General features: G+C 33.8%; 18 protein-coding genes and 2 long non-coding RNA genes across 29 annotated transcripts; 9 read left to right on the forward strand and 11 right to left on the reverse strand.

Annotated features, from left to right (window-relative positions):
* Positions 1-486: 486 nt before the first annotated feature.
* On the reverse strand, positions 487-1207 carry LOC109017960 (non-specific lipid-transfer protein 1-like). The gene is made up of 2 exons (XM_035688368.1): positions 815-1207; positions 487-571 (listed from the first exon to the last, which is right to left on the reverse strand). The coding sequence occupies exons 1-2, from the start codon at positions 1162-1164 to the stop codon at positions 565-567; spliced, it is 357 nt and encodes a 118-aa protein (XP_035544261.1). The 5' UTR covers positions 1165-1207; the 3' UTR covers positions 487-564.
* Positions 1208-6890: 5683 nt separating this feature from the next.
* Positions 6891-7383, reverse strand: LOC118347972 (non-specific lipid-transfer protein 2-like). The gene is made up of 2 exons (XM_035688674.1): positions 7035-7383; positions 6891-6925 (listed from the first exon to the last, which is right to left on the reverse strand). The coding sequence occupies exons 1-2, from the start codon at positions 7381-7383 to the stop codon at positions 6891-6893; spliced, it is 384 nt and encodes a 127-aa protein (XP_035544567.1).
* Positions 7384-8650: 1267 nt separating this feature from the next.
* On the reverse strand, positions 8651-9460 carry LOC108981912 (non-specific lipid-transfer protein A-like). The gene is made up of 2 exons (XM_018953163.2): positions 9082-9460; positions 8651-8842 (listed from the first exon to the last, which is right to left on the reverse strand). The coding sequence occupies exons 1-2, from the start codon at positions 9426-9428 to the stop codon at positions 8836-8838; spliced, it is 354 nt and encodes a 117-aa protein (XP_018808708.1). The 5' UTR covers positions 9429-9460; the 3' UTR covers positions 8651-8835.
* A 7839-nt stretch (positions 9461-17299) lies between these two features.
* On the reverse strand, positions 17300-18129 carry LOC109005297 (non-specific lipid-transfer protein A-like). The gene is made up of 2 exons (XM_035688369.1): positions 17745-18129; positions 17300-17497 (listed from the first exon to the last, which is right to left on the reverse strand). Exons 1-2 carry the CDS (start codon positions 18089-18091, stop codon positions 17491-17493), a joined length of 354 nt encoding a protein of 117 aa, XP_035544262.1. The 5' UTR covers positions 18092-18129; the 3' UTR covers positions 17300-17490.
* Positions 18130-22294: 4165 nt separating this feature from the next.
* LOC109005299 (serine/threonine/tyrosine-protein kinase HT1-like) lies at positions 22295-26603 on the reverse strand. 3 transcript variants are annotated; one of them, XM_035688371.1, is made up of 4 exons: positions 25466-26603; positions 24122-24577; positions 23028-23291; positions 22295-22439 (listed from the first exon to the last, which is right to left on the reverse strand). In XM_035688371.1, the coding sequence occupies exons 1-3, from the start codon at positions 25880-25882 to the stop codon at positions 23040-23042; spliced, it is 1125 nt and encodes a 374-aa protein (XP_035544264.1). In that variant the 5' UTR covers positions 25883-26603; the 3' UTR covers positions 22295-22439; positions 23028-23039. The 3 variants fall into 3 exon arrangements, with proteins under 3 accessions (XP_035544264.1, XP_035544263.1, XP_018839700.2); XM_035688370.1 differs by lacking the exon at positions 22295-22439 and adding an exon at positions 22536-22903; XM_018984155.2 differs by lacking the exon at positions 22295-22439 and having other exon boundaries at positions 22536-23291.
* Positions 26604-28468: 1865 nt separating this feature from the next.
* LOC109005296 lies at positions 28469-29533 on the forward strand. Its single transcript, XM_018984150.2, has 2 exons — positions 28469-29407; positions 29525-29533. The coding sequence occupies exons 1-2, from the start codon at positions 28469-28471 to the stop codon at positions 29531-29533; spliced, it is 948 nt and encodes a 315-aa protein (XP_018839695.2).
* Positions 29534-38779: 9246 nt separating this feature from the next.
* On the forward strand, positions 38780-43086 carry LOC108980988 (uncharacterized membrane protein At1g16860-like). The gene is made up of 4 exons (XM_018952057.2): positions 38780-39643; positions 41763-41918; positions 42014-42225; positions 42381-43086. Exons 1-4 carry the CDS (start codon positions 38888-38890, stop codon positions 42571-42573), a joined length of 1317 nt encoding a protein of 438 aa, XP_018807602.1. The 5' UTR covers positions 38780-38887; the 3' UTR covers positions 42574-43086.
* A 1341-nt stretch (positions 43087-44427) lies between these two features.
* LOC108980984 (EH domain-containing protein 1-like) lies at positions 44428-50908 on the reverse strand. The gene is made up of 16 exons (XM_018952054.2): positions 50670-50908; positions 50504-50583; positions 49824-49892; positions 49695-49752; positions 48998-49053; positions 48870-48912; positions 48724-48785; positions 47991-48104; positions 47693-47795; positions 47539-47588; positions 46717-46845; positions 46339-46590; positions 46142-46221; positions 45238-45364; positions 44883-45026; positions 44428-44811 (listed from the first exon to the last, which is right to left on the reverse strand). Exons 1-16 carry the CDS (start codon positions 50752-50754, stop codon positions 44626-44628), a joined length of 1638 nt encoding a protein of 545 aa, XP_018807599.2. The 5' UTR covers positions 50755-50908; the 3' UTR covers positions 44428-44625.
* A 1585-nt stretch (positions 50909-52493) lies between these two features.
* Positions 52494-55084, reverse strand: LOC108980986 (RPM1-interacting protein 4-like). 2 transcript variants are annotated; one of them, XR_001994485.2, is made up of 5 exons: positions 54909-55084; positions 54145-54576; positions 53822-54022; positions 53644-53730; positions 52494-52540 (listed from the first exon to the last, which is right to left on the reverse strand). XR_001994485.2 is itself a non-coding variant. In XM_018952055.1 (4 exons), exons 1-4 carry the CDS (start codon positions 54912-54914, stop codon positions 53695-53697), a joined length of 675 nt encoding a protein of 224 aa, XP_018807600.1. In that variant the 5' UTR covers positions 54915-55084; the 3' UTR covers positions 53486-53694. The 2 variants fall into 2 exon arrangements, 1 of the variants encoding a protein (XP_018807600.1); XM_018952055.1 differs by lacking the exon at positions 52494-52540 and having other exon boundaries at positions 53486-53730.
* A 2308-nt stretch (positions 55085-57392) lies between these two features.
* On the forward strand, positions 57393-58181 carry LOC108980987 (non-specific lipid-transfer protein 1-like). The gene is made up of 2 exons (XM_018952056.2): positions 57393-57784; positions 58024-58181. The coding sequence occupies exons 1-2, from the start codon at positions 57438-57440 to the stop codon at positions 58028-58030; spliced, it is 354 nt and encodes a 117-aa protein (XP_018807601.2). The 5' UTR covers positions 57393-57437; the 3' UTR covers positions 58031-58181.
* A 4920-nt stretch (positions 58182-63101) lies between these two features.
* LOC108984676 (non-specific lipid-transfer protein 1-like) lies at positions 63102-63739 on the forward strand. The gene is made up of 2 exons (XM_018956712.2): positions 63102-63519; positions 63621-63739. The coding sequence occupies exons 1-2, from the start codon at positions 63167-63169 to the stop codon at positions 63628-63630; spliced, it is 363 nt and encodes a 120-aa protein (XP_018812257.1). The 5' UTR covers positions 63102-63166; the 3' UTR covers positions 63631-63739.
* A 4771-nt stretch (positions 63740-68510) lies between these two features.
* Positions 68511-73601, forward strand: LOC108984679. Its single transcript, XR_004801128.1, has 4 exons — positions 68511-68639; positions 69218-69316; positions 72918-72991; positions 73289-73601. It is a non-coding gene; the product is annotated as an uncharacterized LOC108984679 (long non-coding RNA).
* A 2581-nt stretch (positions 73602-76182) lies between these two features.
* On the forward strand, positions 76183-79157 carry LOC108984678 (mitochondrial pyruvate carrier 4-like). Its single transcript, XM_018956715.2, has 5 exons — positions 76183-76318; positions 77317-77415; positions 77628-77680; positions 78499-78572; positions 78845-79157. The coding sequence occupies exons 1-5, from the start codon at positions 76264-76266 to the stop codon at positions 78888-78890; spliced, it is 327 nt and encodes a 108-aa protein (XP_018812260.1). The 5' UTR covers positions 76183-76263; the 3' UTR covers positions 78891-79157.
* Positions 79158-79575: 418 nt separating this feature from the next.
* On the reverse strand, positions 79576-83739 carry LOC108984677 (uncharacterized protein DDB_G0285917-like). The gene is made up of 3 exons (XM_018956713.2): positions 83183-83739; positions 80594-80749; positions 79576-80058 (listed from the first exon to the last, which is right to left on the reverse strand). Exons 1-3 carry the CDS (start codon positions 83537-83539, stop codon positions 79948-79950), a joined length of 624 nt encoding a protein of 207 aa, XP_018812258.2. The 5' UTR covers positions 83540-83739; the 3' UTR covers positions 79576-79947.
* A 14361-nt stretch (positions 83740-98100) lies between these two features.
* On the forward strand, positions 98101-99194 carry LOC108984675. The gene is made up of 2 exons (XR_001995059.2): positions 98101-98627; positions 98726-99194. It is a non-coding gene; the product is annotated as an uncharacterized LOC108984675 (long non-coding RNA).
* A 3548-nt stretch (positions 99195-102742) lies between these two features.
* LOC109021278 (phosphoribosylglycinamide formyltransferase, chloroplastic) lies at positions 102743-109334 on the forward strand. 4 transcript variants are annotated; one of them, XM_035688376.1, is made up of 6 exons: positions 102743-103063; positions 105615-106096; positions 106817-106928; positions 107925-108101; positions 108258-108384; positions 108852-109334. In XM_035688376.1, exons 2-6 carry the CDS (start codon positions 105718-105720, stop codon positions 108963-108965), a joined length of 909 nt encoding a protein of 302 aa, XP_035544269.1. In that variant the 5' UTR covers positions 102743-103063; positions 105615-105717; the 3' UTR covers positions 108966-109334. The 4 variants fall into 4 exon arrangements, with proteins under 4 accessions (XP_035544269.1, XP_035544266.1, XP_035544265.1 ...); XM_035688373.1 differs by having other exon boundaries at positions 102968-103063; positions 105615-106114; XM_035688372.1 differs by lacking the exon at positions 102743-103063 and adding an exon at positions 103864-104477 and having other exon boundaries at positions 105615-106114.
* A 312-nt stretch (positions 109335-109646) lies between these two features.
* LOC109021277 lies at positions 109647-111184 on the reverse strand. The gene is made up of 2 exons (XM_019003879.2): positions 110662-111184; positions 109647-110383 (listed from the first exon to the last, which is right to left on the reverse strand). The coding sequence occupies exons 1-2, from the start codon at positions 111089-111091 to the stop codon at positions 109857-109859; spliced, it is 957 nt and encodes a 318-aa protein (XP_018859424.2). The 5' UTR covers positions 111092-111184; the 3' UTR covers positions 109647-109856.
* An 8218-nt stretch (positions 111185-119402) lies between these two features.
* Positions 119403-123174, forward strand: LOC108979487 (alkaline ceramidase). Of its 3 annotated transcripts, none has more exons than XM_018950170.2 (4): positions 119403-119589; positions 119940-119998; positions 120754-121093; positions 122354-123174. In XM_018950170.2, the coding sequence occupies exons 3-4, from the start codon at positions 120840-120842 to the stop codon at positions 122865-122867; spliced, it is 768 nt and encodes a 255-aa protein (XP_018805715.1). In that variant the 5' UTR covers positions 119403-119589; positions 119940-119998; positions 120754-120839; the 3' UTR covers positions 122868-123174. The 3 variants fall into 3 exon arrangements, with proteins under 3 accessions (XP_018805715.1, XP_018805714.1, XP_035544270.1); XM_035688377.1 differs by having other exon boundaries at positions 119414-119589; positions 119940-120002; XM_018950169.2 differs by lacking the exon at positions 119940-119998.
* Positions 123175-124921: 1747 nt separating this feature from the next.
* On the reverse strand, positions 124922-135340 carry LOC108979486 (phosphatidate cytidylyltransferase 1-like). 2 transcript variants are annotated; one of them, XM_018950167.2, is made up of 12 exons: positions 135099-135340; positions 132667-132804; positions 131767-132020; positions 131481-131632; positions 131127-131268; positions 129762-129918; positions 128371-128418; positions 128189-128275; positions 126854-126982; positions 126703-126759; positions 125341-125424; positions 124922-125249 (listed from the first exon to the last, which is right to left on the reverse strand). In XM_018950167.2, the coding sequence occupies exons 2-12, from the start codon at positions 132733-132735 to the stop codon at positions 125160-125162; spliced, it is 1269 nt and encodes a 422-aa protein (XP_018805712.1). In that variant the 5' UTR covers positions 132736-132804; positions 135099-135340; the 3' UTR covers positions 124922-125159. The 2 variants fall into 2 exon arrangements, with proteins under 2 accessions (XP_018805712.1, XP_018805713.1); XM_018950168.2 differs by lacking the exon at positions 135099-135340 and adding an exon at positions 135001-135096.
* Positions 135341-138288: 2948 nt separating this feature from the next.
* On the reverse strand, positions 138289-139208 carry LOC118347973. Its single transcript, XM_035688675.1, has 3 exons — positions 138980-139208; positions 138851-138891; positions 138289-138768 (listed from the first exon to the last, which is right to left on the reverse strand). The coding sequence occupies exons 1-3, from the start codon at positions 139206-139208 to the stop codon at positions 138289-138291; spliced, it is 750 nt and encodes a 249-aa protein (XP_035544568.1).
* Positions 139209-142648: the final 3440 nt, after the last annotated feature.

Consider the following 142648-nt stretch of genomic DNA (forward strand, 5'->3'; position numbering starts at 1 on the left):
TTTTTTGATTGAACAAGTTATATATTAAACCCATAATTGGCTCTAATACACCACAATTAAGTATTTTGGCCTTGAACATTGAGCACACGATATTAACCTAACGAAAATCCATGAACAGTAAAAGTAAACATGATTTTAAGAAGCTAATTAATTAAAGGTACTATCCTTTTTGCCCCCATGCATTTAATTAAACAAAAATGGTTCTTATCAACATGAATGGTAAAAGCTTGTTTAGATTTGTACGACATCTCCAAGAGCATTAGTACTGCACGAGTCTGCAGATATGGAGGTTAACCTCTAAAGTTGAGTAATTAATTGGGCCAGATCAGAGCGTTCATGTAAAGAAACTAGGAATCGTTATATAATTCGTTTAATTAATCTTTTCATGCATATTTATAATACAAGATCATAGCCAAAAAGAGTCGACGTCCTTCGATATATATTAATGTTTACAACCCAATATTTGGCTATATATATATATATATATATATATATATATTGCTCTATCTATGCATGTTCCCCAATCTTTATTTCATGTTATCTGATCCGCTCCTTATGGAATCATCATAATCTGCAAATTCAAAAAAAAAAAAAAAAGATATTAGTTGATCAGAAGATTCATCAAGCAAAAAAAGATAGTTTCACATGCAGCAAACATACCCAATATTAATTTATATGTAGTAGCTAGCTCATGATGAATCACTAATATTTTTTGGTCAAACCGTAAGCATGAAACAAGTAGCTAGAAATGCACATGCGTGCTCAAACACAGACCACATGCATGCAGTCAGAGATAGGGAGAGAAAGAAATTACTTGTTGCAATCCACATCGGATCTAATCGGAACCGGAGTTTTGACGTTGCAGAGTTCGGGAAGTTGTTCAGCCCTATCAGGCAAAATACCACCCTGGCCTATAACATTTTTGAAACAGACACACAGAGCCTTGCGATCTGCGGAGGTCGTAGCCTTATTTAGCACATCTTGTGCGCCTTGGCAGCAGCCAGCGTTGGGTGGCGGTGGGCTAAAACCCGTCAAGAACGCAAAGCAAGGCATCAAAGCTTTCAGTGCATCCTGGCATAGATCGGCTCTTGCAGTAGTACTTGCGCTTAGGATCAACAGCATCATCATCAACCCAAAGGCCATTAGATTTGTCTTCTTCTCCATTAATCTCTTTTGGATTAAAGACTAATGCTTAGCTACAGATATGAATTTGTTTTGATGCATTGTATAGGTGCAAGCTTACTGCTCTATTTATAGAGGAGTTGTAATGTGCTATTACTAACCTTAGTTGATGACTTTCATTAAAGTAGTGGGCCTTGATTTTCATAAATACGTCCTGAAAGAGAAAGAAGAAAGCTAATTAATTATATATGTTATTCAATAATTAAGAACAAAGCTACAAAATAAGTAATTTCTAATACCTTCCATATTTAAATATATAACGTCCATCTTGAACCATGAGCAAGTAAAAGTTCAATACCAAAGTTGCTCTTCAGCCTTTTCGGATTTTTTTATTTTTTTTATTTTTTATGATTTTTGAATTTTGTTGGTTCTATATTTTAAATTTATCAGTTTAGTTTGATTCAGTTCGGTTCTTTTCTTTTTCGAAAAAGAAAAAATATATGGAGTACCCACACTTAAGAAAAAAAAAAACAAGTGTGCATCTTATTGTTATAATAAGTGTCGGCCAAGATACTGTGAATCTAAGCCAAAAACACAAGGGTGCTTTTGGAAATTTATGCAGAATAATGATGTTGTATTTGCTAATTTTATTCTTTTTCGAATGTCATTAATTAATCTTAAGAACTCTATTAGTTGAATCATAAATGTATCTCACTAATTAACTTACATTAGGAATGCCAAATTGAAATAAATGCATGCACCTCAATTACTTGAAGGCAACGTTCTCTAGAATCTGTCATATGTTTTTTTTTTCTTTTTACATCTACTTACACTTTTACTTATAATTTTATTTATAAGATTCATTCTGTTAATTTCCTTTTAAAACCAGATTTTGAATTTTAAATTTCATGATTTTAAACATATTAATAACTGACATATAAATAAATAAGTTTTTTTTTTAATTTTTCTTAAGTACCTATAGCATTTTCTATTTTAAGAATGAGATATACCTAGTTTAAGAGAATAAAGTGAAATAAAGATATAGCCTTAATAATTATTATAAAATTATTCATACAAGAAATGCATGGTTTTCCCTTGACTATAATGGAATTGGTAATAACCATTTTGATTTATTTTTTTTTTGTATGTTAGAGATAATACCAAATCAAAAATTTAAATTAATTATTTTCCAGACTTGATTTTTATAATTATAAAATCAAGAGATTTGGTTTCCATAATTATAAAATCAAGAGATTTGGTTTCCGTAATAATCAAATCAAGAGATTTTATTTTCATATTGATTAAGATAATTTACTCGATCTCATCTCCATTTAATTTTTCTATAAATAGAGACTGATACTTTGTATTCAATCATAATAGAAAATATAGTAATGATGTCGCATTCAAGGTCTTCTCTCATTCTCCTCATCCTCTTTTTTCAATCTCAATTTCTGCTATATAATTTTTTTTTTTTCAATCATGGTATCATAGATCTCAGCTGACGTCATGCTCCATTCTGTAAACTATTTCTTTTAAAAATCTTTCACTAGATTTGCGTCTCACAAAATCTTCATACCCCTGGCCTTCAACCACATGTCTTGTCTCAAATTCATGTCATCCAAAAATCTTTGTTAGTTGTAAAGCTTTTTTATTAGGTTCTTTGTTAACCCAACTATTCTTTTTGGTCTTTTCCAAGCATTGTTTGAAACTCAAACCCATTTTTAAACTTTTATTTTTGGGCTTATAGTTGACCAAGCTGGTTATATTTAGCAAATTGTTGGCTTAATATTTTGGCCTTTTGGTAGCCCTATATTGGCCTTGGCCCATTGTCGGTCATAGTTTCAGATCTGATGTTTGATTGCCAGTCACTTTTGTCACTTCATCACTGTTACTTTTATCATCTCATAGGCAATCAATCAATATATAAACACTACAATTAAATCTCTAAACTCAAAATTTTAAAATTATCCATCTTGAGTTTAGGAGATATTAGAGATAATATTAAATCAAATAAAAAATTTGATTTGATTATTATCCTGATTTTATTTTCATAATTACGAAATTAAGTGATTTGATTTTTATAATAATCAAAATATTTACTTTATCTCATCTTCATGTAATATATTTATAAATAGTGATCGATGTAACCCTCAAAGTATATTTCCCTATTTATATTTCCTCGTCTCAATTTTTACTATATATTTTACATTTTCTATCGGCATAAAAAACTAAAAAGTGGAATTTATTTATATTTGGCTATTGAACATTAGGATGTGCCGTGTGCGGGATATCGAGCGAAGAGACACCCCCCAGAATCCCATTAGGCGAGGTTATATACGTATTATTTGAATTTGTTGATCCATGCATGTGCGCAAATTTTGTTTTCATCCAAAATTTGAAGCGCTTATATATAGAAAATGATTTTTCTGACAATGGTCGAGCCATCCAAACTGCACTTGCATACTTGCATGTAGGGGTGATAATCGGGCAGTCCGGACCGGGAAAACCGACCGGACCGGCCAATTCGGTCCGGACCGGCCAATTCGGTCCGGACCGAGAGTTGTTCCGGTCCGGTCCGGTCCAAAAATAAGAGGACCGAATTAATTCGGTCCGGTCCGGTCCACGGTCCGGCTGGTTTTCGGACCGGACCGGACCGAATTAAATATATATATATAATTTAATAATTTATATATATTAAGTATATAATTTTCATTTGACTAATTAACCTAATCCTATCACTAATTCATCATTAAATAATTATTAACTAATACACATTTATAAGTTTATACTAATAGTAATATTTATAATTTTATAGTAATACTAAATTATTAATATTTATACTAATACAAGTATTATATTAATAGTCTAGAGTCTACTTCTAGACTCTAAAGTCTAATATGGTATTAATAAAAATATATACTAATAGTATATTAGTAAATTAGTAATAGTCTAACATAGAGTAAGAGTCTAAGACAATAGTTAATAGTTATAGACTTATAGACTTATAGTTATAGTAATATAGTTATAACTTATACTAAATCACTATAACTAATATTAGTATATTACTAACATATAGCTATAGCCTATACTATATTACTAATAGTCCAATACTAATACTATTAATCTATTATATAGTTATAAGTTATAACTTATATTGATCATGATTGATAATAACTAATCACTATAAGTTTATAGTATTAATGTATTATTATATAATATATAGTATTAGTATAGTAATAGACTCTAATATGGTATTAGAAAAAAATATACTAATAGTCTAGTACTAAATTACTAATGTATTATTATATAATATATAGTATAATAGTATTAGTATAGTAATAGACTCTAATATGGTATTAGAAAAAAATATACTAATAGTCTACTTCTAGTACTAAATTACTAATGTATTATTATATAATATATACTATTAGTATAGTAATAGACTCTAATATGGTATTAGAAAAAAATATACTAATAGTCTAGTACTAAATTACTAATGTATTATTATATAATATATAGTATTAGTATAGTAATAGACTCTAATATGGTATTAGAAAAAAATATACTAATAGTCTACTTCTAGTACTAAATTACTAATGTATTATTATATAATATATACTATTAGTATAGTAATAGACTCTAATATGGTATTAGAAAAAAATATACTAATAGTCTAGTACTAAATTACTAATGTATTATTATATAATATATAGTATTAGTATAGTAATCCTTGGCAAAATCTGTATTATTATTATTTTTTGTTGATACTCCATATATATTAACATACAAAATCAGTGGGTAGCAATCCTTGGCAAAATCTGTATTATTATTTTTTTTTTTTTGGGTTTTTTTTATTTTATATAGATTAGTTTTAACTTTTAACTTTTTTTTTATCATTGTATTTTTCAAAATCAAGTTTTTTAAATAGTTTTAGTTAAAAAAATATACCAAATTTGAAATGGGCCGAAAATAATTGAAATTGGAAAAAAAAAATCACATTTAGATGGGCTGAATGGCCCATTTTAGACATGTCCAGACCGACTGGACCGACCCTGGACCGGACCGGACCGAAATGGACCGGACCGGACCGGACCTATATGTGAGTCGGTCCGGTCCAGGGTGGAGAAAATGTAGACCGAATAGGTCCGGTCCGGTCCACATTATGGCCCAAGACCGGACCGGACCGGACCGATATCAGCCCTACTTGCATGAATGCAAGTCCAGCTGTACTTTCTGAAATTTATCAACTGCTTAGAGCTTTTTAGCTATATGAAATCAAATCTGATACGAAGGGAGGCGAATGTATTTTCTCAATATTGTAGGGGAATTAAAGAGATATATGTGTTAAAATATAATATAAATATTAAAATCATAAAAACTTATATTGCAATCATGGAGTGCACAAGTACTTCACAATTTCTTTGAAAAAATTGAGTAAGTACAAGACCCACATGATGAACAAAAATTAATTTTTAATAGTAGACACGACTCTTTTTTAAAATGATTACTCAGCGCAACTTGTGCAATATACGACTATATGTAGCATTACTACTCTAAAATCAAACCCTTAATTTCTATCAACTTAACTTTTTGGGATAAAGTGGTGATCTCTGATCATGGTATCAATGTAGAAGTTCTGAGTTTGGATCTTGACTTTACACTTTATCTATTTAATTAAATATTTCGTGTGTTAGACACAACTTAAAATTTTGAAACAAGTAGTGATTTCACAATATATTAGCATGGTGGTACTCTCAATGTATTAATAATATATTGCTTCCTTACTTATAGTAAGAGTTTAGTGAAAGTTATATATTATTAGAAAATAAAAAGTTTATGCGCTAATTGTACACAGGTCATAGTAGCCTAGCTATTACTTGGAATATACGTATTAAATTCACATGATCATAGTGATACATAAAATACAATTTGTAATGATCGTGAAGGCCAATTACAAATAATTTTGTTTAGTGGGAATACAGACAAGAAAGAGAATGTTTCATATCAGAGGACGACAAGAATAGCCGAGTCCATCTAGTCAAGGGAGAAATTGCATATGTGAATTTTAGAACTAAAAAACAATATAATAGTATAGTGATGGGTTTGAGATGGTTTTTATATTTTGCTATGGAACATTATAATAGTATAGTGATGTGTCAACGTACAAGTGATCTTAATGGTCTCAAGAGAACTGTACGTAATCCTCGTTCTTCTTCATGCTCGTCAAAGTTTTTGTCCCAAAAGTCAGAAATTGCAAGATTAACCCACCACATTGTTAATGGCAGTGAGTCATGTACTTCTTTGTATCCATCGATATTGGTCTTACATGTGCATGTTAATCTTCTCATCATTAGCCATTGATATCTAGAGATCTAACTTCTTAAATTTGATTTAATTTCTATTGACGTTTAGAGTTTTTTTTTTCTTTCTTTCTTTTGCTCTATTCATAATTTTCCCTATTTTGAATTTTTCTTGTGGAAATAATTATTATATTAAGTACAAGTTAATTTGATCTCCCAAACTATTTGGTGCAAATATGGGGTCCTAATACTTCGATTCACGCATACATATTCATAATTTATATATGTTACTTTAATTTATGTATTTTCCATGATTCACGCATACAAGTTACTTTGAAAAGTATATATACTTGATAAGTGAATGCAAGGAAACTGGAAAAACTTTTGATTCATATTCATAATTTAATTCACGCATACATAAAATGGCCGAAAACAAGATTTGCTACATATTTCTTAATTTATTAGCATCTAAAACCTCCTGTAGGAATTAGGATCATGGAAGTCTGCACAATACCAAGAAAAACAAAACACGATAGTTCAAGGAATACACAAAGATCTACGTTCTTTCACTAAAAAGAGAGAATCAAAGAGAGATTAATTAATACGTATTGCAGTCCACGTTGGGGTCAATTGGTATAGGGTCATTGATATGGCAAAGTTGGGGAATCTGTTTATCTCTATCAAGAGTAGTAGTACGATCAAGTCCTGAAGCAGCATTCTTCAAACATTGATAAAGAGCCCTGCGTGTTTTGGTGGTGGAAGCCTCATGGATAAGTTTTTGAATACCTAGACAACAGGGAAGGCCTGGTGAGTCAGGGCCAGCACCCACCAAGAATGGTTGGCATGGCAGCAAAATCATTTGGGCCTCGGGGCGTCTCATGGCCTCTGAGTGCCATGCACTCGACATCAAAATCACCAGGCCAAAAGCCAATGCATACAAAGCCCTCATTTTCTTCTCCATTATCTTGCCATTATATATGGACTTTCTTCCCGATCTGCTACAAAAATGAATGATTTTGCTTGTAGAAGCAACCTCGATTTATAATAAGGGTGTGCCACGAGTGTGCTTATGGCAACCATTGAACCAAGTTAAAACACTTCCTTTTTAGGAGAAAGAGTTGTAATTGAAACCCTCCATTTTTTAGATTTTCAATTATGAAAGTATGTGTGGATTAATTAATTAAACATTAATATCCTATTAATTGTTCCCTAATACTACATAAAGCATCAAGTTAATTAATACATTATCTTTTATGCATTATTAAGTTATATACATGTGTAGATGTGGTAGTTTTAGTCTCCATTTTGGGATTTGTATAACCCCCAAACTTTCTTTTGTACATGGTACTCTACGAGAAAGTGAGTGCAATTAATAAAATTTACGGGTACTGTCATTCTTCCTAAACAAATAAATAAGTCTATTGGACAAGATGTTCAAGATCGCTCAAACAAAATCAAGTTCAATTCAATTTGTTTATTAAATGAACTGCTCGTGAACATAAAATTATGATCCATTATTAAATGACACAATTCATCCAAAGTTTAGCACAGCTCGCATAAATTTGAATAACTTCATATTTATTATGTTTTATTGCATAATAAACTTCTAAGTTTTAAGAAGCTAATTAAAGGTATCCTTTTTGCCCATTTACTCATATTGCATATATGAGATGGCGAAAAGCAAGATCTGTTATTAATATTTTGGCATCATAAAATGTATCAATTTGTTTATCATGAACTAATGCCAACTATACTGCCTCATTTACTTTGCATAGAGACGTTATCGGGATCAAATTACGATAGTATTTGTCAATTCCACTTCAAATTAATTGGTGTAAAAAATATAGACTTGATATTGCATTAGACCTCGCATGACTCAGCAAAAATCGGTAATAAAGAGTGATATTGCGATACTATTAGCACTCATGCTAATTGTCGGAATGCGACTTAAGCTATGAGCCAATTGGCAATTGCTTCTTTTTTAGTTTAGAAAGGGTTAATTTTGCAAAGATATCTCACAAAAAAATCACTTAGCTTAATTGTCGTCGTTCATCAGAAACAAAAATGATTTTGATCAGTAATGATAATGATAAAAGCATCTTTAGATTTACCGCATCTCCAATCATTAGTAGTGTTCCATGGGATATGGAGAACCCCTAAAGTTGAATAATTAATCGGGCTAATTAAAGAGCGTTGCAAAGAAACTAGGAATAATTTTATTCATTTAATTGATATTTTCATGCATATATATAATATAAGATAGCCAAAAAGAGTCGATCTTCGATATATTAATGTTTACAGCTGAATATTAATATATCTAAGATGGCCATATATGTTGCTCTATCTATCAATGTTCCCCATATTTATTTGTTATCTCCACTCGATCCTCCACTCGATCCTTACCACAGAATCATCATAATCTGCAAATCATAAAAAAAAAAAAAAAAACGTATAATTAATCAATATGACTCATCAAGAAAATAGATATTTCACATACAAACAGACCCAGTATTAAACTTATATGTAGTAGCTAGTAGCTCATGATGAATCACTGTTTTTTGGTCAAACTGCTCGCATGAACCAAGTAGAAATGCATACGCCTACTCAAACAAAGCCAGATGCATGCATGTAGTCAGAGATTGAGAGAGAAATAAATTACTTGTTGCAGTCCACACCGGGTTTGATCGGAACCGGAACTTTGATCTTGCAGAGGTCGGGAAGCTGTTCAGCCCTATCAGACTTAACACCATCCTGGGCTGCAGCATTTTTGAAACAGACACACAGAGCCTTGCGATCTTCGGAGGTCGTAGCTTTATTCAGCACTTCGTTTGCACCTAGGCAGCAGTTAGCACTGGGTGTTGGGGGGTCAGAACCCGTCAAGAACGGCATGCAAGGCAACAAAGCTTTCAATGCATCCTGGCATAGATCGGCTCTTGCAGTAGTTGCGCTTAGGATCAACATCATCATCATCAACCCAAAGGTCGTTAGAATTGTTTTCTTCTCCATTAATCTCTTTTGGATTAAAGACTAATGCTTAGCTACAGATATGAGCTGTTTTGATGTATTGTATAGGTGCAAGCTGCTTGCTGCTCTATATATAGAGGCGTTGTAATGTGCTATGACTACCCTTAATTAATGACTTTCATTAAAGTAGTAGCCTGGGTTCATAAATACGTCCCAAGGAAAAAAGAAGAAAACTAATAATTTATGTTACTCAATAACTAATTGGAACAAAACTACAAAATAAGTTTCTACCTTCCATATATAAAATATATAACGTCCATCTTCAAAAATAGTACTACATGTACCTATAGTTTTACTTATACTTTTTAACTTATAAGACTCATTTTGTTAGTTATGTTTTGAAATTCAAGTTTTGAATTTTGAATTTCATGATTTCAATATATCAATAATTGATACGTGGATATGTCAGGTTTTTGTAAGTTTTTCACAATTAAGTACATTTAACATTTTCTTAACATCAAATCAAAAACTTCATTTAATTATTTTCACTTGAGTTTCATAATTATCAAATCTAAGTGATTTGATTTTCATAGTTATCAAGTCAAGAGATTTCATTTTCATAATTATCAAATCAAGATATTTAATTCTCATGATTATCAAATCAAGAGATTTAATTAATTTCATAATGATCAAGATATTTATTTTATCTAATCATCTCAATGTAATTTCTCTTTAAATATGGACCAATATTTTATATTCAATTACAATGAAGAAATAGTAAGGATGTAGCTTTGCGTCACAAGTAGAAACAACCTAAATTTATAAGGGTGTGCCACGAGTGCGCTTATGACAACCATTGAACTGAGTTAAAACACCTTCTTCTTCTTTTTGGAGAAAAGGGTGTAATTGTAACCCTTCATTTTTCAGATTTTCAATTATGAAAGTGTGTGTGTACTTTCCAATTCGGATTCATGAGGTTAATTAAACAGTATCCTATTAATTGTTCCCTAATTAATACTACATCAAGCATTAAGTTAAATACACTATCAAGTTATATACTTGTATAAATTAGGGGTGAAAACCGAAGGTTCGGTTTTGGTTTCAGTTTTGGACTGAAACCGCACCAATATCTTGAAATGGTGTGAATCTCGATCGAAACCGGCCCGTGAAGGGGGAGAAAACCGTCTACTTCGGTCCCGACATAACGACGGTCGGTTTGTTGGCGTCTTCGGTGGCGACAGAGGTGGCTGCAATTTGAGAGAGAGAGAGAGAGAGAGAGAGATGGCGACAAAGGTGGCTGCGACTAGGTGCGCTGTTAGACACTGAGAGAGAGACGGCTATGTGCGCCTCGCGCCATGAGAGAGAGAGAGAGAGAGAGAGAGAGAGAGAGAGAGAGAGAGAGAGAGAGAGAGAGATTGAGAGAAAGGCGGGGGCGGTGCTGTGAAAAATCAAGAAGAAGGAGAAGAAACGAGGAAGAAGAAGGGTGAGTGCTGTGTTTAAAACCTAGAGTAAAATAGCGCCGTTTGGTTTAAGTCAAACAGTGCCGTTTCCTTTATATTTTTTTCAAACACTAAGTCCCAAAACGACACCGTTTCACTCACTTAAGTGAAACGGTGTCGTTTCATATATGTATAATTAAAAAAAAACATTTGAAGTATCAGTCGGTTCAGCGGTCCAGTCCAGGATCAAACCGGGACCGAACCGCTGGACATCAGTTTTGGCCAAATCTAACCGCCGGCCAACCGATTCTATGCCAGTTTTGGCCAATTCCGAGCTCTAGCGGCCGGTTTGAGTCTGTCCCGATCTGTTTTATGGTTTCTTGTACAGCCCTAGTATAAATTGTAGTTAGTTTCCATTTTTTCATCAAAAGTCTGGTTTTGGATTTTCATAACCCCAAGCTTTTATTTGTACATGGTATTCTGTAACAGCCTATCCCTTTTTCTCTTGATTGGTTACGAGTCTTGTCTATGTGTTTTAAATATTGAATGTGTATTTTTAAATATAGCAAGTGATTTTAATGAAGCCCAGTGTTTTAAAGCCCTTGAAATATTTTAAATGTCCGAGAAATATTTTAAATGTGGTATTTTCAGTATTATTGAACCAAAGCCTGATTTTAAAATAAGCCCCTTTATATTTTTGGAAGCCCCAAAAATAATGTAGTTGTAGGAAATCATTTTATTGAAATGGTTTTATTTATTTAAGAATATTATGAGATTTAAGTTATGTTAAAAACTCTAATTATTTAGATGGTTTTATTCTCTTAAAAATATTTAGCAAACTTCATCATTTTAATTAATGATGAAGAATAGTATTTTTATAATATAAAGTTGATTTTAATTTATGATATTGTATTTATATTTTATCTAGATATTTTAGTTAGTTTAAATCAGTGTTTAAATCTCCACCGTTGGATCAGATTTAGGACCTCTAGATGAATAACCTAGATTGAAACCCTAGCTCCGTCCCTTTTTCTATTTGCTTTCCTCTTCTCCCTCTCTCTCTTCTCTCCCAGGCCGACAACCTCTCCCCTTCCCTCCCAATATGTTCTCCTAGGCTCCTCCTCGTCGTGGACCACCGTTGCTCCACCCCCAGTCCCCGAAGCCTTGGATCTCTATCTCCTTATTTTCTCAATTGTGGCCTCTTATTCTCCCAGCGCCGCCGTGCTCCTTCCAAGCCACCACGAGCCACCATGCCCCACTGTAGGCCACCTCTTCTCCCTAGATCCATCGTCATGCACCATAGTTGCACATCTCCCTCTCCCCCTCGCGGGTTGCACCCGATCCGGTGCCTCGCCGCCATGCACAACCTCCAACCACGGCTATCGCCACTCATGGCCACCCGGGGTCAGTCCCATGACCCAGCCTCCACACCGCCATACCCTTGCCAGCCAAGGCCTTGCCTCCCTCTCCTCTTTCAACTGGCCTCCAACAGACACACATCACTCACCATCGTACATGGCCAAGCCAGCCCCCCAACCACCACTGTGAGACCAAAGTCCACCTCCTGCCACCACCACAAAACCCTCCAAACCCTAGATCTGGTTCTCCGAGATAATCCTGTTGTAAGGTCACAACCGTGACCACTAAGGAATGGCCATCGCCCAAGCTAGTGGCTTCCAACGCCACAGGACCTTGCCAGACAACGAGCAACACAACGAGTCATCCCAACCCATGGTATAAACCCTCTTCCTTTTCCTCATTAGTTTTATTGTGAAGTTGGTTGTGGAATGTGTTGTGGTATTTGTGGAGTTCGCTGTGTAGTGAATTGATGGGCGTAGTTGTGAAGTGTGTTGTGTCGTATTATCGATTGTGTTGTGCAAAGTGTAGTGTGAAGTGAAGGGAGTACACATGAAGTGTATTCCATGTGGTGAAGTTGTGATGCGCCCTATGGCATGTCATGAAGTGTTGGATGGTTGCATAGTTGAGAAATGTGAACCGTGATGTGAAGTGACGGGAACTGTAAACATTGTCCCGAAGTGGTTGTGATGTGACCATGTGGTCGAAGTGACGAGTGTTATTGTGTAGTAGTGTCGTGGTTAAGAGTATGTGTGAAGTGATGGAGTGGTGTAATGGTGATGTAGAGGAAGAATGATGAGATGTCATGAAGTGACGGGGAATGCATATGGAGTTGTGGCATGTGATGAGTGAGAAGATGGTGCAGAAGTGAAGTGGCGGGATGCCAGGTGAAGTAATGGATAATGGTGTAGCTTGGGAATAGTTTCAAGTTACATGATGTGATAGGAGGTGTAGTTGTGAATGTGATTATGTCGTGTTAAGTGATAGGATGAACTAGGTAGTTGGACTGGTAGCATGAAGAGTCATGCTAGTCGAGCTTAAGAAAATGTTGGTATCGGAGTATGGATCTTGTTTACACAAGCAGGCGTTCAATGGATTATATGTTGGTCTTAGGTGATAAAAGGGAGTAGAGTACATGTGTGATCTGGTTAGACACATGTGCCAAACAAGTTTACCATATGTAATGGATAATCTGTCTTAAGCTTAGGTACACGATGTTTAAGCTTCAGAGTTGGCTTAAAGGTTTGTGGTATGCATAGATGGGAATGAGGATGAAATGTTGGTTAGGATACATGAAGGATGGGACGTGTGTATTGACTAGGACTAGGATGCATGACTTGGTTATTTCAAGTTATGCATCAGAATGAGGTTGATAGGAAGGATAAGATGAATGTGTTAATGTGTCTTAACTTTAAAGTGAGTCATGGAGGTTCACTTTAAAGGATAAGCACTCAAAGTAGTTTGAAAAATGTGACCTCAAAAGGGTCTCTGAAAGAGGAAACGTGATAAAAGAAAACATAAAAGATAGGGATAGAAGGAAGAGTGTGTCTAAGTGAGGAAAGTCCAAGTGAAGTGTAGTCTATGTTTTCTAGTTTAGTTGCTTATGCACTAGATAGAGAATGACGTCAAGGTTATATGTGTGCATATAGGTTGCCATCTAACACGCATATGAATGAACTGTATGAAATGAGTATGGCATAGAGTCCAGGTAAGTATTATGTTCATACTATTATAGAGTTTTCTAATCATATGAAAATGAAAAAGAAATGTTTCTATTTATGATACTCATGAAATGAAGTGAAATGATATTTTTTGAAAGTATGTTAAGTATAAGTGTTTAAAGGTATATATATATGTATGACCTTCCTTGGTAACCCCTATTTGTGCACCCAAAGTAATAATTGTATGCATGTGAATGGATGTTATACGTAGTATATATTGTATGTATTTTCCATGAAACAAAATGTTGAGGTTTATGCCTTATGCTTTTAAATGATGCGATGAACTGAGGTTTTGAAAGGATGCCATGAACTAAGTTTTGAATTATGCATTGAAAGATGATGTTTAAGTTTATGCTTTTAAACGATGTTTATGAATGAATGGATTGTTGACTGAAAGAATGAAAAAGAAAAGACTTAAAGGAATGAATGAAATAAAGAACTGAATGAAATAATGTTTTAATGTATAAAAATACGTAACGGCCATTACTGAATGAATGGGTACCAAAGGACTGGACAAATTACAATGTCGGGTAAGTAGTACTCACCCAATGCTACCCCTGACTAAAACGGATTCCCAACCTGTGGCCATAAGCAGAATCCAAGTCTAAAGGAAGACCACTAACCCTAACACTTGGAGCATAACAGTATGTATCGGCCAAATGAAAGTGAAAAGAATGAATGCATATATGCTTTAGTTTCTTCATGAATAAAAGTACAAGGTATGAGAAACTTTTTAAGAAATGAAAATCATTTTTAAAGAAAAATCTCACATTGTAATATTTTAAATGAAATGTATGCTTACGTAAAATATGTATGATGAATGCATGAATACATGAATGAAAACCTATGTTAGTATATTTTGACTGTATGAAGTAATGCTTACTGAGTGTTCGACTCATTTTTATTTTTTTGTATGTACCTCCCCCTCTCAGGGATAACATGAGGACGAAGCGTCAGAACAAACATAGCCCAAGAGAAGAGTGACTGAAGTCTAGGCAAGCTTTATGTAACATATGAAAGAGTATTTTGTAAATTGACTTTTTTTATTTAAACTTAATGATTTCCACTGCAAAACCCTCTCTTATATTTATAGAGTAGGTTTTAGTTTTAAACTTAGAATCTTTTATATACTAGGAAGAAAAAAGAAAAAGTTTTAAAAGGATTAGTAATTTCCGTCTCATTTTTTTAAAAAAACTATTTTCTAAAAGTCTCACCACGAGGACGGGCATTACATATTCTTCCGCTGAAAGTGTGGGGTGCAATTAATATAGCTTAGAAGTATTTTCATTCTTCCTAAACAAATGAATAAGTCTACTGGACAAGTTTCAAGAAAAAAAAAATCTACCGGACAAGTTGCTTGAGATCTCTAACAAACTCGAAACTCAACTCAATTTGTTATTAAACTAGGAAGGAAAGATAAAAAGTTTTAAAAGGATTAGTAATGTCCTCATTTTCTTAAAAAAACTATTTTCTAAAAGTATCACCACAAAGACGAGCGTTACATATTCTTCCGCTGAAAGTGTGGGGCGCAATTAATATAGATTATAAGTATTTTCATTCTTCTTAAACAAATGAATAAGTCTACTAGACAAGTTTCAAGAAAAAACAAATCTACCAGACAAGTTGCTCGAGATCTCTAAAAACTCGAAACTCAATTCAATTTGTTGTTAAATGAACTGTAAATAAATACAAATTATGATTGATTGTTAGATGATACAATTCGTAAAAAGTTCAACTCAACTCGCATAAGTTTGAATAACTTCATATTTATTATATTTTATTGTAAAACTTTATCTCTAGCAGGAGGAAGCATTTAAAAAATAAGAAAAAATATTCTTAATATTATGTATATATATTGCATAAATCCTTGTGTGTTTGTGTGTAACAATTTACAAAATTTTACAAAAGTTTAAAGTTTTTTCTTAAATTTGTAGATGAAATGATAAGATGTAATATATATAATTGATTAATCTATTCAAAATTAAGTAGCTCGTAAACAAACTCGGAATGACTCCAATAATAAATTAATAAGCTAGTTATTTCTGAACATAATATGTAACTTGATGATAAATTTGAACTCGATTTGTGTTGAAATTTTAGTTTAGGTACTGAGAATACCTCAAGTATTCTCAAAATATCTCACTATTATTTATTATTTTATTATTACCTTTTATCTACTTTTCACAACTATGCATTACGATTCTATATTCAATTATTACTTTTTTATTACTATTCACAGAATACTTGAAAATACCTCACTACCCACTACTCAATCAAACTCAATTCCTTTACACTCCTAATCACAATTGAGGTGTCACACAAATTCCCCTTGGCAGTTGGCACGTATCGAACTTGAGTTAAGAGTGCATGCTTCCTGTTTAGGAGAAAAATCTAGTTGTTACCAACCATTTTTAAGGTTATAATTACCAAAATAAGTGCTAATGTTTTGATTGAACAATCATGTCTTGCTAAAAACATGTGCTTTACCACTGCTTCAAAACAAGTTAAACCCATTGGCTCTAATATACATACCATATAAGTATTTTGGCCTTGAACATTGAGTACACGGGGAACATAGTACTGTTTTGGACAGTCATGATGTCCTCCTAATAATACAATATTGACCTAGCGAAAATTCACAAACTAAAAAGAAAATATACTTTTAAGAAGCTAATTAAAGGTACGTACTATCCTTTTTGCCTATTTACTCATGCATACATGAGAATTTAGATGGGCAAAATCAAGATCTGTTATTCATATTTTGGCATCATAAAAGGTATTAATTTAATTTATTGAGTACACATACTCATTCATACACGTGTTTTAGCATGTTGCCATCTATAGTAGTACGGCCCGTATATCCCTTGCATAGAGTTCTCGGGATCAAATCGTGATGATATTTGTTAGACCATGAGATATATGTCAACTCCGCTTCAAATTAATTGGTGTTAAAAAGATCATACACTACTTGAGTCCTTTATTACATTAGACATATCACACACTACAAAACGCGGGCATAAGAAATGATATTGTGAGTCCAATGACTAATTCATGAAGTGCCAGCTTGCTGTCTTGATTTTGTGATACTCGCATTCATGCTAATTAATAGTCGTTGAATTCATATGGTATGCGACTTAAGCTATGAGCTCATGATTCCTTCTCTCTTTAGTTTCGAAAGTATATCTCACAAAAAAAAAAAAAAAAAATGGCTTAGCTTAATTGTCGTCGTTCATCCAAAACAAAAATAGTTCTGATCAACAATGGTAAAAGCTTGTTTAGATTTTTACGGCATCTCTTTGCATTAATACTGCAGCGTGCAGATATGGACGTTAACCCCTAAAGTCAAGTAATTAATTAATTGGACCAAAGAGCGTTGCAAAGAAACTAGGAATTATTTTATTCGTTTAATTTATCTTTTCATGCATATATATAATATAAGATAACCAAAAAGAGTCGAGCTCCGATATAAGAGTCGAGCTCCAATATATTAATGTTTACAACCCAATATTTGGCCATATATATATGTTGCTCTATCGATGCCTGTTCCCCATCTTTATTTGTTATCTCCACTCGATCCTTAAATAATCATCATAATCTGTCACAGAAAAAAAAAAAAAAAAAAAACACATATAATTAGTCGAGAGGGCTCAACAAGAAAATAGATATTTTCACATGCAAACAAACCCAGTATTAAAATTATATGCAGTAGCTAGCTAGCTCACGATGAATCACTGTTTTTTGGTCAAACTGTTCGCATGAACCAAGTAGATCAAATGCATACGCCTGCTCAAACAAAGCCAGATACATGCATGCAGTCAGAGACTGAAAGAGAAATAAATTACTTGTTGCAGTCCACACCGGGTTTGATCGGAACCGGAACATTGATCTTGCAGAGGTCGGGAAGCTGTTCGGCCCTATCAGACTTAACACCATCCTGCGCAGCAGCATTTTTGAAACAGACACACAGAGCCTTGCGATCTTCGGAGGTCGTAGCTTTATTCGCCACTTCGCTTGCGCCTAGGCAGCAGTTAGCACTGGGAGTTGGTGGGTCGGAACCCGTCAAGAACGGCATGCAAGGCAACAAAGCTTTCAATGCATCCTGGCACAGATCGGCTCTTGCAGTAGTTGCGCTTAGGATCAACATCATCATCATCAACCCACAGGCCGTTAGAATTGTTTTCTTCTCCATTAATTAATCTCTTTTGGATTAAAGACAAATGCTTAGCTACAGATATGAGCTGTTTTGATGTATTGTATAGTTGCAAGCTGCTTGCTGCTCTATATATAGAGGCGTTCTAATGTGTTATGACTACCCTTAATTAATGATGAGTTTCATTAAAGTAGTAGTGGGCCTGGGTTCATAAATATGTCCCAAGGGAAAAAGAAGAAAGCTAATTTATGTTACTCAATAACTAATTAGAACAAAACTACAAATTAAAATAAGTTTCTACCTTCCATATATAAATTATATATAACGAAGCATGAGCAATAAAAGTTCAATACCAAAGTTGTTGGCCTTCATCCTTTTCGAAATTTTTAAGTATTTGTTTTTTATAAATTTTTTAATTTTTTAGTTTCTCTCATTTTTTAAGTTGATCGGTTAATTAGTTCAATTGGGTTCGGTTCGGAGTCTAATACAAGTGTCTAATATATTGTGATTCTTATTGCTAAGCCAGCAAACACGGAAAGAAAAGGAAATGTCAGGAATGAACACAAGGGTGCTTTTAGAAATTTATGCGAAATAATGACGTTCTATTTGCTAATTATTTTCTTTTTCAAATTTCATTAATTCTTAAGAACTCTATTTATTAAATCATAAATGTATCTCATTAATTAATTAACTTACATTAGGGATGCCAAGTTGAAATAAATGCATGCACTTCAACTACTTAAAGGCAACGTTATCTGGAATCTCTAATAATATCAAAAACTTGATTTAGTTATTTCCATTTGAATTTCATAATTTTCAAATCAAGAGATTTTATTTTCATAATTATCAAATCAAGAGATTTTATTTCCGTAATTATCAAATCAAGAGATTTAACATTCATAATTATCAAATCAAGAGAATTAATTCTCATAATGATCAAAATATTTATCTTAACTTTCAAAGTCTCTCATTCTTTTCTTTCTTTTCATCTGATCAATTTCTATTATATTTTCTATTTTTTATCATGGTATGCAATGTTCGATTCTACTATTTCTTCTTAATACTTTTTCACTAGCTTTGCATCCTACAAAATCGTTGAGTTCAGGGGGTGTTAAAGATAAGGGAGACGTTTGCAATGGGTCGGGTGTCATACTTAGTTTTACACCCGCGAATGAGGAGCTGCCACGTATGGGTTTCAGCAAAGCAGAGAATAAACCAGCATGCAGCTGATCACGTTTTTTTATATTCTCATCTCTCTGTGCCCGAGTCTCTCTTTCTCTCTCTCTCTCTCCTCCTCCTCCCCCCCATCTCTCCTCTCTCTCTCAGGCCTCCTCCCCCATCTCTCTCTCTCTCTCTCTCTCTCTCTCGCTCTGCGTAAAATAAAAAGTCCCTTCGAAACACTGTCTTCTCCTTCCCCCAACCCCGTCGGCCTGCTCTCCCCAGTGAAAATGGCAATGAAACTCCTACAAGAGAAATATTTTAAACTAATCGTAATAAAGAAAAAGTAACAATCAAATACATGAAAAACTGACTTCCTTCTTACTTGATGGTGTTGATTTCTAATTTTCAGGGGATCCGGCTTCATGATTTATAGGACCAACTGGAACAAAGATTTGTGCACTAAGAACCAAAATCCATGGCCGATGGATGCAGGCCCCTTAGATTTTCTATGAAGTTTCGAAAGATCTACGGAAAGCCCAAAATCAGGAAATTAAATTCGAGAGTGATTGGAAGACACTAGAGTAATCTCACATGCCCCACTTTTTCAGCTCTATTTAGTTTTGAAAATGGAGATGTATACCCACCATCATCCATTCGTGAAGAATCAGAATCTCGTTTTGGTGAACATTTCATTCATTAAACATAGGACAATGCTACTTGCCCCGCTGGGGACTCCCGCTGGGAGCTCCCGCTGAGCCTGTAGCATTTTTTTATTGGGCTGTGCTGCGCATCAGCCGGAAGCCGCAGCACACCGCCCAAATTTTTTTTTTTTTCACTCAATGCACTAGGTGTGCGCCGGCTTCCATAAACAGTAGGCTTACGTTTATATTTTCTCTTTTTTATTTAGTTTATTTAATTTTTTTTATATAGATATTTTTAATAATTTAAAATATTTTAAAAAATAAAATAAAATTCTAATATTATTAAAAAATATTTTCTTAATCATAAAATAGAATAAAAAATAATATTTATTTTACTTCATGATTAAAGAAGTATTTTTTAATGATTTTTTTTTTTACTTTCTGATTAAGGAAGTGTTTTTTAATGATATTTTAAATTTATTTTATTTTTTAAAAATATTTAAAAGTGTAAAAAAATCAATATAAAAAATAAATTAAAAAAATACATATAGAAAAGTACATATTAAGCTCAACCGGAGCCTCTAATGAGACTGTAGCATGTCCATTTTAAATATTTTTAAAAAATAAAAATATTGTAATGGACATATTTTTTTAATTTTTTATTTTACTTTATGATTAAGAAAGTATTTTTTAATAATATTATGATTTTTTAAAATATTTAAAATGGACATGCTACAGTCTCATTGGAGGCTCAGGTTGGGTTTAACATGTACTTTTCTATGTGTATTTTTTTAATTTATTTTTTATATTGATTTTTTTACACTTTTAAATATTTTTAAAAAATAAAATAAATTTAAAATATCATTAAAAAACACTTCCTTAATCAGAAAGTTTAAAAAAAAAGTCATTAAAAAATACTTCCTTAATCACGAAGTAGAATAAATATTATTTTTTATTCTATTTTATGATTAAAAAAGTATTTTTTAATAATATTATAATTTTTATTTTATTTTTTAAAACATTTTAAATTATTAAAAATATCTATATAAAAAAAAATTAAATAAACTAAATAAAAAAATACTACAGGCCCAGAAAAGCCCCCAGCGGGTCAAGTAGCATTTTCCTTAAACATAACAGAGGACTTGCTTGGCATTTCAGATTGCCAATACTGCTAGGTACAACCGGCATGGCCAAACATGGGGTAACCGGCTAGCCTACGTGGAAGAGAACAAAAAAACAAAACAAAAAAGCAAAAATGAAAACGTAAAAAGCAAAGAAAGAAGAAAGCAGAAACAAAGCAAAAAGATGAAAGATGAGATTTTTTTTCTTCTTCTTGCGAGTAGCAAATCAAAGCACAATCAAAATTCCCTAATACGTTGAAGCATTTTCATAATTATCAAATCAAGAGATTTTATTTTCATAATTATCAAATCAAGAGATTTAACATTCATAATTATCAAATCAAGAGAATTAATTCTCATAATGATCAAAATATTTATCTTAGCTTTCAAAGTCTCTCAGTCTTTCTTTCTTTTCATCTGATCAATTTCTATTATATTTCCTATTTTTTATCATGGTATGCAATGTTCGATTCTATGAACTATTTCTTCTAAAGACTTTTTCACTAGCTTTGCATCCTACAAAATCGTTGAGTTTAGGGGATGTTAAAGATAAGGGAGACGTTTGCAATGGGTCGGGTGTTATACTTAGTTTTACACCCGCGAATGAGGAGCTGCCACGTATGGGTTTCAACAAAGCAGAGAATAAACCAGCATGCAGCTGATCACGTTTTTTATATTCTCATCTCATCTTCATTTTAAATTTTGTTATCTCCAAATACATCTGATTATTCGACACATTCTAAATGATTTTATAGGTTAACCACACATATAGAAAATTATTTAAAATATATCACAAAGTTTCTTTGTATTTTAGTAAGCTAATAAAATCCCACAACAAGGATAATACCTATTCAACCTCACTTACTAGGAACGAACTACTTCAATGATTAAACCGCTCTAACCTTGACAAATGGCGCAAATATCTATAGACTCTGTAAAAAAATTTATAGGTCTTAACTCTTTTTATAAAACCAGTTCTATAAAGAAAGATTGTTCATTCTTAATAAAAATATCCAAAACCTTATCCATTGATATTATTCCTCAACACCTAGTAATGAGAATCTCATTAAAGGGGGATCTTTTAAAAAGAAATTGAGGTAATTGATTCATTTTTAACTCTCTCTCTCTGTTTATTAAATTTCTCTCCATTAAAAAAAAAAAAAAAATGCATAAGCAGGTATGTTTCAGTCTTTCAGATACGAGATACAATGTCATAGTCACGGATAAATTATTAAAGTGAACCAAAAGCATCTTGATAAGTTGCAGATTCGTCTTTGGTGAACATTAAATTTTGAAAGTGCGGTTGAATATTAGATTCGTCTTTCGTTATAATCTTGGGACAACAGAAGTCTAGAGCTAATAGAAATGCTAGTGGGTTGGGCCTATTGTAGGTCCTGTCTGCATCAAACACATTGGTGGGAATGATGGTTTATGTCGAACTGGGCCAGCCAGATTTGTTTTCACCTGCAATAGGAGAGGCGGCATTGGAGGTGCTGCATTTCATAGTTCAGAATGTCTTCTCGTCTAGGAGAAGTTAATAAGGAAAATTCAACATGGCATGGTTCAAAAGTTAGAGACATCATTGCATTAAGATTGGAAATAAACAATGTTTATGTGAAAGAAGAAAAGAGAACTTAAATAGTAGAACATTAGCATCATTTATACATTGCAATGACTAAAAGAAGGAATTCAAAACTAGCAAGGCATTTATACCAACACGAGCTGAACCCACCACTTGTTAGCTCCTACTTGGGTAATATAAAAGACGGTATATCACTGCAGCATATTTATTCTTTTTTGTTTCTCTCCTTTGAAACATTAGGCTATATGAACACGTACATATCATAATCAGCTTATTAAAAAAAGTGGGGAGCTACCAAATGGTGGGTCCGAGTCCAAGTTATTCCTTGTGGAGTGGATTGACATGCCTACAGCAGAACACCAACCTTATACTATTCAAATACAGTCACAAAAGCTTAGTTGAGAAAAAACATTAACTATGTACTTTGTAATCTACTAATATGATTATCTAAACACAGACATTAACAATACCTTGTAATAAGGTCAGGCCTGTACAGGTATGGAGGAGTTGCTCATGGATACACAGCCTTTCAAACGTTCAAGAATGACATTTCTGCTGACCAGCCTTGAGTGGTGAGTAAGAGGAAGGCCCTCCTTGACACACTCATCGTACTTCTCCAAAGCAGACACAATAGCACTGAAATCCGGTCTCTTTGAGGGGTTTGCTGCCCAGCAGCGCTTTATCAGGTGAGCCAGTGCAGGCTGACAACTAGCCGGCAGTGGAGGGCGCTCGTTCTGCCATTAAAAGTATCCATAATGAATAAAATTAGCATCAAACTTGGAGACCCTTCATGATTTTCTCTACTATTAGTTTTATTCAATATTTCTGCTCCTTTATGTGATGAAAACTTCATGCCAGAATAACCATATACATACAGGCTGGTAAAGGGTCCAGGATCGGTGCACATTTAAGAACTAGTGCCATGAAAAACCATCCTTTAATTTATGCCAAATGTACTTTTTTTTTTTTTTTGCAACTGTTAGTATATGCCTATAACAGCCAGCAAACAATCGACAACTTGTGCCAGTGCTAACTGAAATAACTGAGGGCCAGTGAGGGGAATGGTAGCAGTACAACCAGAATGCCAAGAACTTTGGAAGGAAGGGTGATGCCAATGGCATCGTAGAGATCAATGGACTCTGGAGGGATATACCAGTAACAATATTATAAGAAAGGAAGTTATCTCTACTCGCGACAAGGACTTAGATTAAGATAGGATGGCAGCACTGTGCGATATCTACCAAGGATATGAAAAGGTCACCCTGTGCATTCCCTGCTAATCAGGGCACTTTCCTGTATTTAAAAATTAAATGAAAATTACTTCCAATATGTCTGGTAAGCTTTGAAGCCAATTGTCAAAAAGAATAGGAATGAGTATAACACCAAAAGAATAGGTCATCACTATGCAATTGACAAGATGACTTGTGGTCAAAGATGCGCCATTATATGCTTGGAAGCTCAGAAATCCAAACTTTGAGCTTAATATTAGTTATAAAAAAGATATAAGAAACTCAATGGTGTCAAAGTGTGATACTGCAAGAAAGCAAGTATGAGACCATCTGACCTTCTCGGCCACAGCAAATGCAGCCTGCACAGGGGTCATTCCTTGAAAAGGAAGCAACGCTGTTGTGAGCTCCCATAGTACAATCCCAAAACTGTACACATCAACTTTTCGAGTATAAGGTTTCTCCTTGATCATCTCAGGTGCCATCCAACGGTAAGTTCCCATGTTTCCCTTAGTTTCCCGGCTCTGTGTCTCAAGACATGATGTACCAAAATCTGCCACCTTGACCCTCATTTCATCATTAAGAAGCAAGTTGTTTGATTTGAGATCTCTATGGATCACCCCTTGTGAATGAAGGTATTCCATTCCTCGAGATATGTCAAGAGCTAACCTCAGTATTGTTTCTGTTGAAAGCGAGTATGGCTCTTTCTTGTTAAGATACATCCTCAGATTTCCTTGTGACATGTATTCAGTGATGATACAGTATACAGGCGGCTTTTTACAAGCTGCAATAAACTGCAACAAAACTGATTGTCAGCAATTTTTCTATATGAAGATAGAGTTTCACAAGCCCTTTACTATAAATGAAGATGTGTTGAATGGAAGGAAATTTTGAATCGAGAGTAATATTCTTCTAATATACGCAAAGCAGACCCAATTAGCTTTCATTATGCATTCCACATCTATAACCGAGCAAAAGCATAAACACATCAAATTTGGAATGAATGTAAAAATAAGAATTAAAGTTATGAATTGAAGAACTGAGAGAAGGCAAAGGGGAATTTTTTTTTTTTTTTAAATCATGCACCAGGGTTAAGAGGAAACAGGAAATTACAGATGACACCAGAGGGTAGGGACAACTGACTTGATGAACTTGGTTGGATACCCTGAAAACTTGAGGTTGTAACACACTTTGATGCACCACTCAGAAAATATTCGGATCCAACTATATATATGTGTTCTCTGAGAAATTAAAGAACTAGTAATTCACTTTTTAGAGTACTTAAACCATACCAACTACCATAGAACTGGAACCATAATGATCAAGGACTGTGTAATAATTGTACTAGTGATTGGCTATAGGAGAAAACAGTTTAATTTAAATTCTTCAATTATTTTTTACAGCAACCCATCGATCGCAACAGAATTTGATAAGCAATTTCAGATAATTTGGGAAGGTCTGTACAATAAACAATCATAAATATACAGAACGTGGCAAGTTCTGCATCTTAAAGTAAATAGAAATATAAGCAATCAAAGGATGAGTGTCTTTTCCTCTCTCTCATATATTCCAAAAAAAAAAAAAAAAATTCAGGGATAACAATTCTATCATATGTACACCACAGTAAAGATAGATAAATAGAATAATAAATGGAAATTTTCAATTTCAATACGAAACCTTACCTGCACTATATTTGAATGAAAGAGACGTGAAAGCAAGGCAACTTCAGACTTAAATTGCTTCTCCAATAGAGCTCTAGTCTCCTCATTATGCTTTGGAATCCTAACCATTTTTACAGCCACGGCTCTCTGCTTGTAAATTCCACGGTAAATCCTACTATGTGCTCCTGAGGCGAACTTGTTACCAATAAACAGCTGTGAGAGATCGGCGGTCCACTCCTCCTGATCCTCCTTAGACACCTCCCAATTCTCCACATTTTCAGAGTCCAATATCATAGACCATGATTCGAAGCTATCAAATCTCCTCCTTTCCATGTTCTCCATATCAGAATTGAACTGGGTCTTGGACGAGGAAGCGTTTTGCAAATGTTTGCTCTTCGACTTTCGAAGGCGAAGCATGTGGAAACAAGAGGTTGCCATTGAAGTTCTAGGTGAGCTTCTCAAGCCCTTAATATGAAATGGCTATGTGGAAAATTAGAGAATATTGAATCAAAGCAAACTGTCAAGGGGAATTCTCCTTCTGAATGTGTGAATTGATTTCAGGAAGTGCATGAACCGATTCAGAAACATGGGTTCTGAAGAGATATGAAAAAGAAATCGGGGTTTTCATGAATTACCGAGAAAAGTTACGAAATCAAAGACTGCACACCTAGTTTTTCAGAGACAGAACAAAGAGAGAGGAACACATGACTGATTTTTATGGCAAGCATTTGTATTTTTTTAATATCACAGCGGCGATGGATCAGTGAGAACTTCGTAAAAATATATATGCGAACGAAAAACGTGAAGAGGAAGATAATGGGGTTTCATGGTTTCAAGGATTGGAATGAAAGGAAGAGAAAACTCATCAAAGCGATGATTTTCCAGAGCTAGGGAGAAGGGGAGGCAGGTTTTCACGGTTGGCTCTAATAGGATGAAACGGATTAGGTCCTTTGGCAGCAGAAAGATGAATTCAAAGGCACAGATTTCAGGGGCGTCTCGTGATTGCTTGGTTCAAAAAGTAAAGAGTTTTCTTTTCTTTCTTTTTTTTCTCGGCCGAATCAAGCTCCTTCTGCATCTTGCTTCTGTTTGTGTTCTTTTTCCTGCATCATCAATGCTAAGTGGCCACAGTGGCAAAAGTTCATAGATTCAGCTTCCTTTGCTTTGCTGTGCTTTGTGGTCTTTGGAAGCTTGGCATATATCCCATCCTTTTAACGGTAACATAACATTGTCGTACTAAAAAAGCTTATACAAGTGGCATTGTACACGTGGGTTTGACGGATAGTCGACAACTGGCAAATCGTTTGGCATCCGATCTAAGTGGTGAAGAACACGATTCTCGTTGTCCGGCACTCATTCATGAATCATACTGTTTATATTGCTTGATGACTAACTTCTTGGTCTCAAAAAAAAAAAAAAAAACAACAATGCCAGTCAATACACTAAATAGGTGTGTAAGTTGTACACGGAATTGATTCATATAAAAGAGAAATAATATTTACAGTTTTAAAATGTGTAATAAGAAAAAACAATGGGATCTTCCCGCCCCTTCCCCCCACCCCACCCTGCCTTCGTTTTGGTAGACCGACGACCCTGTTTGTCAAATGCGGAAGGAGGATACCCCGCTAGCATTTGGGCACCCTTGAGGGTGCGGGGGGTGGTACGAGCTAGCCCCCGTTTGCCTTTCCCCTACCTACACAGCATATATATATATATATGTATATATATTGTGAATTTGTGTGTATTTAAAAAAATTATACTAATAGTAAAATGATGTCGTTTTTGAAATACTCAAAACAGTGTCGTTTTACTAAAACACAAAAACTCTCCCCCGACTCCCAAACCCCTCTTTCTTTGAATATAGCCCATCTCTCAAACCCTCACTCTCGCACCCTTGTCGTTGCCAAAGTCATTGCCGAGTGTCCTCTCCTACGTTCTACAAGTATCCCCGATCCCGACCCCTTTTTTTTAGGTCTATTTTGGCTTGTGTCTTGGTGTGGAGAATGAGATTGATGAATATAGTTAGAGGATGCGATTGTGATTTGTGCGCTGTAAAAGTTTGTGTGGTTTGTTAGTGAGTATCTAGTGTTTCAATCCGAACCCCTAAATTAATTTAGGGTTTCGGATTGAAACCCTCACATAATTTATTAAAACCCTAAAGTAATTTATGTTAAATGCTTTGGGGTTTCAATTTTGAAGCACCAAAATGAATTTAGGGTTTGGATTAAAACCCTAAACTAATTTAGAGATTTCAATTTTGAAGCCTCTAATTTAATTTAGGATTTTTTATTGAAACCCTAAAATCTGAAACCCTAAATTAAATTTATGGTTTCAAAATTGAAACCCCTAATTTAATTTTGTAATATGTTTTGGGGTTTCAATATTATAACCCCTTAATGTTCATGACTGTATGATTTTAATTGTTTTGTGATTTTTGCATCATGCTATCATGCTAGGCTTCTGTCAATCAACGAAAATAGATAGTGAGTCAAATCCAACCACTAGGATTAGTGCTAGCTCTCCTTATCCTACCGACCCCCTTACTACTACCCCTACCCCTACACTCATGGGCCCACCAAGTAAGAAACCAGTTTCAATTGTGCGGTCTCACTTCACCAAAATAGAAGATGGTGGCCCCAATAACCCATAAGCTAAGTGTAACCATTGTGGTGAAATGTATGGATGTCACTATAGGAGACATGGTTCATTGCAATTAAAGGTCCACTTACAAAAATAATGCAAAAATAGTCTAATGAGATGTTCTTTATAAGAAAAGAGTCAATCTAGAACTGAGATTAAACTTAAAAAAATGGCGGATGGGAGTAGTGGGGAAGAGAGGGGGAAAGCGTTGAAGGGGTATACGAATTATGATCCGAATGAATGTAGGAGATAGATTATAGAAAATGATAGAGTCTTCTCTCTCTCTCCTCCAGTAGGCGACAGAGGAGAAGTTAGTTAGTCTCCATTATTCTCGTGTGGAGTAAGGGGAGCGGAAGTTAGCTTTTACAGTGGTGGTGAAGATCGAAGATGGAGGAAATTGAAGTGGAATGGGAACGATTAAGATTGAATGATGAGGAGAGCATTCCGATACCTATGGATTTTGGAAATATGGAGGAATTACGGAAAAAGGGGGAGAGGAGCTTAGTTGGAAGAATATGCTCAGATCGAACAATAGGAAAGGAAACTGTGAGGAAGATGATGGAGAAGATCTGGCGAGTAAACATGAGTATGGAATTTAATGAGATTGGAACAAATACTTTTGTGGTGACCTTCGCAAATTGTGGAGATAGAAACAGAGTTCTTGCGGGGTGTCCATGGCTGTTTGATAGCCATCTGTTTGCACTTAAACCATTTGATGGAAGTACACAGGCACACCTTTTGGATTTCACAACGGCAATCTTTTGGATCCAGATGCACAACTTGCCTCTTGGAGGAATGAATTGCAAGATGGGGGAATTGATTGGTAAATCCATCGGGAAGGTTCTAGAAGTGGAAGGTGAGGAGAATGAGGTGACTTGGGGTCGCTTTTTGAGGGTGAAGGTGGAGTGTGATCTTACAAAACCTTTAGCCCGAGGAAGAACAGTGAGTTTTGAAGGGACACAGCTATGGATTCCATTTAGGTATGAAAATCTACCTAGAATATGTTTTCGATGTGGCTGTATAATGCACTCAAAGAAGGGGTGCTTGGGTGAAGAATTGGGAGATACAAATGAAGATACTAACTCAAAACAGTTTGGTGTTTGGATGAGGGCTAAAACAGTTAGACGTAATCATACATATAGGCAACCAAAAGCTTCCGGAATGGAAAGGAATTCCACTAATACTGATCAAGGGGAAAATGGAGAGGAGGTGAGAGATAGAGGTGTATTGAGGAAGGAAAAGGGGAGCATGGAAGATGGTGTTGAGACAACAGAGGTGATTGAGATGACTAAAGCGTTTGAGAAGCAGAAGATGATCCATATTAGGGTTTTTGTGATTGAGTTTTGTGATATTAGAGTTTTTGTGATTGGGTTTTGTGATATTGGAATTTTTGTGAATCTGTGACTGTGATTGCTGATTGGATTTTCGGTTTCATGATATTAGGATTTTTGAATCCGATCTGAAAAACCGGACTGGACTGGACCGGAAACCAGTAAAACAGGAAGTACCGGTTTATGAGGGTAACTGGTGCGTAATCGGTTTTGAAAAATATAAAATCGGAACATAGTAGTTCGGTCCTAGATTTTGTCTAAAATCGGACCGGACCGGTTAGACCCCTAATGTCAACCATTTTAATGACAATGGGGAATTGGGCAAACCTAACGATGATGATTGGGTTGTTGTTGGGATTTTTGTAGAATTCTTTTGGCTTTTCTACGGGGTCACAACCACTATTTTCGGTTCTCTATACGTTACATCCAATGGACTTTATTAGCAAGTATGTTAGGTGAAAGAAAAATTTGATAAAATGTGCAGGAGTGACCAAACTAGGCTATGGTAAATGGCAATGAACATGCGGGCTAAGTATGACAAATATGAGGGGATTTGAGTAGGTTAAACATTTTCTTATATGTAACCATTATTCTTTACTCATGGTACAAAATTGATGGCATGATGTGTGAATTGAAGGCATGAGCAGATCATATTGCGATAAGGGTACGGGAAGTCCTTAAAAAATTGTTTGATGAGTTTGTCGCATTCAGGAGTGGTAATATTACAGTACTTATACCTACTGCATTCAAGGGTGCCCAATCCCAATAATCTTATCTTAATCTCAATGTCATCTTGGTTTGTAATTTTAATTTTTTTAACTTTTCATATATCTATATAATGTTTGTATTTGTGATTTTTTTTTCTTATTTTAATTTTCAGGTTTTATAACCTCACGCCCACACTTGCCCAAGCCTAATCCCAAGTTTCCAATGATCCAATCTGCAATCTTTGATAGTCTTACTTGGTTTGTATTTGTAGTTTTATGTTTTTAACTTTTTTATATATGCATATATTGTTTGTAATTCTAATTTGTTTTCCTATTAATGTTTCAAATTTTATAATTTTACGGTCTCACTTGCCCACCATCCCAAAATTCCAATCTCAGGACTCAAAGACATCTTACTAGCTACAATTTGTAATATTGTAATATTATTTATTTAAATTATTTGAAAATTTTTAATATTTTTATATTAATTTATAATAGTTTTATATTAATTTATATTATTATAATAGCTTATAATATTTAGATTTTTATGTTTTATGTTTAATCAACCATTTTTTATGTTATATGTAAAATATAGTGTTTTTTTAAATTTTTTTTATTTATCTTTAGACAATTCTTATTAAATCCGAGCCTAAAATGGCCTAGAAACAGGTTCTGGGCCCATTTGGGGCCAAATAGACCAGGGATCCAAATCTGCCCCTCGACACCCGGACGGGGCGAGCAGGGACCTCGCCCCCAGTTTGTGGGGCCGTATCCCAATGGACAAACACCACCCCTGCAATCACAAGGACAGAGTTCGAGAAACGGCCACCCCCGCCCTAGGAAGTGCGGGTAGCACCTCTAGTATATAAGTTATGCACACGCTCTTTGAAAAAAGTGAAAAATAAATTGGGACTTACATGAAAATTTTATTTTTTTAATGGTGAACTCTATTTTTTTTCAAAATAAATGCGCAAAACTTACATAAATAAATATAGATAGAAGCCACTATTAGAAGCATTAATTTTGCACACGTGATGTGGCATCATCTAGACCACACATCTTCCTAAGTGAGTATTGGGAACAATCAATAAGAAGCCGCCACGCAGTGAGTGCAAAGTATGCACTGCTATAGTGACTTCTCTCTAGTATTACTCAACTTACATACTCTAAAAATGTATCTAACATTACTCAATATAAAATTATAAAAAAAAAATATTTAAGATTTCATTTAATGTGAAAGTCTACCACATCAGCCAGAGTGTAAAAAAATTGTCTTTAGACTTTTTGTCCAAGATGTTTTACCTTCAATTTTTTTTTTTTTTTTTGGCCTTTTTAAACGAAGGAACAAGAACATTGAAAGGGCAAAACCTTGAAATGTAGGAGTTGGGTATATATTCACTTTCTTCCTCTTCGTATCTATCAACTCTATCTTGTTTTCAATCACATTATCTTGTTTTTCTTTTCAAAAAAAAACTCTATCTTGATTCTTGTTTTCAATCACATTATGGATTAGTAACAGATACTAAATTATCTCCACTTTTGTACCCACAAATGTCAATCGGTTCAATTACGTTATGTGATAGATAAAGGTATTATCTTCAATTTTCTTGTTTACACTTGAATTTTATCGAGTTCAATCACATTATCTCCGTTGTTTAAAATCTCCATATCTAATACAAAGTGAACTAGATAAATGATCTAGCTAGTCACAAAGTAATTTTATAAAAATAAACTTACAAATTGACGTAACTTGATATGGTAGATCTAACGTATCATATAAAATCATGTTAGTTTATAAATTTATTTTTATAAAATATCTTTATAATTGTAACACTACTCTATAAAATATAAACCTAAAAATCATGGCAAATATTAATTTATTTGATGGGTTAGCACATATAAACCCATCAAAGTTGAAAGCATGAGATTGAAAAGTCTAAAATTAGAATCTATGGGCCAATTTGTCCGAAGACAAACAATATGAATCATTTTAGTATTTAACCTTTATATTATCGAGAGTCAACCACAATATTTTTTCATGAAAAGGGAGGAAAATAAAAAATTCTTCTCATCAATCACTATTCACTACCCTACACTCCATACACCTTATGAAGTTGTAAGTATGGAATGTAATAATGAATAGTGGCTAGAATTTCAGGAGGAAAATAGAGACAACAAATTTAAAAATTAGTTCATAAGTTTACACCTAAAAATTACGGGTTTGCAAAAAAAATAATGTATAGTCCTTGGATTTCATGTTCTAAAATGTTGGTCTTTCCATCATATTTTTTGTTTAAAATTTGAGGAAAGTGTTCACGAGGTATAGTACCATGTAAATAATGATGGGACTCATGCAACATGTCCTCCCCGTCCCACAACCCACATTTCAGCCTGAAAGTCCAATCTCTTTGGTATATATGGGCTATAATAATTGGGTAAAGCTTAAAGCGTGTAGCTTTTAAAGCCCTACACACTTAATTTTTATAGGCTCGTTAACAGCCCAATATGAATATTAGCCACTCTACTCTGCCTGAGATGGCCCATGTTCACTAAATTTTATAGAGAAAAGATGTTTGTAATCGTAAGTTATGTAACTGCTACGTAATTTATTTTTAAAAAAATAAATAAAATATGAGATCTACATGAAAAAAATAATTTTTTAATAGTGGACACCACTCTTTTTCAAAACGATTATGCAACTTTTACTCACTTCACGGTTGTATGTAGATTACTCAATTTTAGAGTGGGTTTCCAAATTATATAAACAAAAATTTTATTTGAAGTCATTTTTGTATATTCTTTGTGCATTTCACTAATGTGATTGGTTGCGTCACTTTTTCTATATATAAAATAATAGTTTTGGTCAATCACATCAATGGAGTGCGTAAGAAATATGCGAAATTGACTGTATGTAGCAGTTCTCTTATATAAATATGATTGTCCTTAAAGATTTTTATTTTTTTTAATTCTACTTGACTTGTAATTGAGAAAGAGAGAGGAGAAAGTGATATAGAAAAGTGGAAATTCAAATAAAATGAATGAAAGAAATTTATATATTCGTTTTCCAAGCAATGTGTGACTATGCGAGTCGATCAGGGGTTGTTGCTGATATTAAAAGACATATATCACAGGCCATTTCCAGAGGAGATCAAATTGATTCCAAAACACTGAAAGAACTAGAAAAATAAAAACGAATTTTCATAAAAGAAAAACAATCACATTATAATGATAATAACCTTAAAATGACTATGATTTACTAGATCCATAAAGAAATGTTACGAAAGTAAATTTATAAATTGATGTATCTTGATGTGAAACGTTATATCTACTTTATAGTAAAAGATATTTTACAATCTAATGTACCACATCAAGTCATATCAGTTTATAAGTTTACTTTTATGAAGTCTTTTTGTGAATCTACTATCTAGCACTTCTCATGATTTTCAACAATTATCACATGCTGTTAAAGGGACTCATTAATACCATGAAAAATCTTGATAAGAAGAAAGTTCAAAGCATAAAGTGGTTAATAGTATCGATGTTACAGCCAGGATTTGATGACATCGTGTCTCCAAATAATTAAGTCAATTAAAGTCAACTTCCTCCTTCAAAATCAATTGAAACTGCAAACAAAGCGTGCTAAGCAACTTGACATTAATTGATATATAAAAGACTGATCAGCGAATCGGTGTTGTTGGGAGGTAAAACACACTGTCGATAATGGAGGTCATCCATGGCGGAGTACGTACCAATACTTACAGCATTATCAATAAATATACCGAGCAAAAGGCCGTCTATAAACAAATACAAGAGGTGCCGAGCACCATACCAAAGACCTTTGCTGCATGTACACAGTAACGTACACTTTATATTAAAGAAACAAAAGGTCATGCATGCACGAACCTCCACCTTCCCAGCTTTTGGAAAAAGACCCGAAAGCGATGGGCGATTATCCTTTTCTTTTTATTGAAAGTTTCAAAAGCAATTCAAAATTGAGTCTATTACACTCTCTAGATGGACTCAAAACCAATTATTAATAAAGTCAAAGCTGTTTCCTTAATAGGGTATCAACCCCTTTTCTTTTTTTTCTTTTTTTACCTGAAGTTATGATGATGATTGTTTAAGACATCTAACTAAGTAGAATGAGACCTCCTAATTAAGCTAGCCATGATTTTGGTGGACCAATCATGTTGATATTAAATCGTATTAATATGTTATTTTACATGAAAAGGTTTCATACACATGATGATTTCAAATGGCTGATCAAATTATATATAAGAGGATTCGATTCGACACTTTGGGGGAACAGAACAACTACTTTCAAATTGAGTTTCCTGTAGGAGAATGATGCCATGCCCACTTGGGAAAAGAGCTAAAAGACAAGTTTGGTTAGGATGATTGGGATGATGGATGGTCTTGATTAAATGACAAACTTGTGTGTGGATAAGACAGTTAAGAAGTTTTATCTCCTGTTATCTTCGAGAACAAAACCAAGATGCAAAGCTAGCAAGCAAACTTAACTTTAAAATTCAAAACCAACAGGGAAGCAAGCAGGAATCCTTTTTAAAAGGGGAGGCTTTCAGATCACATAACAAGTTAACAACTATCGATATATCGTAAAGTCTGCCGCCACAATAACCCTTTTAAAGTTTGAAAAAAGATATATGCAAGCGTGAATTGTGCAACTATTGCATAATTATTTTGAAAATAGTGAACAAAATATGAGACTCACATGAAAAAAAATTAATTTTTTAATAGTAGACCCCACTCTTTTTTAAAATGATTACGCGACATTTACGCATTTCACGATTGTATATAGAATTATTCTTAAAGTTTATAATATATATTTTTTGAAATATCTATCAGTTATTAAAAAAGTTAAAGTGTTAGATTTAATTTATAAAAATAAATTTATAAACTTACATCACTTTATAATGTATGATGTTAGATTGTAAACTTACACAAAACTTGAAGTCTAATACGCACTACAAGAAAAACGTACATTTATGACGGATTATTTGTGACGATAATGATTATTTGTGATGAAAACAAATTCATTATAATAGGAAATAATTATTTTTGCATGAAATAATTTATACTATAAATAAGTAATTTTCTTGTAGTGACGTTATATAAATTCTTATAAAATGTATTATAGATAGACCAAATATTTCTCATTTCATATAGTTGCTAAAACAAAATATAAGTCCATGTCCAGTTCATTCGGTGCCCTTAAATATGAAAACAAATTATAAGTCCATGTGTCCGGATTATTCTGCGCATAACATAACCTCGTATAAATCAATTGTAACAAAAACTGGTTGTTATCTTATTTTCTTACTTATAAACTCACAAGTCTAAATGATTATATAATATAATCTCCAAGTATTGATTCTAAATGGATTTATATTTCAAAAGAAACGGTTAATTTTATATTAATTGAGTTCATTAAAATTATTGTCAATGCAATTTTTTTTTAGATAATGTGAAATTCTATTCAATAAACTGTCATTTATCGTATGTTATAAAATGTGGATGTTAGTGTCACAATCGGTTAAAACTTAGAAATTTGTTATTTATATTTATAATTTTTACTTATATAATAATACCTATTGATGTGCCAACTATTGATAAACAGGAGATTATAAAATTTAAAATTTAAGTTTAAAAGTAAAATTAATAAAATAAGTTATATACATAAAATTATAATTACATGTAACACTACTCTAAAACTTATGTAATGTATATTCAAGGCTCACGCTTATAGGGTTAAGGCGGCGGGGCTCTAGTCCCAACCATCCACTGCCTCGACCTTGCTTAGGCTGTGAAGGCAATCATGCTCGTCCATGCGAGGGTAGGGCCCTGCCTTGCAGGAGAATCAGGGGGTGGGCTAGACCCAGGTCTGCCTCCGGCCTAACCCAAAACACATATATATATATACACATATACATACATATAAATGTTTGTTATCGAAATTAGGTCATTTTGGTAATGAAATTCTTTTTATTAAATGAACATCGAAACAACACCATTGTCGGGGTTAACCCAATACGTTGCTACTGTCCTCTCTGTTTCTCACAGTCCATCCTCTACTACTCATCATCTTTTTCCTTGACTCCTCCTCAATATGACGTTAGTGAGTTTTTTCGTAGTTTAGGATTTTTTTTTTGTTATTTCCTGTTCGAATCGGTTGATTTGTATTTTGTTTATTATTATGTATTATATTGTGTTGTGGAATTTTTTTTTTAAGATTTTTTTTCCTTTCTAACAAGTTAACAATGGACGCGGGGGCGGAGGGACGGACCAAGAGTTCACTCCCGCGCTCTTACACACGGACGGGAGTGGATATATTAATAATAGCCCAATAAATAAACACGTGCTTATTAATATCTCACTTGCCAACTTAGTCAACTATCGTAATAAAAGCATTTAAAAAAAACAAATCTAGATTCTAGACGGCGAGGATATATTCGTCCCTATAGCTAGGCTAGCTATATGAGAGTGTTCAACGCTGCCGACCGTCTAGAATCATAAACTTCCCGACATTACCCTCCAGAACTTCACAAATTCTATGAAATTTAACCACGGATGTGTTTTTTTGACAACTCGCGACCGATTCGACTGACACCGTTAGATTCTAGGAAACAGTAGGTCCCATGTTCCAGGCCATGATGAGGATTGTAGATCTACCGAGGCAAATGATTGGGTCCCAGTTGGAACTCCGAATTTGGACGCTGCTACCTCCACATATGATTCGGTGGCCACCTAAGAGAGGGGGTGAGTGTGATTGGATTCTGTCCTGAACCGTTGATCTATCTGGAGTTAAAAAGAAAAAGAATAACAGAAAATTTACAAAAACCCAGAAGATCTTCTGGCCACATCAGATCTACGTTGTGTCCCATGGATGCGACATATGATTGAGAACAAGAACAACTGCTTTTGAAAGACGACAAGGATTTTTTACTAGATGCTCTTGCTCCCATGCATTGCTTCTCAGTCCTCCCTTCTTTGGGCAGGTTTGATAATAAAAATAAAATATAAAATTTTTATTTTATTTTATCTTAACATTATATTTTTTTTTAATTATTATATAAAATTTAATAAATAATTTAATTTTTTCAAATTTTAATACACATTTTTAAATCTCAGAACAATAATAATATTAAAACATAATATTTTAAACTTTAAAATAAAACACAAAATTCTCATCTCATCCCTCAAATCTACCCTTAACCTTCTTTTTTTTAATTAAATAATATTAGATATAATTATAAATACTATATATTTTATTTAAAAAATAAAAATTTATTCTCAAAAAAATAACTTTTTCTTAATGTAAATCTCATAGTTATTTATATTTTAAAATAAAAATATACGTTATTTGAACACTTTATAATTATATTTAACATTTTTTTTATTTATTTCCCTTCAATTCTTTCATTTTCCTTTCTATTGATAAGATTTTTCGTATTAATCTTTGAAAATAATTTGTATAATCTTAAGTTAGATAGCTTCGTGCAGTTTTTTTTTCCAAAGTGTATTCGCTAAAAAAATTATTTCTTCCTACTAGATTATATATGTATTTTTTAAAATATTATATATATTAAGACAATTTTTTTTTATAAGCTTAAAGAAGTGTGTAATAATTATATTTATTATCAATTTTCTTCTCTTTACACTATTATTAAAAATAAATATTTTCATGTTGCAGTACTCAAGATCTTTAGCTTAAGGGTGTGTTTGAATTTTGAAGTAAGTTGAGTTGAGTTGAATTGAGATGATAAAATATTGTTAGAATATTATTTTTTAATATTATTATTATTTTGATATTTGAAAATGTTGAATTGTTTATTATATTTTGTATTGGAATTTGAAAAAATTATAATGATGAGTTGAGATAAGTTGAAGATCCAAACTTGGTCTAAGAAAATAAGTTTTACACTCGCGCACACACACGCCTATATATATATATATATATCTAAATGGTCAATTAATTAAGAGAGATATTTGATTTATAAATAAGTCATGTAAAAATAAATTTAAAAATTAATATAATTTGATGTTATATGTTGTATTATAAAACACATTTTATATATTATAAAATGGGTTTCAATATATAAAAATAGATCTTGTTAGTATGAAGCAAGATATATAGTGTTAGCACACAAGTAAATTATAATTGCATTCTATTGAATTATAATCTTAATTAATCAAATGGAAAAATGTTATTTTTCTTCAACATTGATAAAAAAAAAAGGAAGATTAATAAGTTAATAATTAGGGGATATTATTATTTATAATACCACTAACAATGTAAGAAAATATTAAGTATGGATAATCATTAAAAAAAATGTATTATATTTAATATATAACCATAACATTAATAAAAGTTATATTATCCCAAAGTAGTGTAAAACAAGAGAGCAACCAAAAAAAAAAAATGTAACAAAAAGTTAAGTAATGACTAATGACGAATGAGTGTGATCTGAGAAAAATAAAAAATAAAAAAGACTAATGAGTGTCACGCGTCAGCCTTGGAGAGTGAACTCACTCAGGAACAGACACTGTACCGCCATTTCAAGACAAGGATACGCACGTCAATACAAGAAAAGTAACTCTCATTTCCGCCATTTCATCCTCGGCAAACCCATAACTCCCCCACTTGGCCACCTTCACCTCCATTCACCTCCTCCACACCTGCACACACTCTCACACTACACAGCACGTACACACACACACACACACAGTCTCGCTCTCTCTGCAGAGAAATGAGTAGTCGAATCTCGTCACACCAGCTCAGCAATGGGCTCTACGTGTCAGGGAGGCCGGAGCAGGTCAAGGAGCGCCAGCCCACAATGGCTTCACGCGCCGTGCCCTACACCGGCGGTGACGTTAAGAAATCCGGTGAACTCGGAAAAATGTTTGACATCCAGGTCCTCGATCCTTCAGCCAACGCCCCACCGCCCTCCAAGTCATCACGGCCCTCTTCCTCCTCTCAACACAACAGCGGATCGGTCCGATCCGGTTCCAACTCCGGCCCATTGAGCTCGAAGCACACCAACTCTGGTCCGATCCCGAAGAAATCGTCGGGACCGATGCCGCTCCCGCCCACCGGGCTCATCACCTCCGGTCCCATTGGGTCCGGCCCACTCCTAGGATCTTCGACGGGCAGGCGGTCGTCGGCTCACATGGAGTCTTCCGGGAAGGCGGTGTACGGACCGTCCGTAACGAGCTTGGCGGCAGATAAGGTGAGACGGGTGGGCTCGATGGCAGTGCCGAAGGCAGCGGTGTGGGTCGTGGTCGTGGCGGTGGCGATGGGCTTGCTGGTAGGAGCGTTCCTAATGGTGGCAGTGAAGAAGGCGGTGGTACTGGTGGCGGTGGGAGGGGTGGTTCTGCCGGCGGTGCTCGTGGTGGTCACTTGGAATTTGGTTTGGAGAAGAAGAGGGTTGCTAGGGTTTGCGAGGAGGTACCCTGACGCTGAGCTCAGAGGTGCTGTCGACGGACAGTACGTCAAGGTTACTGGGGTAATTTCTCCCCCGTGTCTATTCACTTTCCCTTTCTTTTTACATACTCCATATCCATACTTTAATAACGGAATGGAATGGGATGGAAGTTTGTGAAATTAGGTATTCGTATTTTTTAGGTGGGGTTTTGTCAATGAAAGCGAATTAGGATAGACAGTTTATAGTTTCCGGATGGTAAAATCTCAAATATTTAATAAATAATAATGGTTTTGATTTTAATTACTCAATCGACAGGTTTTAAAGAGGAATCAATCATCGTTGTCGTAATGTTGATTTACTTGATTAGGTAATTGTTCTAATATTCATTTATTAGTCATGATTAAAGTACAGTTGGCTGGGCGGCGGGGGGGGGGGGGGGGCTCGGAGAACTAGGACAGAAATCGACATTTTTTTTTCCTTTTCACCAAGGGTCATATGTAATAGGTGGACTGGAATCTGGACGAGTTTTATGATCTGACCCGTGCAGGTTCAGTTGAGATTGAAATTTCGGATATGGTGAAGATTATAATCTGCTTACTTATTTAATTATTATTGTTATTATTATTTTTGGGAGTCGTCCTGTTCCATTATTATTATTAGGAAGGTGAACGGGGTTGTAGATATTGCATATGCAACCATGCAATTATTTCGATGTCAGTCATTTACTTGCACTGAGTTAGAAACTTATTGATGGTTTTGGGTCCATGTTAAAAATGGAGTACTGCAAGCAAAGCTTCAAGGATAATTTCTGGGTTTCATGTGCTTGTTAGAATTTGCAAGGGACCATGCCTTGCTTCTTTGGAGGTTAAAGGATATAGAATGCCACAAGTGATCTAGAACCCGCTTTGGACACGGGTTCTCTGATGATAATATTTTATTCTACCCTGATATTTTCACTACTACAGCACATATAAACTATTTGGATGCCTATAAAGGCCCCTAAACTTTTGTAATTTCTTAAAAGGCTCCCGTAGACTGATTAGTAAATGGATCTATACCAGTGAAATGATAAGGCTGATACATTTGAAAGTTGGCATCATTCGCCTTTAATGTTGACAAGCTGATGCAATCTTTTGAATTTTGCTTGGTAGAATATGTTGTTGAACAACCAACTTCCTTTTAAACTCTGATTCACCGTTGAACTTTGCATTCGTTTTCTTCGTTTTATGTCATATGCAGGACTGACCTCTTGGCTTTCATTGTGGATTCTTCTACAACTCTCGTCTTGAATATATATGGCAAATTCCTGGTTGATATTGGTTTTTAGTTGGCCTGGAAATTAGATGGGCTGGTGGTGAAAAAGAAAAAGACTTGAGGAAAGAATAACTGAAGTTAATGACCAAGTAAACCTCCAATGGCCCTAAGGGGACTCGAACTGGTGACCATTGGGGAGCAAACCCAAGGCCGGACCAGCTAAGCCCCGTGGGATTAGTCGAGGTGCGGGCAAGCTGGCCCGGACACCCTCGGTTATAAAAAAAAAAAAAATCTCGACTTCATCTATAAATCTGGTGTTAGACCCATAATAAAGCATATAGATTAGTTAGTACTTGGAAGATTGAAGGAATTGCTATAATGTGGAAATCAAAAGTAACCAATTTATGAGGAAGCACTACAGTGAGTTGAATAAAAGTTCCTAATAGGTGTCACTGATAATAATAAAAAAATAAAAATAAATAAAAAAAATCCTAATAGGAGTTTTGGTTTAGAGGATTATTCTTGGAGAAAGGATAAAAAATAACTGGAGGTTTTAGATGGAATTTTGGTAATTACTGGTGGCCTTTATCATCAGTAGCTGATTTGGGCAGCATCCACTTGCTCAAGATAAATATATCAGCCTACATCATAATGCACAGGCTGTAATTGGAATTTCTTTTGTACTTATAAAAAGAAAAAAAATTGGAATTTCTTTTGTTGTAGAAGTTCTTAATTGTATATTTGTGCAATTTCACGTCTGATTTAATAAGTACATTGGTATAATTTTGGAAGAGAGAGAGAGAGAGAGAGAGAGGAAAGCTATAGTTGAAAAAAGGATTGTTTATAGGTTTCTGTTTCACTTTTCTATACTTATGAAAAAAGGTATCATTTTTCCATACTTGCTATTTTCTTGAGAAGTAATGTGCCATATTTATCTTTCATGCAGGTCGTGACCTGTGGCAGTATTCCTTTGGAGTCATCGTACCAGAGGGTACCTAGGTGTGTATATGTTTCCACAGAATTGTATGAATATAAAGGATGTGGTGGAAAATCTGCACATCCAAAACATCGTTGCTTTTCATGGGGATCTAGATATTCCGAGGTTAGTTTGGGGAACTGTTCTTATTGATCTACTCTATATAATGGTTTGAGGATCAAATTTTGGCCAATAATAATTTGGTTACTTTCAATGAACAGAAATATGTAGCTGACTTTTACATATCAGACTTCCAATCTGGGTTGAGAGCACTAGTAAAGTCAGGTTATGGGGCTAAGGTTGCTCCATTTGTCAAACCAGCTACTGTAGTTGATGTAACAAAGCAAAACAAAGACTTATCTCCGAGCTTTTTACGATGGCTAGCTGATCGCAGCCTCTCTAGTGATGATCGTGTAATGCGACTCAAAGAAGGGTATGCCAATTATTTTCTTTTTTGAGTATTTTTTTTAATTCCATGCTTCTCAATGTCATATTTGTGGGTTTATCGCCTTTGTGTGTGTTTTCTAAGAATGGTGTAATAGAATCTGCAGACGGTATGCTTCATAGTGTATGTTTCTTGTATATCAGATATATCAAAGAAGGGAGCACTGTCAGTGTGATGGGGGTTGTCCGGCGCCATGAAAATGTACTTATGATTGTTCCACCAGCAGAGCCTGTCTCAACAGGCTGTCAGTGGATCCGTTGCCTTCTCCCAACTTATGTTGAAGGACTAATTTTGACATGTGATGAAAATCAAAATGCCGATGTGGTTCCTGTGTAAAAATTTTGCGTATCTTTAGGTTTTGATTATGTTACTGGTAAATATTGGAAGGGCAAAGTGATGGAAACATGCAAATTTGCCTGACCACACACTTCTTTCCTGTCCAAATTTCAAGTGTATGTAAGGTTACCCTAGAAGATGCAGAGTAGGCTGAAGATCCTGTCATAGTCAATGCAACTCTACTTGGAAATTTATGTCCTAAGGATGCTTATGCGATAACAGGGAAAAAGGATCAAAGCTATCAAGAAGCTAGAAGATATTGTTACCATTCAAAAAAACAAAAAAAAAAAAAAAGGCAGCAGCATCTAGAAGATGGTGTATTGCGAGGAAGCTGCAAATTATTGTTTTTGCTAATCTGATATGTACATAAGTGGTTGAGTTGCCTCGAGTGGTTTGAGATGTTTGCTACTCCCAGTTGTTCTACCACGGAAATTAGAATTATCAGTTATGTATGTTTTATCATCTAATTATTTTAATTTGTATTTATTTGATAGTGTGAGTTGTTTATGAAAATCCCGTTAGTGTTCATATTCTTGATGTTTATGACATGTACAATAATGTTCCCCATTCTAGTTCATTACCTCTTTTTACAGGTGTTCCTTCTTCCATTTGTTCATTACATTAAAAAAAAAAAAAAACATGTTTTCCATGTACTCGAGTGTATGAATCACACCTATGATGAAAGAGAAAATGTAGATGCATTGTATTTCTTCTGGCTTCCTTCGTTGGATTCAGGTTTTCAAATTCAAATATCTCTAGTCATGGTTTCGTTTTAGAGTAAATTTCGTTACTGACGAGTCAGGAATTTGAGTTGCCAAAGTGATTGTCATTCAAAAGGTACTTGTGCTTATAATTAGTTGTGTGGCATACAGCAAACGGTGATGATGAAATTCGAATCCATTTCATCATTCACGCGGTCCCTACCTAATGCATGGGCATTATAATATTAATTATTGAGAAGAAAATCAGGAGAAAAACAAAATATATACATAACTGTGAATTTATCGTTCTTGCCGTCAAACTATCCCATTGAATTGAAAACACGTAATCTAATCAATGTGTTAATGGGAGAAGGCATCCCTCACCCTACCATAAGAGTCTCTCCTGTTATTCTTTTAAAGAAAAGAGGAAGAGTTTCTCCTGGTTATATAAGCAGAATAATCCGACGCTGGCATCCGCAACCATGTTTTGAGAAGCACCAAGCAAACCAGTTACGTTAAAGACCTTTTTGTCTGGCTGCTTGGATAGTAAGATAAGTTGAGATAATTTATGAATAGTAATTAAATTGTAATTGAAATTAGATGAAATGAGATGAGATGAAACACCATCTCAATCTCCTTCACCTGCAATACCCGCAACACTCTGTGCCTGCCATCTCTTTATCCCTTCTGTTACGAACTCTCTTGTAAATGATGTCGTAATAAGGAAGCGGTATGGAGATGGAAGATGGTTGCTATAATGAATAAACTAAGTTACACGAGATGTTTGATAAAATGAGAAAGAGAATCACACAGCCCGGCCCAATTTAGTTGGGTTCATAACACCTTCATACAAGTACCCAGAACAGATGGCCTATAAAGTTTTATTTCTGTTTTCTGTAAAAAATTTCAACGTAAAGCGATAAATTAACAAAATATATTATATATCGAAAATTGACGGAGCCATGAACTGTTTTCGAGAAGAGACGACGACGGATGCAATTCATTTTTACGCTCCGGCTTGTTGAAGTTCAAGGATGATCGGATATTTACTCTGAAATATAATTTTTCCAATAAAATTACCCGGTAACTTTTAACAGATTTTTTACGCTGCTGCTGCCTTTGCTAGTAATCTAGTGCGCATATACAAAATTTATGAGACCAAAGGTGCTAAATTATGATGAAATAATGCGGATTGCTGCACGTCCCAATCAAGTTTATCAAAAAGTACTAATTAAAAACACATATCGAAGCATGAAAAATAGCACTCCTGATTTCCAAAAGCTTAAGCATAGCATGTTGCGAAACTATCATCACCCGGACCTTATATAGTTTCATGTAATTAGCAATGTTTTCATTCGTAAGGATTTCTGAAATTCTTCAAGAGCTCTGGGATTTCATATCCAAGCATATCATCTACTGCTTGAATCATTTTAGGCTTCAATTTCTCGAATTTGTCGATGTTGTAACCATTCAAGATCTCTCTGAAGTGCTCGACATTTGGGAAGTCACCCGCGGGAAGATGGAACTCCCTCTGGATCTGTTTTGCAGAATCAAAATAAAGTTACATGCACAGTAGAAAGAGAGACAGAGACAGACAGAGAGACAAACCTTTCCAAATTCATCTTGCAGATTCTCAATAAGTCGTTGTTGGGTCTTTGCTTTGCCCATCATGGCAGGCATCTCCTTTTTAAGGTGACTAATTATATAGGCGTGAATCTTAGCAGCTCTTGCTCTTTTCACAAATTCATTTATCTGCAACATGGACGACCAGACTAGTTAGCATAGCATGTAAATCTGAAAATATACATATATGCATATATTTTTCAACAGATAAAATAATATTTTATTGAATCCGAGTAAACAGGTGAAGCCCAAGTACACTGTCAATCGGAAAATATATAGATATATCATGTGCAGTGTGCACGACCAATTATTAAAGCAAAAGGTAATACGGTGAGCATACTCGACGATCACAAGCCTTCTTTGGGATATCAATTAAATCTGCAAGGAGATCATCTTGTTCTTTCTCAAAAAGATCCCGGCCTATTGGACCCACAGCCGATTCATTAACAGGCTTGTCGTTGAATGAGCTGCCAGAAAAAAAATAAAAATAAAAATAAAAATAAAAAAGGGGGGGAAGAATTGACATTAATTCAGGATGTAAGACATTGATCTAAAATCGAAAGTCTAGAAGTATGACACCATGATAAAACTCTTTAAACTTGATGAACAAAACCAGGCTTTCCTTTAGCATTGGTATATTGATGGCACCATTTGCATTTCGATGGAACATGTTTATATTTAATCGACAAGTACAACGAAACTATGGATACAAATTATTCCATTTCTTTTAATAACATGCTTGACCATGAAAGTGAATTTTTCTACAATTATAGAAGAGATCGAGTTGTATGAGAACTCAGATGGAACCAAAACTCAAACAGATAAGGAAGAAGACAAGAAGATAAGATCAGGATAAGACTTGTGATGAGTGAGAGTTAGACAGTTGTGATAGGATACCGATATGCATTAATAATAGGATATTGATATGCAATTCTAATAGGATACTGATGCTATGTAAAATAGATCTATAAATACAAACGAACTCCTCACCAATTCTTGTGTGGAGAATTCCTTAAGCTCAAAACCTTTCAACAATGACCATAGATCAATGAAAAAAAATGTGCCTAGTAGATTTGATAGGATCAACAAGATAAAAATCATTAAATCTCATTTTCAACTGCATGAAATAATTAATTTACATAGGTATGTCCAAATTACCTATTAAACTCTTAGAAAATGATTTGTCTGTTTGTTTAAAAACATGATACTCAATTGAAAATACCTAGAAGAAAGAAATGACCTACCCAATATAAACACGCACAACTTCTGGAGTATTCAAAACTTTCCCGAGTGACCACATCAATGCTCCATAAACTCTCATCAGCTAAAAATTATGACATCAACAGATAAGTAGGTCAGATACATTCATCAAAAGATACCCACTAAAAGTAAATATATGAACACAGAAATGAGAAATTAAAAGGCTAGCTATATATCTCACTTGTTGGGTGTCAACTTGGTCTGCTTTATTTAGAACAACACGTATCTTGTCATCATGACCACGTAGAGATGAAATTACACGCTTGAATTCATCACTGATATCAAGTTTATGGGGATCAAACAGAAGAAGAATCAAATCACATTTTGCTGCAAACCATGATATGACACCAGTGAAATCATAACTCCTTTGTGTTCGTTGCTTTTCTCCAGATAGAACCCCAGGGGTATCCACAAACGTAATTTGGTCTAAAAGCTAGAAGCACAAGGGAGAAAGATTAGCTTGTTCAAGTGATGATGATGATGATACTGACAATATATATGTTTAAATAAATAATACTTAGATAGCAGTTATGTAAAGAATCGTAATTTATTTACTCACAGGATGAGGCATTTGAGAACACTCAAATTTTGATAAGAATGCTCCACCAAAAGTTGTCAAACCACTAAATGGCATCTCTGCATGAACAGCTATGGTATTCCCCGGGATGCTTCTTTCATCGGGTCCAGACTGAATTCAAGGACACAATGAGATATTTGCTATTAATATCAATTACCTTTTATAGCGCATAAAGCATATTTGCACAAAATCTAGACACAAGTGTTATGATGCTGAAGGTTAAAAGTTTAACCAAATTAGTATCCAACAATCCTAGAGCTTTTGGATCAATGGTTAACTCTTTAACAATTGGTATCAGAACAAGGACCACACCACGAGTTCAAGTCACAAAGGGGGCAACATATAAACTGGATTGCCTTGATACTATATATGGACATAGTGTTAAGTCATTGAATACTGATAGATGAGTAAAGCCACCAAAAGAGAAAGTGCTACCACTAGGTCAGTATCGACAGAGTAAGCCATCGTGGACGTCGGATTCGGAAGCATGGTGAAATGTTATGATGTTGAGAATTAAAGATTTAACCAAATTAATATCCAATAGTCCTAGGGCTTTTGGATCAATGGCAAGATCTTTAAAAATAAGGTTAAACTCATTTATTACAGTCTCATGTAACAATGTAGATGGAAATATCACAAAAGGTTGGTATGTGAGAAAAAAATGCCTAGAAACAACTTGCTACTTACATGAAAGCTACAATGGCAATTTCTATCATGACCAAATCATTTTTGAACACTCCCTTATCCCACATGAACTTAACAAGCCTTAATAAATAGCAAGAGAAAATGAATCACTTATTATACCATGACAACAACAAATCTATCAGTTGTAGGCTCTGGACCAATGTGAGCTCCTATTCAAAGAGAAAGAGTGTAAATGTCAAGGACATTTAACATTGTGATCCAATCATGTAGAAATATGTGAATCAACACATAGCAATAAATGAACTTAACTAACCTGGATAGTTGCATCTAAGCAAATGTTTTATAAATGTTGTCTTTCCTGTTGAATACTGACCCAAAAGCATGACCATGGGTTTAGCATCAAAATCACTGTTAGTCTGCAAAAGTACAAACAAAAAATAAATCCTCAAAGTTACATTAGCTTTCAAACCTAGAGTCAATAGGGAGCTAGGAAAACAAGAATACCTCCATTCCCAAAACCACAACCTCTAGTTTAAAAGATGATTATACTAAACCAATAAAATGGATAAATCTAGTGTTATAAAAATTAAAACAAAATTGAGCCTGCTCACCATAAAGGGCGATACAAAATCATTAAAACGATATGTAACTTCCAATGGCTTTAGCTTTTCAATGTACAATCTCTTCAAGCCATCAACAATAGATGTAACTGCACTGGGAGGAAGCTGAGAAAGAGAGGATGAGGGAGGGAACACATTAGCTAAAAAGGAAAGTGGAAGGCATTGCCATAATAAACAAGCATACTTTGTATAGTTCAAGAATATATTGCCAAAAGAAAAACAAAAGTTCAACAAAAAATAAAACCAAGTTTTCTAAAAAATAAGCTAAAAAAATTGTAAATACAAGAAACTTAACCATCATAAGTATGGATAATCAACTTCCGACAAATTCATTGGCCTAAAGACAATAAAAATGAAGTAGCCATCAAGTGGTGAACTCATCAATGTTTCAGGGTAAATTATTACATGCACAGAAAACAAATATCCTCAGTAATACATAAGTGCCTCGAGAATATATTTGATCATTTTCTGTTCAGATCTTGTCCATGCACTACAAGCACTTTGCCCAAATAAGTTCACAAATCTATTATACTAATTTCATACTTAAATTGAGGAGTTGTTATAAAAATATCATTGTGCGCGTGTGCGTGTATGTATATAGAGAGAAACTGAGAATCTTCATAGGCCTCTTGAGCATTCATATGGTGTGTGGAGAACACTAGGAAAAGTAAACAGAATAAAAGATTAAGCAAAAATCATAAATCCTCTCGAAGACCAATCTTACTTTCTTTGCTGATTTTGAACCAAACCATTGAGCTGCTGGTGGTGGATGAAGTTGAACACTTCCTGCATCACAGTGGTAAACTCACATAATAAGAGACAAATTAAAAAAATCGCTCATAACATTGATAGGTTGGGAGATCTATGCACCATTTACTTCAGAGTGGTCATTTATCGTCAAAGCCTTGGTTTTCTGAGAAAAGAGGAACAAGAAAAAGGATCAATGGCGTTAATAGTTTCAACCATAAAGTACCAAGGAAGAAAGGAAGACTGCTTACAGCTACTAAACCATCCAAACCTTCCATCAATGGAGGTTTAATGTTCTCAATGTGTTCTGTAATAATTGAAGGAGATGTGTCAACCTCACTTGAACAACAAGAATACAAGATAAAAAATGATTATATAGCCTTTGAAGCATAATATTCAAGCAGGGCTCCTAAGGAACAGCCTAGGGATCAAGCTTAAAGCATAAGTCGTTGATGCAAAGGCAGCAACATGTGAATGACATGACATGAATATTCTTAAAGCTACAAATAAATGATCTAGAGAGGGATGTTTTCCAAATGTTTCAGTATTTTCTTAACATATCTTTAAAGTTTTGGTCTGTGTAAGGCTGGGGTGTACAAGAAGCTTAGTATGTAAATTAGTTTCGAACATTTATAAGTAAGTTGATGCTTTAGAAAATGCTTACAAATTTAATGATTCCCACAGTTTAAGGTCCAACAACTTGGCACCTTGCTAATGTAAGTTTAATTCAAGATATATGAAGAAGTGAGGTTTATGATGCCCGGTTCATCGGGTCCATATGCACAACTCCTCCGTTAACTAACATAAATGCAAGGTATAAACCCAATTTCGAAATCGATAATTGATCTCAATAGGGAAAAACTCTAGTCAAGATGCTCTAAAGCAACTTTCCCATTGCCATTGTGTGAAAAATAGCAAAGCCAGCATGAAAAATATTATTCAACTTGCCTGCAGTTTTAATGAGATCTGGGGTTAATTCATGTCCTGCTTGTGCCAGGGAAACCAGCTGTACTTTACAAAAATTAGATATCAGTTAAGGTTTAGATAAAATCTGCAAGAAAATGTACAATATTCAACCTGCATTGCAGTGATGAACTCTGTAAAACCTAAAAACCCTTGTCGTTTTGAATCTGCAATTGCCCAAACCTTTAAAAACAAATAGGGAAAAAAAAATACGTGAGTTCTGAACAATGATTTCCACTCAGATTGACAAAATAGTAAAGTCAACATAAACCCATAAAAATGCATAGGGACAGTTAGAACACTTGAGTACTTCATATATCTCCAGAAACCACTCATGATGGGAGTAATAGAAGAAATTAAAAATAGAATAACAAACACAAGCAAAATAAGTCTCCTAAAATACAAACTACAAGGACCGAAACAAGTAAAAAAAAACTCTCTAAATGCTTTTCCTTATTTAGTTGGAAACTCGATAGAAGCAATCAAGATAGGATAAATTACAATGTGATGTCGGTTTAGCCATGTAGGGAGAACCAATCTCATCTAAACAAGGAAACTTCTAATAATAGAAGATAAATCCACTCAACTGAATCACGGCGAACATAAAATTAACTCCACCACAACAGATGTACGGATTAATCCGTCACTTACTATAATGGAACTGGAAGTTTGGATACACGAACGGTAAATGGTAATCGAACCTCCTAAAGTCCAATAAAAGAAATTTACAAACCTATATAGATATAGATAAGTAAAATCCAAAAACTCAAAAAAGACGGTGAAAAGTGGGAGACCTGTTTGAGTTCCGGCCGGGATAGCTTCGACATCGCGAAGAACTTAGTGGCATCATTTCCGGTAATACGGGCATCTCCATCTGGAGGAAAGAATAGTGGCAAATGCTTCGGTGATTAATACAAAAGGATGAGTTTGACAATAAAAGACAAGAGAGAATAAAGGTACCTGAATCGGCAAGGTTGAACCATTCCTGGTAGATCTTCTGGTGCTCTTTGGTGCAAGAACCGAACGGCACCGATGCGATCTCCATTTTGATCTAGAACCAAGCAAGGCAAGAAACTCGCTCGGCTTGGGAGTTTGAAATTTTGAAAGGGGGAATCGAAGAGAGTGAGAGGCAGGGAGGGAAATGGAATGATGTTCCTGGTAATTTTGACTGGTTTTTTTAACCTTTTTCTCGTAGCAGTTTTGGCGCTTTGGCGAATTTCAATTGCGTGTTGAATCTGTTGATGCGGTGCCGTTTTTAAGGCTGTCCTACAACCGCTTAATCTGTAGGCTTTTTGGCACAACACGATCAATAATTTTCTTTTAAATATGATTTTAAAATAAACTATAAATCTTATTTGTACACACAGAAGAAAAATCATATAATTTGTAATATTTAAATTTAAAAAAAAAAAATCAGATAAAATCATATTATAAAAATACTTTATTGTGTATGTTGTTTACACTTAAGAATATAATTTTCCATCAAATATTTATAAAATTGTCTTTATAGACGATTTCTCTCCAGTACAGTTAGAGCCATGTGATAATGTCCCCCTCAATGCATAATTGCGGATGGAGAGTGTTCAAAACGTGGCGTCATGATTTGATTTGATGGAGGAAAAAAGGAAAGGAAATTTCCCATATTGGTTTTATTTTATTTTTAAAATTATTTCACGTCACATTATTTTACGGAAAAGGTTATATTTTGCATGATATCAGATCGTAGTAAGAGCATTATGTATATGTAAAATCACTTTTTTTATATATCTATTTTACCATTCAAGTAAAATTTTTATATTGGTTTATGCATATTTGAGACATAATAATAATAAAATATTATTATTTTATTATTATTCATTTTTTGCTAAAATTAATTTTTTTATATATATTTTACAATTAGCATCCACTACATACATTTGACATTAATAATACAAATGTAATAATAAAAAATATAATTTTTTTATATATTATATTAAAAATATAATAAAATGAAATATATATATAATATATTATAATAATAAAATGAATGTACAAGTGAATGTTTGTTGTGTTGTTAAAGGAGAGAGAAAATGAAAGGATTGTGAGATAGAGAGTGGGAGGAGAGAGAAATAATAATTAAAATATGATTTGTATGGTGAATAGTGGTTATCCAAATTTGGATAAGCACTGTTCATAGGTAGCTAAATATTTAGATATGCATAAGCCAATGTGAAGGATTTTAGGGTCATATTATGCAAATATGATTTTGCATATGCCAATACTAATACTCTAACACAGGCTACCGTGAAAAGAAACTCATATTGGTGCGTAAATAAGAGCGGACAGATTGATTACACAAAATTAAATTATCTCATTGAATTTTATTTATATAATTATTATAATTTTTTTAAATTTTCATACAAAATATAATAAATAATTTAATTTTTTAAAATCTTAAAATAAAAATAATATTAAAAAATAATATTTTATTCAACTTTAAAAAAAAAATCTCATCTCATTTCAACATAAGTGTTTAACAAGGTCATTTGATTTATTTCATAGTTACATCCTTAAAGTTGCATAATTTCCCACAATTTTGTTACTATTCCTCATCTATGCAGTAGTTTATTAGAAAACTCGATCAGTGGTTTATTCCCCAAGAGACACATTGTTTTGACAAATGCTACTAAATGCTAACAAGGCGGAAAAATAAAAAGAAGAGTTACGTTTTAATGACTCTTCAAATATGACATTCGAAAAACATCAACTCCAAGCACTAATTGAAGGTGATTCTCGTTCAGTCATTGATGTCATTGAAAACACAGATTCGACTCTGTACTAGCAAATATCTCCTGTATTCAACAAATCTTTCGTCAAAATCAGATATAAAAATTAGTAAAAATTTATCGATCATGTTCAGTTACACAATGAGCAGTAACGAACTTAGTTTTTAAGAGCATATCCCTGAATAATCTTATTAGATGTTTTATTTTTATTGATAGTAAAAATGATCCACCTTGAACTCTCTTGTATTCAAGTATTTCCATTTATAATATAATGCATTCTTGATTAGAGAAAAAAAAAAAAAAGTAGGAAGAGTGTCATTCATTGACACTTTAAAAATGATTTCTAGTCTCAATTGAAGTTGTTGGATACTAAATTCAAACTCTTTGAAAATGATATGTGGGTTCCCTACAATTTCTATTCAAATCGTGGATAATTCGGATAGGAGTGCATGAGGCAGGAAGAGTGTTCGATTAATTATCTGCAATCAAGATAAGAAATTGCAGGTAACTGGAGACGTTACAAATGGTGATACTAATATAAATAGAGTAATGATACTTGTAGTCGTGAGTGTGCAAACGCCGTACAGTTATTTTGAAAAAAGTGAATAAATATGAGACCCACGTAAAAATAAATTAATTTTTTAATAGTGGACTCTACTCTTTTTCAAAGTGACTGCACGGCATTTACGGACTCCACGACTGTATGTAGCATTACTCGGCAACCCATTTGCTTGCAAGACATGCTAGAATTATAGATGATATTGTACACTAGTGGTACCAATGTCGAGATTTTCTTCTTTTTAGAATCTTGTTAGATGTTGCTATGTAATTGGACCTATTTGTATGCATACTCTTTATTATGAAATTTGAATGAAGTATTTGCTGTTATAAAATAAAATAAAAAAGACGAAAAGACAAATTAAAAAAAAAAAAAAGGGGTTCTGCAACTTATAATTAAACACCTTGAAGGGATGGTGCATCCTGAATATCAACTACCCCAATGCTCTTTAACATAAAGATCAGGAAATTCCCAGAAACATTAATAAGAAATTAACTGATCTGCAGTATCAAGTTTAATATAGACTCATAAAAAAAACAGTGTTTAATAGTGTAACCCTCAGTAAAAACTTTGAGGATAATAGCAAAGCCAACAATCATTTTCTGGTCACCTTTTAGAGGAGCAAGTGAAAAGCAAAAGTAAAGCCATGTGAAATTGTAAATCACTCTCTTCCGCATGAAAACAGACAGCAAGATATCTGCATATACATGGTACCATAAGGATTGTTATGCTATATATATGTATATAGTCATAAGTAATTAGGACAAAATAAACTGAATTATATATACCTTTGATCTAGAGGAAGAACGCCCCCGTCTTTGAGTATTGGAATGATAGCTCGGTTGTTGTGGCACATTAACTGGGTAATGGGAAGATGCAATTTGTTTTTCCTCCTTTACTTTGTTGAATATGACTGTGAATCCATCTCCTGATGAAGGGTCTGCTTCATCCCAAGCCCCAAACTTGGGTACGGATGCTTCTCTATGATGCTGTCATGTTCAACCCGACCCATATAATTCTCAATATCAATTTCCACACATCAATCACTAATCAGTAATAAAAAAAGCACATTTTTGGATATGGGATATTATTTTTGGAAGAGAAGACTTACAGGGGGATCGCTCCGAGTGGGGTGTCTGCTATGGCCGGATGATGAGTTACTAATTCCCTCTGCCAGAGAACTCTTTTTCTTGTCAGATTTGTCACGTCGGTGGCTATGCTGCATAAGTGAAGAATCAGAGTTGCTTCTATCGCTGCCAGATTCTGATGTAAGGTGGCTCCTATGGTTCCCACGATGCCTTACTTTTCCGGCCACAACATGATTGTTCTCTACAGGAGAAATAATCGACTTTCTGGAGTTGACATGTAGAGGAGCCTGAACTATACTGTAATCTGCATTCACGAATGCCTCTGGATTCTCCTCTGGATCATTTGGGTTCATTCTCAGTACCCCAGTTCTCTCTTTTCTTACATTTTCGAAGTAGGCTGTGTATGCTATATCGCCACTTTCCCAGTTGCCAAATTTTGGGACGCGTGAGTGTTGCTGCAGCAGCCAAAGTCATTTTTTTTAAGCAATAACGATGGTTTTTAACAAGATTAATAGTTCTGCATCAAAAGAAGGAAAGGAAATCCAACTCCAACATTGAATCAAATCGGTTTACCAAAGTTCATGAAAACAAGAATTTTCACATCTCGTGAACAATCTGTCAACAGAAACAAAACTAGCTAGAAAGTGTACAGCAAATTATATATATATATATATATATATATGTCTAAGTTAGATCTCTAGATATTAATGGCTAATGATGAGAAGATTAACAAGTACGTATAATAAGACCAATATCGATCGATACAAAGAAGTACATGATGACTCACTGCCATTAACAATCTGTCTGGTTAATCTTGCAGTTTCTGACTTTTTGGACAAAAATCTGCTTTGACGAACATGAAGAACAAGGATTACAGTTCTCTCGAGACCATTAAGATCATCACTTGTGTTGACCCAAGGATATCCCGAGGATGATCTGGACTTTTTTTATACAAAAGAAGCCGATGACTACAATGTTCCACAGCCCAATATAAAAACCATCTCAAACCGGCCATCACTATACTATTATTTCGTTTTTTTAGTTCTAAAATTCACATATGCAAATTCTCCCTTGATTGGATGGACTCGGCTTCTTATCGTCCTCTCCGAAAGATTCTCTTTCTTGTCTGTATTAATTCCCACTAAAACAAAATTGTTTGTAATTGGCCTTGATCATGATCATTACGTATTGTATTTTATGTATCAGGATCATATGAATTTAATACATATATTCCTAGTAATAGGGCTACTATGACTGTACAAGCGCGTAAACTTTTTATTTTGTAATAATATACAACTTTCACTAAACTCTTACTTTAAGGAATCAATATTAATACATTGAGAGTACCACCATGTTAATATATTGTGAAATCGCAACTTGTTTCAAAATTTTAAGTTTTGTCTAACACAAAATATTTAATTAAATAGATAAAGTATAAAGTCAAGATCCAAACTTGGCCTCGTTTGTTTTCGTAGATAGATGAGTTGAGATTAAAGTTAAAATTTGATCAATAAAATATTGTTAATTTGTTTTCAGGAAACTTCTCAACTCATCTTATCTAATCATTATAACTTTCTCAAATTCTCATATAAAATAAAATAACAATTCAAATTTTTGTTTTGATTTAATATTATCTCTAACATCTCCTAAACTCAAGGTGGATAATTTTAAAATTTTGAATTTGAGATTTAAGTGTAGTTTTCATATTCGTTGCTTGATTGCCTATGAGATGATAAAAATAGTATTAATGGTGATGAAGTGATAAAAGTGACCGGCAATCGAAACATCAGATTTGAAACTATGATCGATAATGGGCCAAGGCCAATATAGGAATAGCAATAGGCCGAAAGATTGAGCCAAAAATAGGTTAAATATAACCTTGGTCAACTATAAGACCAAAAATAAAAGTTTAAAAATGGGTTTGGAGTTTTAAACAATGCTCAAAAAGACCAAAAAGAATAGTTTGAGTTAATAAACAACCTAACAAAAAAGAGAATGAGAGAAGACCTTGAATGCGACATCATTACTATATTTTCTATTATGATTGAATACAAAGTATCAGTCTCTATTTAGAGAAAAATTAAATGGAGATGAGATCGAGTAAATTATCTTAATCAATATGAAAATAAAATCTCTTGATTTGATTATTATGGAAACCAAATCTCTTGATTTTATAATTATGGAAACCAAATCTCTTGATTTGATATTTATAAAAATCAAGTCTGGAAAATAATTAATTTAAATTTTTGATTTGGTATTATCTCTAACATACAAAAAAAAAAAAAAATCAATATTACCATTTCCATTATAGTCAAGGGAAAACCATGCATTTCTTGTATGAATAATTTTATAATAATTATTAAGGCTATATCTTTATTTCACTTTATTCTCTTAAACTAGGTATATCTCATTCTTAAAATGGAAAATGCTATATGTACTTAAGAAAAATTAAAAAAAAAATTATTTCTTTATATGTCAGTTATTAATATGTTTAAAATCACGAAATTTAAAATTCAAAATCTTATTTTAAAAGAAAACTAACAGAATAAATCTTATAAGTAAAATTATAAGTAATTGAGATACATTTATGATTTAACTTGGCATTCCTAATGTAAGTTAATTAGTGAGATACATTTATGCGATTCAACAAATAGAGTTCTTAAGAATTAATGACATTTATAATTAGCATATACAACGTCATTATTCCGCATAAATTTCCAAAAGCATCCTTGTGTTTTTGGCTTTTCCTTTCCGTACGTGTTTGCTGGCTTAACAATAAGATTCACAAATATATATAATATGAAAAATGGACACTAATAACTAGATGCACGTACACTTGGTTGTTTCTTTTTTTTTCTTTTTTTTTTTCTTAAATGTGGGGTATTCCATATATTTTTTCTTTTTCAAAAAAGAAAAGAATCGAACCGAATCGAACTAAACTGATAAATTTAAAATATGGAACCAACAAAATTCAAAAATCATAAAAGGCTGAAGGGCAACTTTGGTATTGAACTTTTACTTGCTCATGGTTCAAGATGTACGTTATATATTTAAATATGGAAGGTAGAAATTACTTATTTTGTAGTTTTGTTCTTAATTATTGAATAACATAATAATTAGCTTTCTTCCTTTCTCTCTCAGGATGTATTTATGAAAATCCAGGTCCACTACTTTAATGAAAGTCATTAACTAAGGTTAGTAATAGCACATTACAACTCCTGATCTATAAATAGAGCAGTAAGCTTGTACCTATACAATGCATCAAAACAAATTCATATCTGTAGCTAAGCATTAGTCTTTAATCCAAAAGAGAATAATGGAGAGGAAGACAAATCTAATGGCCTTTGGGTTGATGATGATGCTGTTGATCCTAAGCGCAACTACTGCAAGAGCCGATCTATGCCAGGATGCACTGAAATCTTTGATGCCTTGCTTTGCGTTCTTGACGGGTTTTAGCCCACCGCCACCCAACGCTGGCTGCTGCCAAGGCGCACAAGATGTGCTAAATAAGGCTACGACCTCCGCAGATCGCAAGGCTCTGTGTGTCTGTTTCAAAAATGTTATAGGCCAGGGTGGTATTTTGCCTGATAGGGCTGAACAACTTCCCGAACTCTGCAACGTCAAAACTCCGGTTCCGATTAGATCCGATGTGGATTGCGACAAGTAATTTATTTCTCTCCCTATCTCTGACTGCGCATTTCTGCCTGTGTTTGAGCACGCATGTGCATTTCTAGCTACTTGTTTCATGCTTACGGTTTGACCAAAAAATAGTGATTCATCATGAGCTAGCTACTACATATAAATTAATATTGGGTATGTTTGCTGCATGTGAAACTATCTTTTTTTGCTTGATGAATCTTCTGATCAACTAATATCTTTTTTTTTTTTTTTTGAATTTGCAGATTATGATGATTCCATAAGGAGCGGATCAGATAACATGAAATAAAGATTGGGGAACATGCATAGATAGAGCAATATATATATATATATATATATATAGCCAAATATTGGGTTGTAAACATTAATATATCGAAGGACGTCGACTCTTTTTGGCTATGTTCTTATATTATAAATATGCATGAAAAGATTAATTAAACGAATTATATAACGATTCCTAGTTTCTTTACATGAACGCTCTGATCTGGCCCAATTAATTACTCAACTTTAGAGGTTAACCTCCATATATATCTGCAGACTCATGCAGTACTAATGCTCTTGGAGATGTCGTACAAATCTAAACAAGCTTTTACCATTCATGTTGACAATTAAGAACCATTTTTGTTTAATTAAATGCATGGGGGCAAAAAGGATAGCACCTTTAATTAATTAGCTTCTTAAAATCATGTTTACTTTTACTGTTCATGGATTTTCGTTAGGTTAATATCGTGTGCTCAATGTTCAAGGCCAAAATACTTTTTATTTTTTATTTTTTTTAAGAAGAGCTGAAGGTCACATGTCCATTTGTGACTCCGTCCCAAATTTTATTGATCAACCCTCACTTATGGCGGAGGAAAACCGTGGTTACAACCCTAGGCCTAGGGGCTACAAATATTATAATAAAACCAAAACCCAAGCCTAAAAAAACCAAATAAACTCAACCACTATACAAATGCCTCCAAAAAAACCTTCAAAATAACAACCTACAAAATAAAATCTGCACGAACATAGAGTAAGAAATGAAATGATCAAATGCAAAAAAGACATACCTCTCAAAAGATCAGCGCACATAACTTTCTATCAACTGCTTCGGATTCTCCGTATGTAAGGGAGGCCCCCTCTATCCAGCCTAATGTTTCCTCTAATAGAAGGAGGCAACTCAGGAAGAGAAAACCATGATCCCGTAAGACCATTAGCACCCATTTTAGCTAAGCCATCCGCAACCGAGTTGCATTCTCTATAACAGTGAACAAATGAAACATTAATCCCAACTAGTCGACTCTGAATTTCATCCCAATAGTTTTTCATGTACCACAAGCCACATCTCTGATTCTTCAACCAATTTAGCACTAACATGGAATCTAGTTCAATCTCCACAAATAAAAAACCCATCAAGCCAATATGTCGAAGCCCATGAAGTAAACCCATTAGCTCAGAATAATTGTTCGAATGATGCCCTATTGCTATTGCAAACCCACAAACCAGATTACCTTTTTCATCTCGAATAATTCCTCCCGCACCTAAAGGGCCCGGATTACCTAGAGAACAACCATCAACATTCAGGTTTACCCAACCTTGTTTAGGCTGCTTCCACCTGATTGGGATAACAATCTCTTTCCTCATGACATTTAAAGGCATATTAAAACATTTTAAAATACCTTCATCACGCCGATTGAGCAAATTAACATTATTTAGTTTAACTGCAATCCAAGAAACCCAATATTTTATGGAACACCAAACCTGTTGGACCGATTCCATTACTCCTTCCATCTGGGCCTTACAACGACGCCCCCATATGGGTTTAATATATAACTTGTTTTGAGCACGTATTGTTCAATCAAAACTTAATTAGCACGTATATATTTTGGTAATAAAAACCAGCTTAAAAATGGTAGGTAACAGCCAGATTTTTCTCCTAAATAAGAAGCATGCACTCTTAAGTACCCAAGTTCAATATTGCGTGCCAATTGCCAAGGGGAATTTGTGTGACACCTCAATTGTGATTAGATAGGCGTGTAAAGGAATTGAGTTTGATCTAGTAGTGAGTGTTAATTAGTCATATATATATATATATTGGCTTAATTTTGATCCCAACACTAATCAAGTTCAAGTTTATCATCGAGTTACATTATATGTTCATAAATAACTAGCTTATTAATTTATTATTGGAGTCATTTCGGGTTTATTCCCGAACTACTTAATTTTTAATAAATCAATTATTTATATTACATTTTATGCTTTTATCTACAAGTTTTGAAAAGAAACCTTGAAATTCTCTAAATATCATTATATAGTAATTTATATATTCATATATCAAAAGTTATATATATATATATATATATATATATATATATAACGATTCAAGCAACATAAATAGTATAATTAGGATTTTTTTCTTGTTTTCTAAATGCTTTATTTATTCTCTTTCTAAAGATAAAGTTACGGCATAAAATAAAATAAATATGAAGTCTCCATATCTGCAGACTCATGCAGTACTAATGCTCTTGGAGATGTCGTACAAATCTAAACAAGCTTTTACCATTCATGTTGACAATTAAGAACCATTTTTGTTTCGGATGAACAACGTTAATTAAGTGAATTTTTTTTGTAAGATATCTTTGCGAATTTAATTCTTTCTAAACTAAAAGAAGCAATAAGCTCGTACGTACTACTATATATATAACGATTCGAGCAACATAAATAGTATAATTAGGATTTTTTTTCTTATTTTCTAAATGCTTTATTTATTCTCTTTCTAAAGATAAGGTTACGCCATGCATAAAATAAAATAAATATGAAGTTATTCTCGTTGAGCCGAACTTTAACATGATAAATTGTATCATTTAATACTTAAATCATAATTTTATGTTCGCGAATACGTAATTTATTTAATAAACAATTAAATTGAGTTGAATTCAAGTTTGTGTGAACCAATTTTGAGAAGCTTAATTGTCCAGTAAAGTTATTCATTTTCTTTTCATGAAAAGGGACGGTATCCATAAATTTTATTAATTTCTCCCATTTTCAAAGAAGGAATGCCATGTACTAAAGAAAGCTTAATAAAAATCCCAAAATCAAAGTTCTTTATGAAAAAGTGTAAACTAAAACGGCCATCTATACAAGTATATAACTTAATAATGTATAAAAGATCTGTATTATTAATTAGGGAATAATTAATAGGATATTGTTTAATTAACCTCATGTATCAGAATTGGAAAGTACACACGTACATGATACTTTCATAATTGAAAATCTGAAAATTAATGGTGGGTTACAATTACACATTTTGCTCCTGAAAATGAAGTGTACATATTAATTACCAGATATTCTAGATAACGTTGCTGCTTTGGTATTGAACTTTTACTGCTCATGGTTCAAGATGGAAGACGTTATATCCTTATATATGCATGGAAAGTAGAAATTACTTATTTTGTAGTTTTGTTCTTAATTATTGAGTAACATAAATTAGCTTTCTTCTCTCTCTCTCGGAGTCGGGACGTATTTATGAAAACCCTGGCCCACTACTTTAATGAAAGTCATGATGCAGACTGCAATACTAATACTTGGAGATGCGTAAAAATCTAAACATGCTTTTATCATTATTGAGCTTGGCTAGATATAGCCAAAGAACACCAAGCCCAATTAAGCATAAACTCAAAACGTCTAAGACAAAGCAGTGTAGTTTATCCATCTCGAAGGTGTGGCAGTCCATCTCTATCCGTATTCAAAAGAGCACAAAGCTTACGAAGTAAATCAGAAAAAAATTCCCAGCAGTTAGTGTATCCCTCCAAGCCCATTCTAGTTAAGAAATCTGCTAGAGCATTGGCTTCCCAATAAACATGATTGACAGCTACATTTATAATGAGTATATGTACACATTATAAATAAATTGATACATTTTATGATGCCAAAATATGAACGACAGATCTTAATTTTGGTCATCTCATATATGCATGTGAGGAAATGGGCAAAAAGGATACCTTTAATTAGCTTCTTAAAATATATTTTGTTTTTAGTTTGTGAACTTTTGTTAGGTCAATATTCATGTATTATTAGGAGTTCCCCCGTGTACTCAATTTTCAAGGCCAAAATACTTAATTATGGTATATTAGAGCCACTGGGTTTAACTTAAGGCATGGGTATCGAAAAATCAGCAACAAAGTATAGTATGGATCCCCCCTCCCCTAAAGTGTATTTATGTAACTTTCGATGTAGCAATTAGAGCGAGTGGCAGCACATTAGTGGCAAAAGGCAAATCGAACAACAATGTGGTATCTTTCATTGTAGCAGAGCATTCAAGTAGCTGCAACTCGAACCAAGGAGAAGCAATGGCTGCATACATCAGAGTGAAAGAAGCCCAAAGATTGCAACTAAAGAAAATCAAGCTAGAAGGGGACTCCCAGAGAACAATTACAACTTTGAAAGATTCAACAAAAAGCCAAGACTAGATTGTAGAAGGTATAAATCGTGACACAAGAATTATGCTGAATAGCTTTGAAGAATGGGAGACTATCAAAATGCATCGTTTGCAGAATCGATGCACGTACGGAGTTGTGCAATGCATTGCTCCCAATAATGCATTGCTCCCAATAATGCATTTGGAAGCAAACTCCTTACTGAAGTTCCACCTTGTCTTTTGAATTTTCATAGTGGAAAATATCCACCTCTTTTGTAGTGTAATGTAATTTTTTTAGTTTATTTTTACTTTTACTTTTATAGTTTGCTGTATCTGAATACTTTTATATTAATGAAGGTGTTCCTTTTCCGAGAGAGAGAGAGAGAGAGAGACTCCGGTTCAAAGCTGCCTAGGGGAATTCGTGTGATACCTATTATTATCATGATTAATACGAGTATAAACAAGTTGAGTTCAAGTTGAGTAGTAGTGTTTGGTTAGATCTTATTGGTTTCATTTTTATTTCATTACAAGTCGAGCTTAAGTTTGTCATCTAGTTACATATATATTGTATTATATATGTAATTACGCTCACTAATGTATTATATATTCAATTAATTTCTTGGGGGTTATGAAAATCCAAAACCAATCTTTTTATGTATATAACGTCTAATTGATAATGTATTTAATAACTTGATGCATGTTTTATGTAGTATTAATTAGGGAGCAATTAATAGGATATTGTTTAATTAACCTCATGTATCAGAATCCGAAACTACACAAATACTTTCATAATTGAAAATCTGAAAAATGGAGGGTTGCAATATCACATTTTTCTCTTAAAAAAGAAGTGTTTTAACTCGGTTCAATGGTTGCCATAAGTGCACTCGTGGCACATCCTTATAAATTGAGGTTGCCTTCTACACTCCAAAGCAAGTTCGCAACATTTGTGTAGCAGATCATCAGGAAGAAAGTCCATATATAGTGGCAAGAAAATGGAGAAGAAAATGAGGGGTTTGTCTGCATTGGCTTTTGGGTTCGTGATTTTGATCTTGATCAGTGCATGCCATTCAGAGGCCATGACATGCCCCGAGGCCCTAGTGATTTTGCTTCCATGCAAGCCGTTCTTGGAGGGTGCTCTCCCTGACTCGCCCGGCTTTCTCTGTTGTCTAGGTGTTCAAAAACTTACCCAAGAGGCTTCCACCACTGAAACACGCAGGGCTGTTTGTCAATGTTTGAAGAATGCTGCACAAGAATTTCATATTAATCTCGACAAAGCTAAACAGATTCCCCAACTTTGCCATATCAATGACCCTATACCAATTGACCCCAATGTGGACTGCAACACGTATTAATGATCTCTCTTTGATTCTCTCTGTTTTAGTGAAAGAACGTATATCTTTGTGTATTCCTTGAACTAACGTATTTTTTCTTTTTGGTACTGTGCAGACTTCCATGATCCTACAAGACGTTTTAGATGCTACATAATAAATTAAGTAATATGTAGCAAATCTTGTTTTTGGCCATTTTATGTATGCGTGAATAAAATCAATAGTATGAATCAAAAGCTTTTCCAGTTTCTTTGGATTCTCTTGAGTATGTTGTATACTTTTTAAAGTATTAGGACCCCATATTTGCACCAATATTGAAATAGTAGAACGGGAGATCAAAATGTTTTTTTAAAAGCGTTTTTTATGTATTTAAAATAATAAAAAAGATAAACAAACACAATACTAAAAAATAAACAAACACAAATTCTTAAAAAAAAAAAAAAAAACTTAAATATGTACAGATGATAGGTACACTTTGTTCTTGCACCTATCATTTTTTGGAAAAAATAAGATTTTTAAAATGGTATATCGCACATTAAGAATATTGCAGTAATATTTCTGCAATCAACCCAACAAGTATTCAAATACATAATGATCGTTGCTACAAATTCAAACATAAAAGATGCAGCCACTCTGAAAATATATTCAAAATACAATGACTCCAAAAACATAGGTCCAAATACATTAAGTTTCACTTCAAATGTCCAAATTTTCAAAATATCGTAAATCACCTAAAACAACCGTAAACAAGTCCAAATCTTCAACAGCTCCAAATAAGCTTTTGAATGCACTCTAACAAACTTTTATCTCCACTCTAATTAACTGTAACATAAAAAAACAAAAAAAAAAAGTTTGCAAAACAATAGCACCATCACGTTCCATACACAAAATATTTTAAACACCAACTTAAACACCAACCTCATGTTTATTCTTGAAGATCCATGGTTTGTAATATGTTGTCAGTTATATTTTCAAGATCCCTACATAAAAGATAATAAATCATCAAAAATGAAGTTATTTGATTAAAACACAAGCAAAAACGCTAATAAGTACTATACCTCACTGAATGGCAGTTATTCTTCGCATGACCCTCAATCTTGCAAATGCTACAATGCATTTTCTTCGCTATTTGAGTCTCTTTTGGGTTCTTTGCTCTCAAACTTTTTGATCGTCCTTTCGTTGACACCCGTTGAGGATCCTGTAAAGTTTGTGAGAAATTTGATACAACTTGTGATCTTAACATATGGGAATCATTCGTTGACATGTCTCCACCTTCTATATTTTTCTCGACAATACCTTCCATCAAAAGCAACTCCTTATGAACCTTGTCTAAGGCAAGAGAGAGGTGGTTCATTCATTAACTTGATTGTGAGTCAAGTTTTGCAATATCGTAAAATTGCATCATCAACTTTCTTTTTCGCATGATCAGATCTTCTTGTGTCATTACATGCCCTTGAGAATATGGTATTTCAAGTATACCTCTACTCTTAGCATTGATTGTCTATCTCTCTAGAATATAGTGATGTGACAACATATCTAACTTCTCTTTCTTGGAAAAGGACACATAAGATATGCCTAAAAAGAATACACAGAAACTCAAACATATTACATGTACATATTGTCTTCGCTTCTCCACTCTCCAAAGTTATATAATAAATAGGTTTTTCTTTGTCACATGGTATCACTCCATACATCTTATTTTCACCCTCTTTTTGAACTTTGATTGTTTTGTTCTGTTGGTAATTGAATAATTCGTCTTGAAAGATGATGCAAGACTTCCTTGTATAGACTTTGGCCGCCTTTTCTTCAATTTTGTGACAGGTTTTCAAAATCGCTCTAGTCGATTTCGTTCTCACATCCTTCTATTTTTTCTTCAAATAATGTGCATATGAGGTTTTCTCGTATTGATGCACAAAGTCATTCACTATCGTGTTCGAACGAACATAATTCTTGAAAAATTTATTCATGCTCTTGCTCCTTTGCGTGGTTGACATACTAGCACAAAATGCGGTTCGCAAGTAAGGCGGAACCCACTTACCCTGTCGGCTGTAAAAATTTTGCAACCAATCATTACCTACTAGATCATACTTCACCAGTATTGAACTCCATTTCTCCTCGAACTCATCAGTTGTTATTGTCTCATAGATACAATGACGGAACTCTTTTTGAAAGTCTGAAAACTTGTTATAGGCATGCGCCAAATATTCTGAAAATTTCTGTAAAATATGCCACAAGCACAACTGGTGAGTTGTATTTGGAAGTACCTCTGTAATGGCCTTGGCCATGGCCTTGTCATTATCAGTAATTATGATTGAAAGGGCACGCCCAAACATTACTTCCTGCCATGTTCTCAATAGCCACATATAAGATTCATCTGTTTCAATAACTAACAACGCACAAACAAACATTATGGTTTAGTGATGATGATTAACTCCTAAAACGGCACAAATGACATCTCATAAATATTTGTGAGGTATGTCGCATCAAATATGACAACATCACCAAAATATTGATATGCAAACATTGATCTTGCATCTGCCTAAAAACAATTTCACATACACCCATTCTCATCAACCTACTGGAGTACACAAACTCAAGTTCTTTACACAGTCGATCAAGAAAATAAGTATATAACCTTTGTACATCTGCAGAGTGACTCAGTGAGGCGGCAGAGACGAGAGAGAGAGAGGCAAAGACAAGGGACTGAGGGAGTGACTCAACGAGGCGGCATAAACGAGAGAGAGGCAGAGACATTTGTGGTTTGTGGGTTGGAGACTTATTGATTTTAGGGTTTATTCGAGAGGAAACAAACTAATAGTGGAGAGGAAACCGTACCGTTTCCCTAAAGTAATGTTGGTTTTGTTTTTTTTTAAATGATAATTAAAAAATTTTTTATGGATTGAAAAATTGATAATTATAATTTATATATATTTGTAATACATTTAATTTTTAATAGACTATAGTGATTTAGTTATAGTGAATAGTATTAGTATTAGTTATAAACTTATATATTAGTATAACTATATTTAATATTAGACTATAGTTATATATTGGTATTAGTTATAAACTTAATGATTTAGTATAACTATATAATATATTAGACTATATAATAGTATTAATAACTTATAGATATAGTGATTTAGTTTAGTTATCGATTTATAATTATATAATTATATTGATGATGTTAATTGTTATTTGTTACTTTGTTACTAACTTAGAGTATATTAATGTATTATAATTTATGATAGTTCTAAGTTAATGCATAATGAGCTATTTACAATTTTTAACATTTTGTATATGAAGCAATAACTAATAAGCATAAATAATTTAATTATCCATGATTCCATACATCCATACATGCTTTATATTTACTTGCAAGTTGCAACGTTGGTCATAGTCTCATAGATGTCACACATTAGTTAATTGTGAATTGATAGGTTAATTGATAATATACGATTAACATAGTATTAATTTGTAATTACATATTTAAAATTTTATATAATAAATAGGAATAGGTTAGATGAAAATTACATAATTTATTATATAATTATTATATAAAATAATATATTTAGGGATAGGTTAGATGAAAACTACATAATTTATTATACAATTATTATATAAAATAATATATTTATAAAAAAAATGAATTCGATCGGTTCGGTCTGAGAAATCTCCACCCCGGGACCGGACCGAAGACCTAAATTTCCCAACTTACTGGACTGAAACCGACCATGCATTTTTTTGGTCCAGTCCAGACCAGACCGACCGTTTTACACCCCTATTTCCATGTATGAAAGTAGGGGTGGCAATATGTAACACAACCCGTTAACCTAATACGAACACGACACGATAAAAGCGGGTTAGGGTTTAGCCTTAACGGGTTCGGGTCAAAACGGGTTGACCCGTTATGACACGATTGCTTAACGGGTCACTAACGGGTCAATCCGTTAAGACCCGTTAAGAAAATTAAATTTACCTTTATACCCTTAGACCTAAAGGGCAAGGAGGATGCTCCACTTTCTTCTTCAAATTCTAAATTTGTTTAGATCTGTATTTTAAATTTTTTATTATATTTAGGATTGTAACATTAATATATTAACATTATATGTTTTGTTTATTATATTTCATAATGAATATTATTATAAATTGTGTGGATCATATTTGTTTAGATTGTAATTTTAGACTTGTAGTTAGTTTTTTATTTTTTATAGATATTATTTATATTTAAATATTTATATAAAATCAATTAAGTCAAACGGGTCGGGTCGGGTCGTGTCGTGTCGTGTCGTATCGTATCGTATATGTTCAACCCATTAACGTAAACGGGTTGAAACAGAACGGGTCGTGTCGTGTCGTGTCGTGTCAATTTATTTATTATTCATTAACGGGTCATAACGGGTCGTGTCGTGTCAACCCGTTATCTTATCGTGTCGTGTTCGGGTTTGGAATTTTAACACGAAATCCTTAACGGGTCGTGTTCGTGTTGACCCGTTAAGTGTAATGTACATACCTTGACACGACCCGTTAACACGATTTGACACCCTGATATGAAAGTTATCCCTTGTAAGCAACTGCATAACCAGCATTGATCCTGGATTTTCTCCAGACTGAAGAAAATAAGGACCGGAGGAATTATCATAAGGATTTGAGCGAACAAGAGATTCATCTTTTCTTGAAAACTTAATCTTCAAAAGAAGAACTAAATTTTTGAGAAAGAATCGCGGTGTATTTTGATCAAAAGTATTGTTGTAAAAATTTATAGTTTATTTTTCAGATGAGATGAAATGAGTTGAGATAAAAATAAAAGGTTAAATAAAATATTATTATAATCTATTTTTTTAATATTATTTTTATTTTAAAATTTGAAAAAAATTGAATTATTTATTTTATTTTGTGTTAGAATTTAAAATTATAATAATTAAAGGAGATGAAAATAATTATGAAAATACTAAATGAAAGTACACGTGGCATGGTGTCATTGACCAAACGTGAGACCGCATTACTGTTTGGACCGTGTACGGTGTACCCAACGCACCGAACTGAATCCCTTCCGTCTCCCACAGAGAGAGAGGAATCCCATCCATGGCGTCTTCAAAGCTCCAAGCGTTCTTGAACCACCCGGCAAGACCTAAAACCAGTGAGTTGACTCGGATGTCATTCTATTTTGTTAAACCATGTTTATGTACTGATGTTTGGGGTGATATAATTTTGAGAATTAAAATATATAGTTTTGGTTCGTTTCCTTTCGCACGAGTAGGATGCTTTGCTTTCGATGACATCAAAGTCGATTTATGTTGTTATCTTAAAATCTACTCTGTGAACCTAAAGCTAATTGTGACCGAAATTGTTCTAGTTATTCTTGTGGAATCACTAGGACAGACCTTTGGATTTCTAAACTCTCTCTCTCTCTCTCTCTCTCTCTCTCTAATTTTGATCATTTTTGGATGAGTACATTCTTTGTTTGTGAGCATAGCATTTCTGGTCATACCACCTGAAAGGCTTGGAGGCCAGAAACATCATCATCCATAGATAGAAAGCCTTCTGTCGAATTAGTTTGACAGGTGATATTTAAAAGAAAACAGAACTATTCTCTGAGCTTCTTACTATTTTCAAAAAATCGCTATCTGTGTTTCGATGTATTAGTTTCTTTGCTTGAATGGATGTTACCATTTGTCAATAGTTATTGTATGCATGCATTAATTAGTTGTGTTGCAGTTCACTTTTGGGCACCAACTTTCAAATGGGGCATTAGCATAGCCAACGTTGCCGACTTCTCCAAAACACCAGAAAAGCTTTCGTATCCTCAACAAATAGGTATCATACATGAATTCAGATGCATGTTTTATCATGGTGTGCATATGATCAATCGCTCACAAAGACAAGGACACACTTGTAGCACATAAGTTAAAACATATATTCACAATCTGTATTTGACAACAAGTGGATATTTATTAGTAATTTAAGTGTTCTTTTTCCTGCTTCGATTTGCACCAGCTTATCAATTTCTCACTCTTACTATATGTTATGAAGCGGTTGCATGCACTGGAATTATCTGGTCATGTTATAGCACTGTAATCACTCTAGTAAGTTTTACTATTGATAATTTTGCTTGCCTTAGGAGATACAGATAATGATGATGTAATACCTCCAAAAGTGTTGTATTGATTCTTTGCACAAATTTAATATAACAGAGACACTGTCAACACGCATATGCAGAATATTTCTCTCTACTTGGTTACATTCATTTTTTTCATGCTTATTGCTTTGTATGCATGCATGTACATAGCTTCTACAGATTTGAGTTGATCTTTCAATCAGGTTATCATATCTAAGGTTTGAGTGCGTGTTTTGACTGGTTCATGTGGTTGATTGTAATAGTGATATCATGAATTATATATCTAAATTTCTCCCCCTCTATTGGTTGAGTGCAAGGAGGGAAGAGGAATAGGTATCAGTAAATGAATAGCTTTCCACAAGTGTCTCTTTGATTTCTTCACAAATTACTGGGCATTATCCCTTATAGTTGCGTTATTTCTAGTTTTCTTGTCTCCCAAAAGCAAAATGGGGAGTTTCATCTTAATCCTCTCTTTCTCTTGCTCTCTAGCTTTTGCCAAAACCACCTTTTGCTCTAGTTTCACCGTGTGCATCCCTAGAAAGAGTGAAGTTGAATGCCATAGAAGTGTATGAACTCCAAGTTTATGCTATGATCTGATCTTTTAATCAATAATTCTCTCCCAAAAAGATAAAAGTAAGGAAGTCTGTTCTTTTTTATTATTGTGTCTAGACTGGTATATGAGCCTCCTTTTTGTTGTGTGTAAGGTCCTTAATAACCTGATGCCCCACCCCCAAAAAAAAGAATAAAAAAAGGATGAGAACATGCACATGTACTTGATTGCGCAGAGAATCACACATTTTGAAGGGGAAATGAAACAGTAATAAAAAGTGAGGAAAAAACTTTATGTTGTTCTAATTCCTCTGTAGTTTTTTTTTTTTTTTATAAGTTTACATACTTTTATTGAGTGATTCTACCCCCTTTGGAGAGATACATCATTTTCCAACCAGCCAATCTATTCTCGATTTTTTCAATAACATCGTCCCATATTGACTTGGATTTATAAGGGGCCCTGGTACTTCAAAGGCAAAGAAGAGACCTTACAACCCAAGATGTCAGCCAATTCTCCAATAGAATTAACCAAGCCAACAGGTACCAATTCAGATTTAGATAAGTACACCTTAAGGCAGGAAACAGCTTCGAAACAAAGCAAGAGAGCTCTCAATGATCGAATATGGTTAGGATCCGGCTCACAAAAAATTAAAGTATTGTCAGTGAAGAGAAGTGAGATACATTGATGCTTCCAAATGATGAACTGCCCACTGAAAAACCAGACAAGAAAGATCCATTCACCCCTGCCTTCAACATTCTACTCAAAACATCCATAATTAAAACAAAGAGAAAAGGAGATAGAAGATCTCATTGTCTCAAACCACGAGAGCTGTTGAAAAAACCCTTGAGACTACCATTGACCAGCACTGAAAATCTAGCGGTAGTGATACAATGCTTCATCCAATTGCACCACTCCTCCCCAAAACCAAATCTACCAAGAATGTAAAGTAAAAAATCCCAATTAACATGATCAAAGGGCTATGGAAGTTGCATTAAGGCTTTTCTCAAATTTCATATGCAAGTGAAATTCAACAAAAACCTTCATAACATCCTCCTTTATAATGTCCTAACAAATCTGAAAAAAAGCCATTGAAAAACCATCAGGTCCCAGTACTTTATCACCTTCCATACCTTTCAGCACATTATACACCTCTATCTTTTCAAACATCCTTTCTAACCAATCAGCACGCGATTGATCAACCATGTCAAATATCAACCCATCAACCTTAGGCCTCCAAGGGTATTGCTCCGTCAGTAGATTATAAAAAAATGCACAATGTGTTCCTCAATATCATATCTGTCTGTAATGATATTACCTTCTGGGTGCAGCACCTCAATAGCATTAAATCTTCTATGAGAGTTGGCCACTCTATGAAAAATTCTAGTGCACTTATCTCCTTCCTTTAGCCAAATGGCCCTAGATTTTTGTCGCCAAGAAATCTCTTCCAAAAAAGTAAGTTTTTCCAGATCAGTCATTACCATAATCTTCCTTACCTTCTCCTCATCTGTGAAAGTCCCAGCAGTCTCCTTTTCATCAAAGTGTGATAGTTCCTCAAAAAGAGTCTTTCCATGATCGTCAATCTTCCCAAACACTTCATCATTCCACAGTTTCAAATCTTTTGTTAAACTTTAAGTTTTCCAGCCAACACAAAACTGGGCATGCCAGAAAAATCATAAGAGGACCACCACAATCTCACCTTCTCGACAAAACCATCAGCTTTTAACCACATTTTTTAAATTTAAAATATCTACATCCCTCATGAAGGCCCCCACAATCTAGCAAGATTGGAAAATGGTCCGAACATAGTCTCGAAAGTCTCTTTTGACATAAATCAGAAAAATTGGACTCCTAAGACGAAGATACCATCAATCTGTCCAATCTTAACCAGACCCTTCCATTGACCATGTGAATTCCCCCCCGCCAAAGGTCAATCAACTGAGCCCAGATCAAAGATAAGATCAGAAAAATCCATAGCCGGGATAATACTAGAATCCCCCAACCTTTCACTCGAGAAACAGGTGATATTAAAGTCCCCTCCATATGCCATGGCCCATCCCACCAACTATATAAACCAGCGATCTCCTCCCAAAGGAACCTTCTACTGTTGTCTAGATTAGGACCGTAAACACCGGCAAAAGTCCACTTGTAACCATCATCCACATTTTGAAACAAGCAAGCCACCTAATAATCCCCAACATACTCCTCAACCATATTGAGAACTCTCATATCCCACAACAAAAGGATACCTCTTGATGCCCCATTAGAGGCAAGGTTCACCCAACCCCTATGAAGACATCCCCATTGACTAGTAACTATACTTCTATCAATATACTTTATTTTGGTCTGTTGAAGACAAATGATATCAACCTTCCAACTTCTTAACAAATTTTTTACACGGAGGTGCTTACAAGGATCATTCAGCCCCCTTACATTCCAAGAGAAAATCTTCAGTTTCATTAATGACAAATGTTCGCCCAAGCCTTGCTCCTACCCCTACTTGCACTCCCTTCCTAAGCGTCATAATTAATAGAGCAAGCAAGTGTCTTCAACTCCCTATCTTTTTTGGCGTAAGGGGTAGAAGCAAGTCTCTTCAATCCTCTGTAGTTAATGAAGAATATTCTTATTCATAAAGAAAATAATGTGGAATGTTCATTTTTTGTTCACTTCTTGATATTGCTCAATGAGATTTTTATGGGGTGGAAGTTTGTGCATAATTCTATTTCTCAATTAGATTTTATTTCAATTTGCAGAAGAATTGGAACCTCTTTAGTGTAAATATTGCAATGGCTGGGACAGGACTCTACCAACTTTCACGCAAAATAAGGTAAGTTGGATCGAATTATTATGATCTATTTGAGTTCTTTCATCCTTGTTGAAGTTAATGGACTTGAGACACCTCATATAGGGAAAACAATCTGTGAATGTTTAGTTTTAACTGATCAAATCATTTGCATAATAAAAGGGTGTTGAAAGAGGGAAGATGAAAGGTCTTAATTGTTTAATTTGGAACCTGGTACTATTTTCATTTAAACTTGCTGAAAGCTCTAATGGGAAATGTCGTAGATTTTCTTGCTGTAATGTTTTCTCCATGTTTTACATGAATGTCTTGTAACTTTTTCAGGCATGATTATTTCTCCGATGAAGAAGTAGCCGTTGCACAAGAATGATGACGAAAAGTTATAAACCTCCTATTGCCTCCTTTCCTTGCATATTATTCAAGTACTTATACTATCATGCTTCTATCCTTGTGTATTTGTAACTTTGTTGATTGTCACTCTACTGGTAAACAAGCTGTAATTAAGTGAGCCCTTGAGCATTCAAGGTTCCCAAACTGAATGATAGTTTCTAAAAAACACTTGTTTTTATCTTTGTGAAATATCGTGATTGTAACAAATCTTATCGGATTCTTTGGATTTATATGTTTGTGCTTGAAACTTCTTGTGTCAAGTTTGGACAATGACATGGTATGGCATGTTACACCTCCACACAGTGCCTTGTGTCAAAAACATTATTATAATAGGACATGGCATGTTTCATGTGACTTATTATAATGAATCGGTTCTCAAAACCAGCCTAGTGCAGCTAGTTAAACTAGTAGTATTGCTAAGGCTCTTAAATTCATGAGCGATGTTATTCATCATCATATTTTCATTATTCTCTATGGTAAATGATTGAATAATTATTTATTTTCCTCTGCCGATAATTTGACATCAAAAAGCGATGATTAAAGAATGATGAATATCATTTTTCTAAACCGAATATCTTAATGACTAGCATTGGTTTCTTTATATGCATATGTAAAATCAATCTCTATGCATATGCAAAATCAATCTCTAAAAGATGTGATTTTGCATATAAAAAAAAAACTCTCACATTGGATTATGTATCTTTGAGCTAAATAATAAAAAATTATTATTATTTTATTATTTATTTATTTTCCTAATTTTTTATTTTATTTTACAATTAGCACCATTGCAAATTCTATCATTTAGTACCTACTAGAATTTTTTTTTTTAAATTCTATCGGTTGGTGGGAAGAGAGAGAGGGGGGAGGAGAGAGAAAAAAGTAATAAAATAAAATTTAGAGAGTAAATAGTATATCTTTAAATTTATAAAAATACTGTTCATAATTATGTAAATTTTTAGATATGCATAATCCAATACAACCCAATTTAAAGTCATCTTATGCAAGTATAAAGATGCATAATCCAATTCTAATCTCTTACGGATCGACTGTAAAGTTACCAATGGTTTTCTAACAATAAGCTCCTGCATCAAATCAGAGAGCCCATCATTGATGGACGGGAATTCCTTTTGCGGCTGTAACTCCAAGAAGGACACCATATATGAATGAAGCATGATGGGAATAATTCTCAAATGTGAAACGATATGCAGCTGATATTTAAGTCATGTGCACAAACCTTGCCGTTCGTATGTTTTAACCACAACGGCACATAGGCGTCATTTAAGCAAAACCAAGAGTTCATTTCAATCTATTTATTGAAGAAGTATCACCATTTTGATATGAGAAATGATATTTACAGTTATAGAGTAAGCAGACGTCGCGTACTATTTTTGAAAAAAAGTGGTTAAATATGGGATAATATGAAAAAATTATTTTTTTAATAGAGAACCCTACTCTTTTTTAAAATGAGTGTACAATACTTGCATAGTACTGTATCTAGTTATTATTTTAACCTACTTTATAAAACATTTCACCTTGTGCCTTCTTGGTGAGAAATTGTATATTAATATCAGCGGTGCAATTCACATGCTGCAGACTAATATCATGACTTAAAAATATAATGATTACTTGAAGTAGTTAAAAGAGTTATAGATTGATTGATTCAATCTCCGTTTCACTTTGTAAGTCCAGCATGTCCAAGCTTATAAGTTCTCAGACAAAGCTGAAGACAACCGAATCGATACAAACTGCAATCAGCTCAGCAGCATACTTTCCAAGGCCAAGGCACCTGCAAAAGAATTGGTAAGATTCGCAAATTACCAGCACTAACGCAAATCAACAATGCAAGATGCTTTACTCTGTGTAGTAGCAGGATTTGATTTGAATATGCTTATGAAGAAGGAAAGTGTGATGTGAAAGTAGGAGTATGGTAGCATATGACATATTACCTACAAATCCTGTATCATGTGCATCTTCAAACTGCACCATGATTTTCATCTACAAATTGTTTCATTCCATTCAACTGACAATGAAATATTCCAGTTTCTTGCAACAGATCTCAGTAGCTATTCTTGAATTGTAATCACACTTCTCAAATGGACGGCATTCACATGCACTTCTGATTGATTCATGCAGTGCGACTTGGATGTTATGTGTCATCACTTCCATATTATCATGAACAAGTATACAATGATTGAGAAATCTGTTTCAAACGGTATAAACTAGGCTCAAATTTCAAGCGATGAGCCAAAGTTGTAGCACTGGACACACCGGATCAATTTTGCATAAACAATTTGGAAAGTTGGTATTTCCTAGCATAATAACCAATGGTTAGAAAAATATATCTATATATATACATCATCAATTAGGCATGGCATAAGATAGAGTAAAAACCAAATGAGTTAGTTTAGAGTGACTCACAAATAGCCCAAAAAGCACCACAGAAACAAAAATCATACCACAGACTACTCCATGCCAAAACTCCTGGAAAAACCTGAATTTGACTAAATTTCTGAATACAGATTATCCAAATATTTTATTCTTTCCCAAGAGTCGGAATCGGAATCAGATAACAAAATCAAAGTCGAAATCAGAATCAGATAACAAAATTGGAGTCGGATAATGGGAGTCGGTATCAGATCGGAATCGGAGCAGCGTCTCTGTTCAATTTAAGAATTTGTCAAACAAAAAAATAATTTTTTACAAAATAATAAAAAAAAAAAGGTGACAAAGGTAATTGACCAAATGAAAGTACACGTGGCATGGCGTTGTAGACCAGACATGAGACCGTAATACCAAACCAAATAGCCCTTGGTATTTGAAGTCTTGGATCGTGTACCCAAACGCAATAAACTGAATCCCTTCCGTCTCCCTGAGAGTGAGAGAGAGAGAGAGAGAGAGGCATCCCATCCATGCCGGCTTCGAAGCTCCAAGTGTTCTTGAACCACCCGGCTGGACCTAAAACCAGTGAGTTGACTCGGATGTCGTTCTATTTTGCTAAACCGTTTTTATGTACTGATGTTTGGGGTGATATAATTTTTAGAATTAAAATATATAGTTTGGTTCGTTTCCTTCTGCACGATTAGGATGCTTTGCTTTCGATAATCTTATTCTTAGCTCGTGTCGCCTCGTTTACGTAGCAATTACTTTCGCATAGATTTAGGCTCAGTTTGTAATTTAGTTCAGTCTAATTTTAACATGTATCGAATATTCAACACTTAACTCTCAAATTATTAAATTAATCTTAATTTTAAATTTTTTTACATATGAGATCTATAACTTTTTTCAATTCAACACTTCTTTACATATGGGACTATAATTTTTTTCAACTTCTCATAAATACTTCTAAAATCATCTTAGGTGGACTTCACAAAATTCACTCAACTATTTCAACTCATTACAATTCATAAAAAATTCAACTCAGCTCAACATCCAAACGGGTGGTGAGAACACTCAATTACTATTTATTATTTTTCATTTACTTTTTATTATTTATTATTATTCAATATTTTATCATTATTTTTTCACTATTATTTTTAAAATATCTGAAATCACTTTACTAGACAAACGCAACCTTATTCACAACTTATTTCAACTCATCTCACTACTATTTATTATTATTCATTAATTTTAACTTATAAATTTCACTACGATTCATAACTTATCACAACTCACCTTCGAATCCAAACGAGGCCTAAGTCTTTGTTTGTGAGCATGGCATTTCTGGTCAAACCACCTGAAAGGCTTGGAGTTGGAGGTCAGAAACATCATTATCCATAGATAGATGCCTTCTGTCGAATTAGTTTGACAGGTGATATTTAAAAGAAAACAAAAATGTTCCCTGTGCTTCTTACTATTTTTTAAAAATCGTTATATGTGTTTCGATGTATTAGTTGCTTTGCTTGAATGGATGTTACCATTTGTCAATAGTTACTGTATGCATGCATAAATTTGCTGCGTTGCAGTTCACTTTTGGGCACCAACTTTCAAATGGGGCATCAGCATAGCCAACGTTGCCGACTTCTCCAAACCACCAGAAAAGCTTTCATATCCTCAGCAAATAGGTATAATACATGAATTCATATGCATGTTTGTCATGGTGTGCATATGATCAGTCGCTCACAAACACAATCATACACATGCAGCACATAAGTTCAGACATATAATCAGAGTCTGTATTCAACAAGTGGATATTTATTAGTAATTTAAGTGTTCTTTTTCTTGCTTCGATTTGCACCAACTTATCATTTTCTCACTCTTGCTTTATCTTATGCAGCGGTTGCATGCACTGGAATTATCTGGTCACGTTATAGCACCGTAATCACTCCGGTAGGTTTTACTAATGATACAATTGCCTGCCTTAGGAGTTAGGAGATACAGATAATGATGATGTAATACCTCCAACAGTGTTGTATTGATTATTTGCACAAATTTAATATAACAGAGACACTGTCAACCCGCATATGCAGAACACTTCTCTACTTGGTGACATTCATTTTCTTCATGCTTATTGCTTTGTATATGTGCATGTATGTAGCTTCTAGTTCTACATAGTTAATCTTTCAATCAGATTATCATATCTAAGGTTTGAGTGCGTGTTTTGACTGGTTCATATGGTTGATTGTAATAGTGATATCATGAATTATATATCTAAATTTCTGCCCCTCTATTGGTTGAGCAAAAGGAGGGAAGAGGAACAGCAGGTATCAGGAAATGAATAGCTTTCCACAAGCATCTTTTCAATTTCTTCACAAATTACTGGGCTTTATCTCTTATTGCTGCCTTATTTATAGTTTTCTCGTCTCCCAAAAGCAAAATGGGGAGTTTCATCTTAATCCAACATGATCCCCCCCCCCCCCCCACCTAAAAAAAAAAAGAAGGATGAGAGCATGCACATGTACTTGATTGCACAGAGAATCACACATTTTGAAGGTGAAATGAAACAGTCAGTAATAAAAAGAGAGGCAAATACACTTTATGCTGTTCTAATTCCTCTGTAGTTAATGAAGAATATTCTTATTCATAAAAAATAAGAATGTGGAATATTCATTTTTTGCTCACTTCTTGATATTGCTTAATGAAATTTTTATGGGGTGGGAGTTTGTGCATTATTCTAATTCTCGATTAGATTTGATTTCAATTTGCAGAAGAATTGGAACCTTTTTAGTGTAAGTTTTGCAATGGCAGGGACGGGACTCTACCAACTTTCACGCCAAATAAGGTAAGTTGGATCGAATTATTATGATCTATATGAGTTCTTTCATATAGGGAAAAAAAAAAAAAAAATCTGTGAATGTTTAGTTTTAACTGATCAAATCATTTGCATAATAAAAGGGTGTTGAAAGAGGGAAGATGAAAGGTCTTAGTTGTTTAATTTGGAACGTGGTACGATTTTCAATTAAACTTGCTGAAAACTCTAATGGGAAATGTCGTACATTTTCTTGCTGTAATGTTTTCTCCATGTTTTACATGAATGTCTTTTAACTTTTTCAGGCATGATTATTTCTCCGATGAAGAAGTAGCCGTTGCACAAGAATGATGACGAAAAGTTATAAACCTCCTATTGCCTCCTTTCCTTGCATATTATTCAAGTACTTATACTATCATGCTTCTATCCTTGTGTATTTGTAACTTTGTTGATTGTCACTCTACTGGTAAACAAGCTGTAATTAAGTGAGCCCTTGAGCATTCAAGGTTCCCAAACTGAATGATAGTTTCTAAAAAACACTTGTTTTTATCTTTGTGAAATATCGTGATTGTAACAAATCTTATCGGATTCTTTGGATTTATATGTTTGTGCTTGAAACTTCTTGTGTCAAGTTTGGACAATGACATGGTATGGCATGTTACACCTCCACACAGTGCCTTGTGTCTAAAACATTATCATAATAGGACATGGCATGTTTCATGCGACTTACTATAATGAATCGGTTCTCAAAACCAGCCTAGTGCAGCTGGTTAAACTAGTATTGCTAAGGCTCTTAAATTCATGAGCGATGTTATTCATCATCATATTTTCATTATTCTCTAAGGTAAATTATAAGGACACTGTATATGAATGAAGCATGATATTCAGCTGATATTTAAATCATCACTATTTTGACCTACTTTATAAGACATTTCACCTGCTGCCTTCTTGATGAGAAATTATATATTAATATCAGCGGTGCAATTCACATGCTGCAGACTAATATCAGCACTTAAATATATAATGATTACTGAAGTAGTTAAAAGAGTTATAGATTGATTCATTCAATTTCCGTTTCACTTTGTAAGTCCAGCATGTCCAAGCTTAGAAGTTCTCAGACAAAGCTAAAGAGAAAAACATTCCATTGTCATCTCCTAAAGACTAAAACCGAATCGATACAAATTGCAATCAATTGAAGACTAAAGTACATGCATATGCCACTAGAATACGCTTGCCTACAACGGCCAGTGGCTCAATATGTCAATAAAAAATTTGTCTCTTTGAATCAGGCACAAACAACTAGATTGCTGACCATCATGCCCTCAGTCGGCAACCTAAAACCCAAGGGCTGCCATCAATCATGTCCCAACACTACCTGCCCTGCCTTCCCTTTCCTACTAACTATCTCTCATCTGATCAGTTTTGAATCAGGCTCATGGTCATCATCATGCCCCTTCAAGCCTAAACTCAAATCCAAAGTGCTTTCGTTCAGATCTTGGCATACTACTTGATTATTTTCCTGAGACAAAAATAATAATTGGATTCAATATTACATGTAACCTTTCAGTGAGACATGTATACGTAATTTAGGATTGATCACAATCCTGCAATGGAAAGCAGACTTTGAAACTAAAAAATTTTCCTGTACCAGTCTTTGGGAATGCAGCTGGAAATCAGAGACAATGGATTACTTATCTTATTCAACATTCCTCTTTTATAACTATAATTCAGAGTTTAAAAAAAAAACCCCGTGTTTCTTAATTTTTAAGGCAGAACAGATAGCTAGGTAAGTGGCAGGATTCTGTAAGTGACCCTCACTGAATCACCATTCTCGCTTTTCTTTCTTTTCCTTTTTTATGCTAAAGCAATGACCATGATTAACTAACTAAATTTGAGCATTGCCCTTATCCATCAGTACACACAGTCTTTCTGTTCAGATCACTTTGTGTGAAGTGTGAGCACAAGTTCTGTACCTTAGATACCATATTCCCACCAAGAGTTTTACCTACCTATCTAATGATGAAAACAAGAATGTGATGTGTAAGCATTTTCACCTGACTTTCCTCTGGCAAATCATTAATGTCAGGTTTTTCATCCAAAATGTCTCCCCTGGGGGTGGACTCAGTATCAATTGATTTAGAATCGTCATCAACCTTTTCAGCAGCTTCGTTTTCAGCATCCTCATTCTTCTGTTCCTCTAGAACGGCAATCTGCACAGCAAAACGGCCAAAATGACCATGAATCCAAAAAGCCCGTAACAACAAACAAAACATAATGATAATCAAACTATTCGAAGGGAACCAATCTAGAAATAAATCTTCCATGATGGGTGGTCATTTAGGACATACTGTTAGGTTCAGCCTTCTATAGAATGTGTTTTCTACCAAATCATTCATTAAAACACAAAACAATTACAACCAAACACAGAAGAAGGGCTTGTTTGCAATTCTACTCTTCTCAGGCACCAGCATAGAAGCTTACTTCCAGCATTACTAACACATAGTGGAGAAAGGTATTCCCGTAGCCTTTTCTTTCCTTCCTTTTTTGTATTCAGACAGCAGTACAAAGAACTTAAACAATTTTTTCATATGAAATTTTTTTATCAGTGAAACAAGGATTTTATTGATGTTATAAATAGGCATAGCCCAAATATATGGGACATATACAAGAGCGATACCTAAACATGATAGCAGGGGGGAAAAAAGACCAAAGATTGAATCTCCGGTTATCCGGGATTAAAAATCTCTAATTCCCACCAACAAGCAATGATCATAAACTATAGTTACAAATCATGTCACAAAGTCTCAATTTCCATGTAATGTTTAGTGAGACAGACACGTTTCAGAACTATTTTCAACAGAGCATCCTCTTCTACTTAAAAGCAACCCCGGAATGACATTAATGATGCTTGGTTCAATTCAGAATGCATTACTGCAGGATGCCAATCTCTTTTCTCAGATGTCATTCAATAATAAGATAACTTTAGAACGATCATAAAGAAAAATACTAGATATGGCACACAAAAGATGCGCCAGTATGTATGTAGGTCAGAAGTTAGAACTGCAAAAAAGAGGAAAAAAAATAATCTCACATCTTGTTTTTACAACTATGTCAATGGGCATTGGAGAAGTACAGCTTAACCTCATGCCTAAAAAATTATTCCATAAAACACCTTGCATTTCCAAATCTATTACATTTAAACTGCTCAGTCTATGGTTTCACAAACTTCAAACCACTAAAATCAACACGTTAAAATACCGAGCCAACGGTTTATTTCAACATAGAAAGTCCAACCAGTGCACATCCAGCCCTGAGAACAAGACTTCAGATGTCGCAAGGTTTAAGTTGCCACACACAAGAGCAACCCATACATAACCTTTATTTTTAATTTTACACACAAGACCATTGTCGATAATCACATCATCGATTGTGTCCTTTTAGCAGAACAGACCGTTAAAGATAAAATGCTTTGTAAACATGAAATAAATCGTCTACAACCCAGATAAATCTATCAGCATCTATTTCTCTTCAAAAAACAGATGAAATTATTAAAATCCATCATAGCTTGTCTTCACAATCTTATGAACCGACAATGCAGCCAATCCAAAAAGGGTCCATTGCATAAAGACATCATGAGAAGTTGAGAACCAATCTACAAACAAGCATTTTTAAAGTAGCAGTGCTATGGTATTAGAGCGTAAAACTTTAACTGGGGCTACCAAGTATTCAAGTCCTTGGAACACTTGGGATTTTGGGGCATTGGACTCTCACCAATGTTCGTGTTATAGAAGCCAAACTTTCTATGGCTAAAATTTGTGTGGAAAACATACTGTATAGAGAATGACAACATGGTTGTTTGTACTTGAATATTTGTATGTCTTATAAATAGCTGAGCCAAAATCATCACTAAAATGGCAAAGATATAAGCCTCCCCGCCCCCAGCCCCACAACCCAAAAAAGGAATGGCTATATACTCGCGCTTACAAAATTACAGTGTACATACACATGGGAATCATATCCAACAAGCACTCCTAAAAAATGTTTCAACTAGATATGCCCAAGGTACACTTATCCACATGGCATATCCACATGTCCACATGGAGTCCTAACAAAGCTAAAGTCTCAACATTAATGTTCTTATGAAAAAAAAAAAGTCTCAACATTTATGTAATCTTCAAGTCCACAAGGTAACATGTTAACGGTCCTTACAACGACTCATAACTGAAAATTCAAAACATTCCAGCATAGTAAATGACAACCAATCCCCAATCAGGTCCATATTTCGTTTCCCTTTCTTTTCCAGTACATCCACTAAACACCAAAGCAAAAGCACTCAAAGAAGACCCCAAGTCATCTAAAAAATTCTTCGAACCCGTAAACCAAAACCCTGAAAATGACACTTACCCAAAAACCCAGATCACATATAAGCTTCCACAGACCAAAACCCACAATTCTGCAAATATCCCAAAAAGCAGTTCACTTGTTTACAGACCATTTTCTCAAATAACCCAAACCCATAATGCTTTGGTCAAAATAAAAATCCCAGTAAACACCCACATGACCAAATTCAAATACCGAAACCCAAATTAAAAAAAAAAAAATGAAGATCCCAAGAAAATAATAACTAATTGAGGGAAAATTACCGGAATGTATTTGAATTTACGACGAGGCGGTTCCTCCGGAGCAGCCGCTGCGTCATCCTTGCCGGGATTCCTGTCACCGTTACTGTTATTGCCGTTGTTGCTCTGAGTGATTGGGGTCCACTTGTAAAGCAGTAGATGGGAACCGTTATTACCGTTGGTCGTGCCGTTGCTTTTGTTGTTTTGGTTGTGAATCTGGTGAGAGTGATTGGTAGTGGTGGTGGTGTTGTTAGAGGCAGCACTAGTAGATGGCGCTACGTGGACCCACTTCTTCTTCCACTTCCTCACTGCCCCATTGAACACCGTGGCCGGTCCGTACCGAGTCGAGGAGCGCCCCAGTCGGGCCCCCACCCCCTCCATGATTCGCTGATCTGAATCGGTTCCAACAGGGCGTCCGATCCCCTTGACAGACCGCAAAAATTAATAAATCTCTTTTTCTCTCTCTTTTCCCTTTATTTTTCTTTTCTATTACTCTGTCTGAAATGGATGTATTTCTAAGTTTGGCTGAGATTTGGTAGCCAAATACGGCTTGACTAATTTGAAACTATCAGGACCATTCAAATGTGGACTCTTTTTCTGAATTCGGCGACTATGGCTTTTATTACGATACCTCGTGTACTGCAGCCCTATCTTATATATCTGCTGAGTATATGTTTAGACATTGAGATCAGTTAAATATATTTTATAGATTTTATGAATTTAATTTTTTTAGATTGAAATGTAAGAAATATATTAAAATAAATTTAATTTTTTTATAAAAAATTAAAAAAAATAATAAATTTCCTCAATAATTATTTTGAAATGAGTTGAATTTGGTTTAACTTAGAATAAAAAATAAAAAGATAAAAATAAAAAGTGTTGTAGTGTATAACAATTGAATAAAATTTTTCTTATTATAAAGTTTTGTTATATATGAGACAGTGTATTAACACACGAGTTATAGTAGACTCATTATAATTTTAAAAATAAATTTTATATGGAAGTCTTACACTACATACTTTTACTTAATCAATATATATTTTATCATTTCTGTCTTTCTATCTAATTGCTAAAATATGTGTGTTTAAAAAAGACAAATTATATATTGGTTAGGTGGAGCTATATAACGTAAGGTTTTTTTATAGCATTTCTCAATTTTAAAAAGAGTCATGTTAATATATTTCCTAATTTATACCATTCACTTTAGTCCCTTTATATATGTGCCATATGCCTTATTGAAAAAATTAAAAGCACAAACATAAAAATGTAAATAGAATATAAGGTTTTAGTATTTCTATTTTTGTATTCTCGGACACAATATTTATTTTGAATATATATTTTAAATTTATTTAATAAATTACGTGACATCACGTTGTAATACTATTTTAATGGAGCAAAAAGAGTGGTATATATAAATGAGGAAACATAATAATATTATTTTTAAAAAATAAAATACCAAGCGTAATCGATGCGAAAATTTCAACATCATCGATATACTGTGCATTGAAAATAAGGTTTATAAAATTAGACAATGATTGGTAGTGATAAATAATTTCAAAAAAAAATTTGAGAATTAGGTATACGATTTCTTTGATTCTCGATTCAAACTTCTTTTGAGCATAAGAGCATTTTTGCTTTATAAGAAAATTCATCTCATCATTTTACGTTAGTTTTAATTATATAAAATATAATTTACATTAAAATTTCAAAAAAAAATAATTACAAAACAAGATTACTTTTTATTTTAAATTTTGTTATCTCCAATCAATACAGCACATTTAACTAACTTTAACAGTTAATAAAAATATTTGATCACTATTGTTCATCAGTTTAGATATTTTCGTCTTCAATTGTATTCATTAACGTGTCACGCTTTAATTGACTAACCATAAAATTTTTTTCAATAAAATAATTAAAATATAACAAATAAACTTGTGTGCCTAGAATCATAAAAACTGAAAAACAGAACAATAATTTCTAAAAAAATATATTTCAAAAACTCTTCTCTTCAAACATATTTTTATTAGGAACTCCTACTTTCACAAATCCCATAAAATATACTTCCTAAAACTTTCTTATATCAAACGGTTTCTACAAGGAATTCACCACTTTTACAAAACATTAAAAAAAAAAAAAAAAAAAACTCACTACAAGAAATCAAGCAAATATCCCTAATAATCGATAAATTTGGTCATTTTTGACGATTTTTAAATCGCTGCACTTTCAATGAAATAAAAGCTTCGCTTCTTATCAATTTCAGTGATCAGCAAAACTCGTCGATAAAAATTGCTTTTTTCGACAATTTTTAATCGTCGCAAATGCATAAAAACTCATCGAAAATAGTATGATCCATTTACCACTAAATAGTTGAGAAAAGTAAAAAATAATGAAAAATTTCTTCACAAATACTTAATAAATCGCCGCAAATGACTATATCTTTTTTTCCAGCGATTATGAATTATCATCGCCATTATATACTACCAACGGGTTATTTTCGTCGAAATAGAGCTTTTTCGACAATCACAAATAGCTGCAAATAAGTTTAATGGACGAAAAAAATATTTTTGTTGAATTTTACTCGCCGAAAAAGGTTTTTCACAAAATAAAAAGAAATGCAAAAAAAAGAATACAAAAAAAAATATAATACATATCCAAGTTTTGCAGGCTTCATAATTTTACCCTGCATTATGGAGTGCACTAATATTCTTTTTACATACTAAAAAAAGATCCAAAATTATGAGCTACTAATAATTTTTCTATTGCAACTATTAACAATCATCATTTTCAATTTGATGATATGCTTATTTGGATCTGTTCAACCAATATTAGTAGAGGGATGGCTATTCACAGGTTTCCTCTTCCCCCACCTACACATACTACATCTTCTTTCAGCACCCAAGAAACTTCGTTTTGAAGTAAGTAAAGAATTGTATATTTCAATGTTTTTATAACTATAATCAGTTGTACAATGTAGATAATAAAACTCAAAACCAATCACAGGTCTTGAGGCATAATATATACTTTCCCTCTGGTAATAAAGATTGTATTTGATTGCAAAACTTAGTGAGAATGAAAAAGAAAGCATTATTCAAATGTATGGACAAAAGGGGCTTCATTAAAATAGACAAAGACAACTATGACATAATACAATGATAGCTAAGCTAGTACCAGCGCCAATACTTAACAATTTTGAACTTGAATAAAGCATAAAACATAGAAGGCATTGTAGGTTATTTAAAGGAGACTTTGCAGTTATCCTGGATTGCACTAATTTTGAATGGGTGACACTTTAGAACTTCAAAAATAGTCGAAGGAGACAAATACAAGCAACACTTTTTGAGTCTGGAACGGAGGGCCTAGATTCCGCGGAAGGAGAACCAAGTGGCCAACGAGGTTGCTACGGTATGGAATCTCGAGCTCATAAATCGCCATGTGCAATGTCACTCGTATTGACATTTATCTTTCTGTTTATCATAATAGTAACTGCTAACAACCGGCCATTTTATAAATTGGCTGCTGCTATATGCAACAAGACACCTATATATTATAGGTTGGACTGGAAGGCCTTGAAAGGATTTGTTTATCTTTTCCCTAGTTATATGGCGAGGAGCAATGTAATATTATTTTTATTTTATTAAATAAATAACCGTAATTTTTCAATACAATAGTATTATTTGATATAAAATTAAACTGATACCTTTTTTTTCTTTAATAGAAACACAAGAATAAGTTAAATTGGATGAGTTAATCGAAAATGTAATAGAGTTGGAGATTAACAAGGGCAAGGAAGACTCTCCACTTCCTCCTTCAAATTCTAAATTTGTTTATATCTATGTTTTTATTATATTTGAGATTGTAACATTAATATGTTTAAAATGTGTATTTTTTTATTATATTTGAGATGTAATTTTAATATTATTACAATGTATGTGGATCATATTTGTGTGTTTATCATATTTAGTACTATTGGAATTTTAATGTTGGTATTTTTATTGTTTGGATTGTAATTTTAGACTTGTAGTTGGTTTTTTATTTTTTATATATATTATTTATATTTTAATATTTATATAAAATCAATCAGTTCAAACAGGTCACTAACGGGTCTATTCAACCCATTAACGTAAACAGGTTGAAATGGGTCATATCGTGTCAATTTATTTTGTATTCACTAACGAGTCGGGTCTGGTCAACCTGTTATCTGAATGGACCGTGTTAAAATCTCAAATTTTAACACGAAATTCTTAACAGGTTGTGTTCGTATTGACCCATTAAGTATAATGTACATGTTTTGACATGACACGAACACAACCCGTTAACACGATTTGTCACCCCTACTTTTACATAGAGAAACCTCATCATTTGAGTACTCTAATGGTTGTCTGATCACTTGATGTGAAAAAAAGATCAATTTCGCCCTCGAGAAGATGATGAAGAAATTATCGGTTTTGAAGTATCATATCTAAGTGCAATTAGTGTTATGATATCTTACAATTTGCACACAACCAAAAACTGCATTCTCAGTTAACTTAGATATAGTTTTGCACCAACTCAAAGGCAAATGGAATGTAGTAAAACATATTCTACATTACATTCGTGGAATGATTGACATGTGATTGTTTAATCCAAAACGATCAAATCTTCAATTAGTTGGTTATACAAACTCGGATTACCTTTCCAATCAGCATAAAGGAAGATCACAAATAGGAGTGTCAAATCGTGTTAACGGGTCGTGTTCGTGTCGTGTCAAGGTATGTACATTACACTTAATGGGTCAACACGAACACGACCCGTTAAGAATTTCATGTCAAAATTCCAAACCCGAATACGACATGGTAAGATAACAGGTTGACACGACACGACACGTTCCGTTTCAACCCGTTTACATTAATGAGTTGAATATACACGATACGATACGACACGACCCGTTTGACTTAATTAATTTTATATAAATATATAAATATAAATAATATCTATAAAAAATAAAAAACTAACTACAAGTCTAAAATTACAATCCAAACAAATATGACTCACACAATTTGTAATAATATTCATTATTAAAATTATGTCCTAAATATAATAAACAAAACATACAATGTAAATATATTAATGTTATAATCCCAAATATAATAAAAAATAAAAAATATAGATCTAAACAAATTTAGGACTTGAAGAAGGAAGTGGAGCGTCCTTGCCCTTTAGGTCTAAGGGTATAAAGGTAAATTTAATTTTCTTAACAGGTTATAATGAGTTGACCCGTTAGTGACCCGTTAAGCAATCGTGTATTAACGAGTCAACCCATTTTGATCCGAATCCGTTAAGGCTAAACCCTAACCCGCTTTTATCGTGTCATGTTCGTATTGGGTTAACGGGTCGTGTCACATATTGTCATCCCTAATCACAAACATGATACATGTTCCTGTTCACTTGAGGAGGTACATCTATTTCATGGAGATCTATTAAGCAATCATTAGTTGCTACTTCTTCAAACCATTCAGAGATTAATGCAATGCATGAAGCAAGCAAATAATGTATTTGGTTGAGATCAGTAATTCAATACATTCAAGATAAGTGTGAATTATCCACAAATCAAAAGAGATGCTATATTAAAAGTGATAGAACCATGTATATTTCACCAAAATTATTTTACACACAAGCTCCAAAAGAATGGTAATATTGATGTCAAGCAAATACAATCATGTAAAAATTTAGCAGATTTATTCACTAAAATATTACCAACTGAAACATTTAAAAAGTTGGTATACAATATTGGAATACATAAACTCAAAAATCTTTTTTGTAAACAATAAAACTCTATATACTTTCTGAGGGGGAGAAAATGATCATACAGATTGTACATTTTTTCTTTCGCTCAGGTTTTTCCTAATGAGTTTTCATTTGCAAATTTTTAACGAGGCAATCTTAAAGCATTACAAGGTATACAAGAATATTGTACTATTTTTTCTTTGCCATTGATTTTTCTTCCCATCAAGTTTTTCCTTGGTAGGGTTTTAACGAGACACGTACTTTTGTGTATGGTCTTCCAATGAAGAGTGTTGTAAATATATGAATGTAGTAAAATACATTTCACGTATTTAATGGATAACCATTAGAATTCTAAGCCATTCATGTATTCCTATTTTCAATGTTCATATATCATTTTGATTCATGTGTTGTCATTTCCTAAATTTATGTATCTATTTAATGTAATGTATCCTCTCATATTTATAAAAAGGAATCTTGAGGATGATTGTTGTAGACAGACAACAAGAAAGTTGAGGAAAATAATATTGAGTTCCTGAAAAACTAATTTCATATATTGTAATCCTATCATTCTCTTGTTACTTTTCTTTGATTTTACAACAAAATTAAATGATTAAAAATTATTTATTTATAAATTAATCATATATGATAATAAAAAAATTATAAATAAAATTTTTTATATTAAAATAGTCTGAATGTTACCCATTCATATTTATAAATAAAGATAATATATATACATATTTATTTATTGAATGAGATTATTATATCGTCTCACTCTTATTGTTAGGCATACTGTTTAGTAATTTTTTTTATATATATTTTTAATATATTTAAATATTTTTAAAAAATAAAAAAAATATATCAATACAATTAAAATCATTAACTTAATCACTAAATAAAAAAAAAAATGGCCGCGGTACATTTGGGTGGACAAAATAATGTTTTCCTTATTTATTTACCAAACAACACCGATTCGTTAACCTCGATCCTCGTGCTACTGGGTCCCAAAAAGGTGTCAAATTGTAATGAGCTGACTTTCCCGCTCTACTCTCTGGTATCTCAATGGAAACTCAGAGCTTGCTTTCAGGGTTGTGCGCAGACCCAACTATTTTTTCATCGTTTCGAATTAAACGCCAAAAACCCTTTCTTTCTTGCGTCATCTCCTTGTTCGGTATCTTTTTCTCAGCACTGTAAATGGTTCTCTTACACAACCACGCACTATTCTCTACAAAGGGCATGGTCTAAGCAGAGATTGAATTGTACTAATCGTGCAGATGATACTGTACTGTAGTGGTACCAATATCTAGATTTTCTTCTTTCTAGAATATTGTTAAATGTTGTTACGTAATTAGACCTTTTTAGACGCATATTTTTATTGTGAATGAAATCCATTGGATTTTTCGTTTTTTTTTTGTAAGATTTTAACGAGATAATCTTAAAGCATTTCAATATATATAAGACTGTAATATTCTTTTTTTTTTTTGTCATTAGTTGCTGCACCAGCCAAAGTCATTGTATTTAAGCAATAACGATGGTTTTTGACAAGATTAATAGTTATTTATCATAAGATAACTATTTTATATTGTTTTTTTAGTTCTAAAATTAACATATGCAAATTCTCCCCTGATTGGAAGGACTCGGCTTCTTGTCGTCCTCTCCGAAACATTCTCTTTCTTGTCTGTATTATTAATTCCCACTAAAACAAAATTGTTTGTAATTGGCCTTGATCATGATCATTACATATTGTATTTTATGTATCAGGATCATGTGAATTTAATACATATATTCCCAGTAATAGGACTACTGTGACTGTACAAGCGCGTAAACTTTTTATTTTGTAATAATAACTAAACTCTTACCATAAGTAAGGAATCAATATTAATACATTGAGAGTACTACCATGTTAATATATTGTGAAATCGCAACTTGTTTCAAAATTTTAAGTTTTGTCTAATATACGAAATATTTAATTAAATAGATAAAGTATAAAGTCAAGATCTGAACTCAAAACTTCTATTTTGATATTATAAGAAATCACTATTTATCTTAATAAATTAAGTTGATAGAAAGGGTTTGAATTTAATATTTATATTATATTTTAACACATATATCTCTTTAATTCCCCTACAATATTGAGAAAATACATTTGCCTCCCTTCGTATCAGATTCGGTTTCATATCGCTAGAAAGCTCCAAGCAGTTGATAAATTTCAGAAAGTACAGCTACTTGCACTCGTGCAAGTGCAGTTTGGATGAGACATTTCATTTTTCATTCGCTCGACCGTTGTCAGAAAAATCATTTTCTATAAATAAGCGCATCAACTTTTGGATGAAAACAAAAATTGCGCACATGGATCAACAAATTCAACAATACGTATATAATCTCGCCTAATGGGATTACGGGGGCGTCTCTTCGCTCGTTATCCCCGCAAACGGCACATCCTTTCTTCCCACTAATTATTGGCTAAAAAATAAATAAATTCCACTTTTTAGTTTTTTATACCGATAGAAAATGTAAAATATAGTAAAATTGAGAGGAATTTTAAAAAAGAGGGACGATAAGGGAAATATACTTTGAGGGTTACATTTTTATTATTCTTCGTTATGATTGAATATAAAACATTGATTACTATTTATAGATAAATTATATGGAGATAAGATAAAATAAATATTTTAATTATTATAAAAATCAAATCACTTAATTTTATAATTATGAAAATCAAATTAGGATAATAATTAAATCAAAATTTTGATTTACTATTATCTCTAACATCTCCTAAACTTAAGATAGATAATTTTGAAATTTTGAGTTTGAGATTATATATATATATCGAGGAACCTCTCCAAAGCAGGTCCCTTCGGACTCATTCCTACAGAGTAAACTCCGATCTCGTGCACCGCACCATCAGAAGTTTCCATACACGAAACTGGTTAAATCGTTGACTTTTCACTAGGAAATATGGGCCCTAGAGATTGTTTGCACCTAAGAGGAGTTAAACCTTGGACCTAGGGAAAGCATGCCCCCAAGCTCGAGACCTTTACCACTTGAACCAACCCCTAGGGGTTGAGTTTGAGATTTAAATGTAGTTTTCATATTCGTTCATTAATTGCCAATGAGATGATAAAAGTAGCAGTAGTGGTGATGAAGTTATAAAAGTGACCGACAATTGAAATATCAGATTTGAAACTATGACTGATAATGGGCCAAAGCCAATATAGGGTTAGCAATATGCCAAAAGATTGAGTCAACAATGGGCTAAATATAACCTTGGTCAACTATAGGACCAAAAATAAAAATTCAAAAATGGGTTTGGAGTTTCAAACAATGCTCTGAAAAGACCAAAAAGAATAGTTGGGTTCACAAAGAATCTTAAAAAAAGCTTTACAACTAAAAATGATTCTTGGATGACATGAATTTGAGACAAGGCATGGTTGAATGGGTATGAGGATTTTGTGAGACGCAAAGCTAGTCAAAAAGTTTTGAAAGAAATAGTTTAAAGAATGGGGCATGGCGTTAGCTGAGAAATATGATGCCATGATTGAAAATAAGAAAATATAATAGAAATGAGAAAATATATTTGCAACCGTAAATTGTGTAATCGTTTTGAAAAAAGTGAATAAAATATGAAATTCACATGAAAAGAATTAATTTTTTAATAATAAACTTCACTCTTTTTCAAAGCGATTACGCGGCTTTTACGCACTTCACGGTTGTATATAGAATTATTTGAAATAAATAGAGATTAATACTTTGATAATTCCTATTTGTAAGAAAATTAAATGGAGATGGGATCAAGTAAATATCTTAATCAGTATGAAAATAAAATCTCTTGATTTGATAATTATGGAAACCAAATCTCTTGATTTGATAATTATGAAAATCAAGTCTAGATAATAATTTTTTTTTATAATTATGAAAATTAAGTCTAGATAATAATTAATTTAAATGTTTGATTTGATATTATCGTGACATACAAACAAAAATCAAAATGGTTATTTTCAATGCCATTATAGTCAAGGGAAAGCCAAGCATTTCTTGTATGAATTATTTTATAATAGTTATATAGGCTATATCTTTATTTCATTTTATTCTCTTAAACTAGGTATATCTCATTTTTTAAATGGAAAATGCTAGATATATTTAAGAAAAACTTACAAAAAACTGATTTCTCCATATGTCAGTTATTAATATATTCAAAATATGAAATTTGAATTTTAAAAGAAAATTAACAGAATTAATCTTGTAAGTAAAATTATAAGTAAAAGTATAAATACATCATATAGTATTACTCTTTTAAACTTTATACATCCATATTTTATCCATCAGTAGATGTAAAAAGAAAAAAAAACATATAACAGATTCTAGAGAACGTTGCCTTCAAGTAGTTGAGGTGCATGCATTTATTTCAACTTGGCATTCTGAATGTAAGTTAATTAGTAGAAACATTTATGATTCAACAAAGAGAGTTTTTAAGAATTAATGACATTTGAAAAAGAACATCATTAGCAAATCTCTATTAATGTTGTTGGAAAAAGAACATTACCCGTTCCTTACCCTCACCAAACTTCATGGTTAACTTTGAAAAATCCCAAACAATAGGACCCAAAGTTTGCAGCCAACTCACACCCATAACAATGTCACAGCCACCCAATTTCAGAAGATAAAAAGAGGGATCAAAATGTGTACCTTGCAGCTTGATGGGCACCTTCTTGCACTGGCCCTCCCCTTGTACAATATCCCCATTTGCAATCTTAATCGAAATAGTTGTTGCTTCCACCACTGGTAGCTTTGTTTTTCTTGCGACCCACGGGTCCATAAAATTATGAGTGCTGCCGCTGCTGATTAATACAACCACTTCCTCGCCTTGTATGCTTCCCACTAACCTCATGGTTTGGGAATTTGGAGTTCCAGCCATGGCATTTAGGGAGATCTCAACTTCAGGCTGATCCCCCACTGTTTGTTGCACTTCTTCCTTTTCCCCTTCCTCTTCCATATCTCCACCCTCGCCCAAATCAGTACCATGTTCTTGGGCTTGTAATAAATAAGCTTTTGGGGACTTACAATGGTGAGGTGGGCTCCATTTCTCATTGCAGTGGTAGCAAAGTCCCTTGCGACGTTTCTTATCCATTGTGGTGGAAAAAAAAATTCTGTTTGGGGGAGTGTACTTGCCCACCTTGTTGCCACTGTCACTATGCTGTCCAACAGGGTTAGAGGTAGTGTTTGAAACAGAAAATCCCTTGTCATAAGGGGTTCTGATCAAGGATCTCCTCGTAGCCATTAGGTACTCTTCTTGAATCTTTGCTAACCCGAAAGCCGCACCCAAATTAATGGGATAAAACATACGGATTGGTAGGCGAATCTCGTCTTTCAAACCACTTAGAAAACAACTAAGTTTGTGGTGGTCAGATAAGCCTCTCAAGCGATTCGACAATGACTCAAACTGAGACTTGTAGGCTGCAACAGTAGTGGTCTGTTTCAACCTAGTCAGGGCCTCCATCGGGTCGTCGTAGGCCGTAGGACAAAAGCGCAACAGCAATGCGCGAACAAAAACTTCCCAACTTGTCAGCTGTCCCGATTCCCATGCGTCTTGGTACCAAATGAGGGCCACGCCCTCCATGTGGTAAGATGCTAGTAAAAGTTTCTGGTTGGGACTGGTTTGGTGGATCTCAAAGTACTGGTTGGCTTTAAAAATCCAACCGGATGGGTTATCCCCATCGAAATGGGGAAAATCAATACAAACTGATCTAGGAAAACCCCCCCTATAATGCATCTGGTCTCCCTCTAAACCCACTTCTAAATCTCTATTAATGCTGTTGTTTTGGTGAGCCATAAATGTTCGCATCATATCAGTAAGCTGATCTAACCTTTCATTTATTGTCTGCAAGGTTTCTTCATGGCCATCCACTTGACGTTGAAGGGTATCTTGCTGGAGCCTGGATCGAGTTCCCTCAGCCATCAGGACGTTGGGCTCTGTATACCAAATGTTAGGTCCCCCTCACGCAGCAGCTATGGAATGGAAATGTGTAACTGAGAGCTAGTGTTTTCAGTGTTCAGATGGAATCAAGGAAGAAAATGTCATAAACTTTCATAGAAAATACTGGATTGTTCGAGGCAATCCAAAACAAGGAATTTCAGATTCTAGAATAAAGTTATAAACCCTAATGCTCAACTTCCTGCCTTATATACTCTGACAGGTTCAGCGGAAACAGGAAAGGAAATGATGCAGACGCCAACAGGGACATGCCTCTGTGTCATGATCAGAACGCTGCGTTTCGCGGAGTTTCACTTATGTAACTCGTAAATGACATGACATTAAAAAGCATTAATAAAGTAGTAAAACAACATGGATCTTCAGCAGCAACTGGGCTTCACGCACGGGCTTCTCGCATAAGCTTGGACTTCTCGCATGGGCTTGGGCCTCCAATTAGACACACACGCAAGCACCGAGGCTTGAGTTCAACTACGGTTTCCCACAATTCCCCTTCTAGGGTCTCGTCCTCTTCACAGATGCGTGCCAATGGAACCTGCGCAGACCTAACTATATTTTCATCGTTTCGAAACGCCAAAACCTATCTTTTTTAGCGCCATCTCCTTCTTCTTCGGTATCTTTTTCTTGGTGCCGTAAATGGGTCTCCTACACAACCCCTCACTTCTCCACAATGGGCATAGTCTAAGCAGAGATTGAATTTTACTGATCGTGTAGAAAACATAGGGGATTCTATTTCTCATGGGAAAGATTTGGAAAACGGGGTTAGAAGGAAAAAGATTGCAATTTTCGTCTCCGGTGGAGGGTCGAACTTCAGGTCCATTCATGAAGCTTCTCTTCGGGGATCAATACTTGGAGATGTAGTTGTTTTGGTCGCAAACAAACGAGGTTTCGTTTCTATCTTTGGTACCCAGTTTATCCTCATTTCGATTGTGCCACGGGACTATATAATCTTTTCAATTCCTGATGAACAGTAATTTAGTGGGGGGTTTTCCTCTTAACTAAAAAGTTGTTTTTCCCAGCAGTTTTCTCTGCAATTTACTTGGTAAAGCATATTTTATTTTTTTTATGATTAGTCAGTAAGTTGCTCATAATCACATGTTATACGAGCATACTTCTCTAGTCAACGCCTTTAATTACTTGGGGTAGACCTGGACGATGGTTTACATTTTACCTATTACTAATAGTTTAATACTATATTATTATTAGTAATAAACTTTTAAATCTATATATAAATTAGTATATAAATCATTATACTAAATAATCACACATAAAATAATGATACAGTAATACTAATACTAAATTACTATACTAATACTATCACTATAGTCGATCAATAATATAGTTATAATAAATTAAACTCACTATAGCTATAGTTGTACTTATACTAATATAATTATACTAAATCATTATAACTAATACTAATATATAGTTATACTAATAATCTAATATAAACTATAGTTATACTAATACTAATGTAATTACACTAAATCACTATAACTAATACTAATATATAGTTATACCAATAGTCTAATATTAATATTATTATATAGTCTAATATATTATATAGCTATAATGAATGCTTATTAATACTAATATTTATTCTAATACTAATAGTTTAATATAGACTATAGTTATACTAAATTACTAATATAGTTATAGACTTATAGTATAAGAGTTTAGTCTAATTAGACTATTAGTAATATACTAATAATTTTGATATTATAAGTTTATAACTAAACGGTGTCATTGTCCCCCCAAACCCCCAAACGGTAAACCCTAAGGCCCTACTCCCCCCCCCCCCCCCGGGTTCTCTTCCTCACTCTCTCACTCTGCCTCAATCTCTACTTCATGAATAACAACCTCCATCTCTGCCTTCTCACGGCCTCTCTGCATCTGTTAGGATTCCCAGTGATGAATAGTAACTGTATATGAAATAATGCAATCATAGTGAAGAAGATGACACAATGATAGAAAAACCTCAATTAATCATACGCATTGGGAAATTCGGGGTCCCCAATTCCTCCATAGACAAACACTCTAATAGATGAGAAATAAGCTCCAGAATGAATGGAATATCATCCTCGCGTGATATATACTTAATTGACTTGTAAATGAAAATACAAAAAAACCCTTGTAACTAACTTTTAAATATAAAAATAAAATTACACCCTTTTTTAACCCTTAAAACGGTGCGTTTACATTAAGGAGTCCTAGCCCCTTATGTAAATCCAACGAAAAAAACTATAGATCAGCCACTGTTCATGGCTGATGCGTTGCACACCTTGCGTCTATTTTTTTTCAATAATTCTATGGACAACCGACCTGCGTCCCCGCCACGGCATCGCGTCCAACGTGGCAAAAATTGAAAACGACGTCATTTCGCTGCCAGCTTGAAAACAGAAGGGGTTCTGGTCTCCATCCCTATTTTGCATCTCCATTTCGCATCCTCACATCGTTTCAAAGACAGAGAAGAGGTTATGATCTCTTCATCTTCATTTCGCCCCCCACATTTTTGCTTCGGTCTCCATCCCCATTTCGCATCCTCACATCGTTTTGAAGACAAAGAAGGGGTTCTGGTCTCTTCGTCTTCCTTTTGCCCCCCACATTTTATCCTCATCTTCATCCTCACATCCCCACGATTACGTTTCGTCTTCGAGAAAGCCTCTATTTGTCTTCTCCACGACACAACCGAATCCAAGATGGTAGGTGTCTCTTCTCTTCGTCCTATCTACAAAGCCATAGAGCCATACCCACGAATCCTTAGTAAGCCATTGGTTTCTCTTTGTCGTTACCCCCATTCGTCTTCTCCACAAAGCTCATTCTTTCTTCTTCTCCACCCAAATTTGATTTCCCCTTCCCACAGACGCCCCGAAACCCCAACCCTAACCCTAAACCTAACCCTAACCCTAAACCTAACCCTTTTTAAGTTCAAATCTTCAAACACACTCCATACCCTCACTGACAACAGCGACACAGTGGTGGGAGTGAACAAATGAGCTAAAATTGACAGACAGGAATCCCAGTTAAGGTTCCATTTTCTGATTTTTTTCTATATGCAGTATTATATTGTAGATTTGTGTATTAAAGTGTGAACTTTTCGCCCTCATTCTTTACCATGAAACCAGCAGAAAGCATTTTTATCCAATTTATCTATATATATATATATATATTGTGTGCTAGGATTCAATTTGTTTGGTTTAATTTGTTATTCTAGCAATATTTGCTTAAGGAGTCTACTGCCAAGTTAAAATTTAAGCTTTTTGAATTACTATATGCAGTGCTGTTTTAAAAAATAATATAAAAAAATATTAGCAGTCTTTCTATTTTGAGGCGAATTTGAGAGGCAAATGATGTTCTTAATTATAAGAGATCTAGAATTGCAAGTAAAGAGGGAGGCCCTTGATGTCTTTGATTATATATGCTTAGGAGTTGGCACTACATGGAAGTTACTAAGGCATGGAAAAGGTACCTGAATAATATCTAGACACTAAGGAGCAGACATTAAAAATAAAATAAAAAAACTAGTTTCTAATGATATGATTGGTATTTGACCTGATTGTTATTTTGGTGTTGTCATCAACAAAGTTTTCTTTATCCTTTGCTAAACGCACTCTGGATCAATCATTATGCTTCTATGAGGTCGAAGCCACACTGAAATTCTCAAATACTATAACAAATCCAGGACAATCCTTCTTAGGGTGACCAACCTACAACACAAAGGTCGGTTGTCCATCATTTGTACATATAACAATTTTTTTTATATATAATGATTAATATGTTGTACATCTAACATTTCTTATATATGTATGAATGATTAGAGATTATCATACTGCAAGTTCTTGAAGTGGGCATATTGTAATCAAGAGAATGTGCTCCAATTTCGAGAAAGAACAAATAAACTGTTAAGGAATGAGAGAGAACTCGAAAAGAGACTCGACGATGTCAAAAAGAGGGAGATTGAGCTCTATAAGAGATCGGATGAGATTGAAAAGAGAGAGATGCTACTATCCAATATAACCAAGGAGGTTCGGAAGAAGGAGTTTATGCTTGTTATACGTGAAGCTGAAATATCGCGTTCATGCACACTACTCCGAATGTATTGGGCTTTTGCATTTGTAGTTGGTTGTTGTATTGGACTCCATAGTTGATGTAGATATATTAAGTTCTTAGATTCTGCCTAAAGTTGGTGCTAACTTGTAATCTTAAACTCACTTTGGAGGTTGACCAATTTGTAAAACAGTTAAAGTAGAACACTAGAAATATTGGTAGTTTAGTGCCAATTGATAAGATTTCAATTTGCATTTGTAGTATTTAGAACTACTACTTTACCAAGTGCATTTGTAGTACTTGAACTGATTGTAGTTTGTAGTGCATTTGTAGTTTAGTGCTAACTTGTAATCTTAAAACTCCCAAAATTTGCATGTGTAGATTATTTAGTACTACTACTTTACTGAGTTCTTCAAGCTTTGGAATTAGGGTTTGCATGTGATGTTAGTACATCATAGATACATGAATTTGCTTCTTTGTTTGCTGGAATTATGGGCTGGCATGAATGACATGACAAAATCTAGTATTTGAATGTAGTGACTGTGTCATGAGCTGTGACAAAATTATAAATATATTCAATTTATAATTATAAACACAAACGAGCAAACTTCCACATGATATGAACTCGGAGCAGCACATCTCCGCAAGTGAGGCAACACGATATCAACCAAGAAAAATACCATAACGGGAGATCCTAAATTTGGACTTACTAAGAAAACGTTTCCCACTGCAAGGACAAATTATGGACACAAACCTGCCATAGCTTTTCTTTAAGCTTTCAGTCATTCAACTCTTCAAAATTTCAAATTTTAGAACATAAGAGCAAAATGTGAATCTGGTATTTGAAACTAAACAAAGGCCATACATCGAGATATGGCTATAAAAATCACAAGAGATAAGGGGTAATCACAGAAAACAATCATAGCATTATTAAACAAAGGCCATACATCGAGATCTGGCTGTAAAAATCACAAGAGGTAGAGGGTAATCACAGAGAACAATCATAGCACTATTAGAATTACATAAAATGAATTTTCATTTCCATACTTCTAGAGCACATATCATGCTCTGAAACAATTTGTTTACTAATATATCATTCATTTTTATCTCAAACTGAATATATCTTATAAGATTGGATTACAGCTAAAAACATTCAACAAAGATAGTTCAGTACCACTGCCTTTCATGATATCCATTTACATTTTACGTTGACCAATTTCTCCTAAATATAAATCAATTCTTCTTAACATTGCAATCTGCACCTCAAGTCCATCATGTGCAAGCAATCACTTTACCAGCTCTTTAGAGATCAAATACCAACAAATTCCTGCAAGTCCTGCAACCCTGTACACAACAAAATACCATTATGTTTTTACACTCAGGTAGTCAGATGTTTGCATGGACTGTACAAAGTTTAACAAACTTTTTTTTCCAAGGCATATAATATCCATCTCCGACACATCATGTTCCAATACTTGATAAGAAAATAAATATCACCTATTTTTAATGAACTCTTAACTCTAAAAGATGAAAGTATGAATCAATTATCTAAATCACATTTTGGTTTTGAAATGTCTCATACAGTTTTTATAGAACATATAATCTCATTAGAAGTCACTACAAAAAAAAATATAAACTATTCCTTTTGGGCAAGTTCTTGCCAGGGACTCTATCATGTGATGTAGTCGACCTCAATAGTTCTACAGAATTTCTATTTCAGAGTATACAGTTATAAAACTAGGGAGACAAGTTATAAAACCAGCATGTTCAAACCAGCAAGTTAGTAATGGAGTGAATCATGCAAGCTATAAATTTCTTATTCTCGTGGACTTTCGCTAATGGCCATGTCCTGTAAGTTTCCCCACCACTTCTCCATGCCCTTGCTGCTCACATTCTTCACCTCTCAACCATGAGCAACACCATCATCACGACCCCTATTCTCAATCTACGAAACTTAACACCCACAATCCCCATCCTCAAAACCCCTACCAAAATCATCAACGACGATCCCAAAACCAATGCTTCCAAGAAACCCATGGGACTGGCTCAATGCTTTCCTGTTTGCTTATCCGCTTGTGTTATACAAACCCATTTCCGTGCATTCCTTGTTCGCAGATCAAGAACTTTAAGACATCTCAAAGACCTCGCTGTCATCAAGTCCACTTTCAACTCGCTCAAATCCTCACTTTCCACTAAGACCCACTTCGATTGTGACGCTCTTTCTCACAAAGCAATGGATTTGCTTCTCAAGCTTGACACTATTCAGGAAAATAATACTTGGGTACATTTTATTTTGTTCAAAATTTCATCATGTTCGTCTTTATTTAAGGGATAATTAGACAAAGCTCCCTCAAAACCTGATTTTTAAATATATGGGTTTTGTTTGCAGGGTGGAAACCCAATGATTAGGGAATGGAAGAGGTCGATTAGCAGAGATTTTCTTGGAGTTCATGGATTAGGTTTCAGTAAAAAAGCATGACCGTAGGGGTGTAAATTCAAACCGAAAAATCGGTCCGGTCCGGGACCGGTTCTTAGAATGTGAAAACCAGCTGATTTCGGTCTGATTCTTGTTTTATAATTTTTTGGACCGAACCGGACCGAACTGGACCGGTTGATAAAAAAAATATATAAAAAAATAATATTTATATTATTGTATATATAAGTTTTATACAAAATATTATATATATTAATATATATAAGTTTTATATATTATGTATAATTATAAATTTTTATGTGAAAATTTTATATATAATATATATAATTATATATATTCGTATATGAAATAATTTCTTATTATAATTTATAAATTATTACATAAAATATTAATACTAATATATAAGTTTATAACTAATACTAATATTAAATATATAGTTTATAACTAATACTAATATATAACTTATAATTATACCAATAGTCTATTAAATGTATTACAAATATCTCTATATATATATAAAAAGTCTATGAAACGGAATTTTTTTGTTTTAAGAGAATATGCTGGTTTTCATTAACTTTCCCTCTGTTTGTAATAATTACATAATACAGGGATACAATTGTATTTTCCTTTACATTCTGTTTGTGGCTACTTTTATGGTTTCTATTAGTTTCTATTCCACTATTAATATCTTTAAATATGCTAATAAAGCAGATTTATTATAATAATAAATCATGGATTCAATTTTCAATTTGAAAATACGTTATAATAGAAAAACAGATTTATGTAGATTTATCTTTTTGTATTCATTATAATAGGAAAGCATTATAATAATTTACAAATAGTCTATCTTTCAACAGCTTTCAATTTTGTTTAAAGAAAGTACAAAAATATTTTTCCTCCCAAGTTTAATTTCAAAATAATGCACATTTAGTCTTATCGGTACCACTTTTTTTTTTTTGTTTTTCCCTGCATATTCTAGAAATGCTGTAAAGATAGATATTTTGGTATGCAATGATCAATTTTGCTTGTAATGTTTATTTATAGGATTATGTTAAAGTTTCTATTAATACTCTTTTTTTCTATAATATATCGCAGAGTATAATTATTTATAAATTACATAAACATTACATTATTATTTAATTAACCTAAAACATTATGCCCTTAATAATAAAAAAAATAATTCTTAACAAAAAAATTAAACATAAATTAAGCAAACGTGCATTGACATAGTATATATATATTATCATTTTAAAAAAAGCACATCTAAAAGAATTAAATATTAATTAAATAAGTAAAGGCCAAACGGCGCCGTTTTCGGCCTAAATCGCCGTTTCCGCCTCTCGTCTCTCACTTCTCAGATTTGAGACTACACAGCCACTGCACTCTGCTCTCGCCTCTCACTCTCTCTGCTCTCGTGCCGTCGTGCGCTCAGTGGCTCACTCTCTCGTGACTCGTCTGTGACTCTGCCTCCGCCTCGGCTCAGTGAGTAGTCCCTCGTCTCTAACGCTCTCGTCTCTCGCTCTCAGTCTCAACTCTCTCAACTCTCTCAACTCTCCCGACTCTCACAACTCAACTCTCCCGTGTCTCACTCTCTCGCGTCTTTCAACTCTCTCGTCTGTCGTCTCTCTTCTCTCAACTCTCTCGGCCCCTGTCTCTCTGCCGATCTGCCCCCACGGTAAGTTTTTTTTTTTTTTTTTTTAAATTACATACTAGGATTTTTGTGATTGGGTTTTGTGATATTAGGGTTTTTGTGATTGGGTTTTGTGATATTGGGATTTTTGTGAATCTGTGACTGTGATTGCCAATTGGATTTTCAGTTTTGTGATGAATCCGAAATTTAGGATTTTTTGTAATTGTGTTTATTATTGTGTTTGTGATATTAGGGTTTTTGTGATATTAGGGTTTTTGTGATTGGGTTTTGTGATATTGGGATTTTTGTGAATCTGTGACTGTGATTGCCGATTGGATTTTCATTTTTGTGATATTAGGGTTTTTGAATCCGAAATTTCGGATTTTTTGTAATTGTGTTTTTTATTGTGTTTGTGATATTAGGGTTTTGTGATTGAGTTTGTGAAATTGATTAGAATGTAGGGTTTTCAGTTTTGTGATATTAGGGTTTTGTGATTGGGTTTGTGAAATTGATTAGAATGTAGGGTTTTCAGTTTTGTAGTAAAACAGATTTTTTATTGAAGTAGTTTTTAGTAAAGCAGATTTTTTTAGTAAAAGTTAAAACAAATTTTTTTAATAAAAGTATAAAACAGATTTTTTTAAATCAGTTTTATTTATTTATTTATTTAATTTTATAAACAAATTTTTAATGACAAACTGTGAAACTTACATTTTAAAAAAACCGAAAAACCGGACTAAATCGAAAACTAGAAGTACCGGTTTAGGAGGGTAACCGGTGCGTAATCGGTTTTGAAAAATACAAAACCGGTACATACTGGTTCGGTCCTAGATTTTTTTAAAACCGGACCGGACCAGACCGGCTACACTCCTAGGCATGGGCTTCGGGAGGGAATCGCTAGGGAGATGGGAGTTGAGGGGCTTCGACTCGGGATGCACTTTGTTTCATAGATGAGGGGTCTTCGTCGAGCTAGGGAACGAGAGGGAACAAAGTGAGAGGGAACGGTTTGCATCACACGTATGGTCACTATGGTGTGGGGAGTGTGCGTTGGTAGACCGGTTGTTACCAAGAATATTTCAAATCGAAACTATGCCGTTTCCCTTCCTTAGCCAGGTGACGTCGTTTTTGCCCATCAAAGGCTTGCCAATGTTGCGCAGTTTTGAGCCCCTGAAGACCAAACTCGCCCAGTCCCGAACTCCTCTTCACTTCGCATACTTCAAACTTCCAGCCTCATACCTAGAAAGCCTAAAGTTCCCGTCTTTGCCTCCATAGATTCCCAAACTCGGAGACACCTAACAGCATCTCTGCCCTCATGAGTCATGGATTCACCTCTTGAGCCGTTCTCGTCACACACACACCATTTCCGGCCTCACCTCTCTTCCTCACTCTCTCACCGTCTCACGCAGCCCTCCCATCTCTCACGCAGCCGGCAGCCCCTCTCTCACGTCTCTCTGCTTCGACGGTAATTTTTCTTGAGGATCTTTATTTGTCTAACGTCAATGCTCAATAGTGAAGTATTGAAGCTCTGTTTGTTTAATCTGCAATGATATGTTTGGGTTGCGGACTTCCTAGTTTTTTTTGTCTAAGGACCACGTTAGCCTAAAGCTCTGTTTGTTTTGTTTGATTAAGCATATGAGATTCTGAGTTGAATGAAAGCTTTCAAGTGGCTTTGCTCCATTGCATATCATTTGTTTTAAACTGTGAAGGCTCAATAAAATTAATAAACCCACTATAATATATATATATATATATTCTAGCATATATAAACCCACTATAGCATAGGGATGTTTATAGTTAAAAGAATGGTTGTACTTGGTCTTTGACACTGAATGAAGCAAAATATAGTAGTTGGACAGGTTGCCTGCATTAAGCTCCCCACCTTTGGTTTAGTTTTTAATAATTATATAGTTATAGCTGCTATTATTAAGATGTTTATTTTTGTTACTACATATACGGACCGGAAACCGGTAAAACATGAAGTACCAGTTTAGGAGGGTAACTGGCGCATAATCGGTTTTGGAAAATGTAAAACCGGTACATACCGGTTCGGTCCTAAATTTTGTCCAAAACCGGACCTAACTGGACCGGTTACACCCCTAGTGTTTGGATTTGTTTACTCATACCCACCCTCTGTTCGTTGCCGTAAGATTGTGTATATGGGTATGGTTTTATTTGTGAATCCTTAAAATTCTCAACAGATTGTGTTTATTTTTGTAGAAATCCGAGTGTTAATTTTTGTAATGGCCCGACGAATTTTTATTATCTTCTTTAGATATACACGTATTAGATTTTGTTTTTAGATTTGATTTGCTTTCGTGTATATGGGTATGATTTATTTAGTGAATTTCTAGAAATTTGAAGGGATTTTCTTTGGATTTGCCTTGGTTTCGTCTATGTGGGTATGAATTTTTGGCTGAAGTTGAACAAATTCAAACAAAGTGTCGGTTTGAATTTGGTCTCAAACATAAGGGTAAAACAGGACATAAAAGGAAGACAAAAAAACACTATTGCTTTCTGCATTGGCACTTTTTTTTTTGGAACTTACATTGGCACTTTTAATATAGAGTAGATATAATATATTTATTTATTTATTTACCAGACAACACAACGCCGTTCGATAACCTCGGTCCTCGTGCTGCTGAGTCCCAAAAGGTTGCAAATTGTAATGAGCTGCGCTTGCCGCTCTATTCTACGATATCTCAATGGAAACTCAGAGCTTGCTTTCAGGGTTTTGCACAGACCCAACAATATTTTCATCGTTTCGAAATGCCAAAAATCCATTATTTTTTGCGCCATCTCCTTCTTCGGTATCTTTTTCTCAGCGCCCTGAATGGGTCTCCTACACAACCCCTCAGTCTTCTCCGCAAAGGGCATGGTCTAAGCAGAGATTGAATTGTACTAATCGTGTAGAAAATGTAGGGGATTCTATTTCACATGGGAAAGATTTGGAAAACGGGGTTGGAAGGAAAAAGCTTGCAATCTTCGTCTCCGGTGGAGGGTCGAACTTCAGGTCCATTCACGAAGCTTCTCTTCGAGGATCAATTCTTGGAGATGTAGTTGTTTTGGTCACAAACAAACGAGGTTTCATTTCTATCTTTGGTACCCAGTCTATCCTCATTTCGATTGTGCTGTGGGACTATATCATCTTTTCAATTCTTGATGAACAGTAATTTATTGGGGGTTTCCTCTGAACTAATAAGGCTCTTTTTTTTTTTTTTTTTCCAGCAGTTTACTCTGCAATTTACTTGGCAAATCATGTTTTATTTTTTATGATTAATCCGTAAGTTGCTCATAATCACATGATATACAAGCATATTTCTTAAGTCTAAAAGGTCCTTAATTACTGGGGTAGACCTGGACGATGGTTTCTTGTGCTCTCTTATTTCAATTTACAATGTGGCATCTGTAGTCACATAGTATGACTGGTCCTTGTGCTTCTGCTTCTTAAGTATGTCATACCTATGTTTAGTCCGGATTAGATTTTTTTTTTTTCGTGTAGCTGGATCTCTTCACTCTTAATGGAGTAGTTCCTGTTTGGTTTTATTGTGCTTGCTGTTTTTAAGAAAAAAATGAGTCCGATATTAAACTTTGAGACTTGCTCCAGATTGTAGCTATATAATTTCCTTGACAGGTGTTTGGAGCAAGTTCCAACTTATAGATGGAACATGGGCTTTGCTTACTAATCTAACGTGATATTTAAGAACAGAAAGTGACTTGCAGACCGTGGGACTGTAATGTATATAAACCCTTGCTTTGAAGGGTGTATGTATTCATACATGTTCTTAACCCTCCATATCGCAGGCTGTGGAGGTGCAGAGTATGCAAAAGATAAGGGCATACCAGTTGTTTTGTTCCCCAAATCAAAAGACGAACCTGATGGACTCTCTCCAAGCGAACTTGTATCTGCACTTAGGTCAGCCTCTCTTCCCAAAAGTGGATGATTTAGATTTTTCTCTCTTTTTAATTTCGAATTTATGAATGCTGAATCCTATTTGTTGTTAATACACTAAATAAAAGGGTTCACAATTTTATCTTAGCTAGGTGTTTTTATGCATAAACCCAAGTGAGTTTATTTATTGCCGTAAACATTTTACATTCTATGGGTAATTAAATTTAAGAAATTGTGTAAAAAAACTATTCAATAAAGGAAAATACCATCTGTTGTGATTGTCACTTGTGAAAAAATTCTTTTGGACAAAGGCTTAATGATGGTGTTCCTTTTAGGCAATCCTTGAGATAGTTACTTTTTCTTTCTGATTGCCCTTGGTTGATTTTATGTATGTTGTTTAAAACTCATTCTTAATCCAAACAACATTTTAAATGTATCAAATACTTTCTTAGGGATGGAAGATATCTTTAAGTTCGTCTCATAGGATTGTAGCGTGTCTGTCTGGTACTTGAAAGTATTGTTACTGTATGTAAGCGCTGCTAATTACTTGATCATATGCACTCACATTGCAAGAGGGTTCTATGTGGTACTCAGTTTTGCACAAATACTGTTAATCGTTTGCCAAGTTTAGTTCTTTCACCAGTGGTTTGGAAGTATGAAAAAATAAAAAGAAACATTTTCCACTATCATGTTTTTAGGAAACAGAAGATGGCTGCGATATATATCCTTCTTCAGTTACTGTAGTTAAAAGATTCCTGCTGCTTGCAAGTGTTTTGTTTAAATTTCACATGCTAAGGAAATATGTGAATGGAGCTATAATGTGTGGTTTTAATGTTTATCATTCCAGGAAATTGTAACATGAAATAGTATCCCTGAGAACATTTCTATGCGGTTTCTTATTATTTAAGTGACACATTTGTCCTTTCCAAGTACAAAGAGAGGAAAAAGAGGAAACTAAAAAGTTTGATTTGCTGAAATGGTACTGAACAATTTTAACATTTAATGTCTCATCTTAATCAGGAGATTTGAGGTTGACTTTATAATCTTGGCTGGATATCTAAAACTTATACCGTTGGAGTTGATCCGAGCTTATCATAGATCCATAGTAAACATCCATCCATCACTCCTTCCAGCTTTTGGAGGCAAAGGCTATTATGGTATGAAGGTGCACAAGGCAGTCATTGCTTCTGGAGCAAGGTAGATTTCAGCATTTGATGAAGTATATCTAATCTAAAAAAATATTCTATCTGGACTAACCATAATTCAGTCCATTTTGTTGAACTTTCTAATTTCATTTGATTAGTGTATATGAAGAGGTCATGATATTAGGTTTCATCCCTTTTTCTTGGTTAGATACTCAGGTCCAACAATACATTTTGTCGATGAGCACTATGACACAGGTCGTATCCTTGCTCAAAGTGTTGTCCCCGTGCTTGCCAATGACACTGCGGAGGAGCTGGCAGCAAGAGTTCTTCAGGAGGTAATGACCTTTGTTTTCATTTTTCTGAATCACGAATGTGATCTTTGCAATGAAATTGAGAAAACCTGAATCATGAGTCATTTCTGAGAGTTTTAAACCAGGGACAATGGTAATACCAAATTCTGGAATTTCTTTGGAAAATTGCTTTATGAATGACTCCTATTGAATCAAATAATAGAATAGCCTCTAAAATCACTGAACCTTTTATCCATGATTGTTTGGATCCCTGCTGTCTTTTGAAGGAGAAGTACCGGTATTGGATGATATATATATATTTTTTTTGAACGGGTATTTGGATGATATAATTTAGGTTTTTCTTGTTTTTTTTTTTAATAAGTAATAGAAGATTTTATTAAAAATATAGGTTTCTTTCTTATAAAAAAAAATGGAATTCTTGTCCTGCAGCGCATGATAAAGTTACAATCTGAGTTGATTGCCTTTTCGTGATGTCTTTAATTTTAATTTAGGAACATCGGCTGTATGTGGAGGTGACAGCAGCATTATGTGAAGAGCGGATAATTTGGAGGGAAGATGGTGTTCCTCTCATCCGTTGCAAAGAAAACCCCAGCCATTACAGGTAGCATAACCAACATCAGCAATCTCTGCTTTTGGTAAGGCTCGTGATTCCAATATATCACCCTTGCCTTGTCTTTATACAATGCCCTACTTGAGTACATTCAAATATCCAAAACTGAGAAGCACTCCTACCCAGCCAATATATATATATATATATAGAGAGAGAGAGAGAGAGAGAGAGAGAGAGAGAGAGAGAGAGAGAGAAGCCAATTTATGGAGCCTGGTTACTGATCCATTATATGTGGATGAACTGCCTTGCAAGTATTTTTTGTAATGTTGGCTATTTTTATACTAGCCGGACACAGTGACAGGCGGCGTTTTCTGACTGGTAAATGAGCTTAGAACTTCGGAATTGATTTATTTGACTTTGATTCATCTTCTTTTCAGAGATGATTATATAAATTCATCGTGTTTGCAAGCAAGCTCTTGCATTGGGACTTCCTACATTAATTTCTGCACAATCCTATATGGGATAAATAGTCTTTAAGCGGATGTATGTGTCAGTCATGTATCGAGTATGAATATGATATGGTTCTTCTGTTCCAAAACCAGAAATAGCCCTCTCTCTTGATGAAAATACCCCACAAAATGTATTAATTACGCTTAAAAATAACATTGATAAAAACAGAACTCAATGCCAATATTTATTCACATGTTGCAGAATAGACTATGCTACAAAACCCACTGATGCTGGACAAGAGGCAACAAAAATCCGTAGAAGGACGTAATGATCATTCCCTAAAGAAGAAAAAATTGAAATATCCTATAGCTTACGCTTCCACACAATTTACGTCCCCAACCACTGCAATGCACCAAACCATCAAAAAGACACACGTATATACATATTACACACAGATATATATATATATATATAAATAATGATAGTAACTTAAAAATTATTCTACATTTAACGACTGCATGCCCATGCCACTGCCCTCTAGAGCTGCAGTCAAATGCCCAACTCTTAACCCAACTTTACTTGCAAAATCGACTCTGCAATGGTAAGATATCGCAGGCAAGGCCTCAAACCCAACCGATCGTTTTCCGGCAACAGCATGGTTGTCAGATCGTGCTTTCCCTGTCGGAACTTCGTTTGTTGTCCGCTTATAAGAACCAAACCATTTGAACTGCATGTACCCGTTTCTTCTCCATGGTGGTACGTGCATGTCGGAGCTCTTCATGGACTTCTTTATAGCCCTGCACATAAGCCTCACCACCTGCTTGAGATCTTCCACTGTACCCACAAATATGGGTGGAAAAACATCCAGCAACGATGTGTATGGATCCGTCGGACGAGCAATTTCGAATTCTCTGGCTAGCAAAACTTCGACAATGTATCTGTTCCCAGATATATTGATATCAATGTACTCGTAATCCCCAGCTGGGAACCGTCCGCTTTTCGCCCATTTGGATTTGCAAATGCCTGCATATACAAAATGGGATTCATATTCATCATCAGGACAAATCATGAGGATGTATCCTTGTGAAATCTTCCATGTGTATGCTGAAATCTGAATTCTTAAATAAATATACTTATTAATTTGTCTCATCGTCAGATACTAAGCAACATATGGCAACTTCTTTAGTTATGCATGGAGCATTGCATACAAATAAGAAAGTAATTACTAGATTTGGTCACAAATCGTGGAGGCATATAAGGTGAGACACGCATAACTCAGCTTAGACATTTCACATACTCACCAGCATCGAAACCTCTGTCACGTAGGCGAGCCATCAATTGTCGTTTAAAAGCCGGGGACGACCTGTCGCCGATCAGCCCGCGGCTTGCGTGTCTTGTTTCAGCACCAATCTTATGCTTTAAATCGTTGTGATGATCACCATCGGCACCGTCGTCGTCACAACCAAACAGGTCCCGCAGCATTTCCTTGGTCTCGGAATCAGACGAATCCGGCGAGTACTCTGCATGGTTTTGTTCCTTTTCAAGCTCTACCTCTTTGTCATCTCCATCAACTTCGCCATCTCTTTCGATGAAAGAATTCACAAGATCGGACAAATCGGCAGGACTCTCAGGCGAGTGCTCACTCCCGCTGCTCTCGCAGAGGCCCACCCTTGACACGTCCTGTAACGCCGCCGCTACCCACTCAAACCTCACGGGGATCCTAGCTGCCATTAAAGTTGTTAACCCGGGAAACTTCTTTCCAATCCCGGCCTCGTCTCTCAAATATCTATGCGAGTCTTATTTTCTTTTCACTTTTGTATGGTTCTCCAGCCCTTTTGAGAGAGAATGATGTGAAGGGCAGAGACAGTGAACGGATCATATACTTATAGACATATAATCACATGTACAGACGGAAACAGAGAATGAGAAGTGGCTTGTGGTGACGTTTACATAAGAAGACAATATTGTCTCGGTATAATAATGTATAAAGATGACGAGATGGATAAATAATGGAATGTAAACGCCGTTACCTATATATATATATATATATATGTATGTATGCATGTATAGAGAGAGTGAGTGTGTGTGTGTGTTATAATTGCACTAGCATGCATGTAGCCTTAAATTTGGCTCTATATAAATGGATGAATATGGCTGGTTTTGCGTCCTGGTTCGAGTTTGTTTCTATGGTTATAGGATACATATATTAGGATTGTGTGCGTGAGGTTAAGGACGCCATGCATTCAGGGGATTAATCTCATTGTTAATCAGCAGTAGTTAATATCAAATTAAGTATCAATTCAATGGACCCCAATTAATGGGTCTTGTTAATTTGTCTAGCTGTTTTAGCATTATATATACAGAATCGGAACTTATACCCTGAACAATTTGTCACATCAATATTGTAGTAAAACAAGTAAACAAAAACTCATGATCATGGCTTGGGGACTTGTAGTCGAATATCCTAGACACCAGATTTGAATGGAATTTATAATTAAAAGGAAAATAAATGCTGTGATGACTTCTTTGGACATATTCTGTTGAGTAATAAAAATAGACCAATTTATGAAACTTCTTATCTAGATATGGGAATCAAGTAAATTCGAAGTTTGGAAATATTTTAAGATAAAAATGATAAAGAGATATTCTGGTTTGAAAAAATCTATTTTTAATATTCTTTTTTATTATAAACAATGATCAATATTAAATAAAAATGAAGTAAAATATTAAAATTAAAATATTAAATAAATAAAAATGTAATTTTTTTTTCTTATAATATAATTATTATAAGTTAGTGATTCTTTTTCCTTGTTTTTAACTGATCGTTGGCCTCGAATCGAATTAGCTTTATATCTAAATTTTATAAAAAATAATTTAAAAGTGCTGGGCCGCTGGCCTCCTAATTCCTTAAATTATCTTTCTAGCTATCTAAATTTTGGCAGAAACACGAGAGGAACCCGCATCAGCTAATTAGTTGAAGGGTAAATTTTAGGATAAATATTCTAGTTAAAAAATAATTATATAAAAGTAATTTTACAAATTAATATGATATGATGTGGTTCGTTAAATTATATAATTATTTTTATTATAAAATGAATTGACGAATCACATAAAATTATATCAAATTTATTTTTATGTAATTTTTTTGGGAGGATATGACTCAAATTTTAGAATTACAGAGCATTAATATTGGTCTATGCATATGCATATACAAAATCACCTCTTTTGCATAACCATTTTGTCATTTAAGCAAAATTTTCACATTAACTTATGTATATTTGAGACAAAATAATAAAAAAATATTATTATTTTATTATTATTAATTTTTTGCTAAAATAAATTATTTTATATATATTTTACAATTAGCATCCACTACATACATTTGACATTAATAATACAAATATAATAATAAAAAAATATAATTTTTTATATATTATATTAAAAATATAATAAAATGAAAAATATATATATAATATATTATAATAATAAAATAAATGTGCAAGTGAAGGTTTGTTGTGTTGTTGAAAGAGAGAGAAAATAAAAGTATTGAGAGAGAGAGTAGGAGGAGAGATAAATAATGATTAAAATATATTTTGTAGAGTGAATAATAGTTATTCAAATTTAGATAAGTACGGTTTATAATTAGTTAAATATTTGAATATGTATTAATTAATGTAAAAAAATTTAAAGTTATATTATGTAAATATGAGTTTACGTATAGCTAGATATCTATAGACCAATATGGATCCTCTGAGTATGCATGTTCCTCACATTTGAGTAGCAATTTGTCACATCTGCATGCATTTCCAGCTGACGCCGTTGAAACGGCAGCCATGCATGCAGTACCGCTAGACTATGCCATGGACAACACCATGATTGTCATGCGATAAATGACGCCCGCTCGTGTGTTCCACGCGAGCCATAAACCCTCAACACCAGCTTACACGCGGTGGAAGCGTTGCATCCGATAGGACTTCTTTAGCGGCTTTCCCACGTCATGCTGCCGGGTTTTGGATCTAAATGTCACGTGGAAAATTGGAGTAGAGAGTAGAGCACGTTTGGATAATAGAATTAGTTTTGATTTAGAGATGAAATAGTTTTAAATAAAAGATAAAAATTAAAAAATATATTATTAAAATATTATTTTTTAATATTATTATTATTATTATTTTGATATTGGAATTAGGACTTAAAAAAAATTAAATTATTTATTATATTTTATATAAAAATTTGAGAATGTTACAACGATGAGATGAGATAAACATTTTTTGAATCCAAACGGGACCTAAGGGCTCGTTTGGATACAAAAATCATTCCGCCTAACCTCATCTTATCAATATAATTTTTTTAAATTTATACACAAAATATAATAAACAATTCAATTTTTTCAAATCTTAAAACAATAATAATATTAAAAAATAATATTTTACCAATATTTTATTCAACTCATCTAAAACCATTTCATTATCCAAACGAGTCCTAAAGCCCGTTTGGATTGAAAAGTTATCTCATCTCATTTCAACATTATAAGTTTCACAAATTTTCACACAAAATATAATAAATAATTCAAAATTTTCAAATCTAAAACAATAATAATATTAAAAAAAATATATTAACAATATTTTATTCAATTTTTAACTTTTATCTCAATTTATTTCATCTCAACTCACTATCCAAATGGCACCTAAATATTTTTAAAAAATTTCATAATTTTATTTGTAAACAACACTTAATGACTTAAACACAAAATAATTCTCTATTTCAAATTTTAAACTTTTTATCTTATCATTATTCAGATAAAAAATAATTTTTTTTACAAATTTTAAAAAAATTATATTTAAAAATTATATTTAAACAACTTTTTAACTTTATATATTCACTTTCACAAATTCTAATACAATACTTAAATTAAAAAAATATTTTTATTTATTTTTCTCACTCTTTTCAAAACTTAATAAAATGTGTTAATTCAAATCATTTTACTATTATTTATAAAATTTTAAAATGTTTTAAACATCCAAACATGGCTTCGATCTCGTTTCATCGGATGCCCTAGTGTGACTAGGTTCATTGAACCCCGAATGCTGCCAGGTTCAATGAATCTTATTATTGACTTCCCGAGTGCGTAGTAAATCAATTAATTATTAATGTTAATAATCCTCTCCCTCTCAGTGACCAACGAAACTTGAAACAGCCACCAAAACCATTCCTAACTAAGGGTTTGTTTGGAATTATTGGAGTAGTCTTAAAAAATATTTAAATAGTTTTAACAGTTTTTTAATAGAAAAATTAAATTATTTAGATGTTATTATAGCATTTTTAATCTCAAATAAATTAAAAAGCATGTTTGAGGAAAATTATTACTTTTCCTCGAACGTATAAACATGTTTTTCCAGATAATACAGAATGTAATTCAAATTTTAAAAATATCATTAATGGATGAAAATACTTATACAACCTTCAGATAATTACAACTTTCAAACTTTTAAAGATATGATCATAATTTTTAAAAATTTAAATAATCGTAATTTCTACATCATAAATCACTTTTTTAATTTATTTCAAATAAACGTAACATGTTTGAAAATGTTTTAAACATATAATTACCAAATATTAAATAATTTTTTAATAGTATAACTTATTAATTAAGTTATAAATAATAAGTTTTAAAATTATAAGTTATATTTTTTACTACAATCCCAAATATGCTCTAAGTGATGCTAGCCTGGTAGGCATTAGATACTTCTACATATTTTTTAAATCGAATAGTGTAAAAAATTTTTAATTTTTGTTTATATATTTTTTAAAGTTTTTTAAATCCATTTAAACATTTTAAAAAATAAAATAAAATTCACAAACTTATTAAAAAATATTTATGTAATCATTAAATAAAAATAAAAATAAAAAGATAATTCAGTATAAAATGTTGGTAGAAATCATCGTTGGATCTACAATTTCTCTTCCTAAAAAGGAAACAAAGTGCTTTTTTTTTTTAAGCAAGCAAATTTCTATTAGAAACGAAAATGTTGATATATGAGGAGGGGGTGGGGTTTCCCAACAAATGTCCCAGTACAAAAAACTATTGTGCAAAGGAGGTGGAAAAGAAGAAAAAAAATGAGTTTTGAAACTAATTTTTTAGTCCTTACCCATATCCTACAAAGAGGACGCCGTCTTAAAAGACGGAAATAAGCAGTTTGCAATGTTATGCGAACTATAAAACTATTGTTGGTGGCGGTGGAGCCTCCGTTGGAAGCGGTGATGGTGGTGGGTGTATTGCAGTTTGTTATCCTGAAATGTTTTTTGAAGAGATCCGTAGTTCTTTCATATATTAGGAAAAACGATAACATAGTAAAAAGCACGGCATCGGATAGGCTGATCTGTGGCCGATCATCTGCCTTCCTGCTCATCTGTGGTGGCATGTGGCAACTATGCGCCAGTGAGATGAAGGCGAGGTAGGCCAGATCTGGAAGATCTCGACAAAATGAATCTTTTAGTATGGCGCATGTAGCTGTCGGAGGTGTCAGGGCATGTCGGCGTGTGAGGGCTACGTGCCGAGTTTTTTGGCACGACTCCGCATCATCCCAATAGATCGAAGGCTGGCAAATGTGGTGGTGGGGCACGTGTTGATTGATGGTAGCTAGAAAGTAGTATATCTGATCAAAACCGAACCGGTGGATGGAGGAGGAAAAAAGCACTACCATAAAAGTGTTTATACATTGTGGAAATGGACAGGAAAATGAGAAGTCTCTAGTGAAAGCACTCAAAGTGATGGAGTTTTCTAAAGAGGAGGGAGAGGTTCTATCTCCAACAATAGTCGAGCTGCACTCGAAACAACGTGCTTGATATAAAAGATTAACGATAAATCTATCATTTTTTGTAATTTATTTTATAACTAGTTCATACAAACATGTCATTTTATTAAAATAAATTCTAATTTTATAAAAACTATCTTTAATTTAATATAAAATAATTTTATATTAAGTTAAAATTACAAAATAATTGTTAGTTAATTATTTTCCAGTAAAAAAAAGGTGCAGTTACTTACGGATTTTTTACATGGGAGGACCGCTTTAAGTAAATATAAAAGTTGTACAAAGGTAGATTTGATAATAAATCGTATGTCAAAATTACATACAAACGTTCTATAAAATCACCTAAAAGTACTATGATAATTTCGTATGGTTTATTCTCATTTTTATAATATTTTATGTATCGATATTGACTAAATCCAACACTAACAAATCATGTATAAAAAAAGAGAATTAAGTGAAAGTCAAAAGATGGGAAAATGTTTGTATTGTATTGTATTTTTATTTATTTATTTGCAGTATATATATAATGTTTGTTACCCATAGATTTATATACACTTTAGTTTTGACATATGACAAAAACTTATTAGTAAGAGAACTTTTATATAAAAACCTTACACCACACACTTTCACCTAATCAATATATGATTATCATTTTTGTCCTTATATATTAATGCTTAAATGTGTGTTTAAATAAAATAACAAAAATAATAAATTACATATTTATTAGATTTAGGTGTTAGGTAAAGAAAAATTATACTTTGCCCACTCTATTTGCTTCCAATTGGACACCTCATATATTTTAATTTTTTAAATTTATTTTCTTACTTAATAGTTAAAGAAGTGATTATTAATGTATTGAAATCTTTTTATATTTTTTTAAAATATTTAAAAATTAAAAAAGAAATCTTGAACTAACGGTAAAATAGAACGATCCGCTCTAAGCGACAGAGTAGCATCACTCATTAGGTGAAAGGCTTCTTTGTAGACTCAATTGGTCAAAACATCTAAAAATACCGACTTAATACAAAACATGAATGCACTTTCCTTCCTAATTCATTCATTCTATTTATTTTATTGCTAGCACTCATATACTAACTAATAGATCTGATAATTATTAATACGACTTGGGCATTTGACACTAGCCTTATAGATTGAAATAGGGGTGGGCGGTGAGGCCTTGCCCCAGCTGCCCTGCCCCACTTCCGCTCTGCCACAGCATGGCGGGGCCGGCAGCCCTGCTCTACCCATGCGGGGGCAGGGCCCCCTGCCCAGCATCTAGGGCTCCTAGCGGGGGTTGGTGACTGGGAGGGCCCAACCCCGCCCCACCCCTGCCTCCATTTATATATATATATATATATTATATACATATATATAAACATAAATATATATTTATATTTTACAAATTGTGTATATATAAATATATATATTACAATTTGTTAGACTTGTTCATAAAATATGCATTGACAAATTTAAAAACTATATAGTTTAAAAACTAATACACTATAATTTATACAAAATATGCATTAGTAAATTTTAAAATTACATAGTTTTTAAATTATAGTCATATTTAAAAAATTTAAATTTATAATTTGGATCTAAAAATATATTTTTAATTACTTTTACACTTATAAATAATTTTTAAATAAAATAAATGTAGTGTTTTTTTTAAGTGAAAAGAGGAATCTGCCCCGCACCCCGCCCACCGTGGTTGGGGATAGGGGTGAAAACCCCACCCCCCGCCCTATGCGGGGCGGGGTGCGGGGAAGGGGTGCCTCCGTCCCGTAGGGGCGGGTAGCACCCCTAGTTTAAAATAGTTTATTGTTTGGTGTAATATAAGATTAAATGGTTAGAATTTGGTATAATATATGAAAAATTCTAAACATAAGCCACCACACTCTGCACACCACTTAAAAAGTATATAATTTTACTTTTTTATTCTCATATTTCATATTGAATTGAAATATGAAATATGATAATAAAAAAGTAAAATCATATATTTTTAAGTGGTGTGTAGGGTGTAGAGCTTCTATGTAACACAACTCATAATATATAGGTTGTCGGTCAATGTGTCAAGTTTGATTAATAAGCGGGCAAATTTCGTTCCAACTTGCTTAATCCATAATCAACACATTGAACTAGTTGGGTTAATAGAGATTAAAGATCCATTTAGCAATACAATTATTTTCAAGTATTCTAAGATATTTTAATCTCAAACATCACTCAAATATAAAATTATTTTCAATTTCAAATCCTCAACTTTTTTTTTCATAATCATTATAACTTTTCCAAATTCTCAAACAAAATACAAAAAATAATACTATTTTTTTGAAATTTTAAAACAAAAATTATATTAAAAAATTTAATTTTTTCTCTCTTTTCATAAAACCCAATAAATATCTTAACTCAAACATTTTATTATTATTCATAGATGAGTAATGTTATATATTACACTCTCATCCTATTTTCATTTTTCTATTTAAGATGTGTCACATTTATTACTATTAGATAATAAAAAATCATCTAATAAAAAATATTTTAATTATGATAAATGCGTCACATCTTATGTAGTGGGATGAAAATGAAATAATAGTATGATATATAAAATTTTTATTCACAGATATACTGAAATATTCTAAATATATTTTTTTAATACATCGAGGGAGGTGATCGAACTGATTATCTCTATTTTGGAAATGTACGTCTTGTGCCGTCATGGCACATGTTGCGTGCTATAAATATCTGAGTTTTGCTATGTACAAACAAGGTTGCGTACTAATCTATGTATTAATGTTGTTGTCTTCATATTCTAAATTTAAATTAGTACTATTTTTAATAAAGTCTACTTTCTGATCAATTATATTAAATTAATGCGTATATTAATATGCAGGATTGCTTACAACTAGATTTTTCCTAAATATCTAAATGAACCCAAGTAACATAATCGTATAACCTGAATTGACTTTTAGATTTACGTTTCTACAGTTGAAGTGCTGAAAGGATATGAGACTGTCATAAGCCCATAATCCAAGTCATAAAACGAGATTGTTCAGTTTCTTGGGCTGAAGCTCAACATTACTCGGCATGTCCAGGCCTGGGTTGTCAGTCTGAAGCTCCAAAATGGGCCGGCAATCATTTTAAAATAAATTACTTATTTTAAGCTTTATTTTAATATAAACTTAAATATAAATATATAAAGAACAGTTATATAAAGAAAGAAACTAATTTAAGTCAAATTGAAGAACATAATCATAATAAGGAGAGATAACTAGTCTCGGCCTCCTCCCATGCCTCGAAATCCGAAAAGCGAATCTCTCTTTGCCCTTGCGCCCCCAGTTATCCCCTGCTCGGTTCAAGCTTAGAGAGACGGGGATTCGGTTATAGCAGACAAGAGAAATAAGATCTGATTCAGGAAAAACGGTTAGTTTTATGTACTCCAATGCAAGCATAACATATGTATTGTCCGGATGTCTTCAATTTCTGGAGCTCGTTCTTGTTTTCTTTGTTTTTATTTCATATATTTGAGTTTATATTGGGGTTGTTTTGTTGGAACCGTTGATTGTGATTGTGATTTGTTCTGTTTTCTTTAGCACGAGAAGTTTTATTTTTGGTGTGTGAGTTTCGAGTAATGAAATGGTTGAGATTGGATTTTTCAGCATTTTTGGTCGTATTTGTCAATTGATGTGATTTGCTGAACTTTTTTCTCTGTTAATCTGGGCCGACGATATTTTTTTTTTAAGGTAGCTTATTTCCTTCCTGAATTCTGGCAGACTATCGATACGTTGCCGAGCAAACCCATTTGATCGAAATGCTGTTTGGTGAATTGCGAGTGGGTATATGAAATTTATTATTTGTTTTATTTTTTCATACTTTTTCTATAATTCATTTGTTGAGCAAGCGATACGTTCATGCTTCATGTAATAGTTGGGCTGATTATTGTGTTGCATTTTAGTATAATGCTCTATAGGATAGTGTTTTGTGTTTTGTTATTAGTTTTCGTGTGGACGCCATTATGAGCGTTGTTTTTCCTCATTTAGTTATGTTTACTTGATACATGTTATGACCGGTAGATGTTTGCGATCTATACGGTTTGTTTTTCTTTTGCTGTTGTCGTTGGCAATTTATTCATTCGCACCTGTGTTTTGCGAGTTTAAAGTTTCTCATCTGATTCTTTGTTCTGTTATTCAAAATTGATTTCTGTGTTATCACAAGAGATATTACTCTAAAGCCTTGGTCTTTAACTTGGGAGTATGTTTAAGGGCATATCTGATTTAGTTTAGTTTATGACGTGGTGGTGTTACATCATTATTGCTTGTTTGCCCATCTTTATAACCACAGTACACTAGGCAGCTGTGAAGGAAGGGAACATTCACAGACATAAATGCATTGCTTTGGCTTGCGACCTATTTTTATCTTTGGCATACACACCATAAGTATTCAACAACTTTTTCTTAATTATATTCTCCCGCTGCACTATCTAAGAAACTTGTAAATGTGATTTGTTCAAGTTGTTCCCATCATACTTGAGTTTTCCTCCATGAATAAACTGTTGTATTGCCAATCAGTTTTTTTTTTTTTCTGCAGGCACATGGTTTGCGACTTTTGTGATTTCTGCTACTCTGTAGGGTAAAGGATTCTACTAAAATATTTCACAGAACATATAGAGAAGAATGGCTGAGGGAATATCAAGTTTCTGGGGTCCTGTCACGTCAACTATCGAGTGTTGTGAGAAGAATTATGCCTACTCTTCTTATATTGCAGAATTTTACAACACAATATCCAACATCCCGACCATTCTTTTGGCCCTCATCGGTCTTATCAATGCCTTAAGACAACGATTTGAGAAGAGATTTACCATTCTTCACATATCTAATATGATACTTGCCATTGGAAACATGTTATACCATGCCACGTTGCAACGTGGGTAAGTAATTTTCTCAGCCGTATTCAGAAGTTTAATGTATGTGTCAGGTTAACTCATATAATGTGGGGGGCTTGGTACTAGTGTAAAAAAACATGTAAATTAGATTATTGCAGCCTAAACAGTGAGACTTAGAATTACTTGAGACGAAAATTTTCAAATAGGGCAACACTCTTTAATTTTCTGTTCTTTCGTGTTGTGTATACCATGGTAACTTATCCTTGCAAGCCTTGTGGACCTGAAGGGAAGTAAAAGGTGAATACTTTGGCATTGTAATCATCCTACTCCTCCTTTTGGTTGTCACAATATTACCATTTTAATGTTTATTTAGATCATGCCTTGTCACAATTGCTTGATTTTCTCCTCAAGATCCAGGCTTCTTGGATTCTATGTGATTTAGAAGGATTGGTGCTAGGGAATGTCTTATGAATATGGTAAGGGACAAAAGTGATGACTGACTAGAAATACAATCTTTACTTACCTATGAAAAAAATAAAAAAAGAAATACAGATCTTTACTTTGTGGAATCATAAGGATTTGAAAACTTTGTGTAGGCCTCGGTTGAGGGGGATAGCCAGATAGGGAGGGATGAGTTGCATCTAAGAAAATGGGAACCAAAAAACTAATGTAATTGAAAGAAACATGCACACTCATGACTCAACCCCAAGGGGTTGGCCCAAGTGGTGTAGGCCTTGGTCTTGGGGTATCACTCCCTTCAAGATCCAAGATTCAACACCTCTTGGGTGCAAACAATCCTTTGGGGCCACACCTCCTGGTGAAAAGTTGACGATTTAACCAATTCCCTATAGGGAAACTTTTGAGGGTGCGGTGCACGGGACCGGGGTTTACTCTGCAGGAGTGGGTCCGAAGGGCCCTGCCTTGGAGATGTTCCTTGACATAAAAAAAAAAAAAGCACACTCAGATGCATGTAGTTGGGATAAGGGCTTGAGTCGAGTTAGTCGGTTAGCTCAATGTGAATGGTGTGTGAAAAACCTGTTGTCCTCTTTCATGTGCAAGTAACAAGCTTGTGAGCAGCATATAAAGGGGTTTAACAGAATTACACGATCATGTGTAATGTGTTTGGCAGAACTGATTTTGCACTTGCGCACTCTGATGCATTCACGTTCACTTTAGAACTGCTAGTCTTCTCTTCCTTTAAATAACATTGGTCGCACTGTGTCAGGATAAAGTTAACTCTATTAGACAATAAATTTATTTTTGGATGATTAGTTGCTGAATTGAAGGCGTTCTGAACATTTCCAGGCAACAGCAGAGCGATGAAACTCCTATGGTGTGGGAGATGCTACTTTATATGTACATCCTTTACTCACCAGATTGGCACTACCGTAGCACAATGCCTACCTTCCTCTTCCTTTATGGTGCTGTTTTTGCTGTTGTTCATGCAATAGTCCAACTTGGCATTGGCTTCAAGGTGCATTACTTTATATTGTGTCTTCTATGCATTCCTCGAATGTACAAGTATTACATTCACACACAAGATGCTTCTGCTAAGCGGCTTGCAAAGATATATGTGGCTACCCTTTGTCTAAGTAGCTTGTGTTGGTTCTGCGATCGTGTTTTCTGCAAGGAGATATCTGGTTGGCCCATTAATCCACAGGGTCATGCTCTGTGGCACATCTTCATGGCCATTAGTTCCTACTTCGCAAATACCTTCTTGATGTTTTGCCGTGCTCAGCAACGTGAATGGTCCCCAAAAGTTGTCCATATCATGGGTGTTCTCCCCTATGTGAAGATCGAAAAACCAAAAACTCAATGAAAGAGACACCAAGGTAATGAAATCAAGTTATATAGGCTTTCTTGAGAAGTTTTGGCTGTTGACAGACGTAAGCAAGCTGCCAGTTTTGTTTTGTTTTCTAGATGGAATATTACACTGGTTACGTGGGATCCAGTCAAATTTTTTCTTGTAGAAATAGAGCATGTACAATATCTATGTCTTTGCTGGCAAGTATGAGATCAGATGGCTTGTTTCTGGATACTTAGATTTGTTGTTTGGTTTTAGAAACTTGTGATTCTGCGATGATTGTTATTTAACTGGAGATATTCGTGACTCTTGATTTTTTTTAGTCTCATGTCTTTGATTCAACATTTAAACTTCCATTTTTGGGTAATATTGTTGCCCCTATTTAAGCCAGTTAACTGTGATGGACTTATTTCGAAACTTCTCCACAATGGAAGGGTTCATATTATGAGCTGGTCATAGTTTATCCTTCACGGAGGAGCTTATATTCTCTTTAAAGCCAACTTTTGCTTTCACAATCGACAGGCTTGGGTTGACAAATGTGATGTATTTCAACTTGGAACAATCACTATTTATCCCTTCAATTTACCACTTTTGTAGACCAAGAAGCTATTAAATATATCACTTAGCCTCCATAGGGACATGGTACAATTTGAATGGTTGGATCTGAAGGATAAATGGCCAAAAAAATGGTAGTTGGGGGTGTAAAATTTCAACTTTGATAGTTTGGTCATATTGCAAAAGCAGTGATTTGCGGGGGCAATTTTCCCTTTACAGCTTATATATTTGTTTACTCCTAGTCAACAGGTTATCTACATGTTCTCAATAAATAGATGGGTAAAAAACGCATGCAGATTCTCCTTCTCCGAATCATATGATCTTGGGATGTGAGTTAAATATGCCAAGATGAGCATTTTGGATATAAACATAAGAACTCAAAAGAAAGAGGCATGCTTTGGTTTGTATCCATCATTAATAGGTTTTTCAAAGCGTATGCTATGTATGGTCTACGCAGCTCTGTGCTGAAAACTGTAAACTTACGGATTGCTTCCGCTTGGGAGTTTTTACAACATTTGGGTGAATTTCAGCATGTTCAAATTTTGATGATTTCATTCGACTCTTGTTCAATATGATCAAAAGCCTGTCGGTCTCGTTTGAATCTTATTTGATTTTCATACCTGCTTTGCCCAATTCTAAACTTCCACGAAAAGGCTACCACCATCCATTTGTGCTAGCCCTCCTACCTAAAATTTCTTTCTGAAATGATCGCCAAATAGAGATGGCGTTCGAAGCAATTTTGTAGATGCTGCTCCTCTTCCTTTTTGTTGAAAAGATTCTGAGATAGCCATGCTATATACAAGCTTCCAACACATCAATTACACAAAGCAGCCAAATTCTTGACATTAACCCTATCGGCCCAGTTTTTGACCAAAACCGACACCAACCGATGGAGAGGATTTGCATGGAACAACCAACCGTACCGGCCAATGGGAAGGAGAAATGCCGGCCATATCGACTCTGGCAGTTCTTTGGCAGTTTTCTCCCTAGCAGCGAGGTTCATATGAGAGAGTAGAGAGAGAAAGTGTTGCAGAGGAGAGAGAACGAGAGAAACTGAGAAATTAGAGAAAAAAATGGGAGGGAAAGAAGACGAGTTCAAATCGAAACGACACCATTTAGTTTAAAATCAAACGACATCATTTTAACTACGAAATATATAAAAATATATATATATCTATTTAATTGACCGGTTCGGCAGTTTAAACAAGTTTCAAACCGGAACCAAACCGGCTTAAATCGATTTTAAGAAATTTTTACTGTTGGACGACCGGTTCCATGCTCCAGCGATCGATCTGGCTGGTTTCTTCAATTGTTGTTCAGCCCACTTTTTTGTTTTTGATTTCTTGGGAAAAACATCAAAAGGTAAAAGAAATTTATAAATAAACCTCACTTACCGTGTCATTCGACAACCCAACCAAGCCCAACACAACTACTACCCTCCAACAAGATGATAACTAAAGCAAATTCTTTGGACTATCAAAAAGAAATGATCCAACCAATTAGTCTCAGAGAGAGAGAGAGAGAGAGAGATTCACTCTCCACTGAGAGCTCATTTATATTAAATGGCTAAAATACACTATACAGAGTGTGATAGCTGAAGAATTACCCAGACTAAGTATCTGAATGGGGCTGCACTAGGAAATTAGAACACAACACCATATACAAATATAATCTTCTCTTTCGTCCTCATGCCACCATGCATGTAACATGCAGGGGAGAGAGGACACCAAATAAGACCCGGGTCCTGCATATCTAAGACCTTCCCACAAGCCTCTCCTGCAAGATCTCCCCAAGCTTTATGTATAGAGCTTGCTGCTCCTTGAAAGTGAGGTTCATCAATATCTAAAAAACATTTTCATATCAGCTTACATATTGATTCATGCTATCTAAATGGATAGGCAAATTTTTATGCACAAGCATGTAAACGCAGTACCTGGTTCAAGATTGTATCAACTGAGAGGTTTTGTTGCACAACAAATGACTGATGATAGATGTAAGCAAATACGGCCATCACCATCTACAGTAGCAGACCTCATTAGTCACAGAATAATGCATGACAGCCAAATTTTATTTAATTGATGAATCAACAGACTTATGGTTCAAGTCTACAATTTACAAACAAGGTATCACCGTATCATGGTTATCCAGCAAAACTCAACAAAGTTAAACAGTGAAATTTTAATTTGTAAATTTACCATCATAATGCCTAAATTACCTAGCTAGCCCTCAAAATAAAGCAGATGCTATTTCAAGCAGTAGGTAAGGTACAGGTTAAGGTAAGTCTTTTTTAGCACTTAACATAATAAAAACAAAGGAAAATGCGGACAAAAAATAGAAGACCACCAAAAACTCTAGACTGAGAAAAAGAAAGGCTTTCGTAATTGCCAGCTTTTAAGTAGCAATAGCTGACCAAAAGTGACATTTGAAGGAACCAATAAGCTAGTACTCAAATCACGACACTATAACAACATTGAACAAGAGGGGAACAAGCTTATGCTTACTAGCAGCATCAGGAATCCTGGTCTATATGGAAGAATGCAACGTTATGCATCCAGAATCCTAACAGAGAAAGAATGCACCTAGTGTGGAGGCCATCACTCTTTACAGTTTACACTGATTATACTAGTTAGCAAAAGCTGAACTTTCAGCATGTTAAGCAGGCTCATGTAACTTTCAGCATTCATGGTTAAACTCTTAATCTGAGTTATTTCTCCCTTTGCTCAAGCAAGTAATCAATGTCTCCTACCTGGATTTGAAAAGTGCCATGGTCGAAATGCAATTGAGAAATTCAGATATATACTTCCAATTTCAAATCCAATACAGACATGATATCTTAATCAAAAGCACCTCAGTATATTCTTCACCACTATTGTCACTGGGTTATCAATACGCTCTACTTCTGGTTTCTAAAGTATTCTGTGTATCTAGCCTTATTCGTACAGCATTTTTATGTAGAGTTTCAGGCTCATCCTGGTAAACTCATCTTTTAAATCTCTTTTTTGGTTTTCAATAGAAGTTACTAAGAGTAAAACATAATTTATGGTTACAAAATAGCAATAAAACAAGCAAGGCATCGTGATTTCCTGCCAAAAATGACATTATGAATAATCACACATACATTAGGCATGGTAATCAAGTTTATCTTGAGTAAAACAATTTACATAAACCAGGAAAGTAGAACAAGAAAAATTATGAGAAGCCATAATAACAAATCTTACAATTAGTAGTTATCGAAAATATATTACAATTAGTAGTTCATAGGAACATGCTGGATCCAAACTTCATCAAAGCTTACCTGGCAGTCCATTCTATCTGTAATTCCACCATGCCCAGGTATACTATCACCAAAATCCTGCAGGAAAAGGGGGAAATATAGCAAATAGTGTGTAACAACATCTTGGAAGCTTGATTAATTCACATAAATTTAGAAAGAATAAGGGGCAGACCTTGATTTTAAAAGCTCTTTTGAAACCACTGGCAAAGAAGCCTCCAAAAGGTGCTATTATAGATGCAAACAAGCCAAGACAGAGAGCATGCCATTGAACTGGCAAAATCGAGACCTCTTTCCAAGGAAACTGTGTATGAGAAAACTTGCATTAGAATTGGGTTCCATAATTTTCTAGAGAGATAAGATCTACATCTCACTTGCTACAACAGAAGTTCAGTACTTGGTAAGTTTTTTGTAGCTTGAGTTCTGTAAAGGTATTGAAATAATTCTTAACATCTCTTACCATCAATTAAACTTTTGAAATGATGATTTAACATGGTATCAGAGCAGCAGTTCTGAATTTGAAATTTGACTACACTTTTTAGCTTTATTCTAATTAACAAAATTCTACGTGTTGAACCTACTGAGAGTCTAACCTGCAAGTGAGAGGAAGTATTAGAACATTTAATTAAATGATTAAGCTCAACTCTTCCCTCCAGTTTAAGTTTTTGGGACAATTGGTGACATAACAAGTTCCATAGTTTCAAATAGCTTCAGAGGTGGACAAGAGCCATGTTTTCAACTTCTAATAGCTGGAAAAAGCTGATTCACTAATTTTACGAGTTGGAACTTCAGCACAAATAAACCAAAACGCTGAAATAAGACAGTATTAAGTTAGAACTAACATGTTTACACATGAAAGTAGATATATCTCACTCCTATGAGTAGTAAGTGATATTTTCAGCCCTGCTTACTAACCAAGTCCAACATAGGTACACCACACATGGAATGAATGTACAGGCCAGGGATGCATCACGATATACAGGTTGACTATTAACAGTGTTTGTTCACAAAATGTCCAGAAGTGCAATGCTATTCTTGTGGATAGAAGTAACAGCATTACAAAGAATTTCCAGGGAAAAGTCTGAGAAGAGATAGCACAAAACACACAGAACAATCTTGAGTAGATGAACAGCATTCCGGCAGTTATGGTTTATGGTTTAGTTCCATAAAAGAAAAATCAAATTTGACAAGAACTAGATGCAGCATGGCCAGTCATTCAGATATTTGGAAGAGTGAAACAACCCCTTTTCTAGGATGAGGAAGGATAAATTTATATAGTCAACTAAATCATGTGTTCTTCTTGTTGGAGTCTCATACATTTTGGAATTTAAACCACACATTATACATATTATATGCCTACAGAGGATACTTTTCTCTTTGATAGTTAAAATAAGGATTGCAGATAATACTATCAGAAACTTGGGACAATTTGTGATTTACTTACTGCACGTGTAAAAATGCATGCTACTAACTTACATAGAAGCAGATTCAATTGAATTCCACAACTCACCCATTGAGAAACCCATCCTGGTAAAGTGAAATGCTGAGGTTTAAATAATGGGCCCGGATCACAGTGAAGCCAACCAGTTGATAAATCCTGCATGTCATCAACTTCATAAAAATAAGAATATAGTTTTTTTCCCAAGACTAATGCATCTTCAAACATCAATGACTTATGCTCCATCAAATTACCTTCCTTGGACATGTTAACCATGGAAAACGGCCCATGACATTTGCAAGCTGCATAAACAAGTGAACATATAAATGTTTATAGATATCCATTTGCCCTAATTTTTTGATAGGTAAAAGACATTTTATTAATAAGAATGAAAGAATAGGCGTGGTCCAAGTACACAGGACGTATACAAGAGAAAGACACCTAGCAAGAGCTATAAACAGACACAAGAAAATCTTTTTTTTTTATAGGTACAGATACAAGAAGATCATGGAAGTTGCATCAAATTTTTGCCAAACTAGTAAACATCACTATCTAAAAAGCTCACCCGTAATTACTTTCCTGGTAACCAAACATGAATTTAAGAAACATGGCCAGAAGTTTAAAAACATGAATAGGAACAATTTGATGGTGAAATGTTTTATGAAGTGAAAATTCCATTTGAAGCGCTGAAAACACACTTCAGCCTAGCTAGAAGAATGAAAAACTTTTCATATGCATATTTCTGGGATAAGGGACAGTTCCATCAAATGAAGGGATGGGGATCCTCATCAACAGTTAGGTCCAAGGAGCATGTTGCAATTTTATAAGTTCATTTAAGAAATAAAAGCGGTAAGGTTGTGAGAAACATGACACTATTATCAAATTCTGCCAAGTATAGGGTGAAATTGAGTAACCAACAAAAGAAAATACACGCATTAGGCATAGGAGAAAACCAAAATGAAGGAAAGAAATAATTGAAGGAGACTAATCACTAATGTCTCATGACCATTTTGATAACATTATTGGCAAAGTAATCACTAACGCAAAAAAATAAAACCTACAGAACCTAAACAGGATATATCATTCAACTTGACACACTTATCAAAAAAAAAAATCATTCAACTTGACACCGATTTTTTTTCTTTTTCTTTTTTGATAAATCAGGTTATTATCATGTTAAACCCCATGTTTCAGAGGCATAAGTGGATAAATGGTGACTTGACTTTAATAGAAGTAATGAATATCCTATCTATTTATACTCATAAAAAGAATATCCTATCTACTCATGATATAGGAAACCTACGCTTGGGAAAATTTGAGATCTACTATGACCATTATGTTGCACTCAGAGCCCAGTATAATGATTAATTAAAGTGCAAGATCAGTGCAAGCCATTTTGAGAGAACTGGTGCATGGCACTGCCATTCACTGAAACGTATGTTTACTAATCGGATTTTTTTGTTAATAAGTACCTATGTTTTTTCATGAGCAAAAAAGGGTAGGAGAGGGCAACCGGAGATGGCCTCTGTAACTCCGGTTGAAATGCCCCCCAAAGTGGCTCAGCAAAAGTGGCTCAGCAATCGATATAAACATAATAGAACAGAAATGTGTTTACCATGACCAAGGGAAAAAAACCTGTGCTTACCATAAATGCAGAGATGATAGTGGTAACGGACGCTCCAATGAATCCCTCCCAAGTTTTCTTTGGAGATAACTTGATTAAAGGAGTTCTTCCGAAAAAGAAACCAAAGAAATAAGCAGCAATATCATTGATGACTATAAGAGTTGCTGGAAGAAGAAACCTGCATAAGTAGCTGATGTGTAAAAACTCAAAAGGAACATCAAAATTTAAAAAGTTGACTATCAGCCAGATGAACCAAGATAAAGAGCATAGAAGTCTTTGCATATCAATGCAATTAATTATACATGAAGAAGTGATATACAAGGGTCAAATGTGGTATGAGTTCCATTGCAGCGCACAAATTAAGGACTGTAAGTCCGTAACTGATAGCCCTTCAATGTATCTTCTCAAAGTTGTCATATTAAAATCTAGGCTAGCTATTTAGGATGTGGGCATCATGAGATTTACTATTTCCATGATCTTCTAAATTTTATTGATAGGAAATAAACAAATAAGGTAAAGACACAATCCCTTCAAAGAAAAAAAAACCAAATCAAAACATCAGGCGGAAATGTCCAAAAGCAAGTAAAGAATTACAATTATCCATGCACAGTCCAGGGCAGGAATTTTTTTTTATAAGCAAGCGCTTACCTTTTCAATCTGTCAAGCCAGATGTGAGAGTTGCAACAGAACAGAACAAAAGGACAGAAATATTTTCTTTTAACTATAAAAAAATGCATCAGTAGATATTTACTAATGAAACATGATAATATCTACTAATAAAATAGAAACTCCAAGCCCTTTTAACTATTCATTCTAGTGTCAAAAAAATATAATTTTGATAAGTCCATCTCAAAAAAGATGATAATATTTCCTTTTTCAATTCTCTCTAGACATTGAAACTTTCCAAAAGACAATTATATGCTTATTCAATTCCTATAACCCTCACCTTTTTTTCAAAAAGTAAATGAGATTCTTATCAGAAGTTGTGCCACCTCTAAAAAAATTAAAGACATTCTAAAAATTATACTTTTACCTTTTCATTATTTACCATATAATTTCATACCACCTTTCATGTTAGTTATCCACTTGCTGGAGGGTATGAAAGCACCAATAATGCAACAAGCAATTAGGATTCTCAAGAGATCTAACAAGCAGAATGGGGACTCATTAGTCCTGCCGGACAAGTTTCAAATGAATTTATCACTAAAATCCAGTAAAAGTAACCCACTAAAATGCAAGTATCACAAAAGAGGTGAAAAAAGCCCCAAAAGGAGTCTACCAAAGAAAGGGGATAAAAGTAACTCAATGGCACAAATGTCATCAACTTATAATATAGTTTGTCAACAAGATCCAAAATCAATATTTTATCACTCTAAAGAAAGTTACCAGAAAATTCCCTCAAAAATGCTGGCAACAGTGAAGGAGGACTGTGTAAACACGACAATTAGTATCATGTGTGTCCATGCGTACTGGCCAAACTGATACTTGTACATCTTCTTCTTTAAGGTAAGAATGAACCACATAAATCCTGACCCCATAACAAACCAAAACAAGAAACAAAACACCAATCAGCAATATCCCAGAAAGAAAGCCACATGCATACGAAATATAATATTTTGAATTAATACGAGATCTAAACTCATTTTATGATAACCACATCTCAAATATTAGACAATCATTAAAGGGGTGCTTAATATCAAGATTGCTCAAAACCATTGTAAGATAACATGTATAACCAACCTGCAATATATAAGAAATAACAGATAGCCATATGATACTTGAAAAGGCTGCTCACAAGCTGATATAAAAATCTCTCTGTTGTCATGGTATTGACAAGCCGTTGACTGAGAAGGCGGCCATATACAAATAACATTGCAGTGAAGAAAAAGTGCCTGAGCACAGAAATTGGAAAAACATAAATATTTATAATATGTAATAAATGAAATCTTAATTTCAAATAACGTCAGTTGACTCCCCTCCTAGAAATAAAAATCAGTTGACAGTGTCAATGAAATGCCATTCATACCAATTTAACAGCCGAAATCCTGGGAGACGTTTATCTTCATGAGCTTTCCTGAGTAGGTTGAACAGCTCTCTAGCCATAAATATTTGAATAACCACCACCATGGCCATTATGTAAAGATGACCCATGTAGACAATAAATGCAAAGCCCCCAATCATCCAAATAGATGAGTATGCACGGATCAACATTGACCTGTATTTATTATGATCATTAACAAGTAAATGGCTTCCATTTGCTTTGCTATCCTCTGGAATAACCTGACAGCCAAAGAAGAAAAAGAAATCAAATATATGTCATACTCACTTTTTAGTTATGACTTTTCCCAAAAAAAAAAATTGATAGGTAATAAGAGATTTTATTCCCAAGAATAGGCATAAGCCCAAGTACACAGGACGTATACAAAAGAAATACCTACTACTTTCTAATACCAAAAGGAAATCTAAAACAAATTCTGGAAATTATCAACCATTACAAAATTTTAGCCCACAAACTCAAAGTACTAAAGAAAAAATCCCTAAGGTCTCCTAATGAACATTCTTTTTCACAAAATTGTTAATATTAACTTTCTTTCTTTTTTATCAGAATTGTTTATATTAACTTTCCAAATAGATTACTACTGATGGTTGCCAAAAGGGGTGAACTTTATATTAAAATTAACTTGTTCACACAGATTACAGAGGCAATATCATTGCTAAGCCCCCAACTATAAATTTAAGGAATTAGTATTAAATAAAAACAAAAAGACCCCATGATATGTAACAGATAATAAAATCTTGGGTTGTCTCCATTAGTAGTACAAGATGATTGCCATTTTGTCTGCCAATTTTATCATAGCAAATATACCACACACACACACACACAAGACCCAATTTAGGCCATACGCATATTCATTATGCAAACAACCTCATTTGAACGTCTACGATGTCGAAGACGAGAAGGAGCTGGAGTGCTGGAACTATTATCTTTCTGCATGGCTCTTCTAACCAATTTTTACTCTACAGGAATAACAACAGCAATGTTGGTGATGCAGAAAACAGCCTCCTGAAACATCAAATGCACAATACAATAATTAGGGAATAGATAGAAAATAGAGTTGCAGAGAAGAGAGTGGAATTTCATAAAGAATTGAACATTATTATGGAGGTAACTGATAAATAAAGTGGAATTAACAAACAGCATAAATACTATACCAGGCATGGGATCAGAAGCCATATTATTCAATAAACTCTTTTAACGCAAAACACAAATTTTCAATGCAAAGGCCATATCAGCTTCATCGAAAATTGTGCACCTCTCAAAGCAGTTAAACTTCACATGGAAAAGTCCTATTGATCCATTTGAATGAATGACTGAGAGAATCAGGCAACCACTTAAACATTGCATGACAACAACAAAATTGAAGAGACAAATTACAGGATTCTCAGGAGCCCCACCACAAAGGCCAACAAGGACACGTAACATAGAGTGTTTCCTAGCTAATCATGGTTGTAAGAGTCTCTAATATGTCAAAATATGTCATCACCAATTGATGTGGTCCATCACATGGCCAAACTACCTAAGACCCTAGCCTAGTTGTTATTCTCAATTGACCATGAACTAACCATCTTAACAGACTGTCCCTATTTTTTTTCTTCGATAGGCACCACCTCATTCCCATAGAGATCACATAAACATCATATATACAAGGGAAAAGTTCTTTTCTCCTTAGATCATTGATCAAATATACCACATATGAGCAAGAGCCTCATCTTCCAGGACTGCATGTGATTCTAGATCACAAAGAAATAGGCAGTGATCCAGGAGTGCACGTATAAAAAAAGCTCTAACAGTCTATGACCAAAATTTTAACTAGGACTAATATCCATGGATGTTTCTGACAAAGTGTAACTTAATTTCCATAATTCAAGCATGCATGTCACATGCCAAGGTGACATAAGAGCCATTTCCAAGAGAAAAGGAAGCCTAAGCAAGCAAACATAACTTTAAAAACATAATTAAAGGGGTGATTGGAGCTTCAAATCCTAATTTAGGCGATAGCATTATATAATCAACCTTTAGGCCACCAAACAGGAGGAGCCTACATGGTTCCATAACGCTATCTTAAGCAAGCGAGTTGTAAGCTAACCTAAACACCCAACACGGTCATAGTGGTGAGAAAGGATAATATGTACAAATCTCAAGTAGCTTAACCACCGCTGAGAGACTCGAACCACACTCTTTCTCTTCTTTATCATAAGACTCACCTCTAATTCATCAACCTGAGTGGGAGTAAGCTTGTTGGGGTGCATGTGGAGACTGGTCTGCAAGCAAAAAATCAAGAAACAGAGAGTTCGCTCGATGTTGCTCGACATGGCGCTCGAGCGAAGCTCAACCCGTGAGTTCGCTCGAGGTGCGCTCAACAGTGGGCTTCGACACGCTGCTCGAGCGAAGGACATAATTTTTGCCAGATTAGGATTTTCAGCGCCGTTTACTATAAATATATTGTATTTGACTTGTTTTGTACGTCTTTCAGCATATTTTGAGAGATGACAATTGTCAAGTGAGTGCAAATTATGTGAGAGAGCAAAAAGGCCCTAAAAAGTGTGAGTTGAGATTGAGTGATTGTAATCTCCTCTGATTTATAAGATTTCTACAACTTTGTAGACGTAAGCAATTTGCCGAACCACGTATATTGTGCGTCGTGTGCTTGATCATGCTTGCTTTTACTTTAGATTGTCATCGTTGGTGTGTGTGTGTGTTTTGCACAACAAAACTTCATAACTAGAGGTCTAGAAGCACGACCTCCAATTCACCAATCCACAGGAGACTAAGCTTTATGACCTTTATGACTATTATTTCAGCTGACCTAGCGCATACTCTGATTAAAACCCATTTGCTATGGAACTAATAACTTCTTTGCCGAACTACTATAATTTCCGCTCACATTACGTACGCATGTTTAGCTACAAAAGAATAATAAAGTGTCAAACTGTATGCAGCATGCATTTCCACTTTATTGATAATGAAGCAATATTTCACAAATAGAAAATCAATGAAACAATACTCAGGACGACCGAATAATTTTCCATCAAACAAATTCTCAAAGCAAGGAGACTGAAACCCACCAAAACAAATCTATAAACAAATGGCTAAAAAACAGCTCGGCAATTCTAATTCCAGAACTAATATTACAGCGGAGTCAAAACAAAACGCTGGGAATCAAAATAGCTCCCAGAGCCAAATCGAATCGCAGCAGACCTTGTCGAAAGCGAAATTTGAACCTAAAAATCGTTGCCAAAATAACATCAACGCATACATGCATATGAGAGTGAGCGAGAAAGAAAGGAGATTGATACCTGGTTTGGTTTCGCTGAGAGAGAGAAGGAAAAGGGAGGCGAATACGAATAATAGAGGGAGTGAAGCAAGGGAAGGTATCGTTGGTTGTTGCTCTCTCGTTACTATCTTTGTGCGAAAAAGTAGAGAAATCAAAAATCGGAAGTACAAATTTTTTTAATTATTTCGGAAATCGGTTCGGTTCCCCCAAAATAATGGATATGCATATGCTAGAGGACTCCAGTCTCCAGATTGGCAGTTCGGATTTACACGTGGTGCAGAGATAACACTTGCACGAACGAAATATATATATGAAACTGTTTTGAGTAACAATTTAATGGTGTTGATCTTTCCAATTTTCGTTACGGTTTTATCATCTCATCGTTTCATAACGTGATATTAATTATTTATTATATTTTATTTATAAATTTATTATCTAATATCATATTATAAAATAAAGAAAAAATAATAATAAATATATTTTTTCAATTATTTTATATACAATAATATAAAATTTTAGATTTTCTTTTAATTTTATTTTTGGTGTCATCCTCAAATTGGACTTGTACGTACGGAGAACACGTAATTGCAAATTTAGAAGGTAAATTAATTTTCTAATCTCAAAAATGTTAGACTGGACGATACATAGGAGAATTTTGGATAAGTTTTACCTACTCTTTTAAATTATGCACATAGGAGAATTTTGGATAAGTTTTACCTACTCTTTTAAATTATGCAGATAAATTTAAAATTTATATAAAAAAAAATTTTATTTTTTATTAACGTATTTTAAAAAAATGTATAGAATTTACACACACTGAGATTGTATTTAACATTATTTGTTTTACATCTTCAAATTATCGATGATTTATACTATATGGTAAAATTATGATTCTTTTCATTTTTTGTATCAATCTATAGTCATTGAACTTAGACAAGAAGGCGAACAAAAATGAAGAAAAGAATACATTCTGCAAACATGATAAAGCTGATCATAAGGGTATACCATGCAACACGTCTCAATCAAGTAGCCTCTATATATGCAATGTTCCTTTCTTTCTTCTTTTGCATGTGGGCAGAGTATATGAACTATTCAATTTCCATAAACTATATAGTTTATGCCAATTTAATTAGGAATAATTACTAAAATCCCGAGCAGATGAGATGGAAATAACCAGAAATCGAGGAGTAGCTAGGACTCTTGTTTTGATTTGGAGTATTATAGATGTCAATATGCTACTATACCTTTTAATTTATATTATTTATTTTATCTTCTATTCGTGACTTATTAAATAAATTTAAAATATATATATATTCAAAACAAAATTTCATCCGAAAATATAAAAAAAAAAAAAAGATTCAAATTATAGATTCTCTCTAACTTTTTATGTTTATATTTTTAAACTTTTTTGTTATTTTTGTAATAAATTACGTGACATGACATTATAATATCATATCAAAAGATAAAATGAATAATATAAATTAAAGAACATAATAACATTTCTCATTATATATGAGAAGATAATCAGCTATAATATTCGATCTTGACAGAAGGAATATTGAATAGGATGCCATAAGGGCAAGCTAGCAAGATTAGTGATAAATGAGAAATTCTATTTGCAGTCCCAACTTGGAGATTACATGTGCAGACCTTTCATTAAATGAAAAAAAATATCATTTCAGGAGGGATAGTTTTATAATTTTAAAAAAAATTAAAAATAAAATTATTTAGGCTTGTATTGCAATCTCCAAATAGAGACTGTATATAGCATTGCTCGTGATAAATGGAGCCAAAAGTGATATGGGCAAGCAGGTCCAAGAGAAAATGGGATCGAGCCGAATGGATTGCTGGAACATGCAGATCAAAGGTTGTTTAATTGGTGTTAGTTATAGCGTTTGATTATAACGTTAAATCAGGTGATAGACAGAAAATGAATGAATATACGTAAAGAGAATAATTCTATTTTGATAAAAAATAACTTGTAGCAAATAAATAATTTAAATAATATCAATAATTATAATTCATTGCATATGGCGTATATTTATTACTTTCAAAATAAATATATGAACAGTTCGAACAAATTGTAATATATTACAAATTTTAAAAGTTCTCAAATGTTGTTATTAATTTTGGATTAGGTAATAAATTAGTAGGAATTAAAGGGAAAAAAATGCAGAAAAGAAATAGAGTATATTTTTTTAAGACTCTTTTTTGTTATTATAATTTTATGGGTAATTGATATATTAATTTAAGTTGAAAACTATTTTTAACACGTATGTATTTTTCACATCTAAATTCGTAAATGGAAAAGAAAAAATCTGAAATTTTCACATTTAAAACCTAGCCCCTAATACCTCAACCTCATGATGCAAGAAAAAAAAAAAACATCTCCGACTCCAATATGACGCCGTTTGCAAGGAGAAACTCTAAAAATTTGTCCTCCCCTCTATTTATTTCCTTTTCTACGTTGACAATCTCATTTTTCTCTCTCAAAAATTGCTCTCTCCCCAATCTTCTTCCCCATGCTCTCTATTATTGGTTTTCTCTGCTCTACCTTTCTAACCAGGGTTCACAATCTCAAGAAGCCGAGATCCTCTCCTCCTCTTCCCAAAATATAAATATTTCTACACGGCTAAGAGCATTGTCATTAGATTGACTATTTTATTCTTCAAAATTTAAAGAATATGTAACTTTTTTACTTTTAGCTAACCATTCAAAACTTAAAGTCCACATTGGATTAGTCATCACACTCTCTATAATAATAAAATATTATTATTTTATATTTTTATATTTTTATAATTAATTTTTATTTTATAATTAATTCTATTTTCATAACCTCCTCTAATCTCTAATAATCATATTCATTTTCATTTTCACAATCCAATAAACAAAATTTAATCACACGATATCAATATTATCAAAATAATTCCATTGATCTTCAATGTAACCAAGCCAATTCTCACAAACATCATCATCAACTAATGCAAAATAGGAGTAATGAATAGAGTGGTAACCAACATATAAAACTACGAACATCACACCCATATTTGTAATCCAAAATAACAAAAAACCACAAAATAGCATAGGCTACAACCCCAAAACTCCCAACCAACAAAAGGCTACACATCTTCAAAAGATAAAGATTGAGATGGAGATGAAAATCGATTCCTTGATTTCTCAAAAACCTCTTTTTGAAGATTCAAGAAATATTCTCATTGCATTCCATTCATGCCAGCAAGATCCATCTTCATTATCTCTATATCGATCTTCCTATTCTCCGTATCATTTCTTCTCTTTTTCTCCATTAGTAATCGAGCTCTATCAGCATCCAATTTACTTGTCGCTTGTCTTATTTCAGACATGAAAACAACTCTATCATTTGTCATGCACGTTAAGGCCTCAACAAATTCTGCATCGTAAGATTCTGCAGCCTTCCTTTTTCTCTCCCTTTCTTTCTCAGTCTTCTTCCCTGGAGGCCTCTCAAAAATGACATCTACGTTGTCATCTATCGTGTCGTCTCCTAGTGGAGTCAACTCCACCATAGCAGGGCGTTTCCCATGTGGTTTCCTTCTAGTTGACAACATGGACACGTGTTGCTGCCATTTTGGTTGGTGTCTCAATAAATACCAACAATGTTCCATGTTGTATGTGGCCTTCTCAGTCTCTCTATACATGATTTTAGCTATTTCAATCTAAATATGCGAATGTAACAAGAATGTGAGAATATAATTTTAGCAAGAAAATTTAAAATGAAATTTAGTTAGAAACTCATACCTTATCATACTCTGTCGCACCACTTGGATCCAAAATTCTACCTGAGCCACAACAGCACAAAATTTATTTGTGCATTTTTGGATCACTGATAATCGATTGGTCAATGACCCCCTGAACGATTTGCCATACTAGGTTTTTTATGCTCATTGTAATAATTGCTAATTCTCTCCCACATTTGAGAGTATTTTTTATCTGTCCTCCGTATAGCATCCATGCTAATATTGAGCCCAGCCGACACGAGGAGATTGTCCTCCTCTACAGTGAAAGATACATCTCGTTGCGTTTTCTTACTAGGTGGCCTTTTTTCACCTTCCAATTGTGTTGCTTGAAGTCCAATATTCTCATGGCTACTAGTCATTAGGGTACAGGATATACCTTGTTCGCCACTTTGCAATAGAGTGGTAAAAATAGATCTTCATAAAATGTGATATCCATCATTGATTCAAGTATAATATCCAAAAATCAGAACTAGACTCATACAAATATTAGAGACAGTGCTACTAAAACAGCAGCCACATACAAACATGCAATATCTATGATAACCCAACAAAAGAAATTAACAACCTACAAATACAGTGCTACTGAAACAACAGCCACATACAGATTGCTTTCACATACAGCAACCACAAATATGCAGATTGCTTTCACATACATCAACCACAAATATGCAGATTGCTTTCACATACATCAAGTATTTTCATTGTTGTTCATCTTCATATGAACTTTTTCATCATGCAGCAGTTAAATAAAAGTTATACCATGTTGCACGAAATGCTTTCTACCATCTTAACTTGAAGGGGATCTCTTAAAGTTCAATTCCTTGTTTTCTATCAGTGCACAATAGACAACAAAATTAAAGCTGTCTCCCTATATCTCATCAGCATAAAAATCAAGGGAAATGTTATATCTCCCGCTGGGAGCTCCCGTTTAGAGCTCCCGCTGGAGATTAGTGTATTTTTTATGTGTTTTTTTTTAAATTATTTTTTATATAGATTTTTTAATAATTTTAAATATTTTTAAAAAATAAAAAAATTCAAAATATTATTAAAAAATACTTTCTTAATCACGAAGTAAAATAAAAAATCATAAAAAAATATTTTTTTATTTTACTTCGTGATTAAGAAAGTATATTTTAATAATATTTTGATTTTTTTTTTACTTTCTAATTAAGGAAGTATTTTTAATGATGTTCTAAATTTATTTTATTTTTTTAAAAATATTTTTTATAATTTTTTATTTTACTTCATAATTAAGAAAATATTTTTTAATATATATTTTTTTACTCTCTAATTAAGAAAATATTTTTTGAATGATGTTTTAAATTTATTTTATTTTTTAAAAATATTTTAAAATAATAAAAGATCTATATAAAAAATTACTTAAACAAAATACATGTAAAATAACACTAAACCCCCAGCGGGAGCTCCCAGCGGGAGCCCCCAGCGGGGGCTATAGCATCACCCAAAAATCAATATGCCTCAGAAACATGCTAAAAGAAAAAAAAAAAAAAAAAAAAACTGCTAGCATGACATAATTAGGTTATTCCTGTGTTGTGATCATCGATGAGCTTCATACTAAATGAGTAAAACTTAAATTAAAAGAAACCAAAGACTATTCTTTATCTCTTTTTGGTAGTATTATTTAAAGCTTATAAATACTCGACAATATGTTAACATCTCTTGGGACCAAGAAAAAGTAATTAATTTCAAATATATAGTTATTGTTAAATTACATATTTATGAATTCAATAAGAGGGGTGCGCCAGAATCATTAGAAACAAAAGAAAACATTTTCTATATATGATATTTCTGGAGTATAGAAATTCATGAGTACTGTTAAAATATTACTATAAGTGTACACGAAGCATTTTGAAAGAAAATGTAGGTGTGACAATTTGGAATGGATGGTGAAGTACGTGAATCTAACTTTTAAAAACAAATCATTCTCTAACCAAGACCGACCCTAACCCAGGAATTATGATATTTACTCACCCTATCTCGATCCCTATCTAATCGAGAAAACACCCACAATTTTTCACTTTCTATATATTAATATGAGTAGCTATGTGAGAATAGATGCGTAGAATGAGAAGTTTGAATAAAAATTCTTAGTACTTCTTGTATTGAGGTATGCAAAATGGTAGGTAAATTTAAAAGTTATTTATATAAATTTTTTCTGGTAGAAATTTAGGCAAATGATGATTATATAATTTTGTTCTGTTTTAAACTTTAAAGATTATTTTTTTAACCCTTAATTAAATAATTTACCTTTTCCATCCCTTAAAAACAGAGCTTGAATGGGTTGATGGCAAGGCAAGTGATTCTAGGTGGTACATGAGAAGAAGATAACTGTAAATGATACAAAGTGGCACCTATGAAGATCACTTTGACCATTATGCATAAAATATATCCTCTATGTCTATATCAACAAAGGTACTTGCATAAAATATATCCTCGATGTCTATATGTAAAAGAAAAACTTATGTACAATCATCAACAAAGGTTCTCTATGTATGAATCAAATTCTGCCCCAAAGGAAATACTTACTGCACTCTAGAAAATAGGAAAACTAAAATAGAAACAGATTCAATACATTCTCATCATTCCTTTCAAATTCTGCAAAATTCTACCACACGCTACTGCAAAATTCTGTAGGTTCTCTATGTATGAATCAGATTCTGCCCCAATCTAGCTGCCGATCGAACAAAATTTGACATTGTGCACTTATCAACATCCCTTCAAATTTTATAGACAACATGTTAACAACCACAAATTAAGCCCATACAGTACAACTCCCTACATGCAACACACAATCACGTCTCATTGAATTACCCCTTAATTCACATAATTAATCAAAAAAATCCTGAGTATGTAAGATTGTGCAGTAAATTGCCTAATATATAGCAACACAAAACCCAACACAAGTAGGCAACAATCCAAGGTCCCTAAATCAAGCTCATTTAGTACATTACACAACATGCAATTTCCAATCACACATCCAAGAACCGAGTTATCTCTAATTCAAAAGTAATTAAGCAAACTTCAAACAGTAGGCAAAAAAGAACAATAACATGCCTGATTGGCACGCATCCGATACCCAATACATAAATAATCATAATTAGCTACGAAGAACCAAGGAAAAATCCCTAATTAACATCAAACCCAAACAATAAAATCAAGAGTAAAATCAAGAACAAAGTTTTGAATTTTACCGAGTTACTTGTCGTGCTGGAGAGAAGCTGTTGTGATGCCGTGCTGGAGACAAGATGGAAGCTTTTTTAGCCGCGGGAGAGAAAGGGGAAGAAGAAGAGAAAGAAGAGAAAAAAAAACCTAGAAGAAGAGAAAGAAGGAAGAGGAAGGCAGAGACGCGACAGAGGGAAGACGAAGATGGTGCGAAGAGAAAAAAAACCCTAGAAGAAGAGAAAGGAGAAAGAGCAAGCCAGAGACGAAGAAGAGAAAGAAGAGAGAAAAAAAGAAGAATAAGAAATCGCGGGAGAGAAAGAGGGAAGAAGAAGGCAGAGATGCGAGAGACAGAGGGAAGAAGAAGAGAAAGAAGAGACGAGGGAGAGAAAGAGGAAAGAAGAAGAAAGAAAGAAATCGCGGGAGATGAGCCGAAAATAATAAATAATTAGTTTGGACTTGAAACAGTTATTTTCATCTTTAGAAAGAAAGATAAAATTACTGTAGATCAGATTTCATTTGAAATGGGCTTGGCTAATTCAATGTGGGTCAACTTTTTATAAAATTATTTAAATTTGAAGATGAAAAGACATTTGGCTAATCCAATGCCAATGCTCTA

Source organism: Juglans regia, chromosome 3 (genome assembly GCF_001411555.2).
Source record: "Juglans regia cultivar Chandler chromosome 3, Walnut 2.0, whole genome shotgun sequence".
Lineage (NCBI taxonomy): Eukaryota > Viridiplantae > Streptophyta > Magnoliopsida > Fagales > Juglandaceae > Juglans > Juglans regia.

Bases quoted from the DNA above. Each gene is read 5' to 3' on its own strand.
- LOC109017960 (XM_035688368.1), bottom strand. From the start codon at position 1,164: ATGGAGAAGAAGACAAATCTAATGGCCTTTGGGTTGATGATGATGCTG.
- LOC118347972 (XM_035688674.1), bottom strand. From the start codon at position 7,383: ATGGAGAAGAAAATGAGGGCTTTGTATGCATTGGCTTTTGGCCTGGTG. The intron at 6,926-7,034 runs GCAATACGTATT...GGTATTGTGCAG, and splicing joins AATTGACCCCAACGTGGACT to ACTTCCATGATCCTAATTCC.
- LOC108981912 (XM_018953163.2), bottom strand. From the start codon at position 9,428: ATGGAGAAGAAAACAATTCTAACGACCTTTGGGTTGATGATGATGATG.
- LOC109005297 (XM_035688369.1), bottom strand. From the start codon at position 18,091: ATGGAGAAGAAAACAATTCTAACGGCCTGTGGGTTGATGATGATGATG.
- LOC109005299 (XM_035688371.1), bottom strand. From the start codon at position 25,882: ATGGCAACCTCTTGTTTCCACATGCTTCGCCTTCGAAAGTCGAAGAGC. The intron at 24,578-25,465 runs GTAAGGTTTCGT...GTTTTGTTGCAG, and splicing joins TTCATTCAAATATAGTGCAG to TTTATTGCAGCTTGTAAAAA. The intron at 23,292-24,121 runs GTCAGATGGTCT...TTTTAATGGCAG, and splicing joins CATTTGCTGTGGCCGAGAAG to AACGAGCGCCCTCCACTGCC.
- LOC109005296 (XM_018984150.2), top strand. From the start codon at position 28,469: ATGGAGGAAATTGAAGTGGAATGGGAACGATTAAGATTGAATGATGAG.
- LOC108980988 (XM_018952057.2), top strand. From the start codon at position 38,888: ATGAGTAGTCGAATCTCGTCACACCAGCTCAGCAATGGGCTCTACGTG. The intron at 39,644-41,762 runs GTAATTTCTCCC...TCTTTCATGCAG, and splicing joins AGTACGTCAAGGTTACTGGG to GTCGTGACCTGTGGCAGTAT. The intron at 42,226-42,380 runs GTATGCCAATTA...CTTGTATATCAG, and splicing joins GTAATGCGACTCAAAGAAGG to ATATATCAAAGAAGGGAGCA.
- LOC108980984 (XM_018952054.2), bottom strand. From the start codon at position 50,754: ATGGAGATCGCATCGGTGCCGTTCGGTTCTTGCACCAAAGAGCACCAG. The intron at 49,054-49,694 runs GCAAGTTGAATA...CAATTATTACAG, and splicing joins AGATCTCATTAAAACTGCAG to AACACATTGAGAACATTAAA. The intron at 47,589-47,692 runs GTTAGTTAAGTT...CTCTTTGAATAG, and splicing joins GCTTAGATGCAACTATCCAG to GAGCTCACATTGGTCCAGAG.
- LOC108980986 (XM_018952055.1), bottom strand. The intron at 54,023-54,144 runs GTAAGTCTTCTC...TGAACATGACAG, and splicing joins CCACTCGGAGCGATCCCCCT to CATCATAGAGAAGCATCCGT. The intron at 53,731-53,821 runs GTATATATAATT...ATGTATATGCAG, and splicing joins GTTCTTCCTCTAGATCAAAG to ATATCTTGCTGTCTGTTTTC.
- LOC108980987 (XM_018952056.2), top strand. From the start codon at position 57,438: ATGGAGAGGAAGACAAATCTAATGGCCTTTGGGTTGATGATGATGCTG.
- LOC108984676 (XM_018956712.2), top strand. From the start codon at position 63,167: ATGGAGAAGAAAATGAGGGGTTTGTCTGCATTGGCTTTTGGGTTCGTG.
- LOC108984678 (XM_018956715.2), top strand. From the start codon at position 76,264: ATGCCGGCTTCGAAGCTCCAAGTGTTCTTGAACCACCCGGCTGGACCT. The intron at 76,319-77,316 runs GTGAGTTGACTC...GCTGCGTTGCAG, and splicing joins CCCGGCTGGACCTAAAACCA to TTCACTTTTGGGCACCAACT. The intron at 77,416-77,627 runs GTATAATACATG...TATCTTATGCAG, and splicing joins TTCATATCCTCAGCAAATAG to CGGTTGCATGCACTGGAATT.
- LOC108984677 (XM_018956713.2), bottom strand. From the start codon at position 83,539: ATGGAGGGGGTGGGGGCCCGACTGGGGCGCTCCTCGACTCGGTACGGA. The intron at 80,750-83,182 runs GTAATTTTCCCT...TTTGCTGTGCAG, and splicing joins GTAAATTCAAATACATTCCG to ATTGCCGTTCTAGAGGAACA. The intron at 80,059-80,593 runs GTGAAAATGCTT...TTTTTGTCTCAG, and splicing joins ATTTGCCAGAGGAAAGTCAG to GAAAATAATCAAGTAGTATG.
- LOC109021278 (XM_035688373.1), top strand. From the start codon at position 105,718: ATGGAAACTCAGAGCTTGCTTTCAGGGTTTTGCACAGACCCAACAATA. The intron at 108,102-108,257 runs GTAGATTTCAGC...TTTCTTGGTTAG, and splicing joins GTCATTGCTTCTGGAGCAAG to ATACTCAGGTCCAACAATAC. The intron at 108,385-108,851 runs GTAATGACCTTT...ATTTTAATTTAG, and splicing joins CAGCAAGAGTTCTTCAGGAG to GAACATCGGCTGTATGTGGA.
- LOC109021277 (XM_019003879.2), bottom strand. From the start codon at position 111,091: ATGGCAGCTAGGATCCCCGTGAGGTTTGAGTGGGTAGCGGCGGCGTTA. The intron at 110,384-110,661 runs GTGAGTATGTGA...TTGTATATGCAG, and splicing joins TGACAGAGGTTTCGATGCTG to GCATTTGCAAATCCAAATGG.
- LOC108979487 (XM_018950170.2), top strand. From the start codon at position 120,840: ATGGCTGAGGGAATATCAAGTTTCTGGGGTCCTGTCACGTCAACTATC. The intron at 121,094-122,353 runs GTAAGTAATTTT...GAACATTTCCAG, and splicing joins CATGCCACGTTGCAACGTGG to GCAACAGCAGAGCGATGAAA.
- LOC108979486 (XM_018950167.2), bottom strand. From the start codon at position 132,735: ATGCAGAAAGATAATAGTTCCAGCACTCCAGCTCCTTCTCGTCTTCGA. The intron at 131,633-131,766 runs GTATGAATGGCA...TTCTGTGCTCAG, and splicing joins GGATTTCGGCTGTTAAATTG to GCACTTTTTCTTCACTGCAA. The intron at 126,760-126,853 runs GTCTGCCCCTTA...CTTTTCCTGCAG, and splicing joins AAAGAGCTTTTAAAATCAAG to GATTTTGGTGATAGTATACC.
- LOC118347973 (XM_035688675.1), bottom strand. From the start codon at position 139,208: ATGACTAGTAGCCATGAGAATATTGGACTTCAAGCAACACAATTGGAA. The intron at 138,892-138,979 runs GTATGGCAAATC...GTTGTGGCTCAG, and splicing joins CAATGAGCATAAAAAACCTA to GTAGAATTTTGGATCCAAGT. The intron at 138,769-138,850 runs GTATGAGTTTCT...TCGCATATTTAG, and splicing joins GTGCGACAGAGTATGATAAG to ATTGAAATAGCTAAAATCAT.